The 142283-nt window shown below is 46.2% G+C and overlaps 6 protein-coding genes across 10 annotated transcripts; 2 read left to right on the top strand and 4 right to left on the bottom strand.

Annotated features, from left to right (window-relative positions):
* Positions 1–407: 407 nt before the first annotated feature.
* Positions 408–29242, bottom strand: GRK6 (G protein-coupled receptor kinase 6). 2 transcript variants are annotated; one of them, XM_033140473.1, is made up of 16 exons: positions 29127–29242; positions 20374–20469; positions 14969–15081; positions 14584–14661; positions 13480–13580; positions 12008–12100; positions 11193–11256; positions 10497–10637; positions 9148–9338; positions 8678–8715; positions 8460–8549; positions 7168–7376; positions 5514–5651; positions 5263–5400; positions 4904–5038; positions 408–2543 (listed from the first exon to the last, which is right to left on the bottom strand). In XM_033140473.1, the coding sequence occupies exons 1-16, from the start codon at positions 29176–29178 to the stop codon at positions 2493–2495; spliced, it is 1728 nt and encodes a 575-aa protein (XP_032996364.1). In that variant the 5' UTR covers positions 29179–29242; the 3' UTR covers positions 408–2492. The 2 variants fall into 2 exon arrangements, with proteins under 2 accessions (XP_032996364.1, XP_032996365.1); XM_033140474.1 differs by lacking the exon at positions 408–2543 and adding an exon at positions 2565–3499.
* Positions 29243–39371: 10129 nt separating this feature from the next.
* LOC117042308 (uracil nucleotide/cysteinyl leukotriene receptor-like) lies at positions 39372–40466 on the top strand. Its single transcript, XM_033141855.1, has one exon. The coding sequence runs from the start codon at positions 39372–39374 to the stop codon at positions 40398–40400; it is 1029 nt and encodes a 342-aa protein (XP_032997746.1). The 3' UTR covers positions 40401–40466.
* Positions 40467–44429: 3963 nt separating this feature from the next.
* F12 (coagulation factor XII) lies at positions 44430–58264 on the top strand. The gene is made up of 14 exons (XM_033140475.1): positions 44430–44508; positions 47487–47523; positions 48803–48905; positions 49092–49162; positions 49860–49967; positions 50347–50478; positions 52396–52500; positions 52945–53116; positions 53723–53823; positions 53907–54207; positions 54769–54905; positions 55515–55658; positions 57051–57199; positions 57878–58264. Exons 1-14 carry the CDS (start codon positions 44446–44448, stop codon positions 58031–58033), a joined length of 1779 nt encoding a protein of 592 aa, XP_032996366.1. The 5' UTR covers positions 44430–44445; the 3' UTR covers positions 58034–58264.
* Positions 58265–68064: 9800 nt separating this feature from the next.
* On the bottom strand, positions 68065–70595 carry LOC117041558 (alpha-2Da adrenergic receptor-like). Its single transcript, XM_033140476.1, has one exon. The coding sequence runs from the start codon at positions 69873–69875 to the stop codon at positions 68670–68672; it is 1206 nt and encodes a 401-aa protein (XP_032996367.1). The 5' UTR covers positions 69876–70595; the 3' UTR covers positions 68065–68669.
* A 4393-nt stretch (positions 70596–74988) lies between these two features.
* SLC34A1 (solute carrier family 34 member 1) lies at positions 74989–95490 on the bottom strand. Of its 3 annotated transcripts, none has more exons than XM_033140478.1 (13): positions 95371–95490; positions 94739–94855; positions 93880–94074; positions 85171–85299; positions 82049–82192; positions 81526–81637; positions 80612–80807; positions 79851–79946; positions 78780–78882; positions 78459–78626; positions 78157–78273; positions 76441–76565; positions 74989–75630 (listed from the first exon to the last, which is right to left on the bottom strand). In XM_033140478.1, exons 2-13 carry the CDS (start codon positions 94842–94844, stop codon positions 75091–75093), a joined length of 2031 nt encoding a protein of 676 aa, XP_032996369.1. In that variant the 5' UTR covers positions 94845–94855; positions 95371–95490; the 3' UTR covers positions 74989–75090. The 3 variants fall into 3 exon arrangements, with proteins under 3 accessions (XP_032996369.1, XP_032996370.1, XP_032996371.1); XM_033140479.1 differs by lacking the exon at positions 95371–95490 and adding an exon at positions 95079–95170; XM_033140480.1 differs by lacking the exons at positions 93880–94074; positions 94739–94855; positions 95371–95490 and adding an exon at positions 89655–89778.
* A 16511-nt stretch (positions 95491–112001) lies between these two features.
* Positions 112002–138835, bottom strand: RGS14 (regulator of G protein signaling 14). 2 transcript variants are annotated; one of them, XM_033140481.1, is made up of 15 exons: positions 138353–138831; positions 135109–135130; positions 134174–134328; positions 133220–133312; positions 132216–132359; positions 131684–131833; positions 131442–131562; positions 131189–131310; positions 129148–129351; positions 127171–127247; positions 125813–125939; positions 123457–123538; positions 113843–113901; positions 113424–113535; positions 112002–112769 (listed from the first exon to the last, which is right to left on the bottom strand). In XM_033140481.1, the coding sequence occupies exons 1-15, from the start codon at positions 138395–138397 to the stop codon at positions 112456–112458; spliced, it is 1827 nt and encodes a 608-aa protein (XP_032996372.1). In that variant the 5' UTR covers positions 138398–138831; the 3' UTR covers positions 112002–112455. The 2 variants fall into 2 exon arrangements, with proteins under 2 accessions (XP_032996372.1, XP_032996373.1); XM_033140482.1 differs by lacking the exon at positions 134174–134328 and having other exon boundaries at positions 138353–138835.
* Between the last annotated feature and the right edge of the window lie 3448 nt (positions 138836–142283).

The raw sequence follows: 142283 nt of genomic DNA on the forward strand, positions 1-142283 counted from the left end.
GGCTGCAAGAGGCACGTGAGAGTGTGTAGAGCAGACAAGGATGGAAGGCAGTAACAAAAGATCTATTTGCCACACAGAAAACAATGAAGAGAAGCTGCTCTTTTCTAATTTAGGGGCATGCTGGCTGATGCTCCACATTCAGGAGCATCAGCATGAAACTGCCCAGCACCTGGCAATGTGTTCACTGCATCCACTTCTGTACCACAGCAATGAATCATCAGGACATACAGTTAGCAAACAAGTTCAAAATAGTTCCAATTCTTATCAAGAACAGTGCAAGACTAGCATGAGATACCATAGGTGAACTGGCTGATGAGGTTAACTGCCCAGGAGCAAGGCAGACCTCTCTCTCTCTCTCTCTCTCTCTCTCTCTCTCTCTCTCTCTCTCTCTCACACACACACACACACACACACACACACACACACACACAATAACTCCAGGTTAGAAATAACTGCTGGGAGACTGAAGAAGTGCACGCTAGATATAGAATAAGGGGAATTATTTGAGATTGGAAATCTTTAGTCCAGGCAGTAAATAGGTCTACTCATCAGAGCTTCATGAAGGCACAAATGCAGCTCTGTGAGTGCCTTGGGCTGCCAGCCATGGAAGACTGTAGAAGAGATTCCTATGGAGAAAGATGACCAGGACTTTCAGCCTAGCTACACCGGACAGAGAACATCTACACTTGAATCTCCTAATGTTTTCTGAGCTCTTCACCAAAAGAGCCAAGCTTTACCTGGACAGAACTGCTATTTTTCTACTCTAAGGCAAACAAGCAGCTTTGAGGTGCGATGTGATTAGGAAAATTGTGCCAGGGAAAAGGGTGAACCCTACACTTTCAATGCTGCTGTTCCAAATTCAGAGAACTAGCTCCTGGCTTTACATTAAAAATGAAGACACCAGGTGGTTTTATTAGAGACCTCTCACTTTTCATGAAGTTTAACCCTTTGAAAAAAGTGCAGAGGGCTCAAGATTCTAGGCTAGAATCCATGCATGCTCCCACATTGGCACAGTTGGCAGGTGAACTCTTTAGAAAACATTACTAGGACAAATAACAGAATCACATCATTTCTTGGGGGGGGATAGGGCACAGTGGTCAAGAAAATAAAATAAATAAAAATACAGACTCAACTTTTATAAGGTTCCCAAGGTAAATGACAAACCCTCCCCAGATTTCCTTGTCAACTCATACTGGCCTTACTGAAGTTTCAAGAAAGAAATTAAAAGCTAGAAACCATATGCTGCCACCAGCTTCCATTTAACTTGTGTAATCACAGCTTTATGTGCTTGGCCAAAGAAAGGGGGGCAGCAGGGATAAATGTCAGAAAGGTGGTGGAGAGGAAACATTGGCAATCCCACCAACCATTGCACTCATCCTGGGATATTACTTGGAGGTGGAGGGAGAGTCTGTAGCAACCTTGGGAGAGAGTGTGCAGCCTTCAGATAGAATGTAGAGGTGGTTGGAGAGTGCTGGGATATGCCTTTTACTGTTTTTGAAGGGTTGTTTTGATTATACATTATTTTGGCTTTATGCACTATCCCCGGAATGAAACCCCTGTTTAAGCTGAGAGTCAACTGTAATGCTACTCTAGTGTTTGAAAACTTCCTTACTTCAATTAAGCCATGTTAAAATCAATCAAACAAACCAAAAACCCTTAGCCTGTCATCTCAGAAAAACCTGCAGGTATTATCTTGACATGTCTACAAGCCTTAGCATCTCTCCATCACTCTCATTGTGCATTACGGTAACAAAGCAAATCATCTGGGGGAAGTCTTGGACACACACGGGTTATCCCAATTGTGTCCCTGCAGACTAGATATGCCAGTGGAGGCTGCTCTTGTATTGCAGCTGCCATTCCTGAGCTTCTCCTACTACCCATTTCCACCAGCAGAACAGATTGGTGGATATTCCACAGGGAACATTAAAAGGGCGAGGATCCATTGCTTGGGGAACAGAGCCGCTTACTTGTTTCTTAGAAGTTATTGGTGCACAGTGTTCACTAGGGTGAAGCAAGGACGCTGGGGTAAAGGAGAAAGAGAGAGAGATGCAGAAGGACCTCCATCCCCAACAATTAAAAATTTACATATGCTATATATATACATACATACATACATTCATAGATATATCAATATAAATATATAAAACAAACTCCAGCAGGTGAGCAGATGGGAGGCCAAAGGCCAGGATCAGGGCCAGCCCTGGAATGTTTCACTAGCTCCTGCCATCATCTCTCCGCTCTGGAAAAGGTGTGGCAGGATGATCCCTCGGCAGTACACTGAAGACCTTTGCAGAGGTGTCTATTTCCCCCCGTCCTGGAGCATTTCCTCTGTAGGATGGAGTCTGCTGCCACCCTGAAACGATGATCCCACACTCATACAGCTAGCATGTGCGCTAGATTGTAAGCCAAGCCAGTGCTAGGCCAGTACCATCTCTTTTGTTGAGTCAGCTCGCTGCTTGGCCAGGCTCATAGAAATAATAGGCTGGCGGGACCTATAGACGAGTGGGTTCCTCTTCACTTTCACTGCAGTTCCCACAACAGTCCTGGAGAATGAAGGAAGGAGGAGGAGGAGGAGGGAAGGGTGGGGGAAAGCAAGGGGGAAAGGGAGAGCACACAGCAAGCACAGAGTGAGTACAGTTATTATTCACCACGCAGACATGCCACAGGATTCTATTCCCAGTCCCCACAGAAAAAGAAACCATTGCTTAGAAAAGAACTCTGGGGCTCAGCACCAAAACCAAATCTGCTAGTGGAGCTGCTTCCAGCCAGTGTTCTCTGGCAGCCAACCTGCAGGACTAAAGAGGGAGAGAGAGAATATCATGCTGGACCTCCTACCACACTCCCTAATTCACAACCAGACTGTGCCTCTTCCATACCCTTTCAATGCCTATTTATGGGCTGTGAGGAATCTAATTGTACTTGGCCATGGCCAAGTACAGAAGTAGGAACGGTAATTATTCTACGTTAGTGAGCCCAGGACAACAGTGGGGTCTTATGGAGCCCTAGTAAAACCACAGCAGGAAACAGATAAACACAGAAAGATGAGCCATTACTTCAATGGAACAACTGCAATAAGATAGGAGCATGGCTTAACTGTAGAAAGCAGGACATGTCTAGAACATCAGCAAGCTCTCGAAAAGTATGGGGGGTTCTTGGGTACGTGAGGAAGAGAGAGAAAACTTCCATTCTTAATAGCAAGGCCACATAAAGAAGGCATGGGAGCTGGAGAAAAGGGATGTTTAAATCATAATCCAGCTGCTTCCATGGCAAGGGAACAAGGCAAGACATTCATGATGCTTTGCAGGAAGCAGGATTAGTGGCTTGAAGAACTATTAATGAACAAACAGCATATTTTTGAGAGGGGAGGAAGAGAGAGGGAGAGGGAGGCACTGAAGAGGTAGAGTCCTCATCCCCTTGTCTTGTCATGTCCGCCAGGGGAGTTTGGGGCACCAGGTAGTCATTTTCCTGAGCAGAGCAGCAGAGAAGAGGTTGCTCACCTCTGGAAAGAGAAAACATGCTGTGAGAGCCCTGGCCAGAAATAGCCATGCCCTCTCCTAAGGCCTCTCCCAGCCTACAGGGGAAACTACTACCAAACAGAGCAGCCAGAGCAATACCCAGAGGAAGTACCAAGGTGAGGGATACTGGAAAATGATGAGCCCACGGAAAGGAGGGAAGGTGCCAATTCAAATGGGCTCTCATTCACACAACACACTGGAATAAGGTCAGGCTCCTAGCACTGGGAGTGAACACTTTTTTCTAAGCAAAAAGTACTGCAAACCCATGTGCTGTGCAAGAAGCTATATTTCTAAATCATGAAGACATAAGGGGGTTCAGGGACTAGTTTCTGAGAAGAACAAATGACACTTTATGAAGTGTTTCTCTCCCACAGCTGTCTTAGGAGTTTTGGGATGGGAAACAGCCAGGCCGGACTGGCTATGACAAGAGGCATTTGGGTACATGGGGGACTACATTGCTTTCCAACTATTTGTCCAGAGCCAAAAGGAGCAAGGCTGTCTAAAGCCAAGAATTATAAGACTATGCTTCCAGCCACCCACAATTCTATGTCAAGTATCACACATACAAAGCTAGGGCCTCTTGGGTACCAAACCCCAAAACGTCCCTCCGGTTATTCAGAGAGAAAGTTGCTCTGGTAGTGGGAAGTCACATCTGGATAGATTATGGAGCTTATGTTAGTAAACTGAACGAGCTGAGCTCGAGTGCCACTACAGCAGCAGGCCTGCTAATGGGTCTGAGGTGTGTAAGTACAGAAATATCTGTAGTACTAGGACTGGCATAAGACATGGTACCACTTGAGAAAAGCTGCTACCCTCTCCTCTCACACCTTCACCCCTCCTCCACCACCACTTTTCTTCTTCTCTCTCTTTTAATGTTTTGCTGGTCGTAATGCAGCAGCAGCAACATGCCTCCACCTCCTCTCTGCCTCAGGAAAACAAGGGAGTCCTTCCTCAGAGCAAGACATACTGAGAGAGGTGGCATAGGAAAGTGGCTATACCACTGCTGCGTTTAAACTTTAAAAGACCACCCCAGGAAAGTGGCAGTGGTATAGGCACTCTTCTGGGTTGCTCAGAGGAAGGACTCCCCTACCCTTCCTAAATGCAAGGCAGAGAGGAGGGAGACGCTGAGCATGCTGCCAACGTGTAAGGAACAGCAAAACACGGAAAGCCTGGGAAGTGGGGGCAGAGAAAGAAGGGCAGATGAAGCAAGCAGAAGGCACTCATTTACTGCCCCATCATCAAACAATGCTTCCCAAGAAAATTCCTTCATTTTGCCCCATGGATGGGCCAGCCCTGTGCAGTGCAAAGAGAGGGCAGAGAGCATTCCAGAACTGGTTTCTGATCCCCATGTCAAGACAAACCGGCTCCCCACATTTCAGGAAAGTTACCTGTCTGCTGAAGAGACGTTGGAGGAGACCCTTTTTGGGCTGGATGGGTTGCTGTCCCTTCCAGTCCAGATCAGGCGGTATGGCTCCATCTGAACCAAAAACATTCAGCTCTTTGAAACACTCTGTGTCTATCATCTAGGGGAGAATAAAAAGATGACGAGCTCACTATTGGTCTTCCCTGCTCAGGTCCTCATTGACAGGGTGTCTCCATGACACTTGTCCCAAATTAGCTACTTATACAATACCTCAGCCAGTCAGTTATGGAACAGCTTTGCACCCCACCCCCAGCAAGTGCAGATGACTCAGCGTGTCTTCCCTTCAGGAGCAGAAATTCTCCTAAAGAGTAGAAGAGCACCTACCTCATTCTGCCAGGGAATAGGGACGCTTCCTGTTGCAAACTTATGGTAGAAGTCATGGTCGGTGGGCTCCAGCTCTACTCCCTTGACTGTAGAGAACTGTTCAATGTCCAATACATCCTTGCAATAAATAGCCTGGGGCTAAGAAGAATGCAGAAAAAGGAACACAATGAAAGGGCTATTCTCCTACACCTGAACACAACCAACAGATGGTACGAGGAAGACTCTGCTACACACGTGCATTCTGAACTCACATCGGGTTTGAATGGTGGGTCGAGCATCCCTGCTTCCAACCGCTTGAAATTCAAGTGTTTAAAGAGAGGGTGCTCTTTCACTTCCTGAGCACCAGCACCTCGACATCCCAGCCGTTCCAGTGGGTCTTTACACAAGAGCTGTAAAATAGCACAGGGTGTCACACGAAAGCCTCTGTACTGCCAGAAGGTTTTAGCTACAAAGGGCAACAGCCACAGCCTCCAGGAAGATGCAACAAAACCTAAGCTGAAAATTGCTTAAAATATTATTTTTGAACAATATTCTGGAACAGAACTTGAACCATTATTGGTAGAATGGGTTTTTTTTTCAACTGAACCTGAAACACAGCTTAAGTTACTGGTTCTGAATAAAGTTGATAGGATATCAGCTCTTGACTGCACTGTGGCCTTCTAAATCCCCACATATGACAACTCTAAAGTAAAAAGACATCAAAATAATCTGGGAGGATTTTTTTAAATATTATGTTCTTATTTGCTCAGGTTTCTCAGCCCTCTTAAAAGGCAGTAAACAGCAAGAAGGATCCCTGTTGCTTTATTTCTGAGACATATACCCCATCATCCGCTAGCCAATCAGAAATCCCATGGCTTTAAGACAACAATCTACAGAAGTTACAATACAGAATGAATGTATCTTGTACACTGAGAGACAAAAGAAGGCTGCTGGAGGGGAAGGGTCTAGTTCAATAGCTGCATTCTAGGGTATCCTGGATAATCACAGGAAGCATGGATTATCGTAAACATCAATCTGCATACTGAAGACATAAAAGTTTCTTACATGAGCAACCAACCTCCCTCCCAACCACTGCTTATTCAAGCCTCTTGCAAAACGCGAAAACTCTTAGCTATGTAAAGCGAGTTATATTGTGGAGGAAAGAAGTAAATAAGGCTTGCTAATTCTTCCAAACATCTGAGACTGTTATGTATGCAACAAGATTGATGACTGGGACACAGAGTACTCACGTGATTTCATACCCCACCCTCAGTTATTTTACCAATGTCTTCACATTTACTCAAAAATGAGAAGGGACTTTTGAAACTATTGATGTGTATTTATGGGTAACTGACTCTTCAGACACCTCCTGCTTGAATGAAACCCTCTGCATTGGTTATGACTGAGGTTTCCTTCAATTGCTTAAGCTCAAATAAGCAAAGTGAGAGAATAAATTAACAGGATGGGACAAGGAAAAGCTTAAAATATTTAACTGCTTGATGCCAGGTAGGTAGGTAATCTACGAAGGGATCCAGGATCATGTCACAGTTGCAGCTAGGCCATATTGAACCATACCCTACTCTTATTGTAAATACAAATGTTCCAGGAGCCAAGTTGAAGAGGGATGAAGAACTAGTGAGTACAGATGAGATGACATGTTCTGAGTCTGACACTAAACTGCTACCAAGCTACAACTGCCCTGAAGAGAAGTATTTTTACAATTTTTGTTCATATCACAAAGGTACACACAAAATGAGATCTAGTAGCAAAACAAAAGTTATGCTGTACTGCACTACTCTGAAGTTAGTTTCCAGTGAGCAGGTACAGATTTCTCAACATACCCCGAGCCCACCCAGAAGTGAGCAGGCACCCCTTTTAAATGCTAAAAGGAGGGTAACTAGCTTAAGGATGAGACAATATACGTACCATGGAACAGAGAGAACGGGAAGCAGGTGAGAACTTCTCAGAGTACTCTTCCTGCACATCCTTCACCAGGCGTTCCACTTCTTCGCGCTTAATCTTCTTCCTGCGCTGCTGAAATGGAGACTGGCCCTCAATCATCTCATATAGCAAGCATCCTAAGGCCCACCAGTCAGGGCTGAATGTGTACCGCTCATTCTTCACAACTTCAGGAGCTGCAAAAGTAAGAACCATTTGAGCAGGCCTGTGGATATTCTTCAAATGCATGGTACTGAGTGTTAAGGGAAAGTTTGTAGCTCAGTGAAGGCGAACATGATTTGCACACAACAGGTCCCAGATTCAGATCCTAGTATCTCCAAGTATAGCTGGGAAAATCAGTAACCCTAGTGAGCCACTGCCCATCAACATACCAGTAGATAGCTTTGAGCTAGGTGCACCAATATTCAGGCTATGAGCTCAATAGAACTGGTCAAACCTATGCTTGCGTTGCCAAGCGCAATTCCAAATCTCATGTTTAATGTAGTGGCAGTGTAACGTACAGTACTTGCAACTGCTTTAAGAAGAAGCAGGAGGCAGGAAAGGGAATGCTTAACAGTCCCCCAGCTAGGGTTCAGTGATGTGCCACAAAGAGGAGCCATCTCATCCTGTACACCTTTTGTAATATACTTTACTCCTTGGCAGGATTCACCTAATGATTCCCCATCAGCAGAAGCCCTGTGCAAGGTCTTCCACTGGGCAAAAGTGCCCCCCCCCAAAAAATCCAGAGCCATAGCTATGGCGTGGTGGTGGCAGCGGCTAGCCAGGTTTTTGCCCCAGGTGAAGCCGCCAGAGGGGAACCGTTGAGACTTCCCCTCTGTGTGTGTGTGTGTGTGTGTGTGTGTGCACGCGCGCAAATGTGTGTGCATGTGCCAAGCTGGGTCTTTGACCTGAGTGAAATAAAGCCTAGTTTCGTCCCTGCCTAGGCACTCCTCAAACTTGGTAGGAGGAGGAGATGGGAGAACCCCCAGAACAGTGAAATGGATTACACAGCAATGAAGACAAATGCACTTTCCGAGTCAAATTTAAAGATTTAACTGATAATTTAACTTCTTAGAAGACTAATATCTTACCAGAATGTTGAACCTAAGCTTAGGGTTTAAGTTTCACTGGATTTCCAACATACTACAATAGCATCCACCATTGTTCTGAACTGCAAACTTTGACAAGATATTGCTTTTACCCAGTGTCCTTGGCTGCTGCGCTTCATGGTCTCCATGTTGACCCCAGTCAATTCAACAGGGCATTTCTTGCATACTCACCCATGTAGCCAACTGTTCCCACCCGACCTTTTATCGTCTGTCCCTCCGGAACATAAACTGCGAGGCCCAGGTCAGAAATGCGGATGTGACCTTATCAAAGGAAAGTGAGTCATGCAAGTGTGCAGTTTGCAGATTTCCCTCAACCCAGAATAAAATCTGATATAAAAACTGCAGAGATAGCAGTGAAGCAAGAGTGTTTAGAACAGACATTTACTCACCATGGTCATCCAACAATATATTTTCTGGCTTCAGGTCCCTGATGGAGGAAAATAGATTGTGTAAGAAATAAATCTCAATGGGTTGCTTCTCCGGGACCAGCAGAGGAGAAGCATCATAAAACATAAAAGCAAGAATCAGTGATGCCAATATCACAGGAAAATATGAGCCATACCTTTCACATAAGGGAAATTTGTGAGGCAGGGCCACTTTCCCAGTATAATTCCCCCCCCCCCCTTTCTTCCACTTGAGCATTAATGAGAGTCTGATATGTTTTGGATTCTCAGCTTGGAAGGGGAACCTGTGCTGGTGAGTTTTGGGAAACTAGTCCTGCCTCACAAGTTTCCTCATTAACTTCTGAACAACTGCTTTTACAATATAGTAGCAGTGCTTAAGATACTGCACAAATCCTTGTTAACATAAAACCCCAGTGTGAACCCCAGCTACACCTGGGAGAAAAGACTGTTCTCACCTGTACACTATCCTCTCATGGTGGAGGTCTTCTAAGCCACAGCAGATTTCAGCAGCATAGAAAACAGCCCGTGGCTCCTCAAAACCGGCTTCTCCCATGTGGTAAATGTGGAATTTCAGGTCCCCTCCGTTCATGAGAGTCAAGACCAAGCACAAGGCATCTTTTGTTTCATATGCATAGGCCAGACTTACCTACAACACAAGCAGGCCAGTCAACCACTTGAATAGCAGAACAGTCTCGCACAGCATAGCACCTACACACAACTGGCACAATTCTGCACCAGCTATACACAACAAAATAGATGCTCAAAGCAAGGTGCAGGATAATTTACATATCCTGTACAGGAAGAGTTAACTTTGCATGAAGCTGTTTGGGTAAGAGGTGAGGAGGAGCTGAAAAGTATGGAGGGAGTAGGGTTAATAGAGATGGGACTCAACATGATAGTGAGTTGCAGATGGAGAGGACAAAAAGAGTGGCAAAGCTACAATTGCTGCCAGGGCACTTTTCAGTCACTGGAACAGCCTTCCCCAACTCAGTACCCTTCAAATATTTTGGGCTACAACTCCCAGCATTCCCGATTAGCATAGGGCTGATGGGAGTTGTAGCTGAAAAAATATGGAGGCCACCAGGCTGGGGGGAAATACACTAAATGAAGCACTATTCACTTATTACTCTCATCCTCTTCACTATGACAGACAAATCCAGCCAGACCCCAGAGTAATGTACCTTTATTATATCATCACAATCCTTCAAGGGGTCCTTTTATAGAAGGTTTCCCCATTGTTTCATGCCACACAATTGCAATATTTTGACAGCCCAGCATTATGTGAGCAAAGCCAACTGTGTAGGTTCCTCCCTCCTGATAGTTGCCTGGCAAGAAGAGGCAGATAAATGAGTGGGAAAGGCCCTGCTCATATGACTATAACTTTCAAGTGTTGCAGTGGCAGTGTGAGACGAAGCCATGGAAAAGCAGCTATGGCACATTTGTGGTCATGCATTAAAGCTTAAAAGGGAGGGAAAGTTTTCTGCATAATATTGTATGAAAAAGAATGATTCTCTGTATCTTCCCCACAACATCTCTGGTAAGTGAAGAACCTGCACGAGCTGGTTATTACTAAAGGGATCTCCATACAGCCAGATCCTAGTCTGCAAATGCAGTAATGCGGACTCATGGCCCAGAAATTTAAGTCCAACAGCCTTATCCTTTTTTGCCATCTGGGTAAGATTCCACATATTGCAGTCCTCTCCTGAATTAGTCAAGATTGTTTCACCAGGGTGAGAGTGTCAAAGACATGGCCACGTTCTGTCTCAGCCTCAGTGCAGAAGTAAAGCAGTTCCTATGTACTTACTACAAACCTACTGTTCACTTTCTCCAGTATTTGCTTCTCATTCAAGGCCATGGCTTCCCCCTTCCGCTTTTTAATCCGCTTTTTCTCAAGCTTCTTGCAGGCATACATCTTCCCGGTGGCCCGCACCTGGCAAGCACACACCTTGAGGGAAGAAGAAAAACAAATAAATGACAATAGGGCAGGTAACTCTTGGAGTATATAAGCTCTGATAAGGGGGTTATTGGATCCTGAAATCATTACTCTCACTTTGAGATACTGAAAGTAAAAGTGATGTGGTACCATAGAGATTAAGTAAATGATTTATTGCGGCACACCATGAAAGCACCAACTTTCACTGGAAAAATTGGTTCACAGTCATGTTGCTGGAACAAGAAGGTGACAAACTCAGAGCTCAGAATCAAATCCAAAATGAATGGTTGAAAGACTAGGTCCTGTTGAATCACTCCCAAGCCACACCTAGTATTCTCCTGCTTGTGAAACACTGCATGTAAAACTTAGGAGCATAAAAGACACTTAACACAACAGTCAGCAAAATGCCACCCAACATTCAGCTAAATATTTCTAGATATCAGCATCTTAGGTGACCAAGAATCCCTTCATATAGGACTCTTATTCTGTGTGAGAAATATTCCATGCCCTATAAATTCTTGAAAGCAGACGTGGGGCTACCTTCTCTGCATTGCTCAGACTACATACCTCTCCAAAGCCTCCCTTTCCTAGTACGCGATACTGGCGGAAAGTGTTCTTGGTCACATGCCGCCTAAGAAGAGAACAGAGGAAACAAGAATGAATAATAATAATAATAATAATAATAATAATAATTTATTTGTACCCCGCCCATCTGGCTGGGTCTCCCCAGCCACTCTGGGCGGCTTCCATCAAATATTAAAATACATTTAAAATATCACAGTTTTAAAACTTCCCTAAACAGGGCTGCCTTCAGGTATTTTCTGAATGTCTGAATATTCAGGTATTTTTGAATGAACTGAGAGTAGTCCACTAAAAACAGTAAAATGGTTATCCTGCTCCCCTATGCACTCAGAGTGCAAAACTGCTTTTGGGCAGGATCCAACGTGGTGTGAGCAGACTTCTGTCAGCCCTCTGGAGCAGATTCTGGGGGCCTGCAAAGGAGAGGAGTCATGAAAGAGCAAAGGAAAATGAAGTCTCACTACACAAGCATACATGTTTCACTCACACATGGAAAGTGCTGGATTCAGCCCGTTGCTCTGCAGTTTATGCAAGGCATAGTATACACACAAGCTTGACGAACTAGAATATAGCAGGGATTAAGACTACATGGATTAAGGCTGACAAAATGAAAAGCAAAAACTGATCTTGAAGAGGACTTGTTCTCACTATATGACCAGGATTCACCAGCTAGCATTTTCTCTTTCACTTATCAGTGAAATTTTCAAGGGCATGAAATGTGATCTTTATAATGTGCAAAAGGGTATTAGGTAGAAAAGCAAAGCTTCACCTATCTCTGACCCCATAGCAAAGTGGAGGTTTACCTTTCCAGATATTTCCATTGCAGGAAACGGTTGAAGTAGATGCTGTCAAGGTAGTCAGCAAAAGGCGCCACACTAAGGTAGTCATGGATGAGCCTAGAGGAAGGAAGCGGAACCCATCAGAAACTGAGGTTTCCCTATGCCACAAAATAAAGAGAACAGAACCTGAGGCACCTCTGGGAGAAAAAAAAGCTGAAATGGACATCAAGTTTCAAAGCTTGAGACACTTCAGGGGCTTTGACAAACTCTTGGATCACAAGGCCAGGAGACTGCCAGAGACAGCAGACATTGAGAAGGCTCAGGCAACATACTATCCAATCTGGAGAGCAATAGGAAGGAATATGATGGTTACTTCCCTTTTCAGAGGCTGCCAGAGAAAGCAGGGCTCCAGATCAGAGGCTCTTTGTTCATACACCACAGCCATGTAGGTCACTGCCAGAGCTTTTTGCACAGCTGCAGCAGTAAGACCAAGGGCCAGAAATCTGAATTATATGGGCAAATGCAGCATGATGAAGAGCACAAAGGCAGGGTACTCTAGGCAAGGCTCACTTTAAAGAAAATTCCTTTTGATACTGCCACAGCTTCCAATCACCACCACTGCCATCAATACAAAGTACCACCACAATGTTATCTGCAATCATCCAAGCCTGGTCTGATTTGCTGCCAAGGTAGTGAGAGAAGTTTTAAAGGTAGGTCTTACTTATTTAAACCCTGCATTTCTTACACTGAAATCAAGATGGTATACATATGGCTCTCAGGCAGCCAGTCTTCCATCTAGGTATTGACCAGATAATACTTGCTTGGCTTCAGCAAAGACTGCTGCATCATGTGCCTTCAGACTATGCCCTGGGACTTATAATGAAAGTACATTGTTCCCAAGCGAGACCGAATACAAGCCAAAAGGAGCATCACAACAGGCTGGGGTGACTCCTTTTCCATTCACCATCAAGAGCAGGGTAAGCCATCTAGCAACTCAAATATTAATATTTACAGTGGTACCTCTGGATGCGAACGGGATCCGTTCCGGAGCCCTGTTCGCATCATGAGCAGAATGCATCATGAAGCATTGTGTCTGCGCATGTGCGCAACGCAATTCAGTGCTTCTGTGCATGCGTGTGACATCATTTCGCATGTCTGCGCATGTGCGAACTGCCAAACTCAGAAGTAACCCGTTACAGTACTTCTGGGTTCGTAGCGTTTGTAACCCGCACTGAACGCAACCTGCAGCGGCTGTAACACGAGGTATGACTGTATAAGCCTTATAGGCCACCTATACACAACATGGCACCCACTGGCTCTCCTACAGCAGGGAAATAAACAGTACATATGCAATGAATTCCAAGGCTTGCTGGTGACAACCCAATTACAGATGCAACAGGTTGTCTGCAAAGTTAGCCCCTACTAGATAATCAGTGACTAGTGTCCTGGGAAATGTGCACATCATGAAAGAAATTCCTCCCAATCCCCCCACTCACTTGGTAGATTCCTTAAAGAGCTCTTTACCCGGTTCCTGCTCCAGTCGCTTAGAACACAGATTTACTAGTTCCAAGGGCACTTCAGGCACATGATCCACACCCTGAGGATAGATAGGATCAGACAGGAAAATCAGAGTTCTGTTGTTTTTTATATGTATGAATTTATATCTTGCCCTTACCATAAATCCCAGAGCAGGTAACAACATTATTAATGCAACCAACAATACAAGAAAACAATGAATAGTGAGAACAGATAATCAGATCCATCCACAATAATTACCAGTACATATTCATTATTGCAGCAACTAAGTATTTGTAAATGCCTGGTTACCAGGAAGGCCTGAGTCTGACCCTGGAATGTCAATGAAGTTAGCATCAAGTCCCCCTCATGTAAGAAGCTGTTCCAATTTTGGGGTATCACCGTGGAGAAGGTACTACTAACAGACTGATAGAGTCAGGTTCAGCACCAGGTTTGAAGGAGGTCCTGGGCAAGGTGCCTCTGGGCCTTTCCAAAGCACCATCCTGGGGTGACCCTCTGTGATCTTACAGAGTGGTAGGGGTGGACAGCACCAGGGGAATGTGGCAGGGTGTGGCTATGGCAGCTGCCCGGCCTTGTGCTTTTCCTTCATCACCAAGCCCTTAAAATTTAAAAAGACTGTAATAATGACAAGCTTGCTGGGGGGTCAGGTTAGCACTTTGGGGAGGCAGCAATGCTGGCACAAATAATTTATTTCTTCCGAGTACCTGGCAGTGAAAGGACAAGTGATGGACAGATGCCACCACTACTACCTTTCCTCCCAAATGCCTCTGGCTCCAGACATAGTATTGCTCTATTATGGGGAGAGCCTGTGGGGCATAGTGGATGCTTCTTCTTCTTCTTCTTGGTATTTGCTCTTGGAGTGCCAGACACTTAAAATTAAACCTGGTGTAAGTCTTAGGAGGTTCACAGCTCCCCACCCCTGCTGGGAGCTAATGCCAGGCCCAGGTTCCAATGTTTACTCCCTGATGGTAATATTTAGGCATGTCCTTGACCCAGCTTGGTCTAGGGCAAGTGCAGCTCTCATTAAGGCAACTTTCCCTTTGTTTAGTTAATGCAAAACTCACCTTAGGGGTCAAATATGTCTCAATCAGGAGCTGCCCACACTCTTTTAGTTTTTCATCAGGGGTTACTTCATACTCTGCCTATGTAAGAATGAGGATAAGAAAGAAATATTCAATTATTCTACATACCTCTCCCAAGAATAAAAATGCAGAAATGATGCAAACCAACCACATATTCTTGTATAGTCCAAGAACCACCACCACCTATTCCAGACTCCACTATGAGCAGAATATGAGTACTGTGAAAGTAATGAGGTAAGAATAAAGCCACCTCCATACACTCAGATTTGCAATAGGCCACATGCCAGGATCCCTTCCTTCAAAACTTACAGTTAATCAGCTCCCATGCTTAACCCCCAGGAAGGGGTTCTCACATAGGTGTGCTTACCACAGCATCCAGGAACTTGACACAGCGCATAAGCTCAAGCCGTGTTTCACAAAACAGTCTGAAAAGCAAACGGCCTATGGGCTGCTTCTCACACAAACTGTGGTAGTCCCGCTCTGGAAAGAAAAGAAGCATTAGTCAGCGACTACTAACACATACCAAGATCAGGGAACATTTAAGAGAGGAGGACACTAAATCCATTTTCAAAAGAATTAACTTGGATCAGATCTGAAGCAACCACTTTAGCAATCAAAGATTAGGAGGAGGGTCCATTCCAGGTCCTGAAAGCTATTCAATGGAGCAGATAACCTGTTTGTGACCCATTTTAATTCCCAGGCAAAAGATCTTCATGTTAAATCATTATCTTCAAGAATTTAAGTGCTCTCTTGAGTACTGTAACTGACATTTCCTTCTGGCCACTGCAGGGAACTACTTTTGCAAAACAAAATAAAAAATAAAAAAGATTCCTTCCAGTAGCACCTTAAGAGACCAAAGGATTTTTTAATTTTTTTATTTTGTTTTGACTATGGCAGACCAACACGGCTACCTACCTGTAACTGGCACTTTTGCAAAGTCACTCAACTGCTTATCAGAAAGTTTAGGAACCTGCATGGCCACAGCTGAATCATGGAGCAGAGAGTGAATTTCCAAGCAATATATCTGGTAATTCATATGGCAGGAATGGGGAACTTGTTGCCCTCCTGATGATGGTGGACTCCAAACCGCCATCAGCCACAGCCAGCATGGCCAGTACCAGGAATTATGGAAGTTGTGGCCCAGCAACATCTGGAGAGCCACAGCTTCCCCACACCTATACAATGGGATATTAAATCTCTTTGCAGCAGGATTGAAACATCCACTGCCACATATCTTCTCTTTTTCTATGTGACAGAATCACCACAACTCACTGCTCCCTAGGAAGGTGCTGCTGGTATTTTAAATCAAAGTACAGACTATTTAACACTTGTTCAGAAAAGGAGGGGAGATCTTATCAGGCACCAGCTTAAGACTTGCTTCTTTTCATGTTTTTGCCTTTTGGGGAGTCATAGGTTTGTTCGAGTGGATGAGGGTGCCCCCCCCCCATTTTGGCTATAACAATAAAGACAGGTTAACTTGTCCACCAGAGGAGTTACTTGGCACAACTACAAGTCAGACAGATCAAGTCCCCACATTTAGGTTAATTTTTCATGGCTTGATTTTATGCTCTCAACCTGAAGTCTATACGCCAGAGGTGTTGTTCCCTCTCCTTCACATTGCTGACATAACTGGAGGGAATAGGGAGAAGAGGAGTGACATTATTTTTTAAATTTACATTTTATTGCTTTCAATTATTCATACAGAAAGACAATGATCAAGAATTTTACTCTTTCTCTCTCACCACAGGAGGAACGACATTATTAAATCACGTTAAAAGGATTCCGCCCCCTTCCCCTGATCTGGGCATGTCTTGTAATCTGAAGGGCACAAAGCTAGAAAAGTGACGTCAACAGCGATGCAACAGGTCAGCCTCCTCAGGGTAACTTAATTCAGCTGTATTAGGTATAACTGAATGATTAGTTCACACAAGATGCAGAACTATGGCAGAATTAATGAGCAGAGACTAATAGAAGGCAGCGAGGCCAGGACAGCAATATCATGTGGTGAAGCAGTAGGCAGTCTCCATCCGTAGGCAAGTGCTTTGGGTTTGCAGAATCTTTTAATTATTAATTTCTTGAAGCACACAGAAAAACCACAATGGCTATGGAGAGATAGGTTATGGCTGTGGGGTACAGGCTGACTAGTGTAGCTAATGATCCCTTTCCAGGGCCCCCAATTCTCCTTCTAATCAAGATTCACGCTCAGATCAAGAGGCGTGTGCAGAAATCCAGGACCTTGTAACTTTGCAAGAAAGAAACAGGCCAGCTATGCTTCCATCCCTATGATAGAAGTGAGGGACCTCAAGCCAGTACAGCCTACCAAGTCTCTACCCTGCCCTTGAGATTCTCCCCATGTCATGCCCCTTCCCCATCCCTGCTCCACACCGTCCTGGAGTGCTTTTGCCTGGCTGAATGGTGTCCCTGAACTGTGATGCTTCTTCTTGCATCATCACTGATACTACTTGCAGTTTATGGGTTTCTTTATCTTCCACAGCTGGCATTATTTTGAATGAACCTGGCAGTACTCTGTAGCCCCACCCATAGGTGTAGCCAGGATTTTTGTGGGGGGGGCAGGCCTTTTGTGGGGGGGTAGAACCTCAGTTAGCTATGTATTTTTATTGATTTTTATTGATGGGGGGCAACTGCCCCTCCCTGCCCCCCCCCGCTATGCCCATGGCCCCACCCACTGTGGTGGAATTAGTTTAATCATCACTTCCCAGTAAGCCTTTCTTCTGTAAATCACCCCACCCCAACTCTCTTATGGAGCATGTTGTAAGTGCTCTCCTCTGTACAGCAGTTGCTCTAAGGAAGCTGTGGTTTCCTGATGTAAGAATACAGTCGAAGAAAACAAAGCCAATGCAGAAAGTGTGGCGAGGGGGGGAAGGGGCCATATGCAAACTGCACCATTTCCTTCTCTTGCAGGAAATGAGTGTATTGAATGAAGGAAGGTGAAGGGGTCAGAGCCTGGCAGGATTAGAGGATTCTTCATAGCTCTGCTGGATCATGGACACTTTTGCAGAAAAATTCTTTTCTACCCAGGCCACGTAGAGGCAAGAGCTTTGCTCTAGGCAGGCAGCTCTGTGTTAAGCCAACCTGGTCCAAGGTCTCCATAATGGGAGGGAGGAAAGGAAATTTACACACAAGAAGTACAAAAGAGTAGGGAATCTCAAGTTCCCCCCATTCTTTCAAAGAGAAAGAAAGTCCATAGGCAGGGATGGAGAACCTACCATCCAACTAACGTTGGACCTTAACTCCCAGAAGCCCAAGTCAGCAACACGAATGGACAGGGTTGATGGAAACCATAGTTTAATAACATCAAGAGGGCCACAGACTCCCCTGGAATAGGACTACTTCATACAGTTACTAAGAACAGCCAATTTTTACAGACACACAAAATACACTAAATAACCAGCAGCTCTCTAGTCAATGTACCGTGTCCAAAGTTATTTTGTTCAAACTATGACAGAAGAACATTCTGGCAAGCTGCAAACTAGACATGATAAGGAGATAGAAGGAGGACAGGGAAATAACAGGGACTTTTCCCACAGCAAAGATAGTGAGAGAGAGAAATGTTATCCAAACAAAGCCAGGCCAACTGAGTTCAAAGTGGACAAATGGCTAGGCTATAAAGGAAGAATGTGAGTTTCAAGAGTCAGCACTAGAATACTGGCAGAACACCAGCAGTAATTTTATTGTCAATCAAACACAAGATAATGAACATTGTAAGGAAATGGAATATTAAAGTGAAACCATTTCACAACCTGGCATTATTGTGGACAACACAAAGAAACCCTGACTTACTCCAGCTTGGATCAACAAGGGGGAGGGGGAAGTATACAGGGACAGAAACTGAAAAGGACATTGAGCTGAAGGGTCACATTAAGCTCCTTCAGGGAAAGGACCATAGTGTAGTGGTAAAGCACATGTTTTTCATGCAGGGGGTTGCAAGTTCAATCCCTGATATCTCCAGGCAGAGTTGGAAAAGTGAAACCCCAAAGAGCTGCTAAGTCTGTGTAGTCTAGACAATGCTGAGTTTGATGGGCCAATAGTCTGAATGAGATCCAGAAATCAATATTCAGAGTCTTATGAGTAGTAGCCCAGAAATCAGCATGAGTGTAAGCAAATCATCAAGTGTTTAATGGAAAAACTCAGTAACCTTTTATGGTAAACCCATAACTTGATGTTATAAATTTGAAAAGTAACCATGTTACTATTGATTATTCTATTAATTAGAATTAAGGAACATCCTTCTAGCAAAAAACAAAAAAACAGTACTATGTAAGACCTATTCAAATTGCCAGTTCTTCTTTAAAGAAGCTATAGTGCTAGAAAATAATTTACACCATTATTGCAGAAATCACCACCACCAAAAGAAATCCAAATCTTGATTTAGAGTAGTATTCAAGTCTCTATAAAAGGCCTCTTTTTAAATAATTAATGGTACTGCTGTATCAAGGCACATGATCTTGGGAACAAGAACCACTGTTGTCAACTGCAAGGAAATCTGTACAGCTACCATACACCCGATAGCAAAGAGCTTCTAATGCAGCCAGGTCGAGAAAGTCCTGCCAGTAACAAGAAACTCTGTGCAGCATTCTTTTCTGCACCTTGGGCTATTTTCACAATTTTGTCACCCCCAAGAATTCCTTTGGCACCAATAATTTGAAGCCTGTCTGGAGAACATGTGCTTCTCCAACTCCCATTAGCCCTGGTCAGCATGGTCAACAGTCAAGAGCGGAAACATCTGGAGAGTTGCAAGTGCCCCACTGCCCCAGGCTTGATTTGAAGGGATGCCCTACAAAGAAAGTCAACAACTTTCCCCTTGGATAGGTCTGTGGGCTGGCATCCTGATAGTGAAAGAGGCCCCAGCTAGCATTTAAGAAGAAATTGCTTTAACTGCAATTCAGAAACCAAGCTTAAGCTAGAAGACTGCATGATTTCAACTTGCCAGGCAACAGTTTCAAGTTTCCCGATACCACATCTAACTGTTCACAGCCTTCTCAATGAGCATTTTTGTTCACTATAATTAAAGATGAAGAGCTGTATAGTTAATAGGTGGAAGAAAAGAAGCAAGCAGGCCAACTTGGAGCAGGAATGCAGGCTCTAAAGGGACATGCAGTTTTCCCCAATACTTCATAAGCACTTCAAAGGGATCAGGGAAGACATGGCTGGAGTTCTCCAGGAATGATTAAGCCAGTAGAAGTGGGAGAGGAGACTGCTTGGATTTTGACGCAGCTGGAATAAAATCACTGGTTCTCAGAGGAAAGCAAGCGGAATTAAGGAGACCAGTAAAGTAGCTGCTTAAAATGAGATCGGGTAAACTTTGCAAGAGGAGAGAGGCCTCACTGAACTTATGAAGATTCCTTGTACCAAGTCTTATCACTGGTCCATCTAGCCCAATACTGCCTACTCTTGAGTGGCAGCTGCTCTACAACATCTGAAGCAGAGGCAGTTCCCAGTTCAGATACCCAAGACTGCATCTGGGACTTAGTGCATATAAAGTATATGCTCTATTTCTGAGCTATAACCTCTCACAATGCTGCCAGCGGGTCATGGTGATGCAATGTAAGGCAAAATAATTGCACAGGACTGTTTGGTAATGATAATGCTACCACCACAAAATCCTGCATAATCAGGCAATCACATGAACAAGCACAGCTTACGAGAGGGTGAATGTACAAGAGCAAGGCTTCTTTGCAACCCAGCCACTTCCACTCCACACACAAGAAAGCAGGGAAGACAGCATCTCCCCAATGCAAGCATGCTCCTTACCCAAAGTATGCCGAAGATCTTCACATTGGCTGATATGTGGGAACTGTAGCATTTGGCGCCATTTTTTACTCTTGCCTTTTCGGTTTCCTCCTCCACCTGCATGACACATAAGGGGGGGGCGGAAATCAGCAGGAAAACCAAGAACAGAAGCTGATCAATATGTTCACCCTCTGATGTTCTGTTATTAACATTTCAGTCATATCAGAATTCCTTTTAAAGGTGGCCAGGAGATAACTGGCCAAATTTGCTCCAAGACTTTTCTGAGCACTGTCCACATCACCATTTCAGAAAAGTTCAAATATTCAGGTTAAGAACTTGGTTACAGTCACAGATTGTCTCCCTGTAACTAACCCTCAGTTGGCTGGATATACAATGCACTGAAATATGATTGTTCAGAGTGTCTTCCATACCACAGTTACAGGTACGCATTACAATCAAGTAACCAAATGCCAAGAGGGAAGAATTTATTGACACAGCCATTCCTAAATTTCAACTTAAGTGCTGAAACTGATTCAAAACAAAATAAAAATAAAAAAAATCCTTCCAGTAGCACCTTAGAGACCAGCTAAGTTTGTTCTTGGTATGAGCTTTCGTGTGCAGGCACACTTCTTCAGATACCTTCCAATAGCACCTGTAACTGATTCAAAAGTTAGCCATAAGTTAACCACTTCAGTCTGAAACAGTCCATAAGGATATTTATCGCTTTAGTTCTTTCTTCCAATGAATAAAGGGATATTTAATTAGCATTTTGAACAAAGGAGGCTAAATGGCACTGCAGATTTTACCATGCTAATAGAAGGTATTAGGGCTACGTGTCCAGGCCTTCTAGCTTGCCTTCAGGCACTATTATGCATGATAAGCTGTTCAATCTATACATACCTGTCAGCAGTACAAGACAACTAAAACAAGCCAGCCCTCAGCAACCAGGTTAAACTACAGGTTGCCAGCCTGGTTTATTGTGTCTACTTACTGCCACTACAACAGGCTATTCAAATGAGGGTAGGGGAAGTAGCCAGCTGTATACAGTGGTACCTTGGGTTACAGACGCTTCAGGTTACAGACTCCGCTAACACAGAAATAGTACCTCGGGTTAAGAACTGCTTCAGGATGAGAACAGAAATCGCACGGCAGCGATGCAGCAGCAGCGAGAGGCCCCATTAGCTAAAGTGGTACCTCAGATTAAGAACGGTTTCAGGTTAAGAACGGACCTCCAGAACGAATTAAGTTCTTAATCCGAGGTACTGCTGTATAATATAGTGCCTACATCTTGGTACTGTACCAGCCAACATGGGTTACTAGCCTGCTAAAGGGTTAGTAATCTGTATTTCCATGCTTATGTGCATGGGGGCCCGGAACGTAATGGACACATAAGGGGGGCACGCGCCTGTATTCGCCTGCATGGAATTCTTGATAGCCTAGCATGGGCGGGGTGTGTGTGTGTTTTTCAATGCAAGGGACACCTACCTGTGTGGCGAATGGCAGCTATGGTCAGAAAAACAACCCTCTCCATCCCAGCAAGCAAGCAAGCAAGAGGTATTGTTGCAGTTGAAGGACACAAAACCACTACAGGAAGATGAAGTGCAAGGCCAGTGAGGGGTGTGAACTGGGGAGGCGGCACTGCATTGGCACAGGCCTGAAGGCTAGATAGAGGTCTGAGGGCAACATTTGGCACCTGGGCCTGAGGTTAGCCACCCTCAGTCAACTTATTAAATAAAGGGTGGCGCTGTGGTCTAAACCACAGAGCCTAGGGCTTGCCCATCAGAAGGTTGCCGGTTCGAATCCATGCAATGGGGTGAGCTCCCGTTGCTCGGTCCCTGCTTCTGCCAACCTAGCAGTTTGAAAGCACGTCAAAATGCAAGTAGATAAATAGGTACCGCTCTGGCCGGAAGGTAAACGGCATTTCCGTGCGCTGCTCTGGTTTGCCAGAAGCGGCTTAGTCATGCTCGCCACATGACCCGGAAGCCGTCTGCAGACAAACGCTGGCTCCCTCGGCCTATAGAGCGAGATGATCCCAGAGTCATCTGCGACTAGACCTAACGGGCAGGGGTACCTTTACCTTTATATTCACTACAGCTCCATTATAATCAACAGGAACTGGCTGAATGGGAGGAGATAAGCACTTCTAAGAAACATGGCTCCAACATAACATTATTATATGGAAATAATTGCCAGAGTGCTGTCCATTAGGCATATCATTTAAGACAGAAGGGACAGTGGCTTTGAGAAAAGTTCTACTCTAAAATATTTTACATTGGCATCCTGCCGTGGGGAAGATAGGGGCAGAAAGAACACACATGCATGATCCATAGTAGTTCTTGTCTATGTCCCCTACCCCCATAATAAAACATGCATTGCCTAAAATAAGCTAAGAGTTGTGCCATATTATTGACTGTACAAATCTAGGAAGGAAGTGAATCAAGGCAGTGGGCAGCTAGCTGCACAATACTTTCACACTGAAGGAAGGTAGGTGGGGCTTTGAGAGACCTCTGCTGCAAAAAAGTGCCCAGCTTCACCTCTCAACAAGGCCAGAGCTGAAAGTCCACCCCCCCCCCAATACAACTCAGTACAAAGGGAAAGAAAGAAAACAGTATCTCAACCACCACTTCATACAATTTTATCTCTGCTGGTCAGTACTACTACAGCAGAAGCATTTTTAAAGAGAAAAGGCAGAGGGAGTACACTATCTTCTCCTGAATCTTCTCTTCTCCTTTATCACCAGTAAATATAGCCAGCCCCTTTCACAAGTATTTGAACATGAGATCCACTATGTATACAATTAATCCTCCTGAGAATTTCAGCATTTAAAATATAAATAAAAGAAATGAAGTTAGATGCTGAATTATCCCTTATGGTTTAAGACTGGCTTCCAAGGTTTTATGTCATTTTTAAACCAGAAGGGGCTTAGCAGGATTTCCAGTTGCCCAAGGGGGCTGCCTCGGTGTCATATCTGGTTGCTTCTTCCTTTGACTAGCAGAAGCAAAATGATGTAGCATCAGTAAACATACATAACTGACATAGGTTGTTGAATTCAGAATTTCCTTGGTATAGATTTTTAGCTAGCTTAGAACAATATGTTCATTTATGGTACATGCACAGTACATACAGCCCTGCACTTAACCTCACCATCTCATAGGGATCTGTACAATTTAAGTGAACAATATATTCAATTCCCTCCTAATTCTGCTGTTATTACCATAAGAGGGTTGCCCTAAAAAGTATGAGAATCTGTTAATGAGGCATAAGTCACAGTCCCATAAGTCAGCGGTGAGCCTGCAGCCTGATCCAGAATACAGTAGTAAAGGTAAAGGGACCCCTGACCATTAGGTCCAGTCGCGGACGACTCTGGGGTTGCGGCGCTCATCTCGCTTTATTGGCCAAGTCATGTGGCCAGCATGACTAAGCCGTTTCTGGCGAACCAGAGCAGCGCACGGAAACACTGTTTACCTTCCGGCCAGAGCGGTACCTATTTATCTACTTGCACTTTGACGTGCTTTCGAACTACTAGGTTGGCAGGAGCAGGGACCAAGCAACGGGAGCTCACCCCGTCGCAGGGATCTGAACCGCCAACCTTCTGATCGTCAAGCCCTAGGCTCTGTGGTTTAACCCACAGCGCCACCCGCGTCAGTGGTACCTCAGGTTAAGAACTTAATTCATTTGGGAGGTGTGTTCTTAACCTGAAACTGTTCTTAACCTGAGGTACCACTTTAGCTAATGGGGCCTCCTGCTGCTGCCGCACGATTTCTGTTCTCATCCTGAAGTAAAGTTCTTAACCCAAAGTACTATTTCTGGGTTAGCAGAGTCTGTAACCTGAAGCGTCTGTAACCTTTATAGTTGTTTTAGCAAGCAGTAATTATTATTATTGTTATTTATTAAATTTGTATTCTGCTATACGCATGGACTTCAGGGCAGTTCATAACATTTGAGTTGCTGAACATTTCAGTTTGGAATAAGCCAAGGCTAGAAGCACATGAAGAGGCAATATACTGTGGTGTGAGGTGCTGCTTCTTCTGTAAGTAGCTCTGAACAGAGGAGGAATGGGCAACTTGTTCAGCATCAAAGGCTATTTCGAATGAGTAGTTCCTAGACACAGTACTCCCATGTAAGACCATGCAAATGGTGTTCAACAACCAAGTGTATGTCTTTTTGTACACAAGCTGCTAAGTGGGTTTCAGTGCATGTACTGAAATATTTGTGTGCTAATGCATGTGTAGCACATCTTCTGTAGCAGATCTCGTCTACCCATGCCTCCATTTCCCTTCCTCCATTGCTTCCCTATGTTTATAGATTGTAAGTCCAACTAGGAACCTGTTATCTATTTTTTGTGAAGTGTTCATATGGTGCTAGGTTAATCATCATCATTATCTTGAAAGTGTACAGGCACTTTCCTTGCTGTTTTCCTGCACAGAAGTGTTTTCTATATAGAAAAATTGTCACATTTGGCTTTAAGGGGGCAAGCTGGAAATGTACAATGAGGTCAACGGCATCATCAAATTTACATAGCTACTTAAACTCAATTACAAAACAGTGCATAAAAAATTCATGGAAATGGTAGTTCTTAGTGGCTATTGTATATAAAGCAACTTCTAGAATGCTACTGTAGCCATTTCTGAGTAGTTACATTTCCTTCTATGAGACAGAACAACAATCTATACATGGCAAACTTTTATATGCCTACTTTAAAATCAAATGACTTTTCTTATTGATTTTAGTCTTCACAGGCTCACCTTCCTTGAGACTGCATACCCAAGAAATAATTCCTGACAAGCTAAAAGGTCAGGGGGAGGGAGAGAATTGAAGTTTTACACAAGCTAAGCTTTTCAGCCACCTGGGACGATCAAGAACTCCAGCCTGCTTAGCTTCATATGTTCACAATCATGATTTTTATGAGCAAGCCCATCACTTATTATATGGATTCAGAGAGACCCAATTCACAAGATCTAAAATTGTATATCTTATTGTTCACACACTGAAGACCTAATGCCATCAAATTTTCAAGGTATAGAAACTTACTGTACTTTTAAGAGTTAAAGCAGATGTCTTCAGGACCTTAGAGCCCATGTACAATACAGAAATGTCTGGTCATCTTCTATTGCCCAGCCAAATGTGAAACATTTAATGGATATTTAAATTGGACCCAATTCCATTTGGACAAAAACTGAATAGAAGAAGTGATGGGGAACCCAAAACTCTTGCCAGAAAGCCTTTCAGGCCTAATGGCCTGGCAGCTTCTCTTAAAAACAAAGGTCAGTAATACATGGCAAGGAATACCTAGGCCTTAATATCATATACAGATTTCATACAGCCTTAAGTTTATCAATGCTGAACTCAATTTTAATTTCTCATCAAAAAATCCATTCCTCAATTCTCTCATCCCAATCTGATGAGAGAAAGAAGCTGCCCATGTTATTTTCACTTCACAACCCACATCATAAAACTTAGTATAAATCAAGAACTCCAATTTTTCACTATATTCTTACTCTTGGCTTCCCATGATTCAGTATATGTATGCTTTAATCCATGGCAGTACAAAACCCTGTGAATTAAGTACTTTGAATATACCAGGGGTCAGCAAACTTTCAGCAGGAGACCGGTCCACTGTCCCTCAGACCTTATTGGAGGGGGCAGACTATATTTTGGCAAAAAATAATCAACGAATTCCTATGCCCCACAAATAACCCAGAGATGCATTTTAAATAAAAGGACACATTCTACTCATGTAAAAACACGCTGATTCCCAGACCGTCCGCAGGCTGGATTGAGAAGGCATTTGGGCTGGATCCGGCACCCGGACCTTAGTTTGCCTACTCATGGAATATACATTTTCTGTAATTCTAAGGTTTAGGGTTTGTTTCTTTTTTTAACAAGGCCTTTAACAAGAGCAATTCTTAGAAATTCTAACTTTATACAGCTTCTGTCTGTTGAAGTTACCAAATGATCAAGAAACACCTGTTTCTCTGGATGAAAGGAACCCAGATTCATTGCCAAAGAGCCAGAGTACAAAGCTCTTAAAACCTCTTTTGATTAGCATTATGTTGTAGCTCTTTCATGCTTGGGCCACTTCCACTATAAAACATTCTACATTTAAGACTCGCACAACAGTTTGGTTGATTTACTTTCATTTCACACAAATTATAAATTTAGATGGCTGGTGGGGGGGATGTATACCTGTATAACAAAAAAACTTTTTAGGAGAATGCCATGTATGGCTGAAAAAACTAGGGTGGCAAGCTAAGAATGGACGGTGGTGGTTATAATATAATATAAGAGTGAAATAAATGCCAGGACAACAGAGGCAGCCAAAGCCTTCAGCAACACAACCTCAGCTAGCAATAACTTTGCATTAAAGGCCGAGTATTGTCTGGCTGGAATGAAGATATTAATTAGGCAGTGTGTTTACAGCATACAGTTGTACCTCTGGTTAAGAACTTAATTTGTTCCGGAGATCTGTTCTTAACCTGAAACTGTTATTAACCTGAGGTACCACTTTAGCTAATGGGGCCTCCCGCCACTGCCACGTGATTTCAGTTCTTGTCCTGAAGCAAATTTCTAAACCAAGGTGGTGTGACTTCAGTATTCTTATGCCCCTTCTTACTGACTAGCAAAAAGAGGACAAATAATTCAAAATAAGTGGCTCTATAGAGATTCATATGCAACTACAGTGGTATCTCTGGTTACGAACGGGATCCGTTCCATTACTTCCGGGTTGCCGCGGTGCATAACCCGAACGTGCGCATCCCGCAGCGTACGCAACACAAGGTATGACTGTACAAGGACAGTTCTACCAAATCCTGCTGTAAAGGTAAAGGACCCCTGACAGTAAAGTCCAGTCACAGATGACTCTGGGATTACGGCGCTCATCTCGATTTACAGGCCGAGGGAGCCGGCATTTGTCCAAAGACAGTTTTTCTGGGTCATGTGGCCAGCATGACTAAGCCGCTTCTGGCACAATGGAACACCAAAACCAGAGTAGTGCACGGAAACACCGTTTAGCCGAAGTGGCTCAGTGGTTTAGACGACGGCGCCACCCGAGTCCCCAGATACTGTTGACCTACATCTGAAGACCCAAAGTTGGGAAAGCTGCCTTAAAGGCTATCATTTGTATTATGGAACAAGCTTTTGGGGACTAGAATATAGTCCACAGAAGCTTATGCCATAATACGTGGTTTTTAAGGTGCTACAATACTTTATTTTTTGTTGCAACAGGTGGTTGTCCCTCTGGAAATTGTCAGGTGGGGTTCTACTTGCTAAGATCTGCAACTCTTCTAAATAAAATAGTGGAAACAAGAGTAAAGAAATCAGAGTTGAGGAGCAAACTAAACTGATACTTCTGCTCCAGGATGGTATCTAAGGCTGTGGAAAGTATGTATTCTGCAGTAAGGGAAAAGATTGCTTCATCTTCTTCCTCATTCATTTTCTTCTCAATGTGCAGATGATCAAAAGAAAGACCATGATAGAAGCTGTTTTCACATTTTACATTACTTCATTAATGAGTTGTGAACCCTCTGTTTTTTCAGCCTCTTAAATATAAGCCTGTGTCTGGTTATACAAAAAAATGACTCACTACTACAAAGCCAAATTATTCCCTTAAATTTAAGGCTTGCAATTTTGACACAGAGGAAAATATCTGGTAGCAGAGTATCCCAATAAAATGCATTGCCAAAATCTGCTAAAGAAAGCGGGGGAAGATTCCAGCACTCAGACCTGTGTTTTTTAATGCAGCGGTCCCTTATGGAATCTCATGCACATATGCCAAGTCAGAAGCCAATTCTAGAACACCTCTGTTGCTCTATGGCAAGAGAACATTGTTCCTGTGAGGAACATTCAAGAGACGTACTACTACTACAATATTTTTTAAAAACTAACAACTTCTGATGCTCCACCTAGAGTTAAGTAGTACAATGGGTAGCATGCCTCTGACTCTACTAGCATCCAGAATCCTGAAGACTTCTAAATCTTGTCAATTTATCAGCTCCTCTCAGTCTAGGGAGGTGAGATCGCAGCCCTATATTTGGGAGAGTGCTTCTTATGAGCGTTTTTGGAGAAGCGTGCTAACTTTCACTGATCTTTACATCGGTCCGGGGAACAAGAACAGTTCAAAGCCTTTATCAAGAGGAAGCTGCCTGATAAAAGCAACGAACCGTGTCTGCAAAAAGCATCATTTGGCCACAACTCACGTCACTACGTTCCTCGATCTTTTGTGAGGCCTCTATAAGCATGTGCTGGCTGGTCCATAAACATAACTCCAAAGCTCCAGTTTTTCTACTTTCGATATACACCCCCCCCCAAGCACACAGGGAGGGAGGAAAGAGGGGTGGGGTGGGGTGGGGTGGGGAGGAAGAAGAAGAAGAAGAAGAAGAAGGAGAAAGAGCTCGCGGGCCGGGTCATAACACGCAACGCCGCCTCTCCGCCTCCCTCCCGCGCCTTTGACAGCGGCCACCCATCGCCATCCCACCGCTGCCGGGCACTCAACGCTGGGCTCCGAAGAGCTCATTCTCAGCAAAGGGAGCGCGCTTCTCGCCTCGCTCAGCCCTCGAACCTCTCTCGCTGCCTCAGGCGCCGCTGCCGCTCCACGCGCAGCTCTGCGGCTCATGCGAAAGGGGTGACCCCAAGCAGGAGGGGAGATGCCCGGGCCAGGAGGGCGCCGCCATGCCCTCGCTCGCCCAACGGCGCCGGGGGCTTCCTGGGCTCCTTCTTCCCTCCCCCTCGCTTTCCCTCACGCGCTTGCCCCCTGCGACCCCAGGCCGGCTCCTCACCCTCTCGCGCCTTGAGCAGCACCGTATTGGCCACGATATTCTCCAGCTCCATCGGGGCCCGCCCGCGGCGCCTCAGCCGTTCTTGCTGCTGCTGCTGCCGCCGCCGTCACCTCCTACCACTCAGGCTCGGAGCCCCCCCACCCCTCGCTCCGCCCGCTGGGTCCGGCACCTCAGCAACCTCCAACGCCTACCTCCAGCATAGCCCCGCCCACTGCCTGCAGGCCCCGGCCAATCCCCGCTCCAGCACTGCCCGCATCAGCTCCCGGTTGGCCAGGCAGGGCCCCCCTCCTCGTCTCTGCCCTTCTTTTTCATTGGAGGGGCAGCAGGGGCGGGCCGGGAGCGCGTAGACCCTCCCGCGAGGGGCGATTGGCTCCAACGGCCTTTTTGGAGGTGGGGTGTGGCGCGGGGGCGGGAGGAGTATTGAAAAAGGAGCGGCCAATCGGGTCGCTTGCAGGGAGGAATTGGACTGGCTTGAGTGGGGAAGTTCGGCTCCTCACGTTCGCCCGCCCTCCCTCGGCTGGAAGTGTTGCCCGTGCAAATATGTGATTGGTCGAGAAGTTGCTCGTCAGAAGTCCTACATGTGGTTCTCGTGTAGACTGCAGAGGAACCAGGATGGGCTCCTTTGGGTCGCTGTTAGAAATAAGGTTGCAGGTGAAACGTATAGGTAGGCCAGGAACGGCCCGATCCTGCATACGTTCCTTGGAACTAAAAGCCCCATTGAATCCAGTGGGAGTTACTTAATCCAGAATGGATGTGCATTTAAGTCTTCCAAAGAGAAGGAATGGAAAATCTCCCAAAGAGAAGGAATGCAGAAACTATCTCCCACACCTCCTTTGAACTCTAAACCAATCTTCATTAACTTGTCCTCATTATAACTAGGCATTAGCGTTCTCACAGGGCAGGCTATTTAATTTAATTTTTTAGATAATTCTTCATACCATCATAGTAAAACAGAATACATTAACAAAAAATAAAAAGTAAAAGAGATCCAGTGTGGTGTAGTGGGTAGAGTGTCATACAAGAAGAACCTGGGAGATCAGTGTTCAAATCCGTGAAGTTGGGCCAGTGGCTGCCTCTCAGCCTACCTCACAGAGTTTTTGTGAACAGACCTCACAACCCTCTTGAAGGACTGCCCGTTATTTTTGCCCATTCCCAGAACTCCAGCCAATTGCCACACTAATGCTGTGCCCACTCCACTCTTCAAAAAGGAGGCGCAGAGGGCATGGCTTTTGTTGGATCAACTTCTTATTTTATGCTTAGCCATGTATTGATGCCTCTTAAATCCTTGCTGCACTGTGTAATCTTGCCCATGAACAGTTCTGAATTATGCATTAAAACCTTTGGCAGAAACCAATATGGGAGCTCTTCATCCAGCAATGAGGGCTAGGACACATTCTGGGGTTCAGTTGACTTATGGAGGCTGCAGTCCTACACCTGCTTACCTGGGAGTAAACCCTATTGAAATTCAGTGAGCTTTCGTTCTGAGTTGTCTGTGAATTGTAGGGACAGCTAACTGTTTGGCATGTGGATGAAGGAAGTGTTAGTGTGGTATGTGAAAACATTGAGAGGATTAAACATTTTTAATAGGCTCACTTATAATATGCTAATACATATGCTGGTGCTCATAAATCGCCTACAGGTGAACACTTTCTGACTTGACATACAATATATAATGGCGAGAGATGAGGATGTCAGAAATCCTGTGGGTAAAAAATTCAGCAATTGGAGAAGCTTTCATTAACTGAGAGTCCCCTGGGTCAATCAGCCTGACCTAAGGAAGAATCAGGGCATGGTGAAAAGGAGAAGGAAAGGAAGAATGATCACAGATGGTTGAATGATGTGGGTAGAGACATAAGGAGTTCTGGGATTCCACTGACCTTGCATTGAACAGACCTTTGAGCGTGAGGGCTGATTTATACATTGATTTTGACAGATGAAAAACATTTTACATATGCAAAAACGTACAAGAAATACAAGTACATAAGCAGGAAACTGGGTCTCCACCTGGGTATCCAGGAGCAATCTCAGAATGAGAAGTACCCCCAAGATAAAAAGGAGAAATGTAACACACACAAAAACCACCACCCCACATCAAGAGCAGGCAAGTCTATTCTAATCCCACATCATTAATTCTCTGTTCTATTCAACTGAATTCAGTGGGACATATTTTAAGTAGGCAGTTGCCACAGAAGTTTTGGAAAATAATGGGCTCGCACCACAATGTGAATTTACCCAATGCATAATGCAGAAATATGTTACTAGGCAAGCTCCTTTGTCCCTGAAAAGGGTGTTCTGATCATAATTTAATCAGCATGTGACGAGTTTTATGTGCCTGCGCAATCTGTATTGCCAGGACTAGTTGCTCAATAAGGCAGTTGCTGTGCTGGTGATTGGCACAGGTTCCTTGATGACTGAAACCGACATGAACTTCTTTAAAATGCGTATGTAATTTGCAAAACAATACTTTGGCTCCTGAGTTCTGGACTTGAGCAATTGTTATGCCCCAAAGGGCAGGGCATGCATCATGTAAATGTTACATTTACAAAAGCAAATCACAAGTCCAATTGTTGTGGAAACAGACCTCTGAGTCTTACCATTTGGAGGGGAGGGGAAACTTGCCTAATTAACAATAAATCTAACAACTTTTTTTTAAAAGGAAGAAAAACAAATAAAAAGATTTGAATTCCAACTGGTATAGGTGACACGTAACCAATTGTGGGATCATACAGGCTTTTAGGTTATGCTATGCTTTTAATAGGTTATGTTATACTCTGGATTATGTTATGTTTTAATAGATTATGTTTTAATAAGGATGAGAGTGTTGGAGATATGTGCAAATGTGTATGGTAAATCCGGTCTTTGGGTGTTTGATTTTCGTTGTTGTGTATACTGTGTATATACGGACAATGACAATAAATAAATCTAAATACAATCAAACTGACGGGGGTGCGGGTGGCGCTGTGGGTTAAACCACAGAGCCTAGGGCTTGCCAATCAGAAGGTGAGCGGTTCAAATCCCCGCGGAGTGAGCTCCCTTTGCTCGGTCCCTCCTCCTGCCAACCTAGCAGTTCGAAAGCACGTCAAAGTGCAAGTAGATAAATAGTTACCGTTCCAGTGGGAAGGTAAAGGACGTTTCCGTGCGCTGCTCTGGTTCGCCAGAAGCAGCTTAGTCATGCTGGCCACATGACCCGGAAGCTGTACGCAGGCTCCCTCGGCCAATAAAGTGAGATGAGCGCCGCAACCCCAGAGTCGTCTGCGACTGGACCTAATGGTTAGGGGTCCCTTTACCTTTACCTTTACAATCAAACTGTAGAGTTGGAAGGAATCTCAGAGAGTGATCTAGTCCAATCCCCTGCAATGCAGGATTCTCAACTACATCATACATGACAGATGACCATCCAATCTCTGCTTTAAAACCTCCAAGGAAGGAGAGTCCACCACCTGTAGTTCCACAGCTCTTACTATCTGAAAGTTATTCCTGATGTTTAGTGTAATCTCCTTTCTTGTAACTTGAATCCATTGGTTCATGTCCTAGCCTCTAGAGCAGGAATAAACAGGACAGCCCTTGAGATGTTTGAGGATGGCTATCATATGACCTCTTAGTCTCCTCTCTACCAGGCTAAACATACATAGAGGAAGCTGACAAATTTAAAAATCTTGCATCATAGAATGATAAGAGTTGGAGGGGCCTTTGTAAAGTAGACCTTTAGTCTCCATCTCTGCTCCTGCCAACCTAGCAATTCAAAAGCACGTCAAGGTGCAAGTAGATAAATAGGGAACGCTCCAGCAGGAAGGTAAATGGCGTTTCCATGTGCTGCTCTGGTTCACCAGAAGCGGCTTAGTCATGCCGGCCACATGACCCGGAAGCTGTACGCAGGCTCCCTCAGCCAGTAACGCGAGATGAGCGCCGCAACCCCAGAGTCATCCACAACTGGACCTAATGGTCAGGGGTCCCTTTACCTTTACCTTTACCTGCTTGAGGCAAAAGATCATGCTAGAGCATCTTTGTCCGACTCCTGCTTAAAGACATCCAGTGAAGAAGAACCCATCACCCCTCTAGGTAATTGATCCCATTATTAAACCCCTTATTAGCATCAATATGTGTCTCCTAACATTCAGCTGAAATCTACCTTCTTGTAACTTAAGCCTATTAGATCTAGTCATTCCTTCTGGAGCAGGAGAGAACAACACTTTGCCCTCCTGTATGCAGCAGCCCTTTGGGTATTTCAAGAGTGCTAGCATGTCCTCCCTGTGCTGTCTCTTCTCTATACCAAATTCTTTCAACTTCCTCTCAAAGGACTTGTTTTCCATATTCCTCACCATCTCCATTACCCTCCTCTGAATCTGTTTCAATTTGTCTACATTACAATATCCTTCTTCAAGTGTATTTACAACTGGATTCATGACATCTGAATTGTGTAGGATTAAAGAGCAATTGTGCGGGTGGCGCTGTGGTCTAAACCACAGAGCCTAGGACTTGCCGATCAGAAGGTCGGTGGTTTGAATCCCCGCAACAGGGTGAGCTCCCATTGCTAAGTCCCAGCTCCTGCCAACCTAGCAGTTCAAAAGCACACCCAAAAGTGCAAGTAGATAAATAGGTACCGCTCCGGCGGGAAGGTAAACAGCGTTTCCGTGCGCTGCTCTGGTTCGCCAGAAGCGGCTTAGTTATACTGGCCACATGACCCGGAAGCTGTCTGCGGACAAACGGCGGCTCCCTCGGTTTCTTCGGGGGTAGGAGCGTCCGCAACCGGGCTGCGGGCACCGTTAAACCACAGGAAGAGCGTCCCGTGGTCTAGGGTTTCTAGCGGGCTCCAAGGTGCCGACCTGTTCTCAGGCTTCCCTTGTAAAAGGGAGGCTTGAGCGAGCGGGCTCCGGCACGGGGCTGAAGAAGCCGTCTCCAACCGAAGGAACGAAGCGGCGGCAACTGCCGGATTTTGAGCGCTCCGCTTTTCCTCAATTTGGACCTAAAAGAAGGACTCTGTAAGTACGGAGCTTAATTCGGATCTAAAGATTGAAATTTGGCTTACGGAGAGAGATTTAAAATGAGGAAGTCCATTTCTCTCTGACAGTGGCAAGATCAAAGTAACGTCAATGCAGCTGCAGCCACTTAAGACTTGCTTGAAAGTTTAATGCTGATTTTCTATACTTAAGAAAACCCTGTTTGGGGGTAAGATTAAGAACTTGATTTATTTCTTCCTATGGACTGTAAAGAGACAGATAGTCATCCCTCTGACTAAGGGGGAAATGGCAGCCATGGACTGGTTTGTGAAGATGGAAAAGTACTGAAACTTTATCACTTCCTGTCTGCTCCTGCCTGCTCAGTTCCCATGGTCTCCCTGGTTAGACTCAACAATGACCCCAAGCCAGGAAAGAATACTGTTGGAATTACAACTTTTGCAACAGAATGTTATTGACAAGTTTACTCAGATTCGAGATACTTGGAAGAACTGTATGACTTGTCCACTCAAAGGAAAAGATGGAGAGAATGCAAATCCGGAGATTTCATCTGATGAAGAAGTGGCACAAGTACAAAAACAAGAGAGGCTCCCAAGACGTGAGAGGTCGGGAGTCGGTAATAGGGACAGTATAGTGAGCTTCTGGGGTGGCAGCCCAGAGGCTTTAGAACAACAATTCTGGAAAATGCAACATGAAGTGGAGAGTAGGGAAAAGATATTTTGTGACAATGCTATTGCAATTATGTACTAAGGGAAATGTAACATTCTGGAAGAAGAAGGAAAATGCAACATTCTGGAAGAAGAACCTGGACTGGGACAATGTTGGGGGGGAGTCTGGAGCGAGATGGGAAGGGGAAGGGGGAGTATGGCAAGGAGGGGGTGGGGTAATAGGAATTAAGAGGAATATTACAAATGCTGACCACGGTACTCCGACATCAGAGGGGGAAATGGATTATGAGAAGGGAAGAAATACCTAGGTTTTTGTTAAAATGTGTTGGTTTTTATATTTTTGAAGTTGGAATCAGAAGAAACAATGGCAACAGCTTTACTAAGTTAAGTGAAGAAAGGATATAAGAAGTTAAGATTTGGAACTTGATGTTTTATTTGATAAGAATAAGTTGTATGATTTAAGATATGTTGATTACAATTGTAAGACTAAGAATAGGTGTAAGAAACTAGATTTTACAATGTTACAAAGTTACTAAAGAAGATTAGAAATGAACGCATAAGAGAGAACGTGAGGAAGTCCCAAGCTTAGGATTTTAAAGAAGAGAAGGATTATTAATTAATTGTGTTGTTTTGTTGGTGTGTTTTTGTGTAGTTTGTGTAATGTGTGTATTTGTATTTTGTTTATTTTGATTTTGAAAATCCAATAAATTCTTATTTAAAAAAAACAAAACCCACCTTGCCTATAAGATCTGGCTCCACTTCTGGTTGGAAAGAGAACTCGTAGAGAAGTGCAGCAAAGGAATGGTGTCACAACCACCACTTCTCAGTGGCACCCACTACCCATAAGGCTGGTGACACTGCTGCCAATCATGTCTCTGACGCCTGTGGATCCACTGCAACGTCATGCCTATGGACATGTAGCAAGTACCAGCAGCCAATCATGGCACAAGTGACAGTGCAAGTGGAATGGAAGGGGACATTGCACAATTGCCTAGGAAACATGTTTCTTTCCCTGCCCTCACAGCAACACTCGAGCATCAGTGCAAGAACACACACAAACCAATATGCAGACTGATTTTGAGCTCTTGGAGAAAGAGAGAGAGAGAGATTTCCCCAAGCATTCTCAGGCTACAGTTGTAATTAGAATAATAGAATTCTAGGATGGTAGAGTTGGAGGAGATCCTGAGGATCATGTTGTCCAACCCCGTGCAGTGCAGGAAATTGATAAGTCAATTGTCATTTGAATTGATCAATCACTTCTAAGATTGGACCACACATTTGTTTCCTCTCATTTGGCCATAATTCTCTCCAAAACCTGTCTAGTAAATTCACTGGACATTTAAGCAAAACACTGAACTCCACATCTAAGCCCTGGCCATAAGAGATGCAACTTACGGCTTAGCCACACTTACCTTTGCTCTGCATTTCTAGGCACATGTCTAGGCTTTCCAGGTCAGTATTACTTTTTCTCCCTTGCCCCCATGAAAACCTGCTCTTTACCATTGAATCAGAACAAATGGCAATCTGTAGGAAACTCAAATTGCCATTTGCTCCAATACAATGGTAAATATTGGGTTTTCCAGGGCAAAAAAGAGAGAAAAAAGTATGTGGACACACACTGGGAAAGTGCAAACCTGTGCCTAGAAAGCACAGGGCAAAAGGTACATGTGGATAAGCCATAAGTATAAATATTATACTTTATTATGCTGTTGTTAGCAGGCCACACGTGGGAAGTGGTTTTGCTACCTGCATCTTCTTTATACTGAGTGAATCAGTACACCTACCTATATTCCCACTTATAATTGCATAAAGCCTTAACAAGTAGGCTTGGTCTCATATCTCCAGATGAATCTAGATGTGATCATGGAGATTTGTGATTGACTCTCCATATTTTAAAATTGCATATGTTGGATCTGGATTCAGGACAGTGGTGTGGGGTTAACCCTTTTTTCAATGAAAATCAGACCTCTAGGTCTGCTATTTACCCCCAGTTTAGGGAGGGTGTGTGTGTGTACAAATATGTTATTCCTGCTCAAGTAAACAGCAACTTTAGGAGGATCATTTATCTTCTTTGGGGGCAGGGAGCAGAATAGTGCAATGGGAAAGGGCTAAGCATACCACCACCGCTGTTGTAATCTGGGTTCCCTCAACCACAGCTGCTACTTGCACAATGTTTTTAAAGACTGAGATGCACCCAAGTATCTGCATGGTCACGCCTTGTAGTGTCATGAGCTTCAGAGAATGAGGCTTCCCAGGGATAAAAGTCAAATGAACTATGGTGTTGTTTCATGCTCTAGCATAGCCAGAGCAGCAGGTGGCACTGCAGGAAAGCAAAAAAGGTTGCTCCAAGTGGTTGGCATATCCTTTTCTTGGAACTCCAGAGCCTCCTGCCTGCTCTATGTTTAGTTCCCATGTATGCAGCTGGGATCAACTGTTTGCTAACTATATGCTCAGCATTATTGGTCATGGCTTATCAGAGGCCTTGCAGAAGGGCTGGTGTGGCAGGAACAGGAAGTGTTTCCTTTTCGGACAAAGGTTCCTCTTGAGAGATAAAAACTTTTTTTTTTTTTTTTTTTTTTTTACAGAGGTGCTGGCAAAAGGGAAGAAGATGATATGTGATTATTTTAATTCTTAAACAAAAAGCATTACTGAACAGGAGTATAGGTGAGGCAAGGCAATATGATGGAGTATATTATACTACTAGGGAAACCAAAACGATGTTACAGTGCTGAACCCAAACTATATTTCTCTCTAGCATGGGTGTTGTTAAGAGGGTGTCTGATCTGAGGGCTGGAGGAAATGTGGGCCAGCCAGGAAAGGGGTGAAGAGGCTTGCTTACGGAAGTGCTTGTCACACAGATGGCATGCTAGGGTCCAGGAAGAGCACTCTGGGAAGTGGTGCTTTTCCAGGGACTCGTCTAGCAGGACTTCTCACTTGGCTTCAACATAGCCGAAAGTCACACACCCAAGTCATGTGTACAAGCATGGTTTTATAAGAACAGAATTCAAGAGAACAGCTAACCACCAGGGCAGGCCCACTCATGAGGCAATGTGAGGTGATTGTTTCAGGCACCAGGATCCACTGGGGCAGCAAATCCCAATGTTGATATTTCTTCCCCCCTTGTTCCTGATGTAGATCTTCCCACACCCCTTCTTCCCTGGCGGGGAGAAGAGGAGCCATTTTGGGTTCCGCTTCAGGTGCCAAAATGTCTTGGGCCAGCCCTGCTAACCCCACATTTCTTTCCTCAAAAAGCCCACCCACATCCAGCCAGCACAGGAACCCATGCATATACTGTCACTTTGATTTAAAAAAGCAACCAATAAATTAATTTATAAATAAAACAAACAAAATGCAAACATTGCACTAGTATCTTGCACACTGCTCAGTCTGGTGGATATTATTTCTGATCTAATTTTCTGAATCCAGAAGATCAGAGGCATTATTTTGTGTAAATATGGGTGAAGTTGAGTGTGAACATTAGAATGAACTCTAAAAAATGAAGGTCCAGGCTCCAAGCTGAGTCTTAAGACAGCAGAGGCAACAGTATTCAAGGGCTAGGCCAGGAGCATAATGCCACCCCTGAAGTCATGAGCCTCATAACCATGGGCACCCAAAATAAAATTTAATTCTTAAACTGCGCAAGTCTACCGTAGACCAAGAACAGGAAACAAGGACAGGCTGATAGGGGCACCCACACTTTCCTTCCTGAGCAATTCCAACTGCATCTCTCTCAAATTCCACAGAACCACCAGAGGAGCAGGCATGTCTCTGGATGTCTGACACACAGAAGGTAGGAATGACATAGATTTCTGGGGCTAGCCATATTTGGGTTTTTGGTGTTCTGAACAGCAAATAACAGGACCGGCCCTACCATTAGGCAGACTGGGAGGGAGTGGGGGGGGCACCCCACATTTGTTTCTCCTCAGCCTCCTGATCATACCCTTCTGTTGGAGCTGTGTTTGCAATTTGGTCTGTCCTGAGCCCCCAGAACTAGCTTGTAGCTCTCAGGTACAGTGCAGGATACTAACCCATTGCCAGATTCAATCACTAGTCCAGCTGACTTCTAAACATGGAATGTGGGGTGTATATTATTGGACTTTGCTCCAGGCAGCAAATTGTATTGAGCCAGAGTTCCTGGGGCTGATGAGCAGCATGGGAGCAATAGCACCAGCAAAAAAGATTCCCTAGCACTCAGCACAAAGGGATACTAAACTCTGCAAAGCCCTAAAGGACCTACCCAGAAGTAGGATGTCAAGGGGTTGTGTAGGAAGGAGGGCTGGAATATAGTTTGTGGGATGAGGTGGAAGGCTAAGGATGTAAGCAGACAGAAGATACCTTTGAGAAGGACATCTAGGTCCCGCAATGGATCAGGTGACTCCCTTTTGAATCCTTGGGATTTGCAGATTCCTTAGAATGTCAGCCATTGAGGGTGTGGTGTTGCACACAGGGGTAAATGGTGCCCTTATTGAATAGCTGATCCTGTCATCTTTCCCTTGGGACAGCACTGCCACATGTCTGAGTGTTCTCCAAGATGCAAACTTAGGGGATTCCTGAAGGGGTTCCAAGAACAGCTGACACAGGCAGGATTAATTCGACCTGTGGATCTTTTCTTTGCTTTGCAGATGTGGGAAAATGGCACGTACCCCCCTGGCGAGAACTTTCCTAACCATTCAGCCTCTTTGCAGTGTGCTGCTGAAGCCCAGTTCCAGCACCTGCTCCTGCCCATCACGTACAGCCTGGTTTGCGCCCTGAGCTTGGCCTCCAACACTGTAGCCTTGTGGAGCAGCTGGGCAACCCGGGCCCAGGCACCCCCAATCATGATTTTCACCTACAACCTCATTGTCATTGACCTGCTGTTTGCCCTGTCACTGCCATTACAGGCTGTGTACCATGCCAGGCACAATGACTGGCCCTTTGGCGAAGGCCTGTGCAAGGCCACCAACGCCCTCTTTCTGGCCAACATGTTCAGCTGCACACTTTTCCTGGCCTGCATTTGCCTGGAACGCTACCTGGCCGTCATCCACCCCATTCTCTACCTGCGCCTGCGGTGGCCCCTCTACCGTGTGCTGATCTCTATGGCTATCTGGTCTGTGGTTGGGATCGGGCTGCTGACCCTCTTCTCCAAGAGCACCGTGACCCATCGCTTCCCCAACGGGAATACAGCCTGCATGGAGCACTTCCCAGCTCGTGTCTGGAGCGGAGGCCTGGCCGCCATGGTTCTGGCCTCCTCAGTGCTGGGCTTCTTCCTGCCTTTCCTCACCATCATCATCTGCTCCATCATGATTGCCCGGCGCATCGTGAACCTGAGCCATGGCTCAGCCCAAGCTTCTTTGCTGCGGAGGAACCCACTGCACACCCTCCTGATGGTGACCACCCTGCTCACCGTCTGCTTCCTGCCCTTCCATATCATCCACATCCTGCACACACTGGGGCGGATTGGGGTCCTGTCCGCTCCCCGGCTGCTGCACTTCACTTGTTCAGCCCAGCGGGCTGCCATGGCCCTGGCTAGCATCAACAGTGCTCTTGACCCTCTGGTGTACTACTTCAACATGAAGCCTGCCAACTGGAGGCTGCCCTGCTGTGGCACAAGCAGCCAGAACCTTGTGGATTCAGGCAATCTTGCGGGAGAGGGCCTCAGGAGCATGAGCTAGCTGGAGGTCCTACCTAGGATCCACAGCATTGTCTGACTTCTAGTGGAGTGCTCAACACCAGCACCATCAGATTGCCTTTTGAAGAACATCAACTACTAGAATGGCCTCCTGGTTTGAATAAGGCAAAAGGATAGAATAATCTTAATGACAAGACACCCTAAGCTGGTTGGGTTTGGGGGGGTGGGGGGGTTTCAGTGGCAGATGGTATGCCTGTAATTTGGATGTGTCTGTTCCAAGCCAAGTTATGGGGGAATGAGTTAGAATATTAGCAGAGTTCAAAGACTGAATCAGGTTTGTAGCCAGAGAGACAATCCAAAGGCAATGGAAGCAGGAACAGTTCTAGAAAGAAGTGCAAGCAGACTGGGAGCCCAGACAGCGGTGTAATTTGGGAAGCAATGCAGAAGTGTGCTTGTTGAAGAGATAAAGGGTAAAAGAGGTGTTTGGCAGGCAGGAATCAGAAATCAGGGGAAGGAATAATAATAATAATAATAATAATAATAATAATAATAATAATAGTTATTATTACTTATACCCTGCCTAACAGAATATTAAAAACACGATAAAACATCAAACATCAATAACTTTCCTAAACAGGGCTGCCTTCAGATGAAACAGCATGTAATGGAGTTCATCAGGACCTTGCAATATTTGTTTGGCTAAGTGGGATAAATTCCTGCTCAAAATCAGGAGGACCTGAGGTAGAGATAGGTAAGCCCTTCCAAGGCTGGTCTGGAAATTATATTGAGGTACAATTTGCTGGATGTCCACTGGGACATGAAGAACCTTAGGGCAATCCTTAATCCCTGGGCACTGCTGTACATATGTGGTACAGTACATTCAAAGAAGCTGGGAGCCACAGGAAATCACTCACCCCATGGTACCCAGCTTTCCTTGACACACTGTAAACAAGTAGCAACAACTTGGCTCTCAGAAACCACTGTGGTATACCTGGCCCAAATGGAACCCCCACCTCTGCAACCCATAGGGCTTTTCCTGCCTGTGTTAAAACTCCCAAGTTAGAAAACTTCTAAGTTTTCTATGTGATTACTGTGAATAGATCTACAGTACTATGTTTTGCCAAAAGTTACTTAGGCTGTGATCCTGTATTCACTGAAGAGTAAGCCCCCTTGAAATTAATGGACTTAGTGTTTGGTAGACAGTTTTAAGATTGTACCATCAGGGTAGGAATTGGGGATTGAGCAAATGAACCTGATGACTCTGGATGTTTCTTGAATCAACAGTTCACCTGCAGCTCTGTTATGAGTAGGGGTTGGCAGATTTCGTGTAAGAAGAAGAAGAAGAAGAAGAGTTTGGATTTGATATCCCGCTTTTCACTACCCGAAGGAGTCTCAAAGCGGCTAACATTCTCCTTTCCCTTCCTCCCCCACAACAAACACTCTGTGAGGTGAGTGGGGCTGAGAGACTTCAGAGAAGTGTGACTAGCCCAAGGTCACCCAGCAGCTGCATGTGGAGGAGTGGAGACACGAACCCGGTTCCCCAGATTACGAGTATACCACTCTTAACCACTACACCACACTGGTGAGAAACAGCAGATTTGAAGCTGGGGTTACAGAGACAGAGGGAGTCGTGGCCTGGCAAACACCAGAAACTCTCTGATGTGGATGGGGAAACTGCTTCCTTATGTGAGTGCCTGTTTGTCTCCACTTATGCGCCACTTTTGTATTAGTAAATAAAGCAAATATTACAAAGACAATAAAAGATTCCAGTGCTTTCTGCGTGGCTCTGGGGGCTTCTCACTGCTTCGGAAAGTGGGGAGATGATAATGATACCAACAGGAGCCCCAAAGACACAGCCCTACTTTGAACCTGCATACTACCACTTCCACTTTTGCATGTGCCCTCTTTACCTCTTGTTTTGCACACAAAATAGTCTGTCTTTCATTCATTCATTCATTCATTCTCACCTTGCCATACATAACACCTCAAAGGCCACAGTTCTGAACAGGTATACCTGCAAAACAAACTAAAGATCCTGTGTGCAATTACTGAGAAGTAAATTCCACTGTTAGATAAATACAGAATTACAATTGCTTCAATAGAAAAATAATTAAGTGGACTGCCCAGAACATCAGCATTTTTAAAGTGGCTCATTGGAGGAAGGGGAAAGTATGGGAACCACTGAACAAGAAAAATGAAAGACAATAAACTCCTTCACAGCAAAGGAAACATGCCATATAATTTAAACTTTTTTTAAAAAAAAAAAAAGAAAAAGCTTGCCTCCCATTCTGTACAGGCCATGGGGGTGATTAATCTCATGATTAGCAGCAGTGATGCTCTAAGGAGGCTCCTGCACCCTTGCACGCTCCATGATAGACAGTTATACAATAGATGATGGTGTCCCTACTTAGAAGTAAGCCTCAGTGAGTTTAATGGGTCATTCTGTATGTTTTTATAAGGTTATCTCCAAGCATCACCTCATTCCCTGGGACAAATACTTTCAAAACAAATATGCAGCTCTAGCCAGATTGAGTAAATAATGAAGAATCACCCACAACAATAATCAGAAAGCTCACAGCTTTCAAGTCACTACAGATTTTGCCTGGGCAGGGCAAAAGGAAGGATCAAAGGATCACATGTTCCTGACTATGTAGGCCTACCCTTGAAATATGCTGGATGAAGCTGGCTGTTTTGCTGAGTTACAAAACCAGACGGTCAGTTGGAGAGCAATACCCCAGTGGGAAGATGTTGCTGCTGCAAACAAAGCATCTGTGATGTTTAGTGGAAAGAGCTCAGAGGCTGGAGCCCTTGCCGACTGATTGCAGCACCACTGTTTGTATCCAAAATAGCTGCAGCCAGAGTAAACCTGTCAAACCTGTCCTCATTGCACTGCTTATTTTGTATTAAGGGCCCATCAAGTCCGACAGGTAACTAAAAGCCCATTATGCTTGGAAGATGGGGAAGTATGGCGAGTTCCTGTTCTTTCCCCCAAAATGTAGCCCCAACCTGTGCCCCACTCCCCACAAAATGCTCACTATACCTACAAAAGCAGGATGTGAATGAAAGATCACCACAACAAACAAGCATCTATTGAGCATCTTTTATATGAAAAGGCCAATCAACCTCTAGTATCCTCAATAATGCTCAGTTCTCACCAACAAGCCCTGTACATGTTACTTTGGAGAGATTTGGAGACATGCAAAGATTGCAAGAGAGAGAGGCTCTTGCTATTCAAGTAGGGGTTTAAGAAGGACTGAAGAATGTCCCCAAATGCTCTTTTAATGGGTTCAGGGCAATCCCTCTTTGCCTTCCTGATGCAACATCACCAACTGGTACTGCTCTTCTTTTAATAGATATTCTATTATATATGGTACTTTTGTATTCATGAGTTTGGCCAAACTGCGGGAGGCAGTGGAGGATAGGCGTGCCTGGCGTGCTCTGGTCCATGGGGTCACGAAGAGTCGGACACGACTGAACGACTCAACAACAACAACAACAACAACAACAACAACAACAACTTTTGTATTTAATTGTTCTTGTAAACCGCTTCGGGATTCCTTCTGGACTAAACTAATTAGCTACAGAGGAGGAAACACATTCAGGCATTATATGGCTAGATGGGGTAATGGCGAAGGAGAGAGTGAGCCAGATAAAATCTTTGGCAAACGTAACTTCCTCAGTGATGTCCCCTTCAGTAACTGAAATTTCAGCAGACCCACTTGCAAGCTCTCCTTTGCAATACTGTAGTATGTTTTTCTCCACCACCACCCCTAGGAAAAAATGCAATCAACTAACATTCTCACAATACTTGACATCTGGTTTTTGTGCTGGCTGAAGAGATGTTGTGGACACAGAAAACAGACACATGGGTCCTTTTGGGGAGTCCAACCATTTTTTAAATTTCTGGCTCCCAGCCCCATCCTTCTATTTTAGTCTAGTCTAGTGTTTGTTTCCATGCTGCAATCCCTACACTGCTCATTAAATCCCACCTAAAGACCTTTGCTTTGAGCTGCATCGATCTGTGGCTGTTTGCTTTGCCTGAAGCAAAGGAACAAAGATCACCATTTTGCCCTTCCCCAGGCACCGCCATGACATCCCTGCTGCTGCTGCTGCCGATCTTTGTGGTTCTTATTCCAGGGCAACCATTCCGGGTGAGACTCCTGGGGCATCCATTTAACACCCATTTGATTTCTCTTTCCTCCCCACCCCCTGGCTTTTTGCTTAGGTCTCCCTCCTAGGCCCATGATAATTTATTCCCAAAATCTCATTCCCATTTCAACATTTCTACAGCTTGCCCAACAAGAGTGATAATACATTTCTCCCCGTGTCCCTATTTTCCAGGGACAGTCCCAAATTTACAGAGGCCACCGCAGTTTCTGATTTGATCTCATAATGTCCCACTTTTCCTTAAAGGTAAAGGTAAAGGTACCTCTGACCATTAGGTCCAGTCGCAGACGACTGTGGGGTTGCGGCGCTCATCTTGTTCTATAGGCCAAGGGAGCCAGTGTTTGTCTGCAGACAGCTTCCGGGTCATGTGGCCAGCATGACTAAGCCGCTTCTGGCAAACCAGAGCAGCGCACGGAAATGCCGTTTACCTTCCCGCCGGAGCGGTATACCTGTTTATCTACTTGCACTTTGACGTGCTTTCGAACTGCTAGGTGGGCAGCAGCTGTGACCGAACGGGAGCTCACCCTGTTGCGGGGATTCAAATCGCTGACCTTCTGATCAGCAAGCCCTAGGCTCTGTGTGGTAGATCACAGTGCCACCCGCGGCCCCACTTCTCCTTAGGTTTCATCAGAGAAATGCTGGAGGGTATGGTAGGGTGTCCCTATTTTCATCGGCAAAATGTTGGAGGGTATGGAGTTATCCAACACCGGAGCCATCAGAAGGCAGTTCTGTATAGGGAAGTTTTAAAAAAAATAAAATCTAATGTTGTATTATGTTTTTATATATGTTGGAAGCCACCCAGAGTGGCTGGGGCAACTCAGTCAGATGGATGGGGGTATAAATAGTAAAATGATGATGGAACAGGACATCCCAATTTTCATCAGAGAAATGTTGGAGGGTATGTGAGGGCCAGCAGCAAGGAAGCGAAGCAGGAGGTAGTCTTGGTTGGTGAACTATTCAGGGCGAGATAGGCTTCAGGAAGGGCCCAGAGTCATGGAGGCCGATGTGCAGTGCTAGCGCACCACTACCACCTCAAATCCATCCTAATATTTTGGGCCTAGCCCTTGTGAGTTGCCACTGTCTGGACTGAGATGCAAAGGCTTAGGCAACTCAAGCACAGTGTGAGGAAGGAACCGTGATGCCTGATTCATTTCAGTGGCTTTTCTGGTGTATTGCTTTATTACGCAATGAGTACATAGCTGTTTCTCAATTGTTCCGGGGAACCCCAAATGCCCACCGGGGAGGAACTCTGCTTCCTCAGCACTCAGACCATTGTATCTTGTTGAGTGGGATATGTGGTTCACCCAGCCACTGCTTGAAGTCAATTTGCGAAACCATGGGAGCTCTGTGGGTTAGTGGCAAGCAACACATTCCATTCCATTCCCAATGCCTGCGCAAAAAGATGTGAAAGATTTTAAGAGCTTCATGTTTATTTTTCTGGCTTTAGAGGACAAGCAGTCCCCCTTTACTGCTCCCAAGGGAGACCCAGTGTAGCCGTGGTGGGAGAGGGAAATCTCCCCTACGTCCCCCCCCCTAAAATCTGGAAAACTTGTGCAAGGCTGCTCCCTCCCTCACAGAACTGCCTCAGCCATTTTTGCACTACCCTCTCCCCCAAAAATGTATTTATAGGGTATGTGTTTCCTTCTGCACAGGAAACATGTCTATTCTGCCATTTAAAACAGAAAGCAGCTGACAAGCCATCTTTCAGGGTTGCTGCAGCCCCCCCCCCCAATCTCACACATGCTTTATGGTGCATACTCATAAGAGTGAGAGGGCTCCCACTCACTCCTGTCATCCCTGCTGTGGGCTGTGTGTGTATCAATACATCAGGGTAACCAATGCTGATTCCATCTTCCACCATTCCTAGCGAGTGTGGCAAATGATCAGGGGTGCTGGGAATTGTACCTGAAAGCAACATGGTGACAACCCAAATGTATACATTATGTAAGAATAGAAGCCATTCCTTTTGCCTTCATTCCCATTCTTCCTTCAAGTTACCATTTCGTCACGGGTCTCGGCCCTCAGCTGGAAGGAAGAGGAAATTTCCTACCACCTTGTAATATTACAATTGGCTGTGCAGGAGTTTTTAATTCCCTCCCTGACCCTCTCTCACACACTCAACTTTTATACCTCCAGTTTACAGGCATCCCTAAGGATTTTAAAGACACATTTTACTTACGATATTTGCTAAGGCATGACAGCTGCTAAAACAATGACACAATCAGTCAAAACACGTTGGGGGGAAAATGCAGAATAAGTATGAAAATTAGGGCTTCATTTGAATTGATTAACTGATTAAATAATTTTTTAAAATAAAACGAATTATTTTCTAAGCACAAGTACTTATAAAAGCTGCATATGGCAAGCACCCCACCTTTCATACACAGGAGGACATACCTTTCCTAAGACGATGCTTCGTACAAAACACATCAGTATAATCTAAAAACAAAAAAGTGGAAGCTTTTGGCTTCAGAGCTATGATTCATATATAAAAATAGGCTATAAACACTTAGCTGGGTTTAAGTTGCACTGACCTCTGGGGCTTACTTCTGAATAGACCTATGAAGCACTGCATCCAAAATTATGGTGAATAAACAGAGATTTCTTTAATCAGATGACTGCTCTGATTAAACAAACAAAAATTACAAATCACAAATAAAATTCATTAAAAGGGTAGCCTGCCTTTCACATTATCCCTTTATAATTTAGAGATGTTGTAGAATGGAAAAGGACAGATATTTTATAAATTATTTATATTACTTTTAAAAATGGTCTAAAAGCTTTTAAGGATGCATATGCTATGCAGAATATATGTATATGTAGAACAGAAAGGCTCACTCGAGCCTTCTGGAGCCAGTTGAATGCAAGCCCCAAATGGGCCTTTGAGGTGTTTTATGTCCCTAGAACAGAAAATGGTAAGTTTAAACTATGCTGCAACACATCCGTTTTCTTTTCTGGGTAGGATCCGCATGGCCCGCCGTTTAGGAGGATGCATGAAGGTGAGTTTCAACTCTGTGCTTGTGCCAGTGAAAGGAACAGTAGCCACAACATGAACTATACCTTCCAAGCCCATTCAAAATATTTCCTGCTCCCAAGAATTGTGGGAACTTTAGTATGTTAAGGACACTTAGTGGTTGTAGCTCTGTGAGATCCCAGGATTATTTTTATGCACTGCTATTTCTCTTTAAAAATGTTAGGGGTATTCTCATTTTGACTCAAGAAAATTACCATTTTATAGTTAAATTGGGGAAAATAAATACAGTAAATGGACAAAAGTACAAAGATTCACAAACTGTTTAGGGGTATGCGTCTCCCTGCATCCCCCCAGAAAAAGCACTGTTTTTATGTGTTTTGAATGTGCTGTAAAAGTATGCTGTGTACAGAGTCTAGGATTCCAATATTGGGATCCTACGGTCCTACCCAGATCACCAAAGAAAGGAGGCATTATCCCCTTTCTCCCTGCCTTTGCACTTAAGTAGTGCAATAGTCTTCCACCTTGCAATAGAAGTGAAGGAATGGGAGGCTGGTTTCGGGATTAATAACCATAACTGGGATGGAAGAGAATTGGTTACAGTATTTCCCTGCAACAGAAGTGTTCATTTGAGGAATGAAGCCTAGAGTCCATGGCACAATTGCATGGTAAGTGTAGGTGTCTTCTATTAGTTTAGTAGGCACATTGATGTGACCAGAAGCAGGGGTAACTCCTGCCAGATGGTCAGGCAGGACAAAGGTGTGATTTGCCAGCATTTATATTATTGCACACCACCTCAGTCTCCAAGTGGTGCCAGAGCCCAGGGATCCCAGGGATCGTGTTTCCTTTTGGGAGTGAGGCACAGCAGGGAGAGTGCTGTCTTTATGATACATGGTTTATTTACATATATATACAACCTGAGGCTACAATGGAGGGGGTTCATAGCATTAACATCAAAAAGGGTCTTTTTTCTCCCATAGCCACAGCCTTGGATTCAAACAGAAAGCAAACATGATTCTCAAGCATTCCTCTGACTTTCTCTCCAACTTATGCTTTACCTCTCAGTCACATCGCTGCAAAACTCAGCCTTTGGCCACCTTGCCATCTTGCACAGAGATGCTTTTCCTTTGTTCTCTTAATAGTCCACCCAGGCAATCGCCTCAACACAGGACGTTAGCCTGGCTTATAATTTAACACTTGCTGGTTCCAGGGGTTAGAAGGGTCTCAGCTCCCCCCATCCAAACTCATAACAATATTTCTGAGCCTGTATCCTCAGTGGAAGCAGCCCATTTATTTTTGCCTTGCAGAGACAGCACTCAGTGAGCACGTACCCTGCCATTTCCCTTTCCGCTTCCAACGCGAAATGCACCATTCTTGCATCCAGAGTCATTCCATATTCCATAAGCACTGGTAAGCTTCTCTTCTTCACGAGAAAGAGTCGTATGGGGAGTACAAACAGTAGAACACGCTAGGGAAACGGGGATGGCGGACTGTGAGGTGGTATGTGGGAAAGGCATGATGGCCTGCAGCTTCCCGCTTTGGATTAGGCCCAGCTTCTAGGTTTTCCTTCCATGACTCAAAACATTTCTCTGTCAGGTGCGCCACCACAGAGAACTACGACCGAGATGGGGAATGGAGGTACTGTGGGAAAGAGGAGAGGCCAAGAGGTGAGTCGGTAGGGGGAAGTGGGAATGAAAGAATCCGTTCAAACCACAGCAGGCTGTGAGGGGAGAAGCTTCACCAGGGTATGCAAGCCCCCTCCCCATTCCCTGGTTGTTGAGCCTAAGGTGATGCTGGTCCTCAAGAAAGGAAGAAATAAATTTGTACAGCCTCCAGTGGTGCCAGTCTTTACAACCAGCAGCATGCAGCACCCAAGCCTTACTCCAACATCCACATAGCCCACAAGTTGAAAAGCTCAGGCCCACTGGCCAAACACAAAATTATCCTTAGCCCTCAGGGCTCTTCCTGGGCTAAGCCAAACCTGCTCTCCTTAAGTCAAACCCCTCACAATCCCTCCTTCCATGTTTTTGCCCGGCTTAAATGTGCCCTTGAACTCCGAGAACGCCTCTTGCTTGTCTGGATGGAGGATAGAGAGGGGTGTGTGAATGTGTGTAGAAAGCAACCTACTATACTAAGGGCAAAATTCATTTGTTCCTTCCAGCCCCTTTACCCACTCACCACTGGCGTGTGACCTTCACAGAATCACAGAATTGTAGAATTGGCAGGGACCCTGAGGATCATCTAGTTCAACCCTCTGAAGAGAACATAACTCTTGGGCTGAAAAAAATTCTGTATCCCCGACATAGCCCAAAACCTGAGACTTCCAGCCATGACTGACTATTGGATTTATTGATTTTTTGGCAGGACACTGTGACCCTAACCCATGCCAGAATGGTGGGGACTGTGAAGCTAGGCGAATTGGATTCCATTGTATCTGTGCAGCTGGCTTCCATGGGAAACACTGTGAGAAAGGTATCTGAGGCTGGTTCCTGGAACTATAGACCCTCCTTAGCACATGGAGACCTGGCCTTGAATATCTGCCCTCTCTCCCCAGTACCCTGGCCAACTTAAAAACGTCTTTTCTCTGGGGCTGGTGGACCTCCAGAACCTCACAGGGTTAGGTTGGGTAGCTTTTTTTACTCCTGGTACATAAAAACTCAGTATGGAGATTATTGAGGACCATGACATCGTATTGGCACATAAGGTGACCTGGCTGTTTTCACACCCCATGAGATACAATATGAATCAACCTTTGCCAACTTGATGCCCTTCAGATGTTTTGAACCACAGCTCCTATCAGTCCCAGCCAACTGTGCTCTGGTCCATAACACCCCATCACTTTACTTTGCAGAAGACTGCTTTGGAACTAAAGGACTGCTGCACATTGGCAGGAAGGACACCTGGGTGCGGCACCGGCCTACTGGACCAGAGGAGTGCCATTGCGCAAGGAAGAAGCTTGTCTGCAAGCCCATGCATGGAAAGGGTCAGAGCTGAGCAGAAGCTGACATAAAGTGGGGATAGATGGGTGGGTGGGGCAAAACCAGGCAGACAGGTGGGATAAGACTACCCTGTGTGGTCACTACCTTGCCTGGGCTTCATTTGAAATAACTATCAACAAAGGTAATAGTTTCTAATTCACTTCCCTGACAAAGACAGACAACACAAAGTCTCATCACTGAGTATCACTCATTATATCATATCTAGATTTCTGATATTTCACTGGATAAAATTAAGCATTGCACACAAGTGCATGTAACAAATCTTCAGTAATTAAAAACCAAACGAAACCAGAAAAGCTGCTTGTGGAAACTGATTTGGAGTGGAGGGGGTGTGTGTGTGTTGCAGGGAGATGCACAAACCTTTCTTTGCCTGCCTGTTATTTTTCTGTTCCAGGGGCTCCGGGAGCACCTTTTCCTTTAGAAAAATAAAAAAAAGGTGCTAGCATTTTGTTACATGCATCTGTATGTAATGTTTAGTTAGGTCCTTGGTATCCCAGTGATGCTGCATCTAAAAGGTTTGAGACAAAGTCTTTTCATGCCCACCCTTGGTGGCAGCCACTGTAATTCTAAAATGATTAGAACTCCTATAATCTTTTGAACCTCATCAAAACAAAATATAAACTCCTCCAAGCAGGTATCTTTGTATCGTTTTAATGAGGGTTCTTACTCCAATATCCTCATCATCCCTGTAATATAGTAATGGTACATGAGGTTGGATCCAGTCTATGTTAGAGTGCATTCCTATATATGCCTACACAGATGTAAGTTTCATTGATTTCCAGTGAGGCTTACTCCCAGGAATGTTGGTACAGGATTGCAACCTTGGCTGAACTTAGGTTCCATTGAAATCAATAGAATGAGTGATGTTTGACTATTTGCCAATGGATTTCAATGGGAACTAAGTTCAACTAACATGTTCTGGCTTCAACCCATAAAGATCATAGTCCTGCATTTTAAGCCCAACACAATACAGTATGTATTATTTTAATCAGAACACAATTTTAAAGAAATCATAACACATTAGAGCCATGGCTCACAGAGAATTTAAAACCAGAGACTGTTTTCAATGCAAGACTTGAGTCTGAGGGCTCATCCATGCTTCCTCTTGCTTCCCTCCCACCAAAATTCCACCCTTTAGAAAAACATGTTCCCTCCTGCCTCTGTGACTGTAAAAGCTGCTTGATATTCATATCTCTATCACTGAATCCTTTCACAGCTTGGAGATAAGCAGTGTCTCATGCTAACCTCTGCAGATGAAACAACTTTTAAAGGCATGGAGAGGCCAGTCATTAGACCTGGAACATTAAAACTAAAACAAATGTGTCGTATGGATGGCCCAAACCAAAGCCAACTCCCATGCACCTGGAATTAGGGAGAATGGCTTCTGGGGACCCAGCAATGCTGGTGCCTGCATTATAGGTGGTGGACTTGTCTCATAATGCACAAGGCAAAGTTGAAAGATGGGCATAGAGAGGTAATCTTGTCATGACAGAGCACACGGAATGAAGCTGTCACACTGTATATGGAACGAGGAGAGATAGGGTTATTCCTTAGTTGATGGGTCAGCAGGTTAAAAAACATCATAGTAGGGAAGGCTGTTAAGCAGATACTAGATTGATGGAGTCTCAACTGCACTGTTAATTCTTGAGCCAGACCTTGCTCTCAGTTGTCTCTGAGGGTCAATAGCTCATTGGCAGAGCATGTGCTTTGTACGCAGAGTGTTCCAGGTTCAATCCCTGGCGTTAGGGAATCAGATAGTCTCTGATATAAAAGATCCCTGCTAGACTGGTGCTGCTGCCAGTCAGAGCAGAGTAAGACAATATTGGGCTACATGGGGCAAAACAGTCTGACCTCATACAAGGCAACTTCCTGTGATCTCTATCACTTTCTCTGACCCACAGCATGCGCAACAAACCCTTGTATGAATGGAGGCCGCTGTCTAGAAGTGAAGCACAACTTGGTGTGCAGCTGCCCTGAAGGGTTTTCTGGGCCACTGTGTGATATAGGTATGTATCTATTTTTAAAATATTTAAGAATCACACTTATAAATCCTACAGTTGTAAGTGGTTTACAACAGAATAAAATGCACCATGAATACCGTATTAAAAATAGTAAAGTAGTAAAATATATCAATTTGCATGTATGCATATTTAAAACTGCCCAACTTTGAAAACCAGTGTTGGCTTATGAAATAGAAAATGGGAAAATAAAAATAAAAAGATGTACACCACGTAAAGTTACTTCAATCACATACTTAATGTCCTATTCTTCAATTCTGAACATTGTACGTGGCCCTTAACTGAAACATAGATTCCTCACCCCAGATGCAATAGCGAGAAGGGGCTGTTCTCTTTGGAGAGGGTAGACAGGGGAATAAAAATATTACCTTATTCAAGGCCTAACCTTTTTTTCCAAAGCACCTGAGGGTCCCTGGTCTTTTTATTCCCTAGAACACACTCAGACCTGCTACAGAGAGAATGGGCAGCTATACCGAGGCATGGCCCACTACACTGTCTCAGGGGCACCGTGCCTGCCCTGGGACTCTCCACTCTTGTTAAATGAGTACTCCAGCAGCATGAACAACGCATCCATCTTTGGCCTGGGGCCACATGCCTTTTGCAGGTGAGATATGTTTTTAGCATGGGAAATGGGGATGCTTGCCACAGAACACAGGAAATGTTAGTGAGAGGCAGCGCCAGTTCTACCAATTGACAAAGTAAGGCAGCTGCCTCAGGCAGCAGATGTTGGGGGGGGGGTGAGTCAGGCATGTGATTGAAGGACAGAGTAGTCTGTGCCACACACAGTCTGCCCTGTGCCTCCTACACTATGCTGAACCCCTCAGGTGCAGCAGAAGGTACTGTCCTGTTGTAAGCGCTGAAGTATAATTCAGCAGCTGTGATTCCAGATGGCTTTTGGAAGTGGGAGAGGAGCACCATATTGGCTTTTGCCTCAGGCAGCAAAATGCCTTGGTCTGGCACTAGTTCAAAGGGCATCTGGGGGAAAGTGTCCAGGTATGGGAAGGGACACAACTAACACCCAAGGAGTAGAGCAGATGAAAGAAAAATGAAATGCCAGGGGGTGAGGTGAGGTGAGGTAAAGAAATGCAGCTGTCACATGGACAGGGGACAGATGGAGGGGGTACACACAATAAAGTTGTTGTTGTTGTTAAAGCAAGGTTGCTGAGCATTGCCCTTGCTTAAGAGAGGACTGGGCCTTTTCTTTGTGCAGAAACCCAGACGGTGACAGCCACCCATGGTGTTATGTGCTGCGCAATATGCAGCTCAGCTGGGAATTCTGCAATATCACCAGCTGCCATCCCCAATATACAGGTGAGGCATACCATTCACTCTGGAAGAAATGGCGTGTGTGGCTGAACCTGACATGAATGAGAGGTAAACTGTTTTCTCCCCAGGTATCACAGCACCAGTACCGCCTCTGGCACCTTTGGAAACAGAGCCAATGGCTCCGAAGAAGCCCGAGAGCATCAGGCCAACAACTGGACCAACCCAAACTGTCCCCACCCCAGCTCCAGTGTGTGGGCTGCGCTTTCCCAAGACCACCACCTCCTCACGCAGTCGTATAGTGAGAGGCATGGTGGCACTTCGTGGCTCCCACCCCTACATGGCTGCCATCTACATAGGGGATCAGTTCTGTGGAGGAAGCCTCATTGCTTCCTGCTGGGTTCTGACAGCTGCACACTGCCTAGAGTTCAGGTAAGTCTTACCATCCATCCCAAAGGCCATTGACACTGGGCTGCATCCAGGCTACTTGAACATAGTGCACTATGCCTTGACCGTAATAAAGATTTTACCTTAATAGTGCACTATGAAATCAGTGAAAGTTAGGTTGTGGCTAGCTTGCCCCACTGAGGTACATTAGGCCAGAGTTTGGAATGACGGTAGAAATCCTTATCAGCTTGATGGAGATGACAGGCATGTTAATTTATTGATGGTCACTCGTTAAAGCTCTCTCCCCCCACTGTATCCCATGTTATGAGGCCCAATCCTATGCCTGTTCAATGAGACATGTCTCACTAAGTTCAGTGTGATATACTACCAAGTTAGTGTGCATAGGATTGTTGGGAAACTTGCGTCCCTCCACATGTTGTTTGACCACCACTCTCATCCTTCCTGGCCGTTGGACATGCTGGCTGGGGCTGATAGGAATTGGGAGTCCAACAACATCTGGAGAAAACCATATTGGCTACACCAAAATCTGGAGAATCCTGTTCTGAGCCATGAAAGACTCTGCTGACCACAGATCTTGTACCATAGGCCAGATGTTTCCAAGATTTCAGTGGTGCTGGGCCAGACCCAATACAACAGAAGCACAGATGGCTCCGTGAAGTTCCAAGTACAGAATTATCTACTGCATGAGCATTATTCAGAGATCACCAAAGGCCATGACATTGGTGAGAGCCTCTTTTTTATGTCCTGCACCCCCTCACCACCACAATGTAGCCAGACTTGCCTGAGCTCTCGTTGGCCACAACAACCGGTCCAATCTCCTCTGCCCAAGTTGCTCATGAAACATTTTGGGGGCTCTATATGGCATTCAACCTCACCAAGACCCACCCAGAAGAGCCCCTAGTTAGTCTTTCCAGACTTGTGTTCAAGGACATGAACTGCAAGGCCTTAATCTGGTGCTGGGGGACCTGAGGCCCTCCAAATGTTGGACTCCATCTCCCATCATCCCTGACAATTGGCTGGAGCTGGTGGGAGTTGGGAGGCCAGCAATATTTGAAATGCCACAGGTTGACCATTTCGGCCATGATCCATGCCATGCTGCCCCAGGAGGGAGTGGGAAATATGATATTGGATTATGGTAAGCCAGATGTCTGCTCACCTGCCTTGTTGGTGGGAGTCTTCATTCTAAGTCTCTGTTCCCAGCCCCAGTCCAGAGTCCATCAAGGAAGACAAGGCTTTCATCTACTCCTCTCTGCCTACCTGTCTGCCCGCCCTCCCCTGCAAGCCTCATCCCTGAGCCCCCATTCTAACCTGCTCTCTTGTACTCTCCCCAGCACTGGTGCGATTGAAAGAGAAGGCGCCAGGACACTGTGCTGAGTTGTCACACTCCATCTTGCCCGTGTGCCTACCAAATTCAACAGAGACATTTGACACCAGCAAGCCATGCCAGATCGCAGGATGGGGACATATGTATGAAGGTGAGAAGGGAGTGATCAGATGAAGACATGAAGTTTAGGCAGGCCTTATTATCCTTCCCTTAAACATCCACGCCTGCTGGCTGGCCACCTTTTCCCACAGATAAGGAGGGCATGATGCTGTCTCATATTCTTCCCTGCCCCTCCCTTATCAGCCATTTCTGAAATCCCCACTCATGCTGGAGGAGTGTCGGGGTTTGGGTGCTGGAGCTCCTCGTGCACAAACTTGGACTGCTCATGCACGAGGTACCAGTAGCGGGGAAAGCGGCCAGCGTTCCGCGTGCTTTTGAGCACGGGCGCCGGCCAGGTCTCACAATCTGAAGGTTGAGTAAGCCGGGTGATGACTCCAAAGGTTCATGAGTTCTTAATTGCCTTTTAAAGAAGAGTGTTGCCTCGAGAAATAGAATATGCCCTGACTCTGAATAGATAGACCAACTTAAGAAAATTAAAAATTTTACTCTAAACCTTTTACTCCCTCTTTTACCCCAAAGAAAGACAGACACCGGTTATATCTTTAGTGGCCTTGGCGGAACCCGCGTAGGCTCGTCCCCTAAGCTAAGTTCTCCTAAGCTCAAAGTCCCTGCGCGCCCAATCTTCCGCGAGGCTAACTAAATAAACTAAAACCGAAATATCTTCCGCAAACCTAGCCCTAGGCTAAACCTAAATAAACCTAACTAAAGCTAAACCGAATGATCTTCCGCGATCTAACTCTAACTAAAGGAAAAACCCATCCAACCCATCCAGCCCGCTCCCAATACCCTTAAACTAGACCCTGACTTCAACTGAAAGAACTAAAGAAGAACGTCGACTAACCCAAACTGAACGTGCCTAAGCGGGGAGCCTCAGCCTTTTATTTAGGAACAAACGTGACATCATGATCAATGCCTCAACCAATAAAATCACTGTTGCTGCCCTCCAAAAAGGCGGGAAGCAAGTTTAACGCTCATTAATAACTTTGAACATGACCGGAACTATAAAATAAAGGCGGATTAATCTCATTGGTGAACCAAACCATTCATTCTTACTTTCGCTTTCGCTTTTGCGCGTAGCAATACTAAAAGTAGTTCCTGAAAACCTCATAAAACAAACAACTAAATGTGGATCCTATAGCGGATCCGTGTAGCGTATTCCGACAGAGGAGGATAAACAAGGTGCCAGATGGTGCCTGCAATTCCTTAGCATCTTTTCCATCTTGATCTACCATATTGAGCAGGGTTTTTTTCACTGATCAGCAAAGGCAGCCCACAGATAAACTCTTCCGTTCAAGAGGGATTGTTTGGGATTGGCAGCAGACTCATGAGGTCTCAGGATGCCCAGTTTTCTCAATGGCCACAAGGCTAAACTTGGGTTGTGCATTTGGATGGATTGGTTCACTGGGGTCCTCTTTCCCTGCAGGAGCCGACAAACTCTCTGTGTACCTGCAGGAAGCAGATATGCCTATCATTCCTCATGAGCAGTGTTGTTCCGAAGAGGTCCATGGGACCCAGATTGCAAAAGGCATGTTGTGTGCTGGGTACATGGATGGAAGAGCTGATGCTTGTCAGGTGAGCCTATTTTGAATTACCGGCAGCACAGGTAGATCTCTGGCACACAGAACAGAGCAGGCTTTGTGGTAGAGACAATCATTCATGTTTGCAAATTCGTTCATTTATTGCATTTATATCCCACCCATAGGAGCCAACCCCATAAAATATTTGCCATTCAAAAGGTGTGCGTGCGAAGCATCATGTGATCGATTATGCAGGGTGGGGCTTGTACCCCTGATCCCACCTTTTTCTCCAAGGTGCCTCCAAGGTGGCATACATCAGAAGGCAGATACTGGCCCATTAGGCTAGGAGCAAGCGTGAAGGCTAAAACCTTGAATTTATGTTCTGTTCCTCCTACCCCCATGCTCTTCCTATGCTCTGCTATTAATCTCTGTACCTTCCCTGTATGAAGTACCAGGGGCATTCGTAACAAGAACAGTCTCCCTTGGAAGGTGGTGGACTCTCCTTTCTTGGAGATTTTTAAGCAGAGAATGAATGGTCATCTGTCACAGATGTTTCAGCTGAGATTCCTGCATTGCAACAGTTGGACGGATGAGCCTTGTGGTCCCTCCTCTACAATTCTATGATTCTATTATTCTAAGTGTTGATCTCAATAACAAAACGTGAAGTGGGAAGGGGATGGGTTTGATTCTGGCCTCTGCTTATGTATTCACACCCCTGCTTTCTGTGTTGCAGGGAGATTCTGGTGGACCCCTGGTGTGTGATGAGCAAGGCAAGGCCACCCTGCATGGCATCATCAGCTGGGGCACAGGCTGTGCGCTGGAGAACAAGCCTGGGGTTTATACCAGTGTCACTCACTATCTTGACTGGATCAAAAACCACATGCATTAGCAAGCCTGAGATGGCAGTTTCAAAAAGCCAAAACCTATGCGGCTGCCTTTTGCGGGGGTGGATGGGGGTACAGTGTCTTTCTCTGCAGCTATTGATCTGCTCTGTGTATGTGTGTTAGCACGTGTGTATGTGTGTGTGCAATTCTGCTAGACTAGACAGTGAGTATTTCAGAGAAGTCAGATATGTCTGTGTCATTTACACACCATAAAATAAACCAAATTTCCAACAAAGGAAAATTGTCAATTGTCCAATATTGGCACTATCATTTCTGAGGAAACGCTACCTGGGATTTTAGTGCTACCTGACATTGATTGGTCCAGCTGATTGCCCCTCACCTCCACTAGTGCTCTTTGTCTTGCCTTCTCCCCTGAACATCTCACATTTCTCCTCCTCACTTCCGTCTTCCTCACAGAACACTGGCATGTTTCTCCTACCCCCGCAGTACAGCCCATATTCTTCAGCTCCAGACAACACCCTCTGCATCATTCTTGAGGGGATAAAGAGCCTGAGCAGGTGTGGTTTTGAATGCTCACAGACCTATGGAAGCTGTTGTCCCCTGGCCAAGCCCATGGTCACTCAAAACTGGCTCTCAGCAGAAAAGCTTCTAGGAAAGGAGTCCAAGATCACAGGCCTAATTTGAGCATGTTAGTATCTTGTGCATGCTCCCCCAAGAGGAACAAATAAACAAAAATGTGTTTATGTGGTGGTGGTACTGGAGTGGTATAGAAGATTTATTAATTTCTGAACACCAGAGGGCAGCCCATGTCCACACTATCTCCAGTAAGAGACTCCAGAGCATGGACGGCAAATTTGCATTGGCTGAGACTAAGAAACTCATTGAACATAATTTTTATCACCACTTTATGACATACACTAGGTAAGAAAGCCCAGAGATTGGTGGGATGACATGCAAGGGCATGCCCAGCCTACCAGGATTCAAGCAGCATAGAAATGGGGACACAGTGACAGAGACCAGCTAGAAAAAGAAACCTGCAAGTGCTATGTGCACGATGCAGAAGAACCAAAGAGTTTGTTGTTGTTGTTGTTGTTTAGTCGTTTAGTCATGTCCGACTCTTCATGACCACATGGACCAGAGCACGCCAGGCACTCCTGTCTTCCACTGCCTCCCGCATTTTGGTCAGACTCATGTTAGTAGCTTCAAGAACACTGTCTGACCATCTCATCCTCTGTCGTCCCCTTCTCCTTGTGCCCTCCATCTTTCCCAACATCATGGTCTTTTCCAGGGAGTCTTCTCTTCTCATGAGGTGGCCAAAGTATTGGAGCCTCAGCTTCAGTGAGCACTCAGGGCTGATTTCCTCCAGAATGGATAGGTTTGATCTTCTTGCAGTCCATGGGACTCTCAAGAGTCTCCTCCAGCACCATAATTCAAAAGCATCAATTCTTCGGCGATCAGCCTTCTTTATGGTGCTACAAGAGTTTGTTACAGAACTTATATTCTCAGAAGAAAGTACATAGTACACTGCACTGTGCCCTTTTCAACTACATGTTCATACCCTGGCAGAGAACCACAGCATTATACAGGGCATGGCAAAGCACATGTCAGGGCTCATCTCATCTCATAATTTTATTTGTATGCTGCCTTTCCATAGTTAAAAGCATGCTCAAGACGACTCACAACATGGAAAAAACCCACCTAATTACAAACATAACAAAAGTAGTTGTAAACAATAAAAAGTGCACTAACGAAGTTAAACAGTTTCCACAAAAATCGTAAGATCTAAAAAATTTCATTGTTGTTGGCATTCCTGTGTCTAAAATAAAAAATGAAGGTCAATGACAGCAACAACATCCCTCCACCTCACAAAACCCTCAAACAAAACCCCAGCCCAACAGTCTGTTTGGCAGACTCAGCTGTTGTAGCTGGGGTCAGTCAGGGCCCTCCCCTCTCAGGCCAGGTGCTAAAAGACCTGCAAGGCAAGGGCCAGGTCTTCCAGGACTCACAGCCAGGATGGGCTGGCTCATTCTCCTTAATGTAGGGATGTAAGACATGTAGCACTTCAGATGTTGCTGCACTACAAGTCTCTTCATCCTTGATCATGGGGATGCAAGCTGGGGCTGATGGGAGTTGGAGTCCATCAACATCTGGACAGTCACAGGTTCCTCATCCCTGACTTCATGTCTCCTTGAGAAATGTGTGTGTTACAAGGAACCAGGCTGCCAAGGGACCCATGTTTTACAAATAACTCTGTGTAAAAAATCACCATTAATTGAGGCTCATGTATTTCTTTGACACAACAGTAACTGAAAACTTACATTTCTGACTAGCAAATAATCCTAACCTATATGTACAAGATATGCCTGCATAATCTTCATGATGTTCACGCTTGTGATAGGACAGACCTCTGTTAACCAGCTCTGAATATATCTGTCCGTCAATCCCTGAACCTTTTAAACAGAAAGCCAGACTATGTGCCATAGAATTTGGGGTGCCAAGTCTTCAGGTTCTGCCTAAGGCATCCTAAATTCCTGCATTACAAGGAGTTGCACTAGACAAGCTCTACAATTCTGATTCTATGAAAACTCTATAAAGATGTGGCAGTGCTACTCTATGCTAGGACAGGCTATCCTGGGCTCGCCAACAAATCATATCAATATTGTGAAAGTGAAGTTCACACAGGGCCATCCCATCAAGGCAGCAGTCTGCTGTCTGTTGTCTAAACCTGTGGAGGAGGCCCAAAGTCTCTTTACAGACACAATTATAGGACAGTCTGTTTTCAACACCTTCCAAGGATCTGTCTGGCATTAAAATCAACTCAGCCGCTTTGACAGTACCTCTCCACCTGTGACTTTGTGGCTGTTTTCTCAGATTGCCCCCTGAATCCCTGGTACTGCCAGCATTATCCTGTGTGGCTCAAGGTACCCTAGGTGGAGTAGCTAGGAGACCACGAGCAGCCAGGGCTTACAATTTTGCACGTACTTTACTACTGAGCTGTAGTCCTCCTGCAAAGAGCTGAAAGCAGCATGAAAGATGCATCATTTTCCATGGATAGATCCACCCCACTCCTGTGTTGCTCCAATCAAACGGGCTTTAAAAACTGGGGGAAACTCTCCAGAACCTATTTTCAGGGGCAACAAATCAGCAGTAGCAACCCATTTTTCAAGCCACTTCCAACTCTTGGGTCAGGGTGGGGGCGGGAAACTGCAGCGTGCCTCCAGCCTCGATCAGTGTTCCTGAGCGCTGGAAATGTTACAGAGGAATGCTGGCTGCAGAGCCTATTCAGAGCCACAGGAAGAGAGTGGAGACCATCAAACCCGCTCCCCCACCCCTCACGAGCCTCTGCCAGACCACAGCTATGATGGATGTTTGGCCCAGCATCTCCTTGAGAACTGGTGCCTGATGGTTCTGGGCCTGGCTCCTTATCGCACAGCATCACTGGGCTTGGAAGCTAAAGGGAGTGCAGAAGTTTGGAGCTGGGCCCCGTGCCTTGTGGAATCCAGCTCCCATGGCGCCAACAGCTGTTTTTAGATGGGTGAAGGGTCAATGTTTCAAGTTTTTCTATTTTGAGCCACAAAGCTGGGGAAATTAGTCAGCCTCTGGCCTCTGCGTGTCTGAGCCAAGCAGTCCGGCCAGCCTGGCTCTCTCAGGATTGCTTAAGATTCCCATCCTAGCTCATGAGCAGATTCACCCTCCTCTGTCCCCTAATCCTCTCAGTGCCCCCTCTTCCCCCATCTCCAAGGCCTTAGTTGCAGCTTGGCTACATTCATCTGCTGAGCCAGGATGGAAATTTTCCACAAACAGGTTCCGTATCAGCTCAGCTCCTGATCCCTCAGGGTCCACACTTCTGCTGGTTCTGTGCCTAGAAAGCACGGGTCCAAGTAGTTTTCAGCTTCTCCTGTGCTTTCTAGTCATAGGTGTGAGCGGTTTTGCATTTGCCCCTCTGCTTCCCCCTCATAAACTGCTCTTTAGCTCTAAATCAGGGCAGAGAAAACCTGATTGATGTTTGCTCTGACTTGGCAGCAAACATCAGGTTTCCCCAGGGAAAGTGGAAATGTGGACGAGCCCTCAGTTCTGGGTTGCCTTTTGTCACACCTATAGAAATAGGGACATACTGCACCCGTGGCAAAGCTACTACAATAGGTGTACGGAACATTTGGCCTTCCAGATGTTGCTGCACTACAATTCCCATCAGCCCCAGCAAGCATGGTCAATGGCCAAGCATGATTAGTAACATCTGGGAGAGCAAAGTTTCCCCTCTGTACTACAGCCTGTCCCTTTGCACTTCCAGCAGCAAACAGGTTGCGCTCCCCTATATCCACCTTTGATGTTGCGCTCCCCTATATCCACCTTTGCGAACAGGTTGCGCTCCCCTATATCCACCTTTGATGTTAGAATTAACCTTCTGAAAAGAAGTTTTGCTCTGGACTTGACCTGCACCTCTCAGGTGGGCACCATTGCCATTCTAAGAGAATGAGGAAGGAGTTCGTGGTGAGTTCTGGAACCTCTTTTTCTAGGAAAATAACACTGCTTACTACAGTGCATTTTTATAAGTTATTTTCATCAATGCAAGCATTTTTGTTCACATATCACCCTGGTACATGCATTTCTTTATTACACTACTTGGCTAAAGAACAGCATTGCAAAATTTGGAGAAGTGTGAATTTTCTTCCGGTGTGTGAACTGTTTCAGAAAGTGCACGTCTGATAGTTTCACCTTTAAGTGCAAACTGAATTCAGTTTCTCCCCCATCCCAAATGGGGGCATTAAACTTTCAGAACTTTTAGAAACATAGGTCAGGGCTAGACTTGGGTCTTTCAAATTTCAGTAGCACCCTGTGTGAGGCCAGAATTCAGCACCCTTTGCCTCTCGCCTTCCTTTCTGCTCAATTCACTATGTCACATTTACGGTACCCTGCAGCACCCCCTAGGCACAGTGCCCAGGGCAGTGCAACCAGTCGCAGTCCCCTAAATCCACCTCTGCCTAGGACTGAAGTCCAAAGAAGAGCTCCGTTAGTGCAGTGAAAATTTCCTGTCTCCAGCTTTGAGATGGCAGGAAGGCTCAGCTCAGGACATCTTTTTCTCCAAACTGACACCTCTACAGGGAAATCGCAGAGAGTAAGGAGGGGGTGTGAGAATAACAAGAGGGTCAAGGGGCACCCAAGAAACATCCTGAGAACATATTGCTCTTCCTACCTCCTTGCACAATCATTAACTATACAGCTCCCTGGGGGCCCATCCCTCCATTCAGACATCAAAGCCATTTCCAGTCCTATTGTCCCCTAGGCCAGCTGGCTGCTGCTCAGAGATGCAGAGTGGGAGGGGCTTACTGACACAAGAATTTGAATGCAACCCCCCGTTGAGGCCCTTCCCTATTGCTGGGATGTAGGGTCATTTATTCCCAACACACCAGGCTTCAAAGAGGAAGCAGATCTTGCCCAAACACTGCTTTTGAGGGGCACTCAAAACCCCCAGAGCAGAGCAGTTGGTCTGGGTCTATTTTTTCTTCAGTGACAGAACTTCCTGCAACAAAAAGATACATAAATATCAGGCCCGTCTTAGAGGGATCAGCCGCCCTGGCGCAGCGATCCCTCGGCGCCCCCAGCCTGCCGCCTCTCCGCCCGCCTCCCTCCCGCGCTGGCCGCCCCTCGGGAGGGGGGGTGGGCGAGCGGGGATGAGAGGCGTGGCGTTGGAGGGGGCGCCCACGCTCCGGCGGGCGGAGGATGAGGGGCGGGTGGGCGGGCGCTCGCGCACCGGCGGGAGGGCGGGCGGGCTGCAAGCCGGCCGCCCTCGCCTCCCAGAGCCCCAGCTGGAGGGCTGGAAGGTCGCGCAAAGCCCCGCGCCGCTTCAGCGCTCCAGCTGGGGCTCCGGGAGGCGAGGGCGGGCGGCTTACAGCCCGCCCGCCCGCCGGCGCGCGAGTGCCCGCCTGCCCGTGGGGGCGGGGGCGGGTTGGGGAGGGGGAGCCCGGGATGCCGGTGGGCTCGCGGGGGCGCCCCTGGGGTGCCCTGCGCCCTGGCGCGCCGCGCCACCGGCCTCTATGGATGAGACGGCTCTGATAAATATCCTCAGAGAGGGAGAAATAGAATAGGGAGCCATTGCTGGTGGGAGGCACGTCATGCTCTTTCTGGGGTAGTTCGCCCATCTTTGGTCCCCACCTTGCTCTGTGGCTCATAGAAGCAGTCAGCATGTGACAGCGATCACACCCTGGGAAATAGCTTTGACTGGTCAGCAAAAACAGATGAGGGTAGCCAATGGGTCTCAAAACCTTAGTGAGTTAAGGACCTACATACGAAGAAGCCTCTAGCAAATTGAGTGAACGAGACCAATAGTGGGTCCAACAGTCAAGAAGGCGGTTTCTGCACATGCTGTAGTAGGTTTATTACAGTAGTTTATTACAGAGGGAAGCAAGGGACAGATGGGGCTCATCAATCTGGGAAGATAGCCCATCTAGGAAACGGAAAATTCTGATCCCTAAACCTCCACTGCCTTGTGGAATATCTTCAGGAGAAGGAAAGGCTGAGGAGTAAACCCTACACAAATTCAGAGTGGAGTCCCTAAGGCGGTTGGATGCAGCCTTGTATGCCTCCTTCCAGAAACTCCTGCAGCCAGGCTGGTGCCAAATGTATTGCTGTGCTTTCCTTTGGACCACGTCAGTGAGTCGGGGGGGTCTCCCCACATCAACTAACCTGACGTGCAGCACACCTGGAATCGTTACTTGCTACGCAGGTGGTTGTGGTGGATAGTTGCTTAGAGTACGAACGGTCAAAGGAAGCTACAGCTGCTGCATTGCCTGCTTTATTGGTGGTAATCTAAAATCAGTGTAAAAAGTCAAAGCAATTTTTTGAATGCCAGCATCACACTCTACCTTATTTGCCTTCTGCTGCGTGTGACCTGCTTCATAGGACATGCTTGTGAAGACGCCCGAGGTGCCTTGAAAGGATCACCCATGATGTTCAGTACAAGGAACAACCCCCATTTTCCAACCCTGTGGAATCAGGGTGGGGGTTAATTGGGAAAGAAGGTATGGCTACATGGGTTTGGCCCATATCTAGGACAGAGCTTTGACACTTGGGGGACATTGCATGTCCAACACACTGGTATACACAGAAGATGAGCCACTTGCACCTTTCAGCACTGCTTGGAAGGTGGAAGTGGAAGATGAAACCTGGGAGATATTTCCAATCTGCTCCTGTGTCCTGATAGGTAGACTAGAAACATCAGGAAATTTTGATCTGTGCACATGGAAGATGCTTGTGGCAGATAAACAGATGTAAAATGGGGAGGCTGACCCATGGTGCCAGGTACATTGCAATTTTTAAAGAGACAAGCATTTTATTATCAGGCCTTTCTGCACCGTGGTACCCAAGTGGGCAGTCAATACATGAGAACAGAACCCACCAAGGCTCTGTCAGGGAAAAAGTGCCAAGCTGATAACAGCCAGGCACCAGCTGCCCCCTTCTAAGCTGCTGGAACTGGGGTAGATTACTAACAGGATTAATAGGACCTGTCTCCATGGAAACCTTCCTGCCTTGCCACCACCCTTGAGTTGCTGTTTTCTGGGAAGATGTTTTTATGTGAGCTATTCATTTGTCTGTATAGTTAGATAATAAGTAAAGTTAGGGGGACTAACTATGCAGTCCCGTTCCCGCATTGATGTGTATGTATGTGTGGTAAGAGAGTGGTGTTCATCATTGTTAATTCATATCTGCTGGGAATTTGAGGCTTGGTTCTTACATTAGCCAACCATAGGATCACTTGAAAACATGAAAGAGGCAGGTTGATAGGAAAGCAACCTGTGGAACTAATTGCTACAAACTAGTTACAGGTAAGTAGCTGTGTTGGTCGGCCATAGTCAAAACAAAAAAAAAAAAAAAAATTCCTTCCAGTAGCACCTTAGAGACCAACTAAGTTTGTTCTTGGTATGAGCTTTCTTCAGGTATCTGAAGAAGTGTGCATGCACACGAAAGCTCATACCAAGAACAAACTCAGTTGGTCTCTAAGGTGCTACTGGAAGGATTTTTTTAATTTTTAATTTTGTTGCTACAAACTAGAATAAGAGATATGGGACGCGGGTGGCGCTGTGGTCTAAACCACAGAGCCTAGGGCTTGCCGATCAGAAGGTTGGCAGTTCGAATCCCCGTGACGGGGTGAGCTCCTGTTGCTCGGTCCCAGCTCCTGCCAACCTAGCAGTTCGAAAGCATGCCAAAGTGCAAGTAGATAAATAGGTAAAGCCAGAGATCCCCCAAAGTAGCTGGCTCCAGGCACAACTTTTCCCCCAACCCTATACACACACCTGAAATACTGGATCCTCTCCTGACTACAACTCTAAATAGTGGAGGAAACACAGCTGGGGGAGCATCACAAACACCCAATGGCTGTCATTTCATGCAGGAAACAAGGGGTCCCCCCCAAAAGCCAAATATCCCCAGAGCTTTGCTCCCTGTGGCTGGCCAGCGGAAACCCACTTTTCAGTGGCTGGCATCTGACCAGCAGTGGGATCGGAGTAAATATCTGTTTCCCAGAGCCAGATGGCTGATTCAGCATCCGGCCTCCCTGTTGGCTTTGCCCAGCTCCCCTCAGATCAGCAAAACAGACTAACTGAGGCAGAGGCAGACATCCCAAAACTAAAACATGTGCTTGCTGAACAAAGGGGGCAGGCAGAGGAGACGCAGCAATTCCAGGGGTCCCACCACCAGCACCAACCTCGACCTTGCAGGAAGGATCCTCCACACTGTGCACAACTGAGAGAAAAGTCTTCTTTTCTGCAAAGTCACTCTTGGAGGGGGTGGGACACAGAGAGGGGAGAGTGAACTGGAACAAGCTGATCCTTTGCTCAAGCACTTCAGCCCCAGTACATGGTGCCCTCGGGTCATCAGTGACTTTGTCTGATGTCTCTTTATTGCTGCTCTCTCTGAGGAAGGTGTAGTAGGCCCAAACCCCAGCCTCTCAGGCCCAAAGGTGACAGAGAAACATTCATAGGCAGTAATGGCTCTGGCTACTACGGTAGATATTGAGGCCAAATGGGCTGGGCTATCACCATCATGGCCTGTTTGCAAGCTTCTCAGGGGCGTCTGGCTGGCCAAGGTTTACAGACAGAGGACTGGTCCACTAAATCAAGGGTGGGCAATCTGGGAAAATTGCGGGGGGGGGGTCCTCAGTCTAATTTCAAAAGCCCTCTGCAAATGACCCATTGTGAACTCCTGCATGGGCTATCTATCCCTCCATCAGCAGGCCCCACATTAGGGTTGGGAGGAGATGGAAAGAGGTGAAAGAGAGAGAGATGGACCCATCCACATTTCACTCTGTTCCTGCCCACCACTGACATACAGTCCCCAATGGATTACCCCTGAGGGAACTTGGCCCTGGCAGAACAAAAGTTATCTACCCCCTGCACTAAATGGATATTTAGCCTGATTCAGAAAGGCCATTTTTTTACGTTATTACTTAGGCCACGGTTCCCTCAAAATGCCACTGACCTGAGGCAGGAAAAGCATTTGAGGGGGATCTGTTGTATGTCTCCATGCCCAATACAGAAGCAAGTCACCTCATGGAATCTCTTCCAAGGCAGACCTTATCCTTTTCCTCCTGCTGTTCTCCTTCCCGCAGAGCAGCTGGGAGAAAGGCGCGCAGCAAAGCTTTTGTGGGCTAGAACTCTTTTGGGAATAGAGAGCGTATTTCAGGGATTCATGAACATCTCTGTGGTTGTCGGGATCTGTAACTTGGCAGTCCTAAGCCAAGGTAGCAGAAAGCAGAGCACACATCTGCTTAATTTACTGTGATGATGGGCAAATGTTTTAGCAGGTAGGTTGAAAGTAGGAGTAGTACCACTGTTTTTGAGCAGTGAAGCGGGAATGGGGAAGGATGAAGTCTACACCCCTTATGTCATTGCCGGAATGATGATGTCATCACTGGGGTGCCATTTGCCAATCCTCTGTGTACATTCCCCCCACCCCACCCCCCGCAAAATGCAGCTACCTACTAAATAAACCAAGCAGAGGAAGAGGAAGGTTTCATTTCGTATGCATGATTAAGCCAACACTTTTATTATTGAAAAAAGTCGAAGTCCCTTTTTTATAAATAACCAACCAAATGTCACAAGATAGTTAGCAAGCTCTTGAGTCCACTAGAACTCTTCATCATACTGGATATCTTAAACGAAGGAGCAGATGAGAGGTTAAAGAAGCTGGTGAGGTACAGAGGCTAAAATGTCAGCCTCAGCCAAAAATTAATTTCTGTTGTACAGTGTTGGGCATGGCTGTGATTGGTTGCCAGGAACAGCACACCTGCACTTCAGAAGTTACCACTACTCCACTGGCCCATAAGCAGTCTACTCCTGTCCCTCAATGCACCAGTGCTGGCCTCTTGCCTATTGGGCTGGTAAGCAGGCTAGCAGCACAGTACAGGAGAGGTAGGCAGGACATGTGTAAGCCTGACTCTCTGTGCCATAACCAGGCCCACCAGGCCTTCATGTCACAAATGTCTGGCTGCCTGTGCCACTCATGCCACAGATTTACCACTTTAGCAGAAGCTTTTTCAGCACAAAACCAGCAGCGACATTATCCCGCTCATCAGCCTCAACCTGTTGCCACAGGATGATGCTTTGTACACAGGCCCCAGAACCCCATCCTGCACGCCCAACACCTCTCTCCACCTCCCCAAACAGCCCTCTGGCAGAAGAGTCCTCACTTCCTGCATGTAAGTGGGTCGGCACGGGAGAGAAGCTGCTGGAAGGCCCTCCGGAAATCCCGGTTGAAGACGGTGTAGATGATGGGGTTGAAGCTGCTGTTGCAGTAGCCAATCCAGAAGAAGAACTTGAAGAGAGGCTTGGAGATGCAGCAGCCTTCCCCAAGCACAGACTCAAGGCTGTACGTGAAGAAGAACGGGAACCAGCAGAGCACGAAAGCCCCAATGATGAAAGCCAGGACAAAGGTGAACCGGCGTTCTCTTGCCTGCACCAGCCGGTTGGTGGAGACGGACATGTCCCTGCTCCTGCGCTGCTGCCGGCTAGAGGGAACTGACCAGGAAAGCCTGGGGGTCCTCTGTGGCCTGGCGCTGTTGCCAATCTCTTCTGCCCTCCACTGCCGAGAGAGCCGGGGCAAGCCAGGCTGGGGGTGGGGAAGCTGGCTGTGTTCCGAGCCTGCATTCTGCGCTTCCCCAGGGTGCTGGGTGCTCACTCTGCGGGCGTCACACTTGGCTGCAGTGATAAGATTGGGGTAGGAGACACGTCTCGCGGCAATCACCACGGAGTTCCTGTGCTTGGCCACATGGTAGATCCGGCAGTAGACAGCGACCATGATGAGGCAGGGGGCATAGAAGGAGGCAGTGCAAGAGGCCAGTACATACCAGGTGTCGTCGTGCAGCAAGCACAGCTGGTCCTGGTGCGTTGACTTGAAAAGCGGTGGCAAGGACACCAAGGCAGAAATGGCCCAGACAGCTCCAATCATGCACTTGACCCTCCGGGGACTCCTTTTGAGGTTGTACCGGGCAGCGCGGGTGACAGCCCAGTACCGATCCAGGCTGATGGCGCAAAGGTGCATGATGGAAGCGGTGCAGAAGAGCACGTCCAGCGACAGGTAGAGGCTGCACCAAAAGCCACCAAAGCACCAGTAGCCCATGACTTCATTGGCCAAGGAAAAGGGGATGACAAGGGTGGCTACCAGGATGTCTGCCACGGCTAGAGACACCAGGAAGAGGTTCTGTGGGGCCCGGAGGGCCCGGCTGGTGTACACAGCCAGCACTACCAACACATTCCCCAGTAGGGTCACAAGTGCCATGACCAGCACGGCCACCAGGATGAGTGCCGTGCCAAGAGGCGAGTGCGGGAGCTCAGCGAGTGCCTGGTAACTCTGATTGCCAGATCCATTTTGCTGTGGCTCCATACCATGCATCCCCAGACCAGGCCATGGATGTGCCCAAAGCTACCTGTGCAGGGTTCACAGGCTCCCAAGTCTCACCTGGGCCTACTCACAAGGCTCTGTTTCATGGTCACAGGTCCAGAAAAGGACGGGCCCAGCAGCCTTCCTCTCACCTGGCACCATCCTACCTTGTGGGGCTCAACAGCACAGCAGCAGGGAGGCCCAACAGATCCTGGTGCAGCACATCAGACACTAAAGCAAAACGATAAGTTCCAGTGAGGCATGGTAGATCTCAAAGTGTGATGTCCCATGGAACACCATAGTGGATTCCAGCGCAGTTCAGGGCAGATAGGTAAATCTAGTGCCCCCAGGCAGCAGATCTAGAAGATGCACAGTTCCCTCAGAGAACAGTCCACAGATGGCCTCAATCCCTTGGCTTCCGCTTGATACTAAGCATGTCCAAGGCAAAGCGGTGGGTATGTGCAGAGTACACCCCTTTCTTCTTGCCTGCTGATTCTTCCCTCTCCCTGCAGTGGTGTGAAGCCCGGCAGAGCTGCTCCAGCTCTGAGCCTCTTTGCATCCGGCCTCTGAGCAGATCCCTTGGGGGGAGGGAAGGGAGGGGCAGGCAGTGCTGGCTGGCTGGCCTACAGGCGCCCAGCCAGCTCCAGCTGGTGGGAGAGGCTGCTTGCTGCCAACACTAAGAGCCCAGGAGAGGGAGCTTGCCTCCCTCACACAGGCTCAGAGCACCTGGCAGGCGTGCACACACACAAGGAGGAAAGGGCTGGGGAAGGGCTGTGCCTAGCCGCCTACGACCCAGATCCTAAACTTTTAAAACTCAGGCGTATATCCAGCTGATCTGGTGCAACTTTACCTCCAAGTCAGTAGACTGAGAGAGAGTCCCAGCTTTTTCCATGAGCCACCAGAGGGGAAGTTCCTTCTAGAGGTTCCACCGGTGATAGTGGACAACCAACCAGTAAAGTTCTCACCTGTGCCAGGGCAGATGACATTTCTCTTGCTTCTTTACTGTCTAAATACAGCCTTCCCAATCTTGGTGGCTTCTGGCTGCTGTTGAACGACAACTCCCCAACCAACCCCAGCCAGCATGGGAGTTGTAGAAGGGAGTTGTAGTACCCTACCCCAGATGTTGTTGGACTCCAACTCCCATCAGTCCCAGCCAGCTTGGCCAGTGGTCAGGGGTGATAGCTGGAGAAAAGTCCCAAGTGATGTCTATTTTTCACAAGATAACAAGGACCAGGTTTGCAGAGGCTTGGGAACTGTAAGTTATGGGAGCAGGTGACAAACAGGCAAGAATGGAAAGAAATATGGAAATTACAAAGAAAGCAGTGGTTGTGTAACAATGGTGAATTGTGGAAAAGAGGATTTGGGATAGCTGGGAATGGAGCAGATGACATTATAATATAGCCTAAGTAAATGTAAGAAAGGATAAAATAAAATAATTTACTATTTATAATGTCTCCATCACAGGTGTATGATTGGCTTATTTTTCAAAAATGTATTTGTATAGTGTGAATATGTTTTTGTACACGGTGCATATATTATTGTACACAGAGATTTAATGAAGAAGAAGAATTCCCGGTCAATAGCTCTTCACACACCACTGTCTTTTCTTTTAGAATTACCACAGAATGCAAACTAACCCTTATATCCAGCACTGGAAACCTAACCCTGAACCTGCAGTTAGTGTGTCTCTCCATTTGTGGCTGCGGTTACTCAGTAATGAGAAAAAGGAACTCCAAACATGCTCAGATGCACCATTTTAATTAGTCCACCACATACAGTATTCCTATGTTTACCTATTAAATGGTTCATTTAAAGGCTCCAGGTGCAGAGATTCCTGAGGATCAGCCACTAGCTGAAGTTAAGTCGACATGGAAATCTTTCTCACCTAAATTCTGCTGGAACGCCTTTGTTCTTCCGAGCCAATGCTCTTCCATCTTTATAAAGAAAGGACAGGGACCTGAAATGGCTCAGTTCTTTCTCACTGGGTGGCCAGAAGCCTACCTAGGCTGTTCTGGGAGTCATGCCCTGAATCCCAAGTCTTTTTGCCTGCTCAATGCAGAGCTAAAACTCCGTTCCAAGCTCTGTTCAGCTCAGCATTGCCATCCAGTGGCCATGTCTGTTCCTGGTTCCCAAAAGATGCAGTCTGGGGCATTGTAAACTATGCACGATCAGCTCCAAATAAGGGATTTTTAAGTTAAAACTTAAAATATGACACACATAAACACACAGGTAGGCATTTTAAAGAGCTGTCTGCCAAGAGTCTGAGCAATTTATAGCAACTGTTCCATGGAGTATCTGCAAGGCAGAAGATCTCGTGGAATTATTCATATTCTGCATTAAATATTGATTTTCCCAGAACTGCTCCACAAGCAATTAATAATACTGGCATGGATCCAAAGGTAAGTTAAATTAAGGAAGCTAATGGAAGGAAAGTTTCATGCCCTCTCTCTGCACCTTCCTGAAAAACTGCTTGGAGAATCTGGGAACCTCTTGAACATTATGGGCTGGGGTGCAGGTGGAACTGCTGAGAAATGGAGGCACTGCCCAGATTCAGACTTAAATCCTATGATAAATTAAACAAGGAAATTCAAAGAAGCAAAGTTTCCCAACACCACTATGCCTTAGCCAGCGCTATTTTTCTAGAAAAAGAGGTGCCGGAACTCACCATGAAGACATCCCTTGTTCTCTTCCAAAGCGGTTACAAGGGTGAGAAAGGGATGGGAAACTTTCCTTATGCAAACTTCCTTAAGTTATTTTAGGGATTTAAGTCAAGCAAACAAACAAGCAACAAGTGGTAAGCCAAGAACAAACCTTGGTTACAGCTCATCATTTGTCTGAAGTGAGACAAACAACAAGCCTGGGTTCAGACACAACACTAAGCCAAACCATAGCTTAGTTTCTGACAGTGCACCACTTTACCTCCACTTATTATCTGCTTGCATATTTATAAATAAAGCAAATATTTTAAAGGCACCATGGCCTAGTTTGGACATAAACAAGTGGAGGTGAGCTTCAACCGTGCAGACTTTCTTTCTCTTTCCTTTCCTCCTTTTCTGTGACTGAAGAAACCAGAAGTTTCCGCTTTCTCTTTTTAAAACTAACTGCAATACCAAATGACTTCCGAATTAAAAAAACAAACTTATGATTTGTCACAAACCACATTATGATCCTGGCTTGTTCTCACTGACCATAGTTTAAACAAACTACAGTTTCCCAAGTTCAGACAGGAAACTGTGGTTAGTTTTAAACTGCAAGCAGACTTTTATTTTCTCCTCATGGGAATGAGAGGAGACGGAGAACACACAAGTGTGAGGCATACTGTGGCTCATTCACATATTTTTCCATTATGACTGAACCAGTCCCCCAAGTCTTCAGTGCTCTTTCTCCTCCAAAGGAAGCCAAACTGCGTAATGACACCCTTGGAACATCCCATCAGTTGGGGGAGTGGGGACACGTAAGATTATAATAGATGTTCCTTTTACTATGGCATTCATAGCCATAGCTGTCATAAAGAGTAAACACAAAAGCTATAGCTCCAAAGCATCCATTATTTTTGACATATACTTTTGGAAACCCTGCCTGGACAATCAAATGGAACAACAGGAAAATGCATTTCTGAATCATAGTACTGTAGTTCAAAGGTGTTGCCAATGCCAGAGACTGCAAAAAGAGAAGGAACCTTGGCTATTCGGTGGTGATATAAGGGTATGTGATGAAGTGGGTAGGTGGGTTAGACTGACTCTGCTGAGGAGAGCACATGATATGTGTGAAAAAGGGGCATGGGGACATCTAAAGAAGAAAAAATGCAGGTGCCTGGAACAACTCATATTAGTCTAAAAGACACTCAACCACACAACCAGTTCTGAAACTTCAATGAAAAGATATTTATTAAGTGAGGTATAGAACAATTAGAAGCATTTAAAAAAAAATCAGGCATTCCTAATTTATCCTTGTGTGTACATTCTCCTAAGGCAGTATGGGTCAGGCTTCAGAACCTCAAACAGAATTTGCCCACATCACATGCCAGGTTCCTCATTGAAGGCAGTGCTTTCTTAAGTGTTCATATTCTCTTTAACAACAAAGGACTTGGTATTTTTCAAAAATATGTAAGAAATGGCTTCTGTTTTATGTGCAATTTCTTTTTGCTGACTGCTAGCTGTTGATCTGCATTATACAACTTGGCTGTATGTTGGGTGAGTTGGGGTGTGTGTGTATGTGACAAAGATAATATAGTAGTGTGCCAAATTTTGTAAATAATAAACATCAAGCTCTTCCCAATCTGGATTTTTTTTGAACCATGAAACTCTGGTTTGCACTTTGACTGAAAGCAAGAAGTCGTACAACAAAAGATACACGGAAAGAAGCCCCTTCAAGCCACTTATCTCATCCCATTCCCATCTTACTGAACCCTGATAGTCTACCTAGAAAACTGTTCGGAACTCATCTGCATATATAAAAGCAATGTGAATGGGGAGGTAGCAATACTTTTCTTAAAACTTCTAAACAATTTTTTAAAAATTAAAGATGATATTTACTAAAGCAGTGTCTAGAACCCCCATCATAGATTGACAAGAGGTCACAAAGAGGCTATTAACACCATATTGTCAGGAGAGGAGGGTGGAGAATGATCTCCAAGCACCACTACATAATTATGTTTAATATATTGCAAATGTGTGGCATATCCTGAAAAATACTTCACAGGATAATCCCCAGTGCTGCTACAGGAAGAACTTCCCTGCTGTCTCCATGCAGAACACCCCGAGCTTAGACCTTGCTCAACTTCCCAAACCAACTCATGGCAGGGCATCTAATGCACTGCACACAAAACACCCTCACTTTGAGAGACACACAGTTGCAAAGGCTGAATTTTGCACTCATGGGTGCAAGCCACACACACTGATGTTTAAAGCAACAGTTGAATGCACCTTTATGGACACACACACACACACACACACACACATGATATTGGGTCATACACAGTGGCAGAAGAATCCACAATGGCTGGAAGACAGGTACACACATGGCAGTGGCAGTCATACAGCTAGAGTCACACATGCAGCCACCAGCACTGCAGCTCAACACACACACACACACACACACACACACACACACACACACACACACGGTGGCAGGTGCACTTTTTGGTTTTCAGAGGTCAGGTCTACCATTGCTTTTCTACTGAGCACCACTATCTGCAGGCAGCAATGAGGTTATGTTCCAACACAGGTTACAGGTGGGTAGCATTTTGCACTGGTGGTGAATTTAGTTGGGGAGACAGCCTTGGTGGTAGTGACAATTCCTCTAAGGAGGTGATTGAGAGACTGGCTTTAATCTGAGGAGATAAATCACTCTGTTCTTCTTGGCTGCTTGAGCGGCGACCAGCACAACACAGTGTGGTCCTAGTGATCAGCTCATCCATGGGTTGCAAGGAGTGCATCCAGTACGGCAGGAAGTCCCAGCTCTGGAGCCACCGGGGCAGTCGGTCGGGACTTCGTGACTGCATGACATTGACAAAGGTCACACAAGCCAGGAGGCACAGGAAAGGGGCTGCCACGCCCACCAGGACCTGCCATCCTGCCATGGAGAGTCCAAAAACCAGCAACGGCAATAGCAGGAAGCAGATGAATAGGTAGAAGATGGCAAACCAGCGGTATTTGGCCGTCTGCTCACCTAGTGCTCTGGCCATCTGAATGGGCAGACGGGTGCAAGGCAAGGGATACCACAGTAAGATTCCAGAGATGTTGAAGAAGAAATGGCAAAGAGCAATCTGAGGAGGGGAAAACAGAAACATAGCAACCACCCTGGAGGCAAGACTGAGAAATGATGGCATGCCAGGCTGAAGTGGGTAGGGCATGTAAAGAAGATAATCTCGCTTTCCCCATGGGCCACTTCATGTTTTAAGAGCCAGTGTGGTATAGCGGCCAGAGTGCTGGATTGACATCTGAGAGACAAGAGTGGAAATTCACATTCAACCATGAAGGTCAATGGCTGACCTTGGGCCAGCCACAGCCTCTCAGTCTAACTGACTTCACAGGGTTGTTGTGAGGGTAAATGGAGTGGGGGAGAACTACATATGCCACCCTGAACTCCTTGGAAGAAAGGTGGCATATAAATGTAATAAATAATAATAACCCTGGGCCTTCCAAGATCAATGTGGCCATGACAAACTGTGTTTGTTTGCTTGTTTGCTTCTCTATACTGCCTCTGTCCCAAACTGAGGTCCATTGCATTTGCATTTGCAGTAGACAAAAATAAAGGAACAGATGGGTGTTGCTAAAATCAGCCATATTTGACCTGGGATGCACAAACTGTGCAAGGTGGATTCTGTTTGGCAGCATTTGTGTATATAATGCATATATGTGTATGTATACATAACACACACATGGTATCTGAAGAAGTGTGCATGCACACGAAAGCTCATACCAGGAACAAACTCAGTTGGTCTCTAAGGTGCTACTAGAAAGAATTTTCGATTTTGTTATAACACACACAAACACACACACACACTTTGGCTTGGAAGGTATGCTCTTCTAAAGTAATTCCATCCCAGCCAAGTAGGGAGAGGGCATCTGCTCACCTGGAAGGCACTGGCCATCTTGTCTCCTGGACTTGCCAGGGCAGCTAGGATAGCTGTGGTGGTTGTTCCGATGTTGGAACCAAGGGTGAGTGGATAAGCACGTTCCAAGCTAATCAGCCCAAGGCCTGTCCCACAGAAGAAGAAGCAAAAAGAGAGAAAACCATCAGGAAAACAGCACTTACTTTCCCCTCAACAGTCACTCAAGATAACAGGCAATGGGGAACATTCCTTTTTATAGACCTGGCATTTATGCCACTGAAAGAGCGCCTTGAGACATATTCTATTATTACTCATGACATCTTCTTCCTGAGGGATTCCAAAGCTAGCTATGCTTCACAGCACCATTACTTACAGTTTAGCTGAGGTTACAGCAACACCTTGGTTGTTCTAAATGCTTATATTGGGTTAGTGTTACCCAGTATTATATTGGGTTAGACCTACATTGGCTCCCAGTACGTTTCCAAGCACAATCAAAAGTGTTGGTGCTGACCTTTAAAGCCCTAAACGACCTCGGTCCTGTGGGAATATGTTTCATAGGTGCTTTTGCACCTGGTTATTTATGTTTATTTATATTTACTTTGTTATATCCTTCCGCCCTTGGAAGGAAGGGTAAAAAGGATCCGACGGGCAGTTCACTGCATGGATCCTTCCGCAGTTAAAAAAGGCGCTCTAGTTTTAAATAAGGTAACGGTCATTAGTCCTCTTCCCGCCTAAACTTAGCACAGTAACAGGACTGAAATTGGTTGTTATGCTTGTTATGACGTTGGTTGACCCTTTAATAAATAGCCGCCATTCCCTGTTGTGGTGTGGAGAAAGCGCGAGGCAAGCTGAGTAAGAACATTGTTGTGTGGCAAGCATAGAGAGAAAGAGAAACTGAAACCAACCACGCAGGGTAGCGGAAGGCTTCTTCACCAGACTGCAGTCTCCGCTGTGTTTATTTCATTTTCGTTTTAAAACCTTTTATTTGGCCGTCTAGTTTTTGGCCATCGTTTAGTTTAGTTCTTTTTCTTCTCCAGAACCTTCTGGAACTCACAGACGCTTGCAGAAAACTTCCGAGGCAACATTCCGAACTCACACGCTAAACCTTCAGATTGTAGCCAGCGGACTCTTTTCACGGCGCAGTGGGAGCAGGTACTCCAGCATTACCGGCCGTCCCATTTGCTGGCTACCCCCACACAGTCCAGTATACCTGAAGGAGTGTCTCCACCCCCATCGTTTACCAGGACACTGAGGTCCAGCACTGAGGGTCTTCTGGCGGTTCCCTCATTGCAAGAAGCCAAGTTACAGGGAACCAGGCAGAGGGCCTTCTCAGTAGTGGCACCCGCCCTGTGGAATGCCCTCCCACCAGATGTCAAAGAGAACAACAACTACCAGACTTTTAGAATACATCTGAAGGCAGCTCTGTTTAGGGAAGCTTTTAATGTTTGCTGGACTATTTTTTATATTTTAATATTTTGTTGGAAGCCGCCCAGAGTGGCTGGGGAAACCCAGCCAGATGGGCGGGGTATTAATAATAATATTTATTATTATTATTATTATTATTATTATTATTATTATTCAAGAATCCCAAGACCCACTTCCTCATATGAGGCCGAGTGGGAGAGATGGGACTTATAGTCTTTATTGTCAGTCTGGCCATTTTAGTTTCCTTTTGTGTAAACACACACATCCTTTCTATCTTGCCCATGGAACCAGAGTAAATAAATGCTGACTTACCGATAAGTGGTGTGATAGCTGAAGTGAAGACTGAGCTGCTCTGTACAATAAAGGTCATTCCAGCACCAACAAGCATGGCGAAGTAGCCAGCAACCCAGCCAAAAGGGTATGGCAGATCTGCCCAGGAACAAGGAGGAAAGACTGAGATTCACAGATAGCTTCAGCCATGAGAACCCAGTTAGTGAACTTCTGGTGGCCTGGAACCCAGAGAGGCTCCACTAGAATCCACACCCTTTGGCTCACTGCTGGGTATCCACTGGGGGAGCCAGGAGTGCTCTCTGGGCCTGGTTTTAGCCGCCTACCTGTGTTGATGACCTTCTGGATTGCTGTGGCCACATGGCCTTTGAGCACAGAGTTGAGCATCTTGACCAGCATGATCAGGCAGGTGCACAGCATAATGAGTGAGGCAGCCAGCAGCAGGAGGCCCACAGCCAAGTCTGGCAGAGAGGTGTCCACAAATAGGTGATGGCCTAGGTGAAGGAGCAAGGTGCAGAGAGTGCATTAGGACCAATCCAATTCTCCTTGCCCTAAGTAATGATTCTCCCTTGCCACCTTCACAGGAACGGCACAGGTACAGCTGCCGTTTCAACAGGGTCCTGCTGCCTGGGGTTGGCAGTTCTTACATTTCTCTTTCACAGCCCTGCTGAGGTTCCCAACACTGTCCAGGCTGCATAGGGCACGGGAGCTGCAGTTCAGGAACCTTCCTCTAGTGCTCAAGGAAGAAATCTGTAGAAAAAGGGAGGGAGGCATCAGCCACATGCAGGAGCTTTGTGGAGCTAGGGAAAGAGTCACCCATGCTGAGACAGAAAGGGCCTTGTTGTTCTATAGTTAATATTTGGGGTCTCTGTTTAGCCATTTTAGTTAGCCATCCTAAATTACTTCCTTTGTGCATTCCGACTTATTTCAAGCAGGCAAAAGAATACTAAAATGCTAATTCCAACACCAATCATCCTTCCTTTGTCAGGTTTCCACCACAGTACTTTCCTTATTTCAAAGAGCCTCTAGATAACCCACTGGTAAAACCTCTAAATGCTGTCAACCTTGCATTAGTGATCAATTAATCCTTAAAATGGCACTTATTGGTTCATGGCTCTTAATGGATAGCAATGCATAATGCTCATTTTAATGCATTGTCTCCCATGTCTGTCCATAATGATTCTGTGTGCTTGCATTAACATCCCACATAAGCCCAGTCACTTTGGCTAAGCACTGTGACCATAGTCCTTGGGTTGAAGCCTTAAGACAACATGACAGGTCAAACCATGGCTTGTTTCCTGGGGACGGTAGCAGCAGGAGCAGGGGAGAAGTGAAGCTCCTGTGATTTCAGCACTGTAAACCAGCACATTAAACCATGGCTTAACAGTGGTTTAATGGGATCTACAAACGGGGTCAATGTCATCTCTCACATCCCAACATTCCTGCTTTGTTGTCTCCAAAAAGCACGAATGTGCCCTAGGGTCTGTGCAACGTTGCTTTCCAACCCTGCACAGAAATGGAAATTGTTCACACTCCGTTCTCCAAAATTCCCAAAGGTGTCCCATTCCCATTGAACAATTTCTGGACTGTGCAGTTAAATGCTGAGTCGCTGACTTGAAGTCCTCTGCCAGGACCATCAGCACATTCTGATACTCAGCCCCTACTGCTTCTTCCCCTCCCACCGCAACACCCCAGCCACACACACCCTGAACTCTCACCTGTGGAGCTGATGCTTTACACCACACCTTGATCAGACTCTTGTTTTGCAAACTCTCATCACCTGTAGCAATGCCTGTAATCACCGACTTATCCAGCTGTGGGAACAGGGGGAAAGATAATGGAAATGCTGCCAGGGATGGGAGACAGAGAGCCCAAATTTTTCCTGTAAAAGGAAGAGAAGGAGAAACACACCCCTGGCACAGAGTGTCTGGAAATTTATGTTCTCTTTAGAAATCCTGGACAAACAGACTAGCAATTTTTCTATCAGCTTGAAGCTATAGAATTGAGCTGGGGTCTTAGGGAACTGACTGCAACACCTGCCTGGGCTTTCCCCTGACAAGGTTGTCCCCCATCACAATCTCTTGCACCATAAGAGAATAACATTTATCCCATTGCATGAGTTGTGACCTGAAGTGAGTAAAGCAGGACTTGCTTGGCTCCCCATTTCCCCCTCAACTATTGGCTACCAAATCCCTTTTGCTATTTTGCTTTACTGCATCTGGGACATTGACCCTTTATCAGCAGCCAAATAATGATCTTTCAGTAGCCCCACAATTTATTGAAGGTATGAACTTCACTGAGACCAACAGATCCACAGTCCTTTGATGTAGATAAAGGCTAGAGTCCTGACAACTAAAGAGAGAACTGGAAGGTAGAATGGAGGATAAGGACATGGCCAGGGTCCCAAGCATGGGGAGGTGGCTATTTCCCTTGTGACAAAGCCCAAAGAGACCACACACGACTTGCCAACAACACACACCTGGATAATGAGGCTAGTGAAGGGCTTTGTGATTACTTTCAGAAGCTCTGGAGCGTCCTGTCCACTGGGGAAGTTGAGAGTTGCCACAGTCACCGTGGTGATGTAGTGCAGATAGCCACTGGCCACTTCAAGAGGCAGCAAAACCAGCACTGACAACCAGTTGAAGCAGTCGTGTAAGGTGGCCCCTGCAAAGGCCCTGAAAGGCAGTAGAGAAGCCATCATTGATGTAACTGTAGCAGTGTGGGAGTGAGAATGATGGGAATAGTCTCAACTAAGCAATGGTCCAAATATCAGATACTTCATGTTACCATTTACAGGTGGGTAGCTGTGCTGGTCTGCCATAGTCGAAACAAAATAGAAAATTCTTTCCAGTAGCACCTTAGAGACCAACTGAGTTTGTTCTTGGTATGAGCTTTCGTGTGCATGCACACTTCTTCAGACCTGAAGTTCTGAAGAAGTGTGCATGCACACGAAAGCTCATACCAAGAACAAACTCAGTTGGTCTCTAAGGTGCTACTGGAAAGAATTTTCTATTTTGTTTCATGTTACCATGTTTGTGTTCCCAAACGATTTCCCTCTGCATGGCCAAATCTCTCTCCAATCCACCCACCCACTCCATCTCTTTGTCTGTCTACTCGGCCAACCCTGTCAGTCAAAGGTACTGTTACTCCCTTGTTAAGATGGCCTTGTTCCTCACTGCCCCAGTCAGTTCCTATGGGCCTCAGGAGCTTCAGTCACCCTAAAGTTTCCAAGCACCTCTGATCCCCTCCTAATTCCTGGTCTTCACCCATCTCTGTCTGCTGCACTACAACTGGCTTTCTCTCTGAAATACCCCATAGATGCAGCCCTTACCAATCTCCACTTTTCAACAGCCCCACTGACTGCTCCCATCGCATGCCCACCACAACACTCACCTCTTAAATTCATCTCTGTCACCGGCCTGCATCAGTGCCACAATGGTGTTGGTGACTGAAGTGCCAATGTTGGAACCCATGATGATGGGGATGGCGGAATGTACCTGCAGCACTAGGAAGGAAAGGGCAAGGGCAGTGCCTTCTGGGTACTCTGACTCAATACCCCATCTGGGGCACCAGAAACAGAGTGAGGTTTCAAACAAACAACCTCTCTTTGGTACCCCAACCTGTGCTATCTTCTTCTCTGTTCCTCCTCAGCCCTGCATACATCCCCAGCAGGCACTCAGATTTCATCCGTCTCCCACTCCCAGCCAAATTCAAAGATACCTTGTGATAATAGCAAAGTATGCAAATGCTGCCAAGGCAAATTGATGGCTACCGTGATGCCAGTAGACATACAAGAATCAAATGAGGGAACGAAGTAGTGGGGAGCATGCAACCTAATTTCTCCTGCACCCACATGAAGCCACACCCCCAGAAACATCCCCTCCCTTCTACACTGATGTTTGCCAGAATGACTCACGCCCCGAGGAGACCATGCTGACGATGATGGAGGAGGAGGTGCTGGAGCTCTGAACCAGGACGGTGACCAGGATTCCCACCACAAGCCCTGCCACTGGGTTGGAGAGGATGACGCTGTCGTTGATAATGTCCCCGGCTACTTTACCTATGGGGCAGAAGACAGAAGTCTGTGTGTGAGCGCTTGGTAAGACTCCAATGTTTCCACATTTGCTCACAAATTGGGGAAGGGATTTCTAGCAGCAACAAGCTGGCTGGAATTGAAATCCTTAAGCAAGCCCCTCCTCCCCGGCATTCTTCCACTCCCAACTTTAGCTGCTTTTCACTAAGGAAGGAAACATGTAAGTGGAAGGTTGTTCATGTTTCTCTAGAGTGACCATGAATGGGAACCTTTTGCAGACCAAGGGCCACATTCCCTTGTGGGGGACCTTCCAGAGGCCACACACCAGTGGTTGGTGGGGCCAGAGGCCAAAGTGGGTGGAGCACTGGATGTGACTCTTAACTTTGTACAGTAGCATAGCAGCCAGGCACTTCAGAGCTTTCTGCCTGCACCACACATCTGTCTCCATTCTCCACCCAGGCAACCAGTGCCCCACCAACTTCAGTCTTCCCCTCAGCCAGCCCCCACTTGCCTGCCTTCTTGATTACATCCAGCCAGGGGGTGCCCTTGGCTGTCAGCTTCCTCCTCTTTTGTCCCAGTGTTACCCTTGTATAATTCAGCAGGGAGGAGGAGGATTAGTTGGCTCCACCTGTCGTTGACTTAGGCTCCACCTACCGTTGGCCACCCTGCCTTCCACCCTACAAGTCCACATGGGCCTCCCTGAAACTGAATGGGATACAATAACCTGATTCAAAACCAGATTTCTACTCTCCCATGCCCAGCCCTGCCAGCAGCATAGATGGGAAGGCAAGCACAAAGGAGCCAACTATAGAGAGCCAGTGAAATGGGGTAGTGGGAAGGAGAATATGATGCTATCCAGTAGTATTTGGTAGCAGGTCCCTGATATAGAAGGAAACCTATGTGACTTTATTAGAACAGTGTTTTTCAACCTTTTTTGGGCAAAGGCACACTTGTTTCATGAAAAAAATCACGAGGCACACCACCATTAGAAAATGTTAAAAAAATTAACTCTGTGCCTATATTGACTATATATAAAATAATTTTTCAATTTTTCCCACGGCACACCAGGCAACATCTCGCGGCACACTAGTGTGCCACGGAACAGTGGTTGAAAAACACTGTATTAGAAGGCCAAGCAAGAAAACCCTTCTCAAGAGACAGAGGGCCTCTCCTGTGAAAGGCAAATTGATCAAGAACAAGCAATAACAGGACTCAAAAATTAGGAAGAAGTAGAGATATGGGAGGCACAAGCAGGAGCTGTGCAGAGAAAAAAAGCCATGCTTGGTCACTGGAGGCCTCTTGCAATATGTTTTTGGGGGTCTGAGCCTCTAGCATTTTGCTGCAAGCACATTTTGAAATATCACTGACTCCATAACCATGAAATGTGCTATAATGCAATGTAGAAGCTCTAAAACCATTTTGGGATTCAGGTGTCTCCAAAATATCACTATCACTTGGTAAGACAGGCGAATTAATGTCAGTGTATTGGAAGAAGCAAAGATCACCAATGTCAAAGCAATAATTCTTCAACATTCGTTGGACTGGTCATGTTGTTTGGTTGCCTGATTATCGTCTTCCAAAGCAGCTACTCTATTCCCAACTTAAGAATGGAAAGCGTAATGCTTTAAAAGAGGTTTAAAGACGCTCTCAAGGCACATCTAAAAATGTAGTATAAACACCGACAACTGGGAAACACTGGCCTGCGAGCACTCTAATTGAAGAATAGCCTCTACCAAAGGCGTCATGGACTTTGAAGAAGCACTTACTCAGGCTGAAAAGGAGAAATGAGCTAAGAGGAAGGCACATTTGGCAAACTCTTACTGTGATCAACTCCTGGCTGAAAACCTATGTCCCCACTGTGGAAGGATGTGCAGATCCAGAATTGGCCTCCCCAGTCACCTATGGATACACTGTTAAGACCATATTCTTGGAAGACAATCTTACTCGGCTACGAGTGATTGCCAAAGAAGAAGAGAATGCAATACAAGGATAATGAATCTCAGGGCTCATGAGATATTGTGCTGCCTCTGTTAGATGCTGAACTGAGAACACAAAGTGATATGACAATAAATTTCAGGATTGAGAGGTGTGGTTGACTGTTGGAAAAACGCCCTGGGGTGACCGTGCAGCCCCCGAACTCCGAGCTTCCTCCGGTATGCACAGCTCTGGAAAAGGCATACCCCTTCTTCTCCAGTGTGCTTCAGCGACATACATCAACTGATATATGCACACTAATCTTCTGGCGTAACACAGCAAGAAGAAGACATTGTAGAGCTAATCTACGTATTTACCAGTATTTACACACTACATACTGACAAAAGAATCACTGCGTCCTTTCTCTCCAGCTCCAAGAGAACAGATAGAACAAAAGCAAAAGCAAAAGTACAGTGTAACAGTACACATAGCGGAAGAGATAAGACTGTCTTCCGTTCCCACACTCTTCCCAGACAGGCATGTGAATTACACCAACCACATCTGCAGCATGGGAGGCATGAAATACTAACATTGACAAGTAGGCCCTACAAAGTAAGACAGAATTTTCCTCGAGCCACTTATAAAATGTAGCAGATGTGGCTACCACAATTTAAATGCAGTTTGTAAAGCAGCAGGACAAAGCAAACCAGAAATGCTTCCTATTTGGATGAGTCATTTTCTAGTTGTGCTAGAAAACTAAATAAATGTTCCAAATCAAATGGCTTGTTTTTGAAAGAGATTCTGAGGATTCTGGATTCCCCATCAGGAAAAGCACATCTGGATGAAGGGGTCCAGAATTGGCAGTTCTTTAGCCATGTGAGCAATGAGAAAGCAGTTCTCACTGTCCATGCTGTTGACCTCAGGCTCTTTTGCAAGAGCCTGGACTCAGCAGGACCTACTCCAGTTCCAGAGAAAGGCAGGAAGTGGAAGCAATAAAACCAAAGGGAAGGGGATCGAGCAGCTTCATTCCCATGGACCCTATAGAGAAAGGAAGGGAGGAAGGGGAGGCAGGCATACATTGCGACCCTCACCTCCTGCCAACTGGAAAGCAGAGCTCAGCAGATCAAGGGAGCACACAAACAGGTACAAAAAGCCAAACATCAGAGGCACCTTGAGAATGGAGTTGAGGATGGATTTGGTCCTTGCCCATCTTCCAAGTGCTGTGATGGAACAATAGACATTAGGTTAGAGATTATCTTGGTCAATTGAAGCCTCTCATGTCCCCTGCACCCACCAATTATTCCCTTCGTTCCCCACACTTAGGGCTTCTCCACACTTCCTCTTGTCCAGCTGCTTTCGCCTGGGGGGGGGGAAACACTCTTTAGCACTCCATCAGAGCAAAGGGCAATTCAGGTATTCCCTGGATTGCCATTTGTTCTGATATATTGCTAGAGAGTGAGTTTTTTCTTGGAAAGGAGAAGAGCACAGGAAATCCGCTCGGACACATGTTTCTAGGCACAAGATAAACAGAAGTGTGGATGAGACTTGAGCTTCCACTGAGGATTGCCATTTGCTCCGATTCACTGGTAAAATGTGAGTTTTCCCAGGGAAAGTGTCGGGGGGGGGGAGCCAAACACGTGGACATGGAGATTTAAATTCCGGACCTGAGCCTGGAAAGCATGGTGCAACAGGAAGTCTGGATGAGCCCTGAATCTCTGCAGGGTTTGTTTTTTTTCAGCCCCTGTAACTAGAGCACAAAAAAACAACGAGGAAAGGTACAAAGCAAAAGCACAAAATGACCACCAGGTCGGCTTGTGCCCCAATCTGCACTAAGAGGGAGGTGAAGGAGAGGCATCATTTAGTTAGACTGGCATTCCAGTTCTAAAAACAAACCCATTTCATTTCAACTCCAGTGTGGGTTGCTTAGTAACAGTAAAGAACCTGCCAATCCTCTTTCTATAAATGCCGAGTGCTTCGCAGCAGGGAAATGGACAGAAGTGGGAACTGCAATCCTTCAGGCACCCACGCAGCCAGCACGGGCAATTGAGAACAATGCAAAGGAAGTGCGTCCTAACACAACATGAGCACCTTAACTCTGACCGAAGGGCAGTGTGAGAGAGATGGGGGTCAGCAAAGGTTTGAGCTAGTTTGCAGAATCCTATGCCTCAGCTGTTTCTCTCAAGGGAGACTTCTCTGTGGGAAATGTTCTCTCTCAATATTTATCAGCTGGAAACAGATTGTGTGTCGTTGTCGCTGTTACACAGCCTTGATGTCTCACATCAAGTCTAACAAGCAGGGAATCATTACTGATTCATGATGAAGTTGTATCTACGGCTTTGCACACAATACCCTTCAGGCATTCTGACCCTGGTTTTGACTTTTACAAATGCTCACATCTTCTGTTTATTTTGGATTTAATGGTGAATGTTAGGATATTCGTTAGGCCAGAGTTAAGGGTGATGGTGAAAGTCCTTAACAGCTTGATTAAGATAACAGATTTAACGGTAGCTAGTTGAACTTATTTACTTCCTCATCTGCATCCTATAATATGCAACCCTATTGTACGCCAGTTTACTCAGAAGTGTCTCACTGACTTCAGTGGGACATGCTCCGAATTAAGATTGCTTTCTTGAAACAGGGATGGAGAACCAGATGTTGTTTGACTACAACTCCCATAATCCCTGTGACTATTAGCCGTGCTGTTTGGGGCTGATGGGAGTTGAGAGTCCAACAGCATTTAGAAGGCCACAGAATCCCAACACTGTCTTAAAAGAAGTAATAGTCAACATTAAAATATTGACTCATTGCACACACTGTGTTATCTAGCAGGTCATAACAACCCACAGATTTTATAAACTGAAATGAAAGTTCACACACATAAGCAGTTGGCACTTTGGTCATACTGGTTGAGGAAAAAAGCTTAAGACTTAACATACAGTACATGGAGGAACAGTATGTGATTGTGAAAATGTCCCTCACTGCTTTGTTTGTATCTGGGGAGTTTCTCAGATATTCTGTGCTATTTTTTGTTCTTGCACAAGCATAGCTCAGTCTCACTTCTCCTGATACTAGAAGACAAAAAATCAAGTTGTGTCCACATTTCTAATTATATAGTGATTAAATGCTAAATAGCCAATGAGCTACCAGGCAAACTGCAACAGCAAGATAAATAACATACTATTATAAGGGAAGCTGAAGTCTTGGGGGAAAGGAGGGAACTGGGTTAGTTCCTAGAAACAGGGTGGGGAACCTGTGGCTCTTCAAAGGTTGCTCCCATCATCCCTGACTATTGACAATGCCAGCTGGGGCTGATGGGAATTGAAATCCAACAACATCTTGGAGGACCACAAGTTCTCCATCCTTGCCCCAGAATCATGCTTTAAACTGGCCATGTAAGTAATGATAATTTCAGCAGCAGCTGTGGATGAAGCTTATGCCAGGTATTCAGCCAGCAATTCATAGGCAGAGACTGAGACCCCAGCTGCCCCACCTTCTTCCAGCACCTTGATCCAGAGCACGTGCTAGTGATTAGTCCTTGACTCTTCCTATTCCCAAGCCTTGAGGGAAGCAAGGCCTTAGGCTTCCAAATGAGCCCTGCAGCTCTGGGCCTATCATTGTTTTTGCTCCTGCCGTCCTGGAACTGATGGTAGAGGGCCAGAAATCAAGGATGGGTGAATCACTGTTCCCTTGGTGTCACAACTTTCTGGGGGAAGGGGCTTATTTGGGGTGGTAGCCTTAGGCTGTTCCTTGGAGAAAATTAACTCCCTGTGAACATAGTTGTATCTTCGGGCTATAGTTTATGGTCACCCTAAACCTGCAGACCATCCTGCAGAAAGGGACGTGGGTGGCGCTGTGGATTAAACCACAGAGCCTAGGGCTTGCTGATCAGAAGGTCGGTGGTTTGAATCCCCGCGATGGGGTGAGCTCCCGTTGCTTGGTCCCAGCTCCTGCCCACCTAGCAGTTCGAAAGCACGTCAAAAGTGCAAGTAGATAAATACCGGTAGGTACTGCTCCAGCGGGAAGGTAAACAGCGTTTCTGTGCGCTGCTCTGGTTCGCCACAAGCGGCTTAGTCATGCTGGCCACATGACCCAGAAGCTGTACGCCGGCTCCCTCGGCCAGTAACGCGAGATGAGCGCCGCAACCCCAGAGTTGGACACGACTGGACCTAATGGTCAGGGGTCCCTTTACCTTTACCTAATCCTGCAGAACCTGGTACAGAGTGGCTGGGGAAACCCAGCCAGATGGGTGGGTTACAAATAATAAAATTATTATTATTACAGGTTACAGTTTTGCCCAAATAGCATAGTATGCCTAGCTCATCAGAAGTGGTCACTGCCCTCTTGCCCAAGGGTAGGGGTGGAGAACCTGAGGCCCTCCTGATATTGGGAACCTCCAATATCAGCCCCAGCCAGCATGACCCATAGTCAGGGAATAGAGGAGCTGTAGTCCAACTGTCTACAGCTGGGAGTGCCTGATCACCTCATTTGTCTCCTGAGAAATCTCTATGTGGGACAAGAAGCTACAGTTAGAACTGGATATGGAACAACTGATTGGTTCAAAATTGGGAAAGGAGTACGACAAGGCTGTATATTGTCTCCCTGCTTATTTAACTTATATGCAGAATTCATCATGCAAAAGGCTGGACTGGATGAATCCCAAACCGGAATTAAGATTGCCGGAAAAAATATCAACAACCTCAGATATGCTGATGACACAACCTTGATGGCAGAAAGTGAGGAGGAATTAAAGAACCTTTTAATGAGGGTGAAAGAGGAGAGCGCAAAATATGGTCTGAAGCTCAACATCAAAAAAACTAAGATCATGGCCACTGGTCCCATCACCTCCTGGCAAATAGAAGGGGAAGAAATGGAGGCAGTGAGAGATTTCACTTTTTTGGGTTCCATGATCACTGCAGATGGTGACAGCAGTCACGAAATTAGAAGACGCCTGCTTCTTGGGAGAAAAGCAATGACAAACCTAGACAGCATCTTAAAAAGCAAAGACATCACCTTGCCGACAAAGGTCCGTATAGTTAAAGCTATGGTTTTCCCAGTAGTAATGTACGGAAGTGAGAGCTGGACCATAAAGAAGGCTGATCGCCGAAGAATTGATGCTTTTGAAATATGGTGCTGGAGGAGACTCTTGAGAGTCCCATGGACTGCAAGAAGATCAAACCTATCCATTCTCAAAGAAATCAGCCCTGAGTGCTCACTAGAAGGACAGATCCTGAAGTTGAGGCTCCAGTACTTTGGCCACCTCATGAGAAGAGAAGACTCCCTGGAAAAGACCCTGATGTTGGGAAAGATGGAGGGCACAAGGAGAAGGGGACGACAGAGGATGAGATGGTTGGACAGTGTTCTCGAAGCTACTAACATGAGTTTGGCCAAACTGCGAGAGGCAGTGAAGGATAGGCGTGCCTGGCGTGCTCTGGTCCATGGGGTCACGAAGAGTCGGACACGACTGAACGACTGAACAACAACAAGTCCAACTGTCTCTGGAGGGCCACGGGTTCCCTGCGTCTGCCCATGGATGTGGCTCTCCCCTTGGCCCAAGGCCTCAGCTCCAGAACAGAACCTGTTTACTGCACCCTCCTCCTGCGCTGCTGGTCCGCACGTTAGTTCCCATGTCAGGAGCCACCAGGGAGGTCTCCTTGGCGGTCTCCTCCCTGTCCTCTCCTCAGAAAGGGCCCTGGCAGACATGGCAGGAAGTGCCGCTTCTACGTCACATGACACCCAGGCCTTCTTTCTGACAGGAAGACGCGGCACGGTCTCCATAGCAACTTGCCACGCCTCCCTCCCATTGCACCTTGCCCTGGTACCACTGAGGTGATGGCTGCAGTCCGTTCTGCTGATGCGTAAATGGGAGGGCCTCCTCTTTGAAGCTTCATCTGTTAAGGGCAAGGGCCTGTAGTTGGGATGAACACACAGAATCCAAGATGCAACCCATTTACTGAAAAAGGTTGTAAACAAGACTTCTTTTTTCCTGCCTGTTGTTTGAAACTCAAAGCATTATGGTGGCTACCACACTTGGGCACTTGACTGCTGTTGAGGCATTGCTTTTCTGCACTTCACTAGAAGGGAAATTAAAAGGGAGGTGTGCACAAGCACTTATTACAGCTCGATATTACTCATCTTACGGCCAAGAGACCTTCTTATAATGTTTACTTACAGCTAATTCCCGTTCAGCAGAGATTGCCACTACTGTTAATTAAAAGATTCCTGCTTGTAGAGTCAGCCCGTTTTATTGCTTCCTGATATGCTTGGGTGTGGATTAGCAACAAATACATTGTTTATTGCCCCTTGAATAGTTTTTCTTAATTGTCTCAATATCAGTTTCCGTACCTGGGGACTAGCGAGGGAAGCTTTGATTACTGATTTCTCCATTATTTCGTTAGAGAAATAGCACTATTTCACAACAGAAAATTTAAATTTAAAAAGGTATTGATAATTTAAGCCTTCTTCCTACCCTCCACCTCAGGATTGGGGCAATTAAGATAAGCAAGCAAGCAAAAAAACAAACAAACAAAAACAACCAACAGATATTCATTGCTGACAGCTTTACAGGGTATACCTGGAATTAATAATTCATGCTGAGTCTGTCAACAGGAAGTGCTCAGTTAAAGGTTATCTCTGAAAAGCCCTAGACAAGATTATGCTTAACAACAACAACAACAACAACAACAACAACAACAACAACAACAACAACTCAAGTGAGAAACACTAGAATGCAATGAGCTGACAATTTCATCATCTGGATACTTCATAAAAACTGAGTGACTGGACAGCAATGCTGGAGAAAGCTAGTGTGGAAGCAACCAAACCAGTCATCTCCTGCAAAACTGCGGTAGTGAAGGCCAGGGATGGAGAGACCTATGGCCCTGCAGGTATTATAGGACTTCAGTTCTCATCAGTCAGTATGGCCAGTGGTCAGGGATGATACGTGTTGTAGTCCAAAGCAGGGGAAAGGTCACAACTTATCCATCCCTGCTGTACAAGGTGTGGCTTCTTCTTCATTGTTGTCTTCTTCATGTCCAACATTTATATTCCACCATGGCACCTGAGGGGATGTACAGGGCACCCAAGGTGGCTCCCAGGCAGCCACATGTCTAGGTACTAACCAGACCTAGAGCTGCTTAGCATCAGCAAGGTGGTGACCTCAAGTGATGCAGGTGCTGTGTGAAACATCTGCCTGAGATTCTTTGAAAGCCATCACTGGTAAGAGTAGAGTCCACTAGAATTCAAGTGGTGGGTCAGGACCCACTAGTACAATATGGGTCACAACAGGAGCACTAGCACCATGCAAATTCTTGTTTGGGTTAAAAGTGGGTCCTGGATCTGAAAAGTTGAAGATACCTGGAATACTAAGTCTGATCTGGTATAAGGAAGATTCCCGTATTCCTATATTCTGGCCAGGCAGTGAAGACTATAAGTGAAAGGTCATGGAGACGCAAGGAAGAATGTAGCTGTGGCTTATCTGGAGGGGTTCACAAAGTTCCCTTTGTGAATGCACAAGCATCCTGCAGCTCACCCTGAAAGCAAATGTTTGCAACAGGTCAAACTTTTGTGAACATCTAGCGAAGCCTGGGGAGCACCAGTCACCGCCCTTGCCCCGAGGTCAATTTCTGGTGTCTTGAGCAGGGCAAGGGAGCTGCAGCAGTAGCTCGCAGGACCAAAGCACATGGAACTCATTCCCCCTCAATCCTGCACATAAGGATTTATGCAGGGACATTCAGTTTTGCCAGCACCCTTACTTGAACGCACGCAACAGCCCTCATTCCCTTTTCACAGACTTCTTAAACATTGTGGGTTTGGCAACAATGGACTTTGCAGAGGCAGCTGGGCAATTATCTGTGCTTGTAAGATGGGTTCACTTACACTGCATACGTGCAGCAAAAAGAATGCCTTTGAACATTTGTAGCAAAAGGAATCATTAAAATTCAATCAATGACAAAATAGCAAGGCATTGCCGTAGGGAAGCCATGCTGGTGATTGTCTATAATGTATGTTCTGCATAAGTACTCTCATGCTGGATTTGCATTGTGGAGGAGGACGCAGCATCAAAGCACTTTTAAGGCTATGGAATGGCAGAGGCATGGGCGGAAAGAGTTATTGCCAATGATGTTATCGGAAGCATTCAACAGGAACCCATGTTATTTGTGCAACAGCTACAAACACTTTACATACAGCAGTGCCATTAGCCTACAGTAGGGTTGCCATACGTCCAGGAAAACCAGGATATGTCCTCTTTTGGGGGGGGCAACACATGCCCATCTGGGCAGGTTTTTTTACATTTTAAAGGAAATGTCTGGGTTTGGGAGGGTATTTTGGGGGTTGGGGGAGCATGTGCATGCTCAGGAAGGCACTGTGCCCTGTAAGTCAAAGTGCCACAGTGGAGCGAGGCCATCGCAGCAAAGATCAGCTCAGAGCTGGGGTCCTGCCTCCGCTTGGGTTGGCAGCAGCTTGGGCTTGGGCCACTGCCAGCCTGAGCCAGAGAAAGAGGTGTGTGGGTGCAGCAGCAGCCCTGTGCCCCTCTTAGCATGGCTTGGGCTGGCAGTGGCTGTTTTTTGTTCTTCAAGATATGGCAACCCTAGTGTACAGAGACCGTAGCTGTGGGGATGGGGAACCCCCTACACGAAAACAATTCTGCTTGAATCTCAGGATAATGTCATATCACACTGCAACAATGCTAGCTTGAAGGAAGCGATCTGGTTCCCACCCAATAAATCAGAATACATTTGTTGAATAAAAAACATTGTTTGACGAGGCCCTTAATTTATCCCTAGGAAAACAAACCCCTCCCCTCCACCCTACCTTCACTACCACCTTCTGGATTTAGAGAGGTTCCACATGATGGAATTTGGTAGCCACCCTTGAGCTAGTTCAGAAGTTAAGATGGTGACCCCTGGATGTTGCTGGACTTCAGTTCCCACCACCTCTGATATGCTGGCTGTGGCTGATGAGAGCTGGAGTCCAACAATATCTAGAGGGTACTATGTTTGCTACCCCTGATCTAGTTGATACCTTCTTGGAAAGATACATGGAGAAGTTGTGACTTTCACAATCCTGACTTTGCATCTCAGTGCCCTTTGGCAACTTGGCTAGCTCTCCTCTTCTGTACTATTTCTCAGATGTGCCCTGCTAGAGCATGCCCTCCAGGTAGATAGCTTTTGGACCACCTCTGCCTATGTGAACTCACCCAGGTTATGAGACATGCAGATACTCACAGGGCCTTAGTAATGGTGGCATTGCAGTTGCGGAATACACTGCCTGGGGAGGTCTGCCATGCTTCCTCTTAATTTCTACCCCCTTTACGCTGTCTTCTTTGGTTTTAATGTTAACAGGATGTAACATTATACAAAATACATTTTGTATTTGTCTTCTTTATTTTTAATCAGAGTTTTACTCCTGGTAAACTGCTTTGGGGGAAAAGGTTGTTTTTAAAATTGGGCATAAATATTTAAAACAAGGGTAGGGAACCCTTGGCCCTCCAGCTGGTGTTTGTACCCTGAATCCCAACAGCCTTAGCCAAGATGAACCGCCCTGAGACCTCCAGGTATATGGCGGTATCTAAATTCAATAAATAAAATAAAATAAATAAATAAGATGGCCAACAATCACGGGTGATGTGAGATGTTTTGGGGGTTTTTAAAAATTATTTTTGCAAATACAGGGAGTTGTAGTTTGACAACATCTGGAGGGCCCCATGTTCCCTACTTGCAATAAATAAACAGACTGACTAATGGAGGGAGCTCCAGTACAGCTGCTTATGTTTAGCAGGGCCCTGTGCATATTTCCCTTACCTGGTTTCTGCCCTTCGTCCAAGCCTGTGTGGGGGCTCTTCCATGGCTTGGAGGAATGAGTGTCCAGTTCATACTTCTCCATGGTTTCAGACAACTTCCCAGGAGAACCTGGGCAAAGGTACTCATGGTCCAGATGACTCACAGTACTGACTGTGGGGAACAGATATGCTCTAGGGTCAGGGATCCTCTGTAGAGCTATGGAGAAAGATGTGGATTACTAACATGTGTCCCAGGTCACAATACCCTGTTGTGAGTAAAGCAGTTCACAGAGAAACTAGTAGCATCTCTGGAGACTATCCTTGGAACTAATCAAGGAAAAAGGATTCAGCAGAAAGAAATCCTGCAGCTGCACCATCCCATGATAGACCAACATCCCCCCCCCAAAAGGCCACCTTCAGTGCCATATTTAAGCGCCCCAATACCTCCCCAGGAAAATGTAATACCCAAAGTAACAGACTATCCTAGTGTCCTCCAGATTTTGTTGGATTGTAACTCTCATTACCCCTGACCACTGGCCATGTTGACTGGGGTGGTTGGGAGTTGGAGTCTAATAAATATCTGGAGGACACAAGGTTTTGGAAGTACCATATTTATCCCCTCCCACAGGTGAGCTGCTGTCGTCCTTGCACCTGCTGTAGCTTCTGCCTGGAGTCCTTTTGCTTTAGCAATAAGTAGACTAAACACGGTTCTATTTGAGAGCTAACTGTACAGAAAAAAAGCAAATCCCCAGTACTTCCATAAGTGAGATGGAAGACAAGAAGAAGGCAGAGTGAATAAGAGAATTAATAAGAGGTCAGGCTCATCAAGTGTGCTATATGATGAACAGTCAGGTGCAGGAGTAGGCACCCGTGGTAAGTACCTTGGGGGCTGGGGCAGTAGGAATACGGTGGTGCCCGCAAGACCCTTCCTCCTCCTGTAGGTCGGCGGCATTGGACTGGACTCTCTCTTCCATAAGGTAACATCATTGCCTGCCAATCTGAACAGACATAGGTCATAAACAAGGGTCTTGCTTGCAAGTACCGGGTAAGTGCCGGATGCTTCACCCACATGCAGCAAGAAGGCATGGCTCTTGATCAAATATGTTTCTTTCCCCAGGGGCACAGAATACTCTTGCAATCATTTGCATAGCATTTGCTTCAGGCTAGTTCCATTTTACTTTCAAGGCTAAAAAACTTGGACTAACAGAAAAGAGTCCCTATCTGAGGTTTCAGCAGTTTGAGAGAGAAACCACACTATCCAAAAGGTCAGATGGTTCAGCCTGGTATGGATATAACTAGTGAAGTCCTGCCTGACATTGTGCTAGTCATCCTATGAGACATTCTGGGTTTCAGTGTATCGGAGGCCCAAGAGCCTGTTTTAGAGTGGCTTGGATTCAACTGCCAAATCCATGCCTGGTGAAGGTGCCCTTCTTGGTTGGCTGGTTGTCCCAGGTTGCCTCAGCCTTGGTCCCTTAGTGCTTCCCTAGACTCTTGTCCCTACTTGTTCCCTTACCTGCTTCAGGTAGGCCACCCAGGATTCAAGGTCACTCCCTGCATCCACGCTTCCCTCGAAGGCAAAGTGGCTGGTGAAACACAAGGTGTCCTTTATACACGGGATAGGAACAAAGTCTAAAGAGTCTTGTGCTGCCCCTCAGAACCATCCTGCACTCCCCTTCTCAGAAATTCCTTTAGTTAATTGCTAACTTCTGCATCAGCCTGCATTGTGGAACAAGACGGACTTGTGCTGTGTTTAAGAGACACGGATACAAACAGACTCTAGGGCTGCCCTAGATGCTAGCCTGATCCTGGCCCCATCATGGACACACAATGATGGCATACCTCCCATGCTGGGATCTCAAAGCGACATTCAGTCACAGCTTCTCAAGGAAAATCACATCATCCCTTATAGGAAAATGTTCCCAGGGTAGGTAGCACTAGTAGCTTCGTATTCAGCTGGGATCTAGGAACCAACACCAGCATTTCAATTATATTTCAGATGAAAAAATGGAGCTTCAGACATATATAATCATAAATAGGAACAGCTGATTTAATATACAGAGTGTCTGGCCTAGCAGCAGAAAACAAGCAGATGTGGAATCTGATAAAACATTATCCAGATCTACAAAAAATCATCCATCCATCCATCCATCCATTCATTTGCAAGCCATCTTTCCAAAGTTAGAACCATGGTCAAGATGGCTTGCAACATACAAAAAAATACATAATTATAAGTAGCTATAAACAATGAAATATCAAAAATTTCACAACCAAATTGAACTATTTCCACATATATCATGAGAAAAATCTAGAATAAAGACACATAGAATTAATATCAATAACAGCAACAACCCCCCCTCAATAATCCCCCCCCCAACTGGAGTCAGTCAGGGCCCCACTCTCCCAAGACAGGTGGGGGAAAGCCTGCAAGGCAGGGAGGAGGTCTTCCGGGACTCAGTCAAGAAAGCACTCTGTCATGATGAAAAAAGTTGTAGTTCCCTATCACACAGCTTTGAAGACTCATAAAGGAGATTATTTTGGATCAGAAATAGGAAATTAGATAGTATAGAAGTTCTAATGTCTCATTCTATGGTAAATCAAACAAGCTGTTGATGTGTTCAGCTAAGAAAGAGTGAGAGCTGGCTAAGAAAATACAATTCAAGCATATTTCTCACCATAGCCAATTTGGAACATTATACACACACACACAAAATCATGGCTCCACTTTGGAATGAAGCTCCTTTAAGTGGTGTGGTAGGGAACTACAGAATTTTTCACCATTGCAGTGCTGTGATCCGAGTTACTGTTGGTTCAAAGAGAAAAATGATATAGAAAAGAAAATTCCCTGGATGCCAAGATCCAGGTTTGGGGTAAGTACTCACTGGTGAGAGAACTCCAGCAGAGATTTAAAATCACAAAATATGCATCAAAGTAAAGTTCCTTACAAAGCTTTCCTCTTCCCCAGCATAGAAAAATGCCACACGTGAGGTAAGTTAAAACAAGGGTTAACGTAGAAGCCTTACAAAAGGTTTAAAACAAGGGTTGGCTTACAAACGCTCCAAAGGTCAGATTCATGTGCTTCAGAATAGGTATAGGAACTCAAGAATGGCTTGTCAGAGCCATGCAACTAAGCAAGAACAACTAAAGGGAAACAATAGGCTTGATAACCTTCCTCCCAAGGTGAAGGGGACTGACTTAGCTAAGCCTGGCAGGACAGCTTACTCTATGGTGTTAACCCCTTCATGCATCAATTAGACTTCAGCATGTTGGTTCTATGAGGCTGGTTATCCCAGTTACCTCACCCACTGAAATACTCTCTAGCCCAGCCCAACCCAGCCCAGAAAAGACAGGAAAAGAACATCATAACCACAAGGAGCTCTGTTTGGATCAGGAACTGGCAATCTTGTTACCCATACCCCTACACCATTACGAAGGAATGGCCTGATGGAAGTGTGGTAAAGTTATTAAATTTTGGGACTGTCCCCTCCACCACACACACACAAGATATCCTGAACATAACAGGGCAACAACTAAAGGAAACCCTAGAGCTAGCATTACCAAATTTGTTCATGGGAGAAAATCTGGAATGACAAAATAAGAATTTAATTGGATATTTACTTGTAATGGCAAGAGCTATTATTATCAGGTTCTGGAAGGATCTAAAGGGTATTAGCTTGGCTAGGTGGCGTAACGAGGCCTGGGAAATTGCCCTTATTGAGAAACTTACACAAAAGTTATGTGTGGCCAAAGGGAAGAAATGGAAATACATGTTTGCTGCTGACTGGTTGAGATTTATTGCTTTTACAAATAGAACTGAATATAACAAAACAGTCCAAAAAGTATTTTCAGAACTGTGGGTTGCATAGTAACAACTGTTCTTTCTTTGTAAAGATTCTTTCTTGGACTGGAGTTTCATTTATATTTTCTACACGGAACTATGTGAGAGTTTTGTTGTATTTTTGTATTGTTTTCGGGGGGGGAGGGTAAAAAAGAGGAATTTCTGCTTGGCATCGTTTTTGCTAGCAAACTCTGGCTGAGGCTGCATGCAAACCATACATTTAATGCACCTTTTCTCACCCCACCCCCCAAATAATCTTGGGAGAATTTCAGTTTTATCTCTGACTGAGCTAAGCTATAATTCCCAGAATTTCCGGGGGTGGGGGGGGGGAGGAGGGAATGTGCTTTAAAAGTATGATGTGTATGCAACCTGTGATGTGTATGCAGCCTATAATTAGGCTGAGTTACTACCTATTTTTATTGGTTTACTTATTGGAGCTTTTCTTTTCACATAAAAGCTTCCAGGCCCAACAAGTTGCTACCCTACACTCAATGAAGGGAGTACATGGTAGTAGGTCTCGATGGCAATTCTGACACAGCCTCAATCTCATGGTGTTATTAAGTTTAGCTGAACTGCACATAGACCTCACTCCCAGCATCAGTACCCAGCCAGGGAACAATATGCCCTGTAGCATCAGACTGATCATCCTCAATAATACCGATGATACAAAAACTAGGTACTACACATAAAATGAAAATAAAACACAGACCTTTTTATTGGGGCTTCATAAATGGGCCATGAGGTATACAGGGACCAGGGCTGCGGAACCTCACAACTGGCCTTGCTATCTGCCCTCTGAACTCTCCTCAGGCCACCAGCTCTCTTCTGAGGTCACATCCCTCGCTGACCTTGCATTGCACCCTGAGTGTTTTTGCCTGACAGGAATATGTTCTTGGACTCTTGGCTGTGCCTCTTGCTTGACTGAATGTGTTCAGAAACTATCCTATTGGACAAAGAAGAAATTTGCATTTGTTGCTCTGCCCACTTCTGCAACTGGCCCTTCTATGACTGGCATGTGGCCCCCGGAAGGTTTTTCCCAGAAGGAAATGTGGCCCTCAGGCTGAAAAAAGACCCCCCACCCTGGACCATCTACTGGGCCAGAAAGAAATGGCAACCTGGACGGGACAGAAAAGGTGATCGTAGTACAGCCTAGCTAGCACCTATCTGACCAACCATTTAAGGCAGGCACCCTGATACCATCAAAATATGTCGTAAACATCCCTGCAGACCTGAAAGGCCTGTTTATAGCATTAAAGCAATGGTGTCAATTAAAGAAAATAATGCTATGATGTGTGTGTGTAGGGTTGCCAGGTGTCCACTATTTGAGTGGACAGTCCACTTTTTTCACATTATGTTAACTATTTTTTTCACAAAATAGTGGACATTTTTTTATTCAAAAGCTTTATGATGAAATGGTATTTTAATACGTGTTAAAATGTTTGTAAGAAAATATATAATTTAATTTAATTTAACCCCCCCACCCCCCGCTTGTCTGCTATTTTTTGGAAGCAGACCTGGCAACCGTGTGTGTGTGTGTGTGTTTTTACATATGGAAATGAGAGAGGGAGGGATGTTCACTAAGGGTCTTATGTGTTTTGTGTAGCATTGCAAGTATAGATGGGTTGAATGTGCATGGACATGGGAACAGCTACGAAATTCCCAAGCCAAAATTCTGTTTACGAAAGAGCCGAAAGTCACAGGACTGTAATAGATGGACTATTATAGTAAAGGCAGAGTCGTATTTATACTAACCCCTTGCCTATGGGAGTGGAAAGAATAAAGCGGAACATTCCAGACTAATCCTGGCTGGGAACTTACCCAGGTAACCAATGTATCAAGGTGGCAGGTAACACCTGCCTGCAGCCCTTGAAAGCTAAACCAATATAGGGTGGAGAAGGATGTTTATCTTTTAATCTCTGGGCCACACAAAATTAGTTTGTGCTGATAGGAGTAACACTTGCCTTGTTTGCACAGCACAGGCTTTCCTGAACAACAAGTACAAGGGCTGCAACATCAGTTCCACCTCATTGGGCAAGGAGAAGAGAGACGTCATCTATCCACAAGGCAAAGGCAACAGTAATCCATTTCCTAACCTTCCAGTTTCCTGTTTACCTATATCTGTGAACGTTTTCAGACATAAGCGAGGCCACCATATAAGACAGGGATGGGGAATATGTATCCTTCAGGTGTTGTTTGCCTATAGTTCCCATAATCCCAGGCCATTGGCCATGTTGGCTGGGGTTGATGGAAGCTGCAGTCTTACAGCATCTGGAGGGCCACATGTTCCCTGTCACTGCTATAAGAACTTTAGGGTGGAGGTCAGGAACATGTAGGCTCAGGAGCAGTGCTAATTTTGCAGGTGAGTGCTGACAGCCAGCCCAGTAAGGATCAAGTACCCTACTGGATTTCTGGGAATTCTGTAGTGCAGCCAATCCCTATCCAAAGTGGGGCTTGCTGTGGGTGGTAATCAGCTAAGCCCCACAGTAAAATGTATCGTTAGCCTTCATGGTTAGATTTTAATCTGCCAGCCCTGGTACCTTTGCCTGTGTGGTTTGAAATCAAACCAGGCATATAAGTGGCCCCACCTACCTGCCCAAGTGGCCTGTGGATGCTGTCCAGATCTGGTCCCTCACCCCTGCTTTAAAAATAGGGATGCTGCCATTGTCACATGAATGGACCAACAAGTTTGAGCTAAATACTGTAGGGTGCAATGGAGGAGGCGCTCCTGCACTTTCAGTAGTTGTATAGAAGAGGGAATTTTGGCAGGTGTACCTGTAGCCTATAGAAGTTGCTGTCCTTGCTATTTAAATCCCCACTGCTACACAGTTGTTGAAAGCGCAGGAGCCCTCTGCTCTTTTGCATTTGGCCACCCTAATGCTATGTGATACCCTGGTGGGTCTGAACTGGCAACGACTAAGCAGGAAAGAGATCCTGACGTGGTGATGGACAGCTCAAGGAAAGCACCAACTTCATATGAGGCGATGGTGGTTGTGGGGGTGGGGTAGACTGATTCAGTGCTGGGGCTTGTTTATCTCGTACTGGGTCAAAAAGCATCATATCCCGCCCCCAGGATGCAAATGGATATCACAGAGCTAGGAAAGGTGCAGAAAGGGACAGCTAAATGATGGAGTTGGAGCGCTGTCCCTCTCCCATAATCTAATTAGATATGTTGATTGGCAGTCGATGTTGTCATTGTTTCTTCATCACTTATCTTATGCCCTCCCTCCTTTCCTTCTCGAATAGATTCAGAAAAGGCAAAATAAGCTTCTTCTTCACACAATACATAATTAATTCATGAAATTCACGGCCTCATTTGGGCACTGGGATCCCATAAGTTTCCATCCTCATTCATCTCTATATGAAGCCACTGGGGGTGATCATAAGGGGATTGGAGGCGCATTGGCATCAATGTGCAGGTGACGCCCAACTCTGCTGCTCCTTGTCACCTGAAGCAGGTGGGGCTGTGCAAGTGCTGGACCACTTTTCTGTACACAGTAATGAGCTGAATAAGGGTCAATAAACCAAGACTGAATCCTGATAAGATGGAGCTTTATGGGTTGGTGGTTCCTGTGTCTAGGAACTGAGTAGATGGCCTGTTCTAGATGGGACTGTATTCCCCTTGAAGGAGCAGGTTTGTAGCTGGGAGTGCTCCTTGATCCAGCATTGTCAACTGAGGCCTAAGTGGCATCAGCAGCATGGAGCACCCATTTCCAGCTACAGGCAGCTACATCAATTCCCGGACCAGGTAGCTTAGCCACAGTAATTCATGCTTTGGTAACCTCCTGGTTAGATTACTATAATGTATTCTACATGGGACTACCCTTGAAGATATGGCAATTTCCGCTGGCTTAAGTGGTTTGTCTTGGACAAACCAATGGAGAATAGGTTTTAACCATGATGGCTAAGTGGAACTTCCCTGTCCAGAGGCAGTGTATCTCTGAATGCCACATACTGGGAACAAAAGAAGAAAGGAGAGTAGTTAGCTCCACACCCTGCTTGTGGATTTCCTGAAGGCAATTGACTGGCCGCTGCGAGAAACAGGATACTGAACTAGTTGGTCTGATCCAGCAGAGCTCTTTTGTGATATCCAGCCTCTTTCTTGTCCACCCTCTTTTATTTACTCACTGTATTTTCCCAAGCTTGATAAATTCTTAGATCCCAGGACTGGTTTGGGGTTGTGGTTTTTAGAGCCATTGACTAAACTAGATCAATGGAGCAGGGATTGCCAATGCATTGCCCTCCAGGTGTCACTGGACTTCAGCTCCCATCCTCCTTGACCAGTAACCACGTTGGCTGGGGCTGAGGTGAGCTGGAGTCTGATAACATCTGGAGGTACCACACTGGCCACCCCTGATGTAGAGTATGAGTCTCTGCTGTAGTGTAGATGTTTTGCCCAATGAATGGAGAACCAGCATATTACTCCTGAGTCCCCAAAGCACTCGGAAATGCCCAGAAATGTAGTAGGTGAGGCCTTTTCTGACAAGGAGGTGAATGGTGAGAATGAAAAGCTTCACCTAATTAAGTTTTGCATACTTGGCTGCTGTTACAGCACGGATGGAGGGGCCAGTTAAAAAATGGGCTGGTGGGAACTCTTAACCACAGGAGGGATCTTTTGTATCTTCTAATCCAACAGCATCATTGTGTACATTTGTCTTAGAACTGCCAACTCTTGAAATGAAAATAAATAAATTTCTGAGGCCTGAGGATTTGGATACTGCTTTCTGGCATGTCCAGGGTGGTGTAGCTCACCATTTTTGGAGATCTAAGACTGGAGCACAGTAGTTTGTTTGTTTGTTTGTTTGTTTGTTTGTCAGGCCTAGGAGCAGATCCCGGTGGAGCTTTTTCCAGGCCCTGGGGCACAGGCTATTCACTTATGGTGTACAGCTTGAAAAAGAAAATGCTGAAGTGGGAAGAAAATGACCTTTCCCTTTGTTTTCCAGACAGCTGGCCAGAAAGCAAAAAACAAGAATATGCATACTCACCTAGCCAGGCTATTGTGTCATAAGGCTGGCTTGAAATTTCCGAGACGTCTGTGAGAAAATTTTTGTTTGTTTGTTTCGTTTGTTTGTTTGTTTCATCCTAGAAAAAGGCTACTTTGCAGAATTTTCTCTGGATATTATCCACCCGCCGCAAAAACACTCCATTAACTCTGGGGCATTGTGGAAGACGCAAAATTGTGGGCAGGCTGCCCACACCATTACTGTTGCCGCCATTTATAATGGCAGTAGGTGGCAGGAAACGGTTAGAAAGACAGTCCACAGCTGTGATCCTGCCACTGCGAATGGTGAGTCCTCACCCCCAAGAAATTGTTGGAGAATTTCTCGGTCCACAAACAGGGCAGTGCTGAGCTCTAGTTCTGTGTTTTCCCTCCTAGTCGTCTGGCAACCCTAGTGTCTCCTGCCTAGGATAATCTCTCAGCATAGCCGCCAAGGGGTTAAACTCAAGTAACCTCAACCACAGTTCCTTCGCCCCAACCTTCCTGCTACTTATCATTACCTGTTCTTCATGGCCTGGCAGCCAATTTCCCACCCACCTGAAAGGATCTAGAGTCTTGACCAGCCAAGAGGATACAGTTGGGTGGTGCAAGGGGCCGGGGGGGGGGGGAGTTTCTGAATAACCAAGTGTCAAATTAAACTAAAGTCCAGACCTGACTCTTCCCCGTGTATATAGTCATCCTGTGTACAGATGCATGTTTCTAGCATATAGCAAGGGACAAAAACTGCTTCATCTCTGCATAAATATGGTTTTCCTGTAGAGGTTTGGGTGAAATATTGTCAATATTCCAGCTAAAATAAAGGGTGGGAAGAAACAATGCCCCCCCACCTTTTTTTACAAAGCAAACTAGAAAAGGAACACTGATCACATGGGCATATGATACTCAAGTTATATGCCACCCTCTTTTGACAAATATTGTATTGTCTTTTATCGATGGCAATTTATTATTATTTTAATGTAAGACACTTTGAAGGGTCCATTGGATGAAACAGAGCCTTAGAAATCTCAATCAATGAACAAATTGCCGCTTGATATACAGTTAGTGATTCAGTAAAGCTAGCAACTTATGCACATTTAACTTGTGTGCATTCAGCTTTACACGCTTGGCAAAAATTAAAATAATTTTAAAAATTAACGGGTCGGGCGTCTGGGGGGAAAGGACTTTGGCAATCCAAATCCAATGTGCTTTGCCTATACACAGTTTTGGCTTTTGGCGTGATCCCTGGAACGTAACCCCTGCATAAGTTGTGGGTTTACTGTGCTGCACTTTGGCTTTTATTTATTTTGCTTTTACACATTATTTCTTGGTTCCTCTAATTCATATGTAGCATGGCTTTGCGACCTTCATACACAATCTACAACATACTTTCTTCCTACCTCTTGGATAACTAAGTGACTGTTTGCATTTTAAAGACAGTTTTAGCTGTTTGGTTTGTTTTAAAATGCAATACAGTTGTGCCTAGCAAGGTATCTTCATTCTATGCTTTCTTTATTGCGCTAGGCAGCATTTGAAAAAAAGAGCCATTAAAGAACCTTGAATAGTCCTATTTTTCAGGATCTACAAACTATGCAGCTGTATGCAAAATCATAAACAAAAGAAAGCAGTTTCAGAAAGTCGTTTCTAGCAAAGACTGGGGAAAAGATAGACAGCGATGACATACCATACAGCCCTTCCTCCTCCTGTTAGTCAGATTGAGGTTAATGCAGCTGCCTCATTCACCTCTCCCTGTGTCTTCTAAGCTAGCCTCCTCTGAGCTGGAAGCCTTCTGCTGCCTCAGGGCTAGTGGAGGATGCTGTCCCATCATACGTGGTGAAGCAAGTCTTAACTGCCTGGGATCGTGTCCTGTGTCTCAGGCAGCAAGACTTCTTGGACCAGCCCTACATACAACTAGATTAAGCAGAAAACTTAAAACCCTTTGTAGGCACCGATTGGTATGGTCCGGATCCATGGTGCCCTCATCCCTCTCAGGTGTTAAGTCTAGGAATGGCTTGCAAGGAACTGTGCCCAATGGGTAGGACAGGCTCTCCAGACAAGTGTTGGTTAGGAATAACTGGTGTGTGACATCCTTCCAAGCCCAGTCTATTTTATGTTTTGAGTTTTCAACAGTCAATGTACCATCCATAGAATAACCACAAACCAAAATTATGTAAGTCATGTCTGACTTCCAAGGAGTACAGTGATCATCACACTAATATTTAAATGTAATTTATGTTTGCAGAGTTGTCAGGAATCTGGCATGGGATGGAGCACTTTATAGAACAGCGGAAAGAGGATGGCCAAAAGAACTGCGTCCAAAATGCACCAACTCTTCAATCCTCTCTTCAGAATGACTCGCAATCATTAATTTCCTCTGCCCTGGCCTATCACTCATTGACTGTGCTAGGCCAAAGTCCTTGCCCAGCATGGAATGTGACGTTCCATTGACGCTGCAGCCATTGCCTCCCCACCCCCACCCCCCACCCCCGCATGCCAAGTGAAGGGGTTCTGCAAGGGGAGATGGGGACTATGCCAGAACTTCCTGCATAAACACACACACACATACTTCTATGGGCGCAGGGTGAATCATCTCTCTTTTGTGGTCTGTGACTTTCAATTACCTGAAAACATTTTGGTATTTTTCTCTCCAGGAAGAGCCTTTTGTCCCACACACACCTGACACCCTACCCAGAGAAAGTTTCTCCATTTGTATTTGCCATACAGAGGATGTTTGGAGGCTGATTCATATGTAAAGGTAGGGCGTGCGGCACTGCCTTTTCATGGGATAGTATCACCTTGAACGTCTGCTGAAGTCACCCAACACATGGAAAGCTATGTGTAGTCTTTCTACATACAAAGAGGCTTTCAAGTGGAGGTAGGTGCCCCACACGCGTTGACTGAACATGAGCTTCTTGCAACAAGAGAACAAGACTTCTGGATTTTCTATCAATTTTAGCAGATAACAAAGACATGAAATGAGGAGCCCTGCCTGTCCATGAGGTGGAGTTGCCAGCAAGTAAACCAACAGAAAGATCAACCAGAACTTGTTCTCGTGGAGGTGGTAGATTCTTTGGCAAGAACTGAGCCACATAAGAAGGTCCTCAGGCCAGAAATCTAGCGTGCTGATGAGAGATTAAGTATTAGGAATCTAAGAGCATCTCTGTATGACCTGCCCAGTGACACCTCAACTTAGTCTTCTTAAGAGAGAGTTGTGCAGGGTTTCTCTGCAGAGACAATGGCATGATATCCGTCTGCACAGAACACATGGGAAGCAAGGTCTTTCAGCATGTTTGGTCTCCAGTTCTGCTCTTGCGCCCTTCAGGGCTCTGGTGATACAACCGGCACCTGCATAAACGTGACAGAGGAGAGTAAAAGATGTTCCAACTAACTTTATTTACCCAGATCTCATTCCACAGAGAGGACAGACAGTCAGACAGCAACAGCTGGACAGACAGGACCACAGCGACATCCACGAGGGCATGAAGACTGAGCAACAGGGCCAAGCCATGGAGCAGAACAAGGAATGGTCACGACTCCACTCCTTGCAACCAGCAGTCTAGCAGCTCCTGTTCCTCAGGTCTGCTGCTGCTGCTGAATAGTACTGGGTGCCGGGACAGGACAGGAACCCTGAGGAGCGCAGCAGAATGGGACACATTCAGAGGCAGGGAGAGAAACCCAGGAATCTCCATGATCACACCTTCAGTGAAGTTCATCCAGGCAAATGGTCTGTTTCTTCCTGTGCATGGCACCTTGGTTCCATGGAACCTCTGCTAACAAGGGAACCTGCAACATAATTTCCCCCACAACTGCCTAGACTTCTTCCTCCCATCCTCTCCCAGTCACACTCCTGGGGTCCCCATCCTCTTAAGAAACACACTGAGTGCTCAAAAGATCCTCATATTGAGGGGAAGAGGAATCCCTCATGGGAGCTAAGCTAAAACACATGTCCTCATCTGCATCAGGGTCATATTCCAAAATGCAGCAGGAGGATATCATGGCTTGGGACCTCTGGAAGAGGCAAATAAGTTGTTCTTCGCTGATGGACTTCTGGTCTGATTGAGACAAGCTGATCCTGACATGTCAGTGAACATACCTTGGTCTCATCTCCATCCATCTGGTTGGGCAAGGACTTCTGGGGAGTGTGGAAAGCCTGCAATGAGAGCCAGGACGGAGTTTAATCAAGTGGCCTGGGTTGCTCCAAAGCCCAGAGTGCTGTTTGCAATCTATTGACATTACACAGAACACTGGGAACCGCTTCCCACCAAATACATAGGAGAGCAAAACCATCCAACAGACCATCTGTGAATGCGACCATACATTGGGGACTCTTTGCCCAAGTGGAGCTGGAGTAGAGCAGTTACCTTCTTGGCAGGCTGGATCTCCTCTGTGGATTTGGACCGAGCTTTCACTCCCTGCTTCTGAGGGGAGCTGGATTGCTCCTGCAGCACAGGAAGCAAACATCAGTTGGGGAAATGTGCCCTTCGTTAAGCCATTTCTCTCCCTTGGAATCTTTCATAACCTCTGTTTTGCTGCAGACACTTCAGGAAGGGAAGCTCATGATAGATATCCCATTCATATATACTACAAGTGGTGTAGGAACCACTTCTGGTTTGCAAGATGCAACCCCAGAGCACTGCAGTCTACAGCGGTATCAGATCTCTTCATCACAGGGCTGGGAGCTGGGATGGACCCATGCAACTGGCTGCATGCAGATGCATAATCACAGTGGCATAAGGTCTAGGCACAGAGAAGCATCTCCCATGCCACCACCAGCAGGTGTGAATGGGGCTAGCAGGGCTGTCCCCATTCCAAGTGGAAGCTGCATAGCTGTCACACCATTGTATACAGCCCACCTACTGCAAGGTGAATCCTGGCACTGGCCTTTCAGTATGATGTGGATGCAGGAAGAAGATACGACCTGCAAGGTGAGTGGCATGATCGCACCTGACATTACAGAACATGCTCAGTTCTCAGCGTGCCTGATGTTTTCACTGTTGGGTGCTAAGCGCAAGCTGAGAAGAAAGGTCTAGGTCTAGGATCTCCACTGATCAACTTCTGCAGCTGTTTGAGGCTGGCTGTACATGGAGAGAATGCACACATTTGCCTCCTTGGTCTGCCTTGGTAGTGCCCTCCAGGGGTCGTTGAACTACAATTCTTATCTGCCCCAAGAAGCATAACCAATGGTCAGGGATGATGGGCATTGTAGTCCAAAAGCATCTTGAAGGCACCATGTTGGCTATTCCTGGTCCAGCCCATATTGTTTATAAACTGACTATAGAGTGGTTCACAAAAGTCCCAGGCAGTGGTCCTTCCCAGGCCCCACATCTGAGATACTGCAGACTCTTGAGACTAAAACCTGGGATCTGTGAAGAAGAGGCTCTTCCCCTGAGCTGTAGCCCCATCCAAAACTGCGTTAATGCTACTATGCCATTCTGTGCAGCACTGACTCTCTGCTGGATTAGAGAGATGTGCATCACACTTGGTGGCACTCAACCTCCTTCTTGCTTGGAAAGACTCTGTGCACCATTGCCATCACTGAGTGACACCCTGAGGTGCCGAGCATCGGCAGCAGGGATAAGGAAACTGTGGCCCTTCATGGGCCATTGACACCCATCAGCCCTAGCTGAGGAGAATGGGAATTATAGTCAACAAAATCTGGAGAGTTACGGGATCCCTGGTGCTTATTTATAGTGTCTTCAGGAATAAGAGAGTGGCAGTTGTAGGAAGGTTCCCCTCTTTGGGCCTCCTTAGTGTAAAGTACTTCCATGCAGTACCTTTGAGTTCAGCTCCATGGCTCTTTCCTGGTGGGTAATTCTTAAATCCTTCTCTGGCCAGACAGAAGTTTCTGCAAGGAAGATGCACATCATCTGAGAAACCATCAGTCTCCTCCTTCTCCTTGTGGCCGTGATACACATGAGGAGGGTAGTCATGGCTAATAGTACTACTAACCTCAAAGGAAATAAGGGCTAGATCCCCTGTTTCCTAGTGACAATAAAATGGACAGGCATTGCAAAGGAGGGGTGTAAACAGGAGCTCCCCCTCCCCCCAGGATCTGTATTGGGGCCAGCCTTTCTAAACTTGTTCATAAATGACCTGGAGTTAGAAGTGACCAAAGTGGTGGCCTAGTTTGCTGATGGCAATAAATTATAAAGGGTGGTAAGAACAACAAAAAGGGGGGGGGGGATAGCAAAGGACTCCAAGGGTATCTCTTCAAATAGTTGAATGGGCATTAAAATGGCAAAAGTGGTTGAATGCTAATAAGTGCCTAGTGGTGCACACTGGGGCATAAGGGGGGGGGAATCCTAACTTCACATTTGTTTTATGCCATGGGAACTGACTTGGCCGTGACTGAGTAGGAAAGAGACCACGGGGCTGAGGTAGACAGCTCAACAAAAAGCACCGGTCAAATTGCAGCAGCTGTGGATAAGGGAAATTCCGTGTCGAGGACCATCAAGGAAAGGAATAAAAAGCAAAACGTACTGACATCATAATGCCATTATACAAATCTATGATGTGCCTGCGCAATTCCAGTCACCCTACCTCCCAAAGAAAATTGTGGAGCTGAAAGAGGTGCAGAAAGGGGCAACCAAAATGACCAAGATAATATATGTCCCATTGGTTGTTGTTTTTTTTAATACTTTTATTAAATACACCGATTCTGATGGCAAAGCTAAGCACATAAAGATCTCCCAGTGAAGTGAATGTGTAGGGGAGAGAAAGAGAACTTAATTTGGGCTGGACTATGGCCAACGGGGTTGTATGGTGGGTAAAACAGCAGACAGCAGTCCCGATACTTTGCTTCCCTTCTTCCACTCCCTTCCCCACTGAGCATGTTGGTGTTGGGGGACCCGACTTGAATGGAAGTGCAAAGAAGCACATGCTGCTGTTTGGATGGTCCTCCGCTCTGTACTCTGCCCATCAGCCTCACAGCGAAAACCGCAGCCTTCCCTACTCCTGCACCCAACAGATAAGGCTGTTTGTCAGTTCAGAGTGGGGAGCACACCTGATACTAAGTCCTCAAAGGAAAAGTCACTGAAAGCCCAAGACCAAGCAGCCAACAGGAACCACTCCTTCCCCTTGTTTAAAAAAGCAGCAGCAGTAGCAACAACAACAACAGAACAATTAGCTGCCCTGTCCCCATTTTCAGAGTGTTCAAGGGCAAGGAGGAGGAAGCTGAACAGCCTTCTTTACCTGTGACCTTGTCTCTGCTTACCTGTTCTGAGCCTTATGGAGCATTGCCCTAATATGGATTTTGTAAATGTTGTGCCCTTTGATGCTTCCAGGTAGATGCTTACTGTAGGGTCAATGCTCATCATGCATACAATTTATTTCATTTTTATTTTGCAGAGTCCATATAGACCCGCCATGAGCATAAAAATACCAGCTTGTGTTTCCCCTCCGTTTTAACTACCCTTTCCAAGGAAAGCCTTATCTTGTTGCCAGTGACCTGTTTGCAGTATCTCAGTGACCCATTTGCAAATTAAACCCCTATCCGGAAGCACCTGAATATGGATTTTGGAATTTCCCTTGCCCAAGTGCTTCTTGCTCCGAGAAGGCTGGAGATCTGCTTCAAATCCCATGCACTCTGCAGTTCGAAAACATTGTTCATTTGGACAGGCATCTCCATACTAAGGACATCTCACGCACGTCCACAGCTGCCTCCAGCCTGGGATCCCCAGGTCTCCTGCAGAGAGAGCGCGAACTGGGCAAGTTGTAAACTGTCCTGTGATTTTCGAATGACGAGTGGTATATAAATTCAATAAGTAAGTGGCAGGGCTGGTTCCCCTTCCTATCAGACTGCAGCAGCATTCACCAACCTGCTGCCTTCCAGATGTTTTGGGCTATGACTCCCTTCAGACCCATAGACAGCACCAGGTTGGTGGAACCTACACTAGAGTTTATCCACAGGTTTATTGTAACCCCCCCTCCCTTCTTCGGGTGCAGTCTCTCTCTCTCTCCCCCCCCCCCCCCCACATACACACAAGAGCGCCACATTAGAGCTCATGGGAATGCAGCCAAGGCAGAAAGCAGAACTTCACCTTATGGCTGTCCCTAATGCTCACCCAAAAACTACTGCATCTTGTCCCTTCCCCACAGACGGGGCCGCAGCATCATGCTGCCTGCAGCGTTAGGATTGGGGTTCAAGCAGCCAACTACCGCAGCATGGCAAGGAACACAAAATTAGGACACTGGAAACAGCGCTGACACCCCGCGCCCAGCATCAAAGTAGATACCCAAAGGGAGATGTCACCCACCCACCCACCCACCCCAGAAACGTTGAGCCACAACGTCCCCTAGCGTTGACTTGAGGCAACGGAGGGAGCCTTGACGCTGAAGAGAGAAGGTGCGCCCCTTCTAGTTTGCTCCTCGCGAGCGGAGCGCCCCCTAGCCGACCAGCAACTCAGGAGAAAGACCTCTGCTTAAGAATGACCCCCTGCTCTAGGAATGGCCGCCGCCCGCAAGACGCAGCTCGCTCGGGCTTACCTGGCTGTCGTTGGGGCTGCCGGTGGCTCTTCCCGTCCGGGATCTCCGCCTGCACTGGCTGCTCCCCTCCCCACTCTCATTCAGACGGTGAGGGGCCGGCACATGCGGTCAGGGGCAGCCAATGGGGAAGTAGCTGCCTCCTCCGCCGTGCTTAGCATGCGAGGCGGCGGCTCGGTAAGCACCTCGGGGACTGAGCTGGGCGAGGGGATGGGGCGCATCGGCAGACGGCGACCACGCCCCGCGCGACCTCACCCACACGCCGCTTGCTGGCTGGTCTCCCCAGCAAATGCAAACAAGCAGAACACGTTTGCTGAGCAAAGGCATGCAGAGGTTTCCAGGGACCTAGGAATGTGCGTGTTCTGTGTGCGTGGGGAGAGCGCGGCAACCCCACAACTGGAGTGTTCCAACCCAAGTTTCCATTCATCTCTCTCTTTCTCTCTCTCTCTCTCTCTCTCTCTCACACACACACACACAAATTGCTTGCCCACAGAGCACACCTCCACCGGTTTTTGAGAGGGATGGGGGACCCAGCTCCTAACCAGAGACATACACAGCTCCAGCGAAGGAGATTCTGTTGTACAGTTGGTGTGGGCTTGTCGGATTTGCACATCAAATGCTCAACCTAGGGCAACTGGGAATTGGGTTGGGGAGTCCTCTTCGCTCCAAGCCATGCTGTTTCACATGAAGGATGTGGGAACCTCTCAGGGGCAGCATAGCCCCCCAAACAGTCCTGTCTCCACAACTCTTGCACCTGAGTGTGTTTGCCTTGAGGGCTGCATTCACAACCCACTGCTGCCTGCCACACTGCCCAGAAAGGCATGTGATGCCATGCACAAACTCACAGAGACACAGGACGACTTAAGCAACAGTGTTATCTTACATTTTACAAAGACTGAAAATTACAAACTATATACAGGCGTCATCACCACCTGCCACAGAGATGCGGTTGCTGCTGGGGCAGCCATGGGCAGCTGTTTCACAACACAGAGCAACACCGTACGACGGTCTGGTACAGCAAGTGGGCAAGACTGGCATTTTCCTGCCCAGCCAGCATGGGCAGTTCCAAGGAAGGAGAGTCAGACGTTTCTATTCCTGGAAGACAGGCTGGGGGTCCCTAGAGGTGGCTGCAGGCTGTAGCCAGGCCTCGGACCATATTCCTATGAGAGGGGAGGAGTCTCTCTGAGGCAGAACATGGTACCACAACATATACTGAACAGGAGGGACCTGACCTCACTGCAAGGAACATGAGGTTGCCTAGGCCTCTTGGAAGGGACTAGTATGGCGGGTGGATGGAGTCATGGAGGAGGTCACATGGCTGAAGGTTTCCCAGCAGGACCTGCTGATGATGGAGTTCCCGTAGGTGGCTTTGAAAGGGAAGCTTGAGATACTAACTGCTTCTTCTGGGCCTGACACTGAGAGACGGTGGCTGCCTCAGCACTGGGGGCCTCAGATGTGGACTTTTTCTCAGGGGCTGGGCTGGATGAGGAGCTGGTCTTGCTGGAGACACCATCTTGTTCAGGCAGCTGAAGGAAGTCTGGTAGTTCTAGATCCTTTTTGGAAAGGAGGCCACGCTGGTCATTGACTCTGCAGCTCTGTGCCCGGTTCAGCAGATCCACGAGCCCTGGGAGGGGGGGGGGAGAAGGAATTTGCTGTAGTTCTGGCAGCCTAACAATAATTTATTATACCAACTGTCATCTTTCTATTCAACAGCCTTCTTCACGTTTAAACCTTTCTTTAAAAAATGGCCAATAATCCAGGCAGAGGGCCTTCTCAGCAGTGGCACCCGCCCTGTGGAACTCCCTCCCACCAGATGTCAAGGAAATAAACAACTATCTGACTTTTAGAAGACACCTGAAGGCAACCCTGTTTAGGGAAGTTTTTAATGTTTGATTTTTTTATTGTGTTTTTAATATCTTGTTGGAAGCTGCCCAGAGTGGCTGGGGAGGCCCGGCCTGATGGGTGGGGTATAAGTATATTATATTATATTATATTATATTAATTATATTATATTATATTATATTATATTATATTATATTATATTGTTATTACTATTATTGTTATTATTATCATTATTGTTATTATTATTATTATTAGCAGCAACAACGACGTAGTGAGTTTGAAAATTGCATGCATTTACAGAAATAAACATGTCAACATGTATGCAGATTGACATAGCACCCTTTAATTCCCTGGGACTGCACTGCTTGCTTCCTAGTCAGTAATAAGCATCTTATTTACCTCCCCTATCTGACAAGTAACATCAGAGAAGATTTACCTTCCAAGTCATACGTGCGTCTATTCTGTTTGCTCCTAGGAGGCTTAGTGAAGGAACCGGACCCCTCACTGAAGGAATCAGATTCAGATTCTGTCTCTACAGAGCTGTCGTCCTGGAACCACAGTGAGAGAAGGCATGCTTATAACCAGAGCCAAAAATTGCCAGCCCCGTACCTACCTAAGCACCATGACATAAGCCTAGCAAACCCAAAACAAGGTGATATGCATGGCTGGTGGGGTGGAGGCAGGAAGACATCTCTAGACATACAAAACTAGTATTATCAGGAATACTGCTAGGCCAAAACTTTTCTCACTGAGATCTACATGCAGGAATGCTTTGTTTCTAAAAATAAAAATGGAGCAGCATTCTGTCGTGTAATTGCCCCAGCTAAGGTAATACAACCCATGGCCAAGACTCACCTCACTCAGCTCACGAGAAGGGCTTACTGCAGCATTTTTCACACCAAGAGGTTTCCCTTCTGCAATAAAGCACATGGATATTAGATATCCTGGAGGGACAGCAGAACAAAGAATCTGACCTTAAGCTCTGACGACAATGGGAGGATGGCTGAAACGAAGGCTGAGAGTAAGGCTTGATGGAGAATGGAACGGGATTGCCTGGAGTGTCGGGGTTTGGTTGCTGGAGCTCCTCGTGCACGGCCTTAGACTGGTTATGCACGAGGTACCAGTTGCGGGGAAAGCGGCCAGCGTTCCGCGTGCTTTTGAGCACGGTCGCCGGCCAAGCCTCACAGTCTGAAGGATGATGAGTAAGCCAATTGACGACTCCGATGAAGTGTGAGTTCCTAATTGCCTTCTTTAATGAACAGTTGCCTCGTGAAAATAAATATATACCCTGACTCTGAATAGGCGGACCAAATTAAAGAAATTAAATTTTTTACTTTACTCCCCCCTTTAACCCCAAAGGAAGACAGACACCGGTTGTATCTTTAGTGGCTTCGGCAGAACCCGCATAGGCTCGTCCCCTAAGCTAAGTTCCCCTAAGCTTAAAGGCCCTGCGCGCCCAATCTTCCGCGAGGCTAACTAAATAAACTAAAACCGAAATATCTTCCGCGGTCTAACTCTAACTAAAGAAAAACCCATCCAACCCGTCCAGCCCGCTCCTAGTCCCTTAAACTAAACTTGACTTCAACTAAAACCCAACTAAAAGAACATGAACGAACTCCTCTGCCTAAGCGGGGTGCCTCTGCCTTTTATTAGGGAACAAACGTGACATCATCATTAGTACTTTAACCAATAAAATCACTGTTGCTGCCCTCCAAAAAGGCGGGAAGCAAGTTTAACGCTCATTAACAACTTTGAACATGACCGGATCTACAAAATAAAGGCGGATTAATCTCATAAGTGAACCACACTATTCATTCATGCTTTCACTTTCGCTTTTACGCGCAATTATACCAAAAATAGACCTCGAAAAACTTATAAAATAACCAAATAAATGTGAATCCATGGCGGATCCGTGAAACGTATTCCGACATATCATCTTTCTTTTTTTGTTTTAAATTAAATTATTTTTGATTTAGTTATATAAAAAAGAAGGTTAGAGATATCATAAGCATTTATCTGACATAAACATTACCATTTGCTTCGATATAAACCTTGACATGAAAAGGCAAAGCGTCAACAGTGCTGACAGTGTCCACATCAAGACTGTGATATAAACACTAGCAACACCATCAACATCCATCCTTTTCATAGGAGGAAATACTTGTACAATAATGTAGCAATAAAGTCATGAAAATAACAAACCACTAGCCGAACATAAAAAGTGATCGATCCGATACACTGTAAACCTTTTAGGCATATATAAATACTTCAATACGTAGTGTAACACAACAAATCACCTCATAAGCATATATACTTTCGCGTGCAGCGTAAAACAACAAATTACTCCCCAAACACAAGAGAGGACCTGATACAGGTCCAAAATTAAAAATAACGGATAACGACTGCCCAAACATAAGAGAGGTCCCGATCCGGGACCCAAAATTAAAGTATAACTAGAGCTGGGGCTACATGGCCTACCCAGACCCCTCCCCCATTTTTTTTAATTTTTTATTTGGAAAACTGAGGAAAATGGATAAGGAAACATAAAAGGTGTGTGGCACTGAGGCTACAGAATCGAGGGAACTTTCAGGAAGACAGATTCTGGACTTACCACAGCGACCACAGGTAACGGGGAACTAGGGTCCGATTCCAGAGAGGGGATTTAAGGCACCTAAGTACAAGTGGTTTGCGCCACAAGAGGGGATTTAAGCTACCTATATAAAGGTGTCCCAGCCAGGATGAGGATTTAAACCATCTACGCAAGGGTTTCCAGCGAAACGAAATTGGAATTAAACCAGCTACATAAGGGTCTCCCATTAACAGCAGGAAACAAGGTGAAGGGAAAAGCTGGGAACCTGGTTTACTGCCAAAAGGTAGCATATAGAGGGGGAATCTTTAAAGTAAATAGGGGTACCAAAAGGGTAGGACGCCACCAGACTTGACATATATATCTTGAACAAATCCGAGAATGACCAATTCTTTGACCAAAGGAAATATTTCAAATAAGGCATATAAATGTTACCACATTTTGAATTACAACTTTTGCAAGCACAACGAGGAGATTTTAGGATCATTGAAATAAAACATATATGTATAAATATATCTATGACTAGAACTGCACAAAGATGATGCTTTGACCTTACATAAACATTTCCATATCATCAAAATTGTGACGCTCTAAATGGAAACCATTTCAGAAAAGCTTTGCATATATAAACATCCATATCATTAATTACCAAGCTATATGGAAAACACATGTAATATGCGAGGCGGATATTTCAAGAAGCATACAAAGGTAAATATGCAATTTTTACAAGTACAAGACAGGTTTAGAACTGCAAAATGGTGTTGGAGAGGAGGATGAAGACGATGAATGAGTTGCCGGTCGTCTTCTTCTCCGACTACACACGACCATGTAGAAGAAATAGTCCTGGAACTCAGGAAAAGTTCATGGAGCTCAGGAAAGTACTGAAACATCGAGCTCTGAAGAAACAACGATACCTGTAGAAGAAAGGAGGTTAAGCAAGCAAATCAAGGTGATCTGCTAGTGAATGCAGGTATGAGAATAACTGGAACAAATCTAGGCAGCCAGGAACCAAGGGGCTGCCCAGAGGCAAACAAAAGGCATAGGTTGAGGATAGTTGAAGAGTTGCTGCATTTGACAGGAAGTTGAGAAGTTAGCGAATAGCTAACAACCAGAGTTAGACATCACGGCTTGTGATGAAAAGGGAGTATCGAATTTCACGCAAAGTTTGACCAGCGTGTTTCTTGAGTGAAGAATGGAGTTGAGCACACAAACAGGTGTGGGAAATAGGGGTTCTTTCCGCAGAAGTAGGGACAGTCCTCCGCTGAGAAGATTAAGCAACAAGGGGTTGTCGTTGAAGATGCAGGCTGGTAAGTACCACGCAGGGTTACATGACTTGATCTTCAGGTGAAGAGTTCCTTGCGGAAGACAGTACTTCTGAGCACAAGGAGGAACTGCCTGAAGAGCCTGTAGTAGAGTTCTTGGTTGATGCAGAAAAAGATACTCCAGAAGAATACCTGGGGAGATGCGGAGCATATTTGCAACCAGGTAGAGAGCAACAGAAAGCAGGTGAAAAGGGTTTGCGGTTTTGGTTGGAAACAGGTATGCTGCAAGAAGTGATGGCAGCAATCTGTAGGCACGGTGAGTACCATTCAAAACCAGCCAACAGAATGCCCATGCAAAAGACAGCACGGAACATAGCAAGGAGCGTCCCATGGTTGACGATTGGATCACTGAGACAAAGGAAAGTTTCAACGGCGTGAGAGTGCTTGAAGATGCTGCTGAACAGAACTTGTAGACAGGAGAATTCACCTTACCAAGCAATGAAGCTCTCCAGGAGAACTTTGCAATAGGCTTTCTGCAAAGGACAGTTTTAAGACTATCAAGGGAACGCTCTAAGGTTAATGACTGTGGAGCTTTATCCATGAGGTACTGATGGAGAGTAAAGAGTTGCATGTGATTCCGGTGTAGCAGCTCTTTGATTAGGGCCTCTGCTGCAGCGAGCTTTTCTGACGTCAGCGCCCATTGGTCGACCCATACAGGGGGTCCTTCCTTCCATGTGAGTGGAAGAGCATGTACTGGCGCTGATGCAAAGGCCCACATCAAAAATGTGTATGGACAACAGTTCTTGCTTTAGACAATAAGTCTCTACCCCAAAGGATGATAGGCACATCCATAACAAGTGGACGGAGCTGCACCATGGAGCCTGAGTCTGACTGGAAGGTAATCGGATGCACGCTCTGGTGGGCGGGTTCGAAACCTCCGACTCCGAAGACTTCCTGGGTGACAGTCGTTGCCCACTGGTCAGGCCAATCCTTTCTGGCGATCACTGTGACATCTGCGCCTGTATCAAGAAGACCCTTGATCTTTCGTCCACCCATTTCTAAGACGAGATGAGGGCGTTCTTCTGTAATCTTGATTAGCGCCATTGCTGTCTGAGGAGGCAAAGAGTCTACAGGAGCTGTAGGCGTAGAAGTAAGCAAATAGAGTCTGGCAATTTCCAAACCTTTTGTTAGGACACAAGGAACAGTTGAAAATCCTGGAATCAGCAACTGCGATGAATCTGTGATTCGAACTAGGCCTGCAGTCAGTGTGACTGTGGCAGGGAGGTGATCCATCCTAGGCAGGATAAGGCAAATTGAGGTGTCTGGGAATGGACCACGAATGGATGTTGGCAATTGCTGAGCAAACCATGGATTTGAAAAGTAACAGTCCTCTGTTAAGAAGAGTGGTATACCTGGGACAGAAGATTCTTCTTGTTCTTCGTTGGCAGTGTTTGAAGATATCCTTTTGGCTTCGGGTTTTTTGCACTGCTGAAGTTGGCAACTCTGAAGCTGCTTGGCGTTGAGTTGGCAAACTTGAGGTTCTTCCGTTGGTAAGAGTTGCTGATGCTGTTGAACCTGCTGGCATTCAGTCAGTTGTGCATCAAACTGGCAGGATAGAACTTCTTCTTTGACACGAGGCAGTAGAAGTTGTTGTTCCTGATAGTTGTTTGGTTGTGGCGGGCTGAGCTTAAAAGCTGGAGGTGACACAAAGGTGTGGACATTGTTAACTGGAGTGATGCTTAAGCTTCCACAAGAGGGAGCTGTCTCACTCACTTGCATTCTTTGGCCACATGGAAAGTGATCATCAGCTGGGTTGCAACTTGAATATTGCTGTTTCATCAAGGGCAAATGTCCTTCAATGACAGATTGACCTTGATTTGAAGATGAATAAAGCTCAGGAGTTGCGAGATTGATCTCAGTAGGATGTCTTCTCAACGTTGAAGGCAATTCTGCGATCAGAGGCTTGACTGTGATTGCTTGCTGTGAAGCGGGATCAACATCAGCAGGAACTGAAGGGCGGTCAGCAGAAGGTGAACTGAATGCTGTGTTCTCTACTGGAACCCTTTGAATAGGTAAGGCAGATGATGAAACCTCTGGAACCTGAATGCTTGATGAGGTCACATCTTTTCTCTGGACATCTGAAGAGTGGATATCTCTCTGGATCACTCTTTTTTCCTGATGACCTGGATAAGGAGTAGCGTTGTTCACCTTTCTGGGATGGTTGACCTTCATGATGTTCTTGAACTTGCACCCTATTGTTTTACCGGGGCCGGGGCGCGGCCCGCAGAACCGTTTCCCTGAACTGGAGATGAGGTAGGTGATGTGTTTTGTGGATTCAAGCGACAATCATTCGCCCAATGAAATCCTTTCTGACAGATGGGACATCTCTCTGGCGGCTTGGCAGAAGGCCTTGGCGTTGTTGTGCACTGCGACCGGAAATGCCCATCGCCTCCACACCCATAGCACTTCTTGACTGGCGTAGAGCTGTCTTGACGTGGCATCTGTACCGCAGCTGCCAAGAGCTGTGCTTTGTAGGAGTGGGTACCGACATTCTGGCAGACGCGTAGCATCTCAGTCAATGTGGCATCTGGACGAGCTGCAACTGCTGTTAGGGCATTCTTGCAGTCATCATTGGCATTTTCAAAGGCAAGTTGTTTTGTCAGCATGTTTCTGGCATGACGATCTTCTATCTGGCGTTCCACTGCAACAATCAGGCGATCCACGAAGTCCCCATAAGGTTCTTTTGGACCTTGCCTAACTGCAGCGAATCCTGATACTGAGCTAGCATCTGTGCGATTGGGTAGTCTGCGCCAAGCTTTGACTACAATGTCTGCTATGGTGACAAGTGCAGCATCAGGTATGGCTAGCTGTTGATTGAGATTGGAGTAATGTCCTGATCCTGTGAGCATATCTTCTGTGGCAAGTGGCGTTGCACGTCTGGCTGCTACTTCTTTCCACTCTTGCAGGCACAGAAGAGCATCTGTAGGCGATAGGAAGGTGCGAAGTATCAACTTCCAATCAGATGGCAGAAGTCTACTAGTGGACAGTCCTTCAAGTAAACTTCTAGTATAAGGAGCTTGAAGTCCATTTTCGCGTATGGCTTTTCGCAGTTCACGTAGTGTTTCAAAAGGAATGGCTTGATATCTTGCAGGTTGTCCTCCATTAGCACGAATCACTGGAAAGATGTGCATTGGATCAGCACTAAAGTCTATTTGTCCCAAAGCTGCTTCCAAAGCTTGGGTTCTGCAGATGGGCTGCATTGCTGTAGGGTCTGTAGGTGGCATCAGTGAGTTTAAATCTTCTTGATGCTTTCCAAATGATGAGCCACTAGATGGTGCTAAAGAGTCTTTGACATCTGGATGCCTTGAAGATGGCTGACTATGAAGACAAGATGGCTGACTTGAAGTTGGATGAAAACAAGATGGCTGACTTGAAGTTGGAGCATAAGGTTGTTGGCTCTGTACTGCAAGTCCTGGCATCTGGATCATCATTGTTTGGCTTTGCTCTTGTCTTGGAATCTGCATTGGCATTGGAGGTGCTGAAGGGTTGGTAAATTGCTGTTGTGCTGCTTGCATTGAAGCTTGGATTGCTGTTGATTGGAAATCAGCTTGCTGCAAAACTGGAGCTGCTGGCTTGAGCGCGGCCTGCAGGGCAGCAGGGTTTGCTGGCAAAAAGACTGCTTGCTGCTGCTGCTGCTGGATCGCTGGCAAAAGCGCGGCTTGCGATGGAGGAAGCGGGACCGTTGCTTGGAGCGAGGTCCGCGGCTGCTGCTGACTTGAAATCGCTGGCTGGTAAAAGGCCTGCGATGACTGCTGAGCGACTGGCGGTGGGGCAGTCCGCGGCGGGGCTTGAAAGGCCGACGGCGTCTGCTGCACCGGCACAGGCGGCAATGAATCTGGCAACGACAAATTGGACAAGGGCGAGTGCGTGTACGACAACGGGGCCTGAACTGGCTGCTGCGAGGGGGCCGAAAATGGCACAACCGCAAGCGGCAGCACAGGGGCACTATTAAAAGCAGTATTTCCTAAATTCACTGTTCCATTAAGCAAAACATTTCTTGGAGCGATTTGTTGAAAGCAGTTTCTTACTTTGCTCCATACTAATTGTACAGGAATTCCGATTTTCGGGTTGGCCATAAATTCTAACCCGATCCTTTCCCATGAGGCTAAATCTTTCGTTCCCTCCTTAGGGACCCAGGGACAAATTTCCCCAATGGTTTTAACTAAAAGCTCTACTTCTGATTCAGAGACAGGGTGACCATTTCTTTTCAAAAGGTACAATAAATCTTCACAAAATTTTACTTGAGCAGTTGAGAGTGAGGAGCCCATTTTTTAAACACTTTTCCAAAACTTTTCCTCCCCCACCCGTAGGCTTCTACTAGGGGACACCGGTTCTACCCGTAGGCTTTAACCGAAAAACCCTGGCACCCGTAGGCTTTAGCCAGAAAACCTCCGCCCCCACCCGTGGGCTTCTACTAGGGGCTACCGGCCCTACCCGTAGGCTTTGACCGAAAAACCTGGCACCCGTAGGCTTTTGCCAGACCCTGGCACCCGTAGGCTTTTGCCAGAACCCTTCCCACCCGTAGGCTTTAGGGAAGACCTTACTCTGCCCGTAGGCTTACACTAAACTCCTTGCCGCTCTACCCGGGGACCCCTTGGGGCAAAATATACGCGCGCGACTTCTATTTACACTACTTTGGGCAAGCGGTGGATTCGCGCTACTGCAGCGAAATCCTGGATAAACCGGGCCGTTATACCTCACCTCTCAATGTCTGTTTCCGAGCCACTTCCGATATGTTGCCTTTAACCGGAGTCTTCGTGGAAGCGATTTTTGACTACGCTTTGCCTCAGAGAGGGCACCACTTGTCGGGGTTTGGTTGCTGGAGCTCCTCGTGCACGGCCTTAGACTGGTTATGCACGAGGTACCAGTTGCGGGGAAAGCGGCCAGCGTTCCGCGTGCTTTTGAGCACGGTCGCCGGCCAAGCCTCACAGTCTGAAGGATGATGAGTAAGCCAATTGACGACTCCGATGAAGTGTGAGTTCCTAATTGCCTTCTTTAATGAACAGTTGCCTCGTGAAAATAAATATATACCCTGACTCTGAATAGGCGGACCAAATTAAAGAAATTAAAATTTTTACTTTACTCCCCCCTTTAACCCCAAAGGAAGACAGACACCGGTTGTATCTTTAGTGGCTTCGGCAGAACCCGCATAGGCTCGTCCCCTAAGCTAAGTTCCCCTAAGCTTAAAGACCCTGCGCGCCCAATCTTCCGCGAGGCTAACTAAATAAACTAAAACCGAAATATCTTCCGCGGTCTAACTCTAACTAAAGAAAAACCCATCCAACCCGTCCAGCCCGCTCCTAGTCCCTTAAACTAAACTTGACTTCAACTAAAACCCAACTAAAAGAACATGAACGAACTCCTCTGCCTAAGCGGGGTGCCTCTGCCTTTTATTAGGGAACAAACGTGACATCATCATTAGTACTTTAACCAATAAAATCACTGTTGCTGCCCTCCAAAAAGGCGGGAAGCAAGTTTAACGCTCATTAACAACTTTGAACATGACCGGATCTACAAAATAAAGGCGGATTAATCTCATAAGTGAACCACACTATTCATTCATGCTTTCACTTTCGCTTTTACGCGCAATTATACCAAAAATAGACCTCGAAAAACTTATAAAATAACCAAATAAATGTGAATCCATGGCGGATCCGTGAAACGTATTCCGACACTGGAGGAGACCACCTGGAAGAGGCTGGAAACCTATAAACTGGGAGCTGAGAGAACATGAATGGACTGTCCTTGAAATGATTGAAAGAACAAGTGTTGATCCATGTGCTAGCAAGAATACTGGCAAAAAGAAGGAAATGCTGTGTTTACAAATGTGCCATGGACTAGGGAAGTTGTGGGTTTGGAGTACAAGATGAGAGGAAGTAGCAATGTTGCCTTCTCTTTTTCTGACAAGACTCCTATATTTTCAGCAGCTGTATGATGAGAGCCCATTCAACAGGTGACTCTCCCCTTCCCTGCTGCTTCCCGCTGGAGAAAATCTTTGCTTATCACACAGCTATTAAAGGAGCCCTGCCGGGAAAAAGTGTCAACTTTAGTGGGCCACCTATAAGGTTACGAGACAGAGTTGGTTGATCAGAGCAAATGTGGAGCAGGATGCAATACTGCATGAAATCTGGTATGAACCCCCACCCCTTACAAATATCGCCGTGCTTCAGCACATAAATGCCCTGGGACATGTGGATGTGCCTGTGGCCTCACTGCTTATGACAAATGGCTCTTCATCTAACCTGTTCACCATGAGTGAGAGCTGATTTCCTCACCACCATTCTGCAACCAACATTGAACAGGCTCATTGAATGGAAGGTGCAAAAATTAGTGGTCTGCTCATCCAACATTGGCAGGAAACACAAGGCAATAATGTGCATTGGCCTCCCTCCCTCCCAGAGATCCACATGGTATTCATTCTTCCCTCCCTAGGAAGGTGCTCCTGTCTAATACTGCACAGTGCCAAGCCATCTACCAACTATTAGTAGAAAAATGAACAAGATCAAGAGGAGGTCAAGATACTAGTTAAGCAACCACACATGCCTTTGAGCTTCACCTACCTGTATCTGACTCCAGCACAAGCTTCTGAGAAGCCACAGTGGTAACTTTCTCTTCCATATTAAGAGCTTGGGGCTCACCAGGCTGCAGCAAGAGAGCAGAGTTAGAAGAGTTTGGATTTGATATCCCGCTTTTCACTACCCGAAGGAGTCTCAAAGCGGCTAAAATTCTCCTTTCCCTTCCTCCCCCACAACAAACACTGTGAGGTGAGTGGGGCTGAGAGACTTCAGAGAAGTGTGACTAGCCCGGGGGTCTGCAACCTGCGGCTCCGGAGCCGCATGCGGCTCTTTTGCACCTTTGCTGCGGCTCCGGGCAGGGCCGGTGCGTTTAGCGCCGAAATGTAGGGGGCGCTGCGCGGCGCTGCTGGCCTGCCTGCGCCCACCCACTTCTGTACCTTGCCGGCGGCTGTGCTGCTCATGCGTGCCTCGTTTCGTGCCAGCGCAGGCGCAGCAGCAGACCGCAGCAGCTTCCCTCATTGGCGCCTGTCCCGCCGCTTGTGTTTGGCTGCTGCTGGTGGAGCTGCTGGCTGCTGCGATTAGATGAGGTGCGACGACTCGCCGAGGTAAGGAGGCAGCTGCGGGCTGGGCCAGGGGCGGCACATGGCGGGCAAGGGGGAAGCCATCTTTTATAAGGGCCCGGCTCCAGGACATGTGGCAGTCTGGGAAGGAAAAGGAAGCCCGGCTGTTCAGCTAAGGGCGGCCCAACGGGATGAGATGGGCGCGGGAAAAAGCTCAGGGGACGAACGGACCCGGGCTCTGTTTCGGGGGCGCACAGGAGACTTCCCTTAAGCAGCGTGGCAAAAGGGGCTCGAGCATGGGCGTACCGGCGGGGGAGCAGGAGGGGGCAGAAGCGGGAGTCCCATGGACTGAAAGAAGGGTTTTATCCATTCTGAAGGAATGTTTTCCCGCGCCTGCAGGGGGGATGTGATCAGCCCCCTGCTTCAGCCCCTCTCAGCTGCCTTGCCCAGCCCCTCTGCTGGCCAATAGTGATTTGGGGCAGTGTGCATGCTGTGTGCTTTTGCATAAGTTTGCTAAACTTTTAGGGTTGCATTTGTGCTGTTCATGGGGCAGAAGTATTCTGGGGGGTTGGATTTCCCCTTCTAGATTTGCCCCTGCAGCGTCAGGCGTTCGGACGGTTCCTTTAATACAGTGCTTGTTGTTTGGCTGCGGGGGGGGGGGGGAGCGTTTCGTGATATTTTGCCATTTTGCCTTCATTACCTGCTCTTCATTACCTGTCTAAATTGTGCTATGAGCTTCTGGGTGTTTATATTCTTGTGGGCCGCAATGGTTTTGCGGCTCCCAGTTTTTTTCTCTCTTCGGAAACGGGTCCAAGTGGCTCTTTTTGTCTTAAAGGTTGCAGACCCCTGGACTAGCCCAAGGTCACCCAGCAGCTGCATGTGGAGGAGTGGAGACGCGAACCCGGTTCCCCAGATTACGAGTCTACCGCTCTTAACCACTACACCACACTGGCTCTCCAGTTAGAGACACAGCAAGGCAAGGAGTTCATGTCAGTGTAGATGAACCAGAACAACACTGTATAATGCTGCTAGAGTAGGCAGCTTTCAAAAAAGAAGCTGAACAGAAATAGCCACGTGCCGTAGCCCACCAACCCACAAAAAGAATTAATAGTGTCTGAGACACGGGGGATCTCCCTTTAGCCTGGAGAGCTGCTGGACCTATGAATGGCCTGCGTTTAGTTGGAACAGAACATTACCATGGACTCTGGTCTGGGTACCAGTCTCTCCTGGCCTGTCACTTCACTCGCTCCTGCTTAACTAGAAGGGGAAAGCATTGTCCCTAATAAGAACGTAAAAGAGCCCCCTGCTGCATTAGACCATAAGTCCATCTAGCCTAGCTTCCTATTCTCCCAGTTGCCAACCAGGTGTCAACCAGGTTGCACCCATGTGGAACGTAAGTGCAACAACACAACGAGGAATTCCTAGTAATGGTATTCAGAGGCAATTGGTATTCAATGACTAGTAGACACGGGAAGCTCTTACCTAGCCTGCTCTTTTAGAGCCATCCAAGTTGGTGGCCATCACTACAACTTATGGTAGCAATTTCCATAGTTTCACTATGAGCTGAGCAAGCGATGCTAAAATAAACTGGGGGAAAGCTTAAGATCCAAACATAACTAGAAATTCCATCCCTACAGACCCCAGCAGAACCCCACAGAGAGGAAAACCGCAGGGAGGAAACTCCAAGTTCCATACTCCTTAACCATTTACCATACTGGCTGGGGTTTATGGGTCTTTGAATCCAACAACATCTGGAAGGCCACAGGTCCCCCACCACGGGACTGGAGTCACCCAGACTTCATTTCTGTGTCCTGTTTCACTTCCTCAAAGACCGTTCTCACCCGTCGGAGCAGGACTCGTGTGAGATCCAAGCCGTACTTCTCCACGATGGGCTGCAAAGCCTCCCGCAGCTGCTTAGTAGATTTCGCCAGAATGCACACTGTCTTATTCAGGGGTATGATTTCTAGCCTATAAGGAGAAGAAACATCAGAAATATACCCAATGGGCACCGTATACTGCATCTGGCACTGCCACCTTGCATAACTTGTGCACCCCAGTAATCCACCCCAGGTGAAGGATAACCCTCACTTCCTGATGCCTAATGGTAGCAAACCAAAGATTATAGTTCTGATTCCCCCATTCGAAGCCCATGGGCAAAGTCACAGAAACTGAGCAAATAGGAAAGCAGTGCAGGAAGGATGGTAGTTTCCTAATACCGTGCCCATATATGAATCACAGCAAAGTGGGCAGGGAGAAGAATATTCAGGCAGGTTGTCTTGAATGAAATCCTAACGTTGCGAACCCCTTGGGGTTTAGGGTCTGAGAGGCAGAGTGAGTCTGTTCTGGCGCTGTGAGCCCTGACCTATGTTCATGGTGATACAGCGAGGTTCACACAGATGGGGGGAGGGTGCTATCTCCCAAGAGATTTGCAGCCTGGGGCTTGCAAAACGTATGGTCTACTCACTACTCACTACTCACCAGTACCAGTATGGGAGACTCAAGGGAGTCTGAGGAAGATAAGGGGTGGTGCTTCCATCTAACCCACCCCCTCTGCCTTTGGAAGCCTTAATGCTGCCTGAATAGGGGATACCAAAGAGGCAGCACACCCACTGGGGAAGCTGAGGCCTTGACATTTGGTTGGCATAACCTGATTCTTGGCTGTTTTGTAGTGGACTTAGTCACAGTAGCCAGAGCATCCAGGACTGAGATAAAACTGTTCAAACTCCTTTGTTGTTCCCTGCCAGGAGGTGTCATGTTCCTACATTTATTGTACTGAAAAGTTGCATTTTGTATGCTGTTTTACTATTGCTATTACTATGACACTTTTATTATTGCTATTACTATGACACTTTTATTATTGCTATTACTATGTCATTGTTCTTGCAGTTGTTGATTTTGTGATGTATTGCTGTTCTCCTTGTTGTAAGCTGCTCTGAGCTCTCTCTCTCTCTCTCTCTCTCTCTCTCTCTCTCTCTCTGTGGTGTGTGTGTGTGTGTGTTTGTGTGTAAAAGCAGCATAGAGATAAAAGTGGCATGAACAGCAGTAGACAGAGAGGTGTTTGGTTTGCTTATGTTTCACAAATAAAGACAGGCCCCAATCCCTGGAGCATGTTAAGAGGGATTTAGCAAAGTTCCTGCCTGTTGGCTACAGAGTACATGGCCAATGCAGAGCAGGAGGGGTCTACAGAGATTACACTCACTCAAAGCTGACCCTGGTCTCCAGCTTCACCTCCTGATCCACCAGGACTAAGCTCTCCTGGTTCAGTGCCAGCGGCTTCTGTGAAAAGCCAAGCAAAGGCAGACATATTAATATAGCAAAAATTAAAACACGGATGCATTGTTGTATATATATGGGTATATGCAGTGGTTTTTTTCTTTAAAAAATGTTTAGGGGTACTCTCATTTTCCAAGTCATATTGAAATACTGCCCCTCAATGAGGCCAAACTTTGATTCACTGTTTAGGAGTATGCATACCCCTGAGTCCTCGCCCCCGAAAAAAGCACTACGTATTTGAAGTAAAATTAGAAAATAAGGCCACAGGTGTGCATGAGTTTATAAGCTAATGAGACCAAGGATGCAAGTCTGGGGAAATAGCCTTTAATAATCCTGCATGATACGTATTATGAGACAAAACAATCCTAGTGTTTAAGGGCTTTTTCCTAGTTTACATTTGTTTGCTTGTTAACATTTCTTATCACCAGGTATGAATCGCTGCCTCCTAGCATGAGTCCATGAACACCACCCTTCTTTTGCATATGTTCCATATGTTTCTAACATTCCTCATGAAGCCTCAACAATGCCTACTAAACTTTCAAGATGCCTTTCTCTGGATCAAGTTTATTTTTCAATTGTTTTGAATATTTTGGAATCATGTTATTTATTTATTTGTGCACTCAGGTGGTAGTGACAACTCTCCGCAAACAGAGAGGTTACTAGTGTAGTGTTGTGGCTTGAGGACAGAGGGTGTCCTTTGTTCAAATGTTGCCCCTACCAGTACTGACAATCTGTCAGCCTCCGTCCTTTGTCTGTGTACCTTATAAGGTTATTGTAAAGGTTACCAAAATAGCACATGTGCAGCACTTCAAATGCTCAAGGAATGCTATTTAAATGCTGACCACTGTAGTAAATATAGTTCTAAGCATATTTACTCAGAAGTAGGTTCTCCTGAATTCAGAGAGATGTATCACCTAATAGGTGTGTTTAGGATTGCAGCCTTCTGAAATCCTATACAGTACACAGTTACCTGGGAGAAAGTCCCTTGAACCTCAGTGGAACTTACATCTGAGTAGACATGCCTAGGATTGTGCTGGAAGTCTTTTGATGCTAATTTTTTTTTTTTTTGTACCAGGAAGCTTTCTGAGATTATTTCATTAGGAATGACCTATAAGTATATGTACACATGCTGTAATCAGCTATAAGCTGGATATTATTTGCCTAATGCAAATACGCCTTCTGAAATACTTGATATACAATCAGGGTGGATCTCTGGGGCTTACCTGTGGATGGGTAGGTAAATATTTGTCTCTGGCAACACTTTGTAAAGAACAACATTGAAGGTATTTGAATTTCAGAGGAATTGAAACTATGCAGAGGCCCAACCCCTGGGCAAAAGAAAGATTCGCCCTGAAGTGAACCTAAAGTAATTTCATTTTGACTTCTTTCCTTGTCAGCTATGTGGGGTAAAATTAGCTGGCTCAAGGAGATACTTGAAGAATAGTGGGTGTCCCTTGAAAAGCGATGATGGTAGTGTGTAACTCATATTGGTGCCTCTAGCAATCCATCTTCAGTGTCTTATCCATCATTAGTATTTTGAGCCTTCAACTAGCCAATCTTATGGGACAATACTGTACATTCAGGAATTCTTACAACAACCCTATAAAATGGGCAATTGTTGTGCATTGGCTTTTGAGACTGAGAGAATGTTGCTTTGCCTCAAGTGGGTTTGTACCTGCAGTGAAATTTCAGGCAAGGACTTCTGAACTCACAGCTTACAAGGGAAGCTACTGCATTGTCCACCAACTGGACAGTTTTTGCCCTTTGAAAGGGGTTACAGCTGCTGTCTCCGTCTGTATTTGATCTGGAAATACAGCACACACAGCACCCTTTCCTCTTAAAATTTCTGCAGTGGTATTCCTCCAGAAGTTCTTTTCCTTTTCCTCCCATAGGCTGGGCCTACCTTTTCATTCCCCACAAGATAGATCTTGACATCAGGCAGGTGGAGGCCCCGGCGCTGGCAAACCCCAGCCAGCATGTCCTGGATGGAGAGTCCAGAGCGCACAGGGGCCAGAGAGGCAGTCCCATCGGGAAGGTAAATACAACAGTACTTGACAGGCTGGTTCTGACTGTCAGGTTCTGAGCCAGTCAGGCTCTGCCTGTTGTTCTGGAGGAAGGAGAAATCAACACATTCAGCATCACTCTTTGGCTGGCTCAACTACTAGGATAAAAGTAAGGTCTGATATATAATATTGTCTGTGGGTGTTTTGAGGCTTCTGGACAAATGTACCAATGATAATAGCCATACACAGAATTTTCATACATAACTGTACATCATTTATCCCTCACCTGTGTGCAAAACATAATGTATTTGCTGTTCCATGCATTATAGAGAATGAGGAGAGATAGAATACTAGAATGTACAAAAGGGGCAGGTGGGGGGTATAATGCCCTCCTTGTGCTTTTCTGATGGGTGCCATTTTTATTTTATTTTTAAACTTTCCTCTATTTAGTAAACCATATTTTGCATCACGGGAAAATGTTTAGCAGAAGAAGAACTCAGCTAGATAAGACCCAAAGTCTGTCTGTTATCCTGTTTCCCACCACAGTTAATCAGATTGCTCAGACAAGCTCATAACATACAAACACAAGAAGCGCCCTGCTGGATCAGGCCAGGGGAACATCTAGTCCAGCAGCCTGTTGTCACAGTGACCAACCAGATGCCTATGGGAAACATGCAAGCAGCAATGCATTGTTGCTTCCCAGCAAAAAGTATTGTCAGATCTACTACTCCTGAACATGGAGGTTCTATATAGCAGGTATCTTCAACATTTTCAGACTCAGGAACCACTTTTAACCCAAACATGTATTTGAGGACCCATTTCTTAGTCTCCCTATTGATATGCTAGTTTTGCTGCATGCAGAGACTACAATAGGGGAGCAATTTAAATATATGATCCTTCCCTACTACCTACAGTTTGAAGTAACACATTTAGAATTCTACTCTTGCAAACTACATTTCTCATTCTGCGTATACTGTATACTGTAGAAAAGTGTAAAAAAAATTCTGGTTCTAAGATGTGTCAGCAACTCTTGCTTTCATGTCCAACAGCTCCCCCTTTCTGCGGATCTTGCACTGGTGCCATGAATGCAGTGTGCAGACCTTTGCATACCTGTACATGTCGTTCTTGCAGACTAAGCCTGTAGCTGTAACCACATTTGCCAGTGAATAAGCACCACTGAACCTGGTGAACTGTGCTGAATCATGCCTGGTCTGTTGGCATTTATGTGTAATATCTATCAAAGCCAAAGAAGAATCTGATCTGATCCACTGTCTAAGAAACAAGTATGCTGTACATGCATGTGCATATACTAAAAAATAAGTAAATAAAAATCATTATTTTGCTCCCCAGAAGCTGGTTCCATTGGAACAGGTCTGTACTCTGTAGTTTACATTCATGTTATGCAGATCAGGCAATATTCAGCACCCTGCTGTCCCTGCAACTCTTCTTGGGTTTTCTAGCAATGCTTTCCCCCAGGGATAATGTCACTCCCTGTTCTCCTTTCACTGGTCGTTGTATTCAGGAGGGGAGGATTGCTTCCCCACCAGCTGAGACTCCCTATGGCTGTAAGCAACATCTTTTCAACAGTTCCAGGGGTGGGCGTCTGTTGGAGGGCACCAAGACTGCAGCTGTGGAAAATACTGGGAGCTGCTTCAGCGGCTCTTTCCAGGAGCATTCGCAGAGCTGAACTGCACATTGTTGAGAACTCCTCCACACTGCACAGTCACATAGCCCATTACAGATTGCGTGGGGGCTGGGCGGGACAGAGCGTGCAGCAGCCGTGGCAGAACATCAAGCAACAGCAAAACGCCTACTAGCTCAAGGAAGGGAGCGTGACCCGAGCAGGATGGGGTAGGCAACAGCAGCACAGGTCGGTTTCCACTGCCCTGCCCCCTCCCCCACAAAAAATCCCCAGGCTAAATAAGTCCCAGAAGCACTTGCCTCAGTCTGGGAACTGTTGGTGGCATAAGATGAGAGCAAGCCCAGGTCCAGGCTAGCCGAGGAATTCAAAGAGCCTTGAGACTCACGCCAGTGGGATGGCCCTTCGCTGCCATTTCTTTCCTCTAGGACAGAGAATCAGCAGGTTTTTGGAGGGTATGCGATCCATGGCAATTGGGCACTTTATTAACTACCCTGATGCCACCCAGAGTCACCTGAACAATTGTGGTGTCCCAACTATCAGCTTTGGACTCACCTCCCCAGTGACGCTCCCTCCGGTCCCCTCTCCGAAAGGATCTCCGAGGGCTCCTGCTGCCTAAGTTGCCACCTTCCTCCATTCCCAGCGGCAGCGATTTCCCTGCTTTTAGTTTCGTTTTCTAGGGGGAAGCCAGGGAGTGCATCAGCTCATGGCACGCTGGACCAGGTTAGGGGGATGAAGTGGGGAAAGGCCACCCCCTAACTTTCCCAAGCAGTCCTGTTCAAGAGGAGGCCCTGTACCTTGCCATGGTCGCTTGGGGGGCTGCCGCTTCGAGAGTGAGGCCTCAGCTCCGGCAAGGGCTGCCCTTTGCTTTCAGCCTTCGCACATGCCTGATACAGTGGAGACTTGACGAAGCGTGCGTAGCTGTCAAACTTCATCAGGTTGAAGATCTGGAGCAAGAAGCCTTGGGTTAGTCAAGTGCCCATCACTATCCCTGAAGCAGGACGCCCTCCAGGACTTGGATCGCCTCAGAGAGACATAGGAAGCTGCCTTATACTGAGTCAGACCACTAGTTTATCTAGCTCAGTATTGTCAACACTGACTGGCAGCAACTCTCCAGGGTTTCAGGTGTACCTGGAGATGCCAAGGATTGGGCCTGGGACCTTCTACATGCAAAGCAGCTGTTCTGCTACTGAGCTGCATCCCTTCTGCTACCTCAGAAGACTTCAGCAATGATGCTTCGCATTACTGATTGGAGAAGCAGCAGGTGGTGTTCCTAGATTCCCACACAAGCCCACATCTCATAGACAAGCTAAGGCGGACTGTTCTCACCTGGAGTTGTTGGACGTGAAACATGTCAGGGGTGGGGGTGGCCAGCATCTCCTCACCAATCCAGGCCTGTCTGTCAATATTGACCGGGCTGACCGAATGTCTTGACAGGAACTCATCATAGATCCTCCTAGCCTCGTGGGCCAGCTATGGAGAAAGCAATGTGGGATGAGACGAGTTATGACGTTACCACAGGTAAGAAGTCATGGTACCAAGTGCAGCTGCTCTCTGTGCCACTCTTCTTGTCTCCTTTAGTGTAGGCTATAGGAGAAGAGCGACTGGGTTCCTCTAGTCATAGGGTTGCATGCAACCAATTCTTGTATGCAAATACTAGAAAAGTCTGAAATTGCTATTCATTTGGTTGCAAAATTCAACATTATGAGAATCCTTCCTTCCTTCCTTCCTTCCTTCCTTCCTTCCTTCCTTCCTTCCTTCCCATGCCTGGTAAAATCTCCAAAGCCAGAGGGAGGCTCAAAATGCTTCCGAGCCACCAAAAGGAAGGATTTTAATGTGCTGCATAGCTCCTTGCCCTTCCCTATGACTAGTGACGAAAGCAGGGAAGTATAAAAAGCCAATTACCACAATGTGTCTAAGGTTGCAGAATCCAGCTCTTTTCAGCCAAGAATTTGGCTTCCTCGGGTACAGAATTTCTTTAGTGTTTTATTTTTAAGTACAGTTCATGTAGTGTAACTGAGAGGCAAGGAGTCATCCTGACATTTCTTAGCATATCCCCTCTTCCAAATCAGGCAATGTGTTTTCTGAGCAATGATAAATGTGCTGCCTGCATCTTGTGCAGAACTGAGCTTCCTCAAAACAAAAGTCTTCATTTTATAAACTGCAGTTTCTAAACCTTGTGGTTAAAAAATAAATATGAATATCCCGTTCAGGGCAAATTAGGAACAAACTGAGCTACAGTTGCTTATATCCACCCCCCAGGCAGAGAAAGAGTCTGCTTTGTGATGGCTTTAGGTTTCACCTGCGTTGTCTGGCCTTGGTGGTGCTCTTACCTGTTGGGTGCTGCCAGCTGGGATCTGCTGAAACCGTTCACAGGCTTGCCAGAAATATACATTCTCAGCACTAAACTCCTTCTTCAGGAACTCCTAAAAAGAGGTGGGGGTAGAGATGAAGACAACCCTCCCTCTGTCCCAGGACTCTACAATTTAGTGTCCTGTGTAGATCAAACAGTTCATCTAGGCACCATTCAGCCAGGTACAACAAATGCAATACAATACAAAGCAAAACATTATGTAAACTCTACGACAAACACATACTATTGCAGGCTCACACATACACATGAGGGGTACCTCTGCTTCTCACGGAAGGGTGAGCCATTTCCTTCTCCATTGTGGCACTGGACTGGGTGGAGCCTCCCCACCCTGCCCCGCTCTGCAATGAGGATGAAAATACCCCCCCCACTCTCTCCACTCTTTAGGTGGTCAATCTAATTAGTAGGGAAGGAGCCATTCCTCCCCCCCCTTTGTGGCACTGGGCTGGGTGGAGAGGCTTCCAGCTCTCTACATAGCACCACACCATGGTGGGGAGGGGAAATGCACCACCCTTGCTTGATTCCGCATGCTTTTGCCCTAGTGGCAGCCACCAGAAAATTGGGTCAGAGGCTGGCAGGCCACTAAAGAAGGCTTAGCAGGCCAGACAGGGGTGTAGGAAGGGGATGCGGGGGTGCAGTCCACCCCGGGTGTCATCCCTGAGGGGGTGACAAAATGGCACACCGCTGGGAGTGGCACATACCGTGGAGCCTGGCCCACAGCGTGCCCGAGCCACACAACATTCCTAGGAGCCAGGTGGACTCCATGGGGAGCTCGCCACGGCACCTCCCTAGGCAGTTCGCTGTGGTGCCCCCAGCTAGCTACGCCCCTGAGGCCAGATAAGCCCCACGGACTGAGCATATCCTGCCCTGGGTTGGAGGGAGATCATGTTAAGCAGAAGTGCTGTGTCTTACTCACAGTAAAGTAGGCCACACCAAGTCGGTCCTGCAGTAGTGTCTCAAAGGACTCTGCCCACCGTGCTACAGCTTGCCCCGAAGAAGGAGAGACGTTCTGGGTGCTTGACAGACTGTCCACACTGTTATTACTGCCCCGAGCCCCCGAGCTGTTTAACTCTGTGAACAGAGAAATATTTCAGGTCCTTCCCAAGCCCTGGCCTTCCTAGAGTGACCCTGAGTTGGGGGTCTGCCCAACTGGCTACCTGAGGGACAGGTCTAGATGACAACCTCATTTCACATACTGCAAGCGTGGGGAACCTTTGGCTCTCCAGATGTGGCTAAACTACAACCTCCATCATCCCAGGCAACTGGACATGATTGCTGGGGCTGATGGGACATCTGAAAGGCCAAAGGTTTGCCACTCCAGACATACAGAAACCAACTGGAGTGGCAAGTGAATCTTACTTCAACAAGATGGCATCCTCCACTGTGCCTGAGGGCAGCAGGCTACTGTAGAAGGTGCAGCCCGTGCTGTGTGGCATAGGCAGTCCTGTCATCCAATACTTCCTCACCTCTCCCTCTACCCCCAGCATCCTTCTGAGGTAGACAGCTAACTCCACATAATGAAGGGGTTGGTCCAGCAACAAATCTCTGGCCTCTGTATACCAGCTGATAAGTCTTAGAGCTGGAAGGATCCAGTCTGTGTCCTGTGTCCAGGCAAAATATCCTGAGAGATATTTTGGGCAACGTTTGTTTCACCATCTAGTTGCCGGGAGCTGTTTTGTGTAATTCAAATGCCAATGTGAGTGAGTGTGAGCAGGTCTTCTTGTTGCTTGTAGAGTTTACCAACCTTTGCACTGCTCCACCCCTACTAGCCAATGAGCCCTGCTGTCATGGTCAGGTCTTTAACCTTCCCACATGCCCAGCACCCTTCCCAAAGAAAGGCGGCCTACTTACCCCCATCTGACACAGCCAGGCCCTGCAAGAGAAGGATGAGAGTGGTCAAAAGAGTTCTTAGGGATATGGCAGAATGCAGCGGAGCCAATACCCCCGGGAACGGAGGCAGCCTCTGCTCCAGGATCAGACAGCTTCACCGGACATTCTGCTGCACACAGCAGGTGCAAGACAGCCATCTGCTACCAGAAAGCTTCCGACCTCGGGACAAGTGCCAGACTGTGCCACATCCAATCTCCCATGCTGTTGTGGAAGTCTGCCGTGGTCAGAACTCGCTGTAAGCAATGTAAGATAGGTGGGAAGGAGGTGCTGACCTACACGAGAGCAGGATCCCAACCCTACCACCCCTGGACCCAGCTGCCTTTGGGAGAAAGTAAGCTGTAGGCCCACCTTATTCCCAGATGCACCCTAGGCGGAATGACCCAGGGCCAATACTAATCCATACTGTCCAACATTTCCTCAGATGAAAATAGGGTGGTGCTGTGGGTTAAACCACAGAGCCTAGGGCTTGGCGATCAGAAGGTCGGCGGTTTGAATCCTCACAACGGGGTGAGCTCCCGTTGCTTGGTCCCTGCTCCTGCCAACCTAGCAGTTCGAAAGCACATCAAAGTGCAAGTAGATAAATAGCTACAGCTCCGGCAGAAAGGTAAATGGTGTTTCCGTGCGCTGCTCTGGTTCGCCAGAAGTGGCTTAGTCATGCTGGCCACATGACCCAGAAGCTGTACGCCAGCTCCCTCGGCCAATAAAACGAGATGAGCGCCGCAACCCCAGAGTCCCGCATTTGATCTCCTGCACACATAGACATCTTATACGCATATACATCTGTCACCTTGAGCCAACCTCTCAGCCCAACCTACCTCACAGGTTTGTTGTAAAGGAAAAAAAATGTGAGGGATGGGATTGTGTACAACACCTTCAACTGATAAATGGAACTGAAATAACATTTCAGCAGTACACTGCTTTGAGTCTCTGTCAGGGAAAAGGTGGGAAAGAAGAAGAGGAGGAGGAGGAGGGGGGAGGGGGAGAAGAAGAAACTGTGAAAATGATCAGGAACATACCAGAGAGTAAATCCTATTGAACTCAGTGGGATTTAATTCTGATTAAAAATGCTTAGGGTTGCCCATTCTATACCCAGTTACCTGGGAGTAAGCTCCTTTGAATACAGTGAGACTTACTTCTGAGTAGACATGTAAAGGCTTGCAGTGTAAGTCTCCATTTACAATAAAGGAATAAACGCCCCATGTGTTTCCTAAAAAATGGCTGGCAGCTGAAGCATTTTAATTAAATGATTTAAAGCGGACTGGTGACCTTTTCCTTCAGAATTATAGGAAGGGGCTTTGTATGCCAGCTTCAGCATTTCCTTCATTTGATGCAGGTAATTTATTTTCGGTATAAGCAGCACTCTGTTTTTGCAAACATACACGCACCACTTTTAATTGTTCTCCGAGACATGGAGGGGAAGAAAATGGAAAAGTGGGACATTCCAGGTTCAACCAGAAATGATGTTCAAAGTGCAACATCACTTGTATAATGGCACCAAAGGGCCACACACAAGACCTAGAGCAGGGGTGGAGTGCGAGAAACAGGGTAGAATTCAACCTAATGTAACATGGCAGCGGGAAACTTTCAGGACACATAGATTATACACACATTAGCATCCCCCCTACATACTGCATACTGCTGTACACAGCCAAGAAGGGGCAGGGATGTCTTCACTTGATAAACATTCCCTGTTTGGTTTCCCCATGCCTGCAAACCACCACCACCCTGAACTCCTACTCATGAAGCTGTCATCTGCACATGTGCAACAGCTGTACATACCTCAGCTTAACTGTGAACTGAATGTAGCTTATGTTTTCCAGTTGGATAGCACCTGGTTCGAAAGGAAATGCACCACAGAGCAGTATTTCTCAAGAAAAAGCGACAGGATGTAGATATGGATTGTGACTAATGCCATGTGTAAGCAGCTTCAAGCACCCGTGGTGGGCCAGAGTAAACAGTAATGTTGGTACTGTCTCTGGGGTCAGTATCTGATATTTCTATTTGAATCCACTTTATAGAAAGGATGGGGAACCTCTGCACCTCCAGATGATGCTGGACTACAGCTCCCATCATCCCTGACCATTTGTTATACTGGCTGAGTCTGATGGGTGTTGAAGTCTAACAGTGTTTGACAGGCCACAGATTCCCCAACTCTACACAATAGGATAAGACTCTATGTTGTCACCATAGTTAAAGGGAATCTTTCCATGAACCACACCATGGACTTCTCTCCAAAGGCTCCTACGAGCTGATCCCACACAGAAATGCCACATAGGATCCCTCATCCAGGGCAAACAAAGGCTAAAACCACTTTCCAAGCAACCAACTGGGTTTCTGTGGCTGTCTCGCAATTATCTCCCATCTAACATTCCTATCGAACCCTGCTATTCCCTAAACAAATAGCTGCTAGGTTTCAGCACCACCAGCTTATCTAACCTGCAACTACTTGCTTTTTTCTTTTCTTTTTTGCCTTGCTCACGACATGATTTTGTCAGCCCATCTAATCTGATTACAGCCCTTCCTTGCCTTTTGTGGCTGCCAGTCATGCTGAGTTGTGCAACATGATCTCAGAGACTCTCACGCCAGCCCTTGGTCTTCTGGGCTCACCGCGGCAGATCATCTCTCAGTGCAGGCTGCAGCCTCTGAAAAATACTGTGATTTCACAGGCCACAGAAACCCTCGCGCTCAGTGTGAGATAAAAAAAACAATCTGGTGGGGTGTGGAGGGCAAGGGGTTAGCAAGGCAAGAGTCGCAGACCCTTGACACAGACCAGCCACGCAGAGAGTGCTCTCCATGTACTCTCCCACAAGTTACAAAGAACGAGGTGGGGCAAACAGGCTCATTGTCACCAGGCTCAAAGGAAATGAAGTGTGGATTAGTCTTTCTCTAATAGTCAAATCCCACCCTCTCCTCAATATCAGTGTCACAGCCTCCCACTTATCTTCCTGGATGTCAGAGATCCATGAAGAGCAAAGGCACCCCAGCTAGCCCAGAGAGGCCCTGCAAGGAGAAAAACAGTGAATGCTGATCTTCTTGGACAAATAACAACCCCAAAATGCATAAACACACAACCTGGATCCTGAAGCATCCTTTGCTGGGGACAGAAAAAAACAAAACAGAAACCACATTTCTCTGCAGGTTTGTGAGCTGCAAGCCTCTGGCCTTGCCATCATCCCCCAGGAGCAACTGAAGTGTACTCACTCACCATTCGGCCATTTTGGACGCCCAGGTATTTGGGTTTTCCCAGCATGCCTCGTGCTGCTGTCACAGGTAGTCCGTCTAAGCCAGGACCATCAGCCTAGGAGAAGCCCCTCCCTGAGGCTGCAGCACGGCCTTCTGAGCATCCCCGGCAGGGAGAGAAAGAAGGAGTGCAGCTGCCTGCCACGCTCACAGTGCTGCACTCACTACCTCTTTTCTCTACCACAGGAAGTGTCACTATGGAAACCAAAACCACAGCTCAAAATGGGGTTTGGAAGAGAGACTCCCTCCTTCGGAGAGCACAGCCCCACAGACACCTACAACAGCCCAGGGTTCTCTGTGAACTGTCCAAGGCTAGAGCATAAATTTCCCCAAAGGATTCTGCATCCTGATAAGGAACCGGAGCGTTAGGAGCTAAAGGCAAAGAAATTTACTGTCATCCACCACAAGAAACCCCTCAGGGGAAGGAGCTGAACAGATGGAAGCAAGGTAACAAGGCGTTGCTTCAGCAGAAATGCAGCAGGAGCGAGAGAATGAAGACAACAAGCTGAGGTGAACGCAGCACAGAAAACTGTCCTTGGAGATCATGAGAGTCCATCAGGGACGTGAGGACTTTGTTTCATAATCTCTGCTGTAGCAATATGGCAAAAGAGGTTCCAGCTAATAAACAAGCCTGCTGGCATGAAGTCAGGGGCCTTGTGACTACATATATGGTGCCTCTAGGCCTCTAATCCAGGCAGCAGTGGATAAGACGCCCAGTCCATCATTGTTAAGCATGATATTTTGACTTATTCACTTATTTCTTACATTTTTATCCCAGCCCTCCTCCAATGAGCTCTGGGTGGCATACATTCCCCCCCCCCCCAATTTTATCATCACATCTATCCTGTGGGGAAAGTCATGGAGCAATTGGACAAAGATTACCCAGCAAACTTCATGGTTCTAGTTAGGGTGGCCACTTTCAGCACACATTGCCAGAAACAGAGAACACAGAATTGCATCTGCTAATTTTTATATAAGAGACACCAATTTTAAATACTAAAATAGAAATAGAAATACAATACTTCTCACCACAGGGAGGACTGCAACCAGGTGACCTGTTTGCCTGCTCAGTCTACTCTCGAGATGCACACTGTTGATTGGCAACTCCAAAAGCCCTCCTGCTTTTCCTTTCTCTTTAAACTGAACCTGGATTCAGGGTGACAACTTGAATAAAATATGGGGGGCAGGTAAGCCCCACCCCACATAGTCGATCACAAGATGCAGTGCAAACACACCATTTGAATGGCAATGTCCATCAGCTTGGGGGGGCAGCCTCCTGAAATATTTTATGGGGGGGCAAAGCGCCTCAGTTCTTAGGAGTGAGCGCCTATGCCTGGATTGAACTGCCCTTCAAATAGAGGACTGTCCTCTGTAAAATAGGATATATGGCCACCCTTGTCCTAGATTCTAGGACATGGACCAACACATACAACACCATACTGGCTCTCACTGGGAAAGCTGGCAGCCTTTGAGACAGATTTGAGCCCTCCAATGTAAACTTTAACTAGCTTCTGGTAATTCTTTCAAGTTCAAAGCAAGGTGTGATTTTAAAAAAATGTTGTCCAGTTTCACTTGTAATATGTAATTGTGTAATGTTATTGCGTTGTTATGCATATTATGAGAAAGTAAAGGATCACTGTCAACCTGAGGATATATTTCAGAACAGCCATTCATTTTTTAAACATGACATTTGCTCCAGAGCAGTGAAGCTTTTCCTGCTAAGTAATGCCACTTGCATTATAGTACCTAAACATATTGTCCCAGGCATTGGCCTAGTATCAGGAGAATATACTGACCTCCCAAAGTGTAACAGTTGGACATCTCTGATCCAATGCAAGGCTGGGAACATGAATGAGCTTACCTGAACGTGCTGCAAATTCTAGCATGTCATACAAACACAGCACAATCAATGGTACTCCATGGGAGGCACTGCAAATAATATTGTAGTAGAGAATCCGCAAGGAAGGGTTCTGTATTGTAAACATTCTCAAGATTGCCTGTGAAGATGTGTAATTAGTGCTTGCAGTGAGGAGTGGGTTTTAAAAAAAAATGTTCAAAATCTAAAGTAAAATTGACCACATGCATACATCATTTATGTACAGACTATTACCTGTGACGTCTATCAATCTGGCAGGTAAAAGTTCCCAGGTTCTATATGGACTGCATCAGTCATGAAGAAAACACTCTATTTATGGCAAATATGCTTGTGGTATGGGACGTGGGTGGAGCTGTGGGTTAAACCACAGAGCCTAGGGCTTGCCAATCAGAAGGTTGGCGGTTCAAATCCCTGCAACGGGGTGAGCTCCCATTTCTCGGTCCCAGCTCCTGCCAACCTAGCAGTTTGAAAGCACATCAAAGTACAAGTAGATAAATAGGTACCACTCTGGCGGGAAGGTAAAAGGCGTTTCTGTGCGCTGCTCTGGTTCACCAGAAGCGGCTTGGTCATGCTGGCCACATGACCCGGAAGCTGTACGCCGGCTCCCTCAGCCAATAAAGCAAGACGCGCGCCACAACCCCAGAGTTGTCCACAACTGGTCCTAATGGTCAGGGGTCCCTTTACCTTTACCTATGCTTCTGGTGGTAATTTATAACAGGTAGTTCTCAACAGACAACAAAAATGTTGCCGCCATCAGAGATAGGCTGGTGGTTGGTGGGGTCAGGGGGTTGGCTCCCTCCTGTAGCACAGGTAGGGAGTGGGTACAAAAATTGCACCTCTCTTGGTTCCTCGGCAAAGGAATCCGGATGCTGGTGGGAGTGGGAAAATGAAAAACTGGGAGAGCCAAAGTTGATGCATCTTTCCATCCCCGAAGAGGAGTTTGTGAGGGTATATGGAAGCCAGCCAATTGTACAAAGAAAAAATTTGTATTAATTGCTCCACCTGCCCACCGCTTATTTGCATTGTACCCTGGAAGGTTGTCCCAAAGAGGAAAAGGGTCACTCACCCTCCACACTTACAGTCAGAAAGGTGCCTCAGTTCCTTGAGAAAGACTCTGGCCCACCTGGAAAGTGTATTAATGCATACGAGTGCTTTCGATTCCAGCTTTGTTGGACTCTGTGACATGAAGGCTAAAGCTCTGAGCCCACGTCCACCTCCTTCCTGTCATATGTGCTGCAATCATCTTGTCACTTTTCTAGATCATGTCACGCAACTGGAGCAAGAGGCAGCAAGAATGGATCTGCTACTTGTCTGAATTTTTCAAGCTTTGGACAATGATTGTGGGTGGTTCTCTCCTACTTGGCTAGGTTTTGTATCTATATATAGTACTTCAGCAAGTACTTAATATTCATGCCTGACATTCCAGCAAATGTTTAGGTTGCAAATTGTGTTCGTTTTTAGTACTGCAGCAGCCAAATTTTTCATATTTTATTTTCATAATTTTTTGTTCACTTACTGTTCATTTGACCTGTATCTTCCATGGCGCTTCAAATTATATCCACATTATATCCACATTCCCAGTGAACTTCATGCTGGTTGTTGCCTCCAACGGTACAATACACCAGATGGAGTCTTTCCTCATAATGGAAGATTTGTGCAGTTACTGTTATGCACAATGTTATCAGTTGTGCTGTGATACAAGGCCTATGCAATTTCCAGAGAGGGCTTAGTCTATTGCAACAAAAAGGGACTGTGTTGTAAGGACTATGAAGCTGATTGTACACATTTACAGGGAGAAAAGACCCAGGGAACCTGTTCTTCAAAAGAGAGAGAGAGACACAGAGAGAGAGACAGAGAGAGAGAGATAGAGAGATATGCAACTGTTATTGGGAATCATTGCTGCCTCCAACTGTGGATGCAGAGCATAACCATCATGGCTAGTAGCCACTGTAATAATAATATCAAGGTCATATATATAATAATTGTTCATAAGTGTACCAAGCAAAAAATGTACATGAAT

Source organism: Lacerta agilis, chromosome 2 (assembly GCF_009819535.1).
Source record: "Lacerta agilis isolate rLacAgi1 chromosome 2, rLacAgi1.pri, whole genome shotgun sequence".
In the NCBI taxonomy this organism is placed as follows: Eukaryota; Metazoa; Chordata; class Lepidosauria; order Squamata; family Lacertidae; genus Lacerta; species Lacerta agilis.

Excerpts from the sequence above, each read along its gene's own strand:
- LOC117042308 (XM_033141855.1), top strand. The coding sequence starts at position 39,372 with ATGTGGGAAAATGGCACGTACCCCCCTGGCGAGAACTTTCCTAACCAT.
- LOC117041558 (XM_033140476.1), bottom strand. The coding sequence starts at position 69,875 with ATGCATGGTATGGAGCCACAGCAAAATGGATCTGGCAATCAGAGTTAC.
- SLC34A1 (XM_033140478.1), bottom strand. The coding sequence starts at position 94,844 with ATGATGTTACCTTATGGAAGAGAGAGTCCAGTCCAATGCCGCCGACCT. Across the intron at positions 79,947-80,611 it reads TCACTAGCCTCATTATCCAG|CTGGATAAGTCGGTGATTAC; the intron begins GTGTGTGTTGTT and ends CTGTTCCCACAG. Across the intron at positions 75,631-76,440 it reads AGATGGCCAGTGCCTTCCAG|ATTGCTCTTTGCCATTTCTT; the intron begins GTGAGCAGATGC and ends TCCCCTCCTCAG.
- F12 (XM_033140475.1), top strand. The coding sequence starts at position 44,446 with ATGACATCCCTGCTGCTGCTGCTGCCGATCTTTGTGGTTCTTATTCCA. Across the intron at positions 47,524-48,802 it reads GTTTAGGAGGATGCATGAAG|AGACAGCACTCAGTGAGCAC; the intron begins GTGAGTTTCAAC and ends TTTGCCTTGCAG. Across the intron at positions 54,208-54,768 it reads GCACACTGCCTAGAGTTCAG|GCCAGATGTTTCCAAGATTT; the intron begins GTAAGTCTTACC and ends CTTGTACCATAG.
- RGS14 (XM_033140481.1), bottom strand. The coding sequence starts at position 138,397 with ATGCTGGGAAAACCCAAATACCTGGGCGTCCAAAATGGCCGAATG. Across the intron at positions 129,352-131,188 it reads CCAACAGTTCCCAGACTGAG|AACAACAGGCAGAGCCTGAC; the intron begins GCAAGTGCTTCT and ends TCCTTCCTCCAG. Across the intron at positions 127,248-129,147 it reads ATCTTGTGGGGAATGAAAAG|AAGCCGCTGGCACTGAACCA; the intron begins GTAGGCCCAGCC and ends GGCTTTTCACAG.
- GRK6 (XM_033140473.1), bottom strand. The coding sequence starts at position 29,178 with ATGGAGCTGGAGAATATCGTGGCCAATACGGTGCTGCTCAAGGCGCGA. Across the intron at positions 12,101-13,479 it reads CTCTTTAAGGAATCTACCAA|GCTCATCCATGACTACCTTA; the intron begins GTGAGTGGGGGG and ends TCCTTCCTCTAG. Across the intron at positions 5,039-5,262 it reads CTATTCCCTGGCAGAATGAG|ATGATAGACACAGAGTGTTT; the intron begins GTAGGTGCTCTT and ends ATTCTCCCCTAG.